The sequence below is a fragment of the Heterodontus francisci genome, chromosome 4, assembly GCF_036365525.1.
Source record: "Heterodontus francisci isolate sHetFra1 chromosome 4, sHetFra1.hap1, whole genome shotgun sequence".
NCBI lineage: Eukaryota > Metazoa > Chordata > Chondrichthyes > Heterodontiformes > Heterodontidae > Heterodontus > Heterodontus francisci.
The window spans coordinates 178,066,816-178,210,994 of NC_090374.1; the positions used below are offsets into that span (position 1 = coordinate 178,066,816).

The 144,179-nt window shown below is 43.5% G+C and overlaps 1 protein-coding gene across 1 annotated transcript; it reads left to right on the top strand.

Annotated features, from left to right (window-relative positions):
- The first annotated feature begins 28,489 nt into the window (after positions 1–28,489).
- ugcg (UDP-glucose ceramide glucosyltransferase) lies at positions 28,490–86,140 on the top strand. The gene is made up of 9 exons (XM_068030647.1): positions 28,490–28,743; positions 60,026–60,167; positions 63,103–63,205; positions 64,276–64,377; positions 64,788–64,900; positions 76,261–76,439; positions 77,589–77,675; positions 80,915–81,104; positions 83,134–86,140. The coding sequence occupies exons 1-9, from the start codon at positions 28,646–28,648 to the stop codon at positions 83,302–83,304; spliced, it is 1,185 nt and encodes a 394-aa protein (XP_067886748.1). The 5' UTR covers positions 28,490–28,645; the 3' UTR covers positions 83,305–86,140.
- The last annotated feature ends 58,039 nt before the right edge of the window (positions 86,141–144,179 follow it).

Below are 144,179 nucleotides of genomic sequence, written 5' to 3' on the forward strand. Positions count from 1 at the left end.
TCAGGTAGCAGGCCTTTGTCTGCATGACTATAGCCACTGGCCATATAATGAGAACCCCTGCCTTCTGGGAACACATGTCATGGCTCGCAATACAATATCAACTTTTCAGGTGAGGCTGACTGGATAGCCCAGTGTTTCCTGCCCATAACTCCTTCCTCATCACATATCACTTTCTTATTTACCATTTTTTTTGAGTTGGAGATTAGGAAACATCATCAAGGATAGCCATGAATCTGGAGGAAGAACCTTTTTCATTTCTATTAAATTGATAAAGCTACAGGGGATTTCTAAAATGGACAAGGTGCAATATTAGCAAACATGTATAAAGGGATTGGGCCGCTGTTACGACCAGGTGAGAAAGAGGTCTAGGGTTCCTTTTCAGCCTTCACCTGGTCTTACTGTAACAGGGTTTAATTTTAAACACACTGTGTTTGTTGCTCCCCCTTGCTGAGTCCTTGTTCACCGCTTTCCAATTATAAGGTAAAGAAACCAGCACAAACAGGCTTTCTTAGGTTTAAAGAAGAAAGGTGAAATTTTATTAAATTTAAACTCTAATTCGGTTGACGCTTGCGGATACATAACTGCACAACGCGCCCAGGCTAGCATGCATACATGATACACAGATGCAAGTAGAGATATAAAAGAGCAGAAGAAAAATTAAAGTGGAAAAGTTTGAGGAAATATCTGAAGAGTTATTGTTATGGTTCTTCGAGCTCACGGTAGAGTCCTTTTGTAGGTTGATCTTGCTTTTCGTTGGGGCCCAGTATTCTTCTTAAACCTTCTCTGTAGGAGACTTTTTTCTCTTGAGGTTCATGTATCTTCAGTCGTTTTTTGGAGTTCCGTGAGAAAGAGATGGGAGTAGATAGGAGAGGCTGTGGCGAGCCAGCCACAAGAGCTCTTTTCAATCCAGGAGCAAACAGCTTTCTGCCAGTTCAACACTGTCTCTACAATTTAAAATTCTCAGTTCCAACGCTGCAACAGCCAGTCAGTCATGTGACTAACTGATCTGACCACGTCTGTTTGTGGATTGAATTGAAGCAGGGAGTAGCTCCTTTGTCTACAAGCACTGTCTGTCAATATGCAAAAATGTCTTTCCAGCCAGGGGCCTGGCAACCCCTTTAAACAGGCCTTCTCCTCTTCCAAGCAATACTTTGAAATGTAATGTCCCTTTGGCGAAATTAATGTGCCTTATTCTAGGCAGGTGGGGGCCTGCATGACAGCCACCTTATGTGAAAGGCTGCATTTGCTGACAACACAACCACTAGGTGGTGCAGCATTTGCACATGCGCAAATGCAGGCTCTTCAACTTCAGCATCTGCGACGTTCAGGCAGCTGCCAGGATTAAAGATGGCGCTGCTCAATTTATCACAGGAAATTCTTATGGCTAGATCGTTCTAGCAAACTAACCTTACATTAAGTTGGATGGAAGCCCAGTAATATGCTACAATGTAGTTATAGGATACTAACTGTAATCCTCAGATCCATTTAGTATTCCAGTAATCCTATTAAATTCAAAAGGAATTTTATGATTGAATTTCCATTGGAAGATAGTGAATTGTCACTAGAAGTAGAGTATAAAATGTTCTGCCAATTCGTTGTTGTGATTGGTTTATATGACTGACCAGGACAGATTTCAGCCGAATGCAGCTGCTGGCTCCCACCCCACTAGCTGCTCTCCCCCCTCTAAAACACACTTTCTCCCCCTCCTCCCCACTGGCCGCTTCACCCCCCTCAGCCGCTCGCTTTGGACCTTGCTGTTCCTCCCCACTTCCCTGGCCGATTGTTCCCTGCTCGCGCTACCCTGTTCCCCATCCCCCCTCCCCTCCAGTCACTAGCTCCAGGCCGCACCGTTTCCCTCCTCCCGGCCACTCGCTCCCACGTTTCATTAGTCACCAGGTGCAGCCTAAAGAAGCAAGGCGGGCTGCAAGGGGTGACGGGGCGACGTAGGAGCGAGTGGCCAAGAGGAGGGAAGCGGTGCGGCCTGGAGCTGGCGACTGGGGGGGGGGGGGGGGCGCGCGTGGAAGCGGGGAGCGAGCGGCTGGAGAGCGTGGTGGCGCGAAGCAAGGAAAAATCGGCCAGGGGGGTGGCGGGGAGCGGGTGGCTGAGGGGAAGAAGCATCGAGGTCTGGAGTGAGTGATGGGGATCGAGCTCCAGCCTCAAAGTTTCCCATTCAGCTGCTTCCTCCAGCCGAGTGGGGGGCTGGATGACGCTTTATCACGCATGCGTGAAGATGGACCAGTCATCCCGCGCAAGCGCCACTTAGTCCTGACAAGATGTAAATGCACATGTGTGCAGATTGGCACACTCTGATGACGTCAGCAGGCAGCTGTATTGTCAGGAATCACTTTGTTTAGGAAACGGCAGCCATTTTGCACACAACAGGCTGGATTTTGCCTGCCCTCTAGGGACGAGCTGGGAGGTGGAGGGAGGTGGTGCCTGTAAAATGTTGATGGAAGGAGTGGGGTTGGTGTGTCAGTCACCTTCCTATCGCCATGCCATTTTACCAGTGGCGGGGAAGGAGGAGGATGGCCCCCCTGCCCAGAGGCCAATTGAGCCACTTAAGTAGCCAATTAAGGACCTCCTTTCGCTGCTGCTGGAATTTCACTAGTGGCGGGTGGGCCCTCTGTCACTTAGGGAGCCCACCTGGCAAACCCTTGCAGCCTCCCTGCAGGCTTGAGGGGGGGGGGTGGGGTGTGCCCTCCTAATCGGGCACTCTGTGGCTCACAGAAAGGCCCCCTGGTGACAATGGTCAGGTCCACGGCAACACATACCCCCCCCCCCACCCCACCCCACCAACCCTCAGGCAGGCCCAGCGACCCCAGACCCCACTCACCTCATTGCAAGGGCAGCGTTGATTGCTGTGTCCTCTCAGCTGGGTGCAGTCCCAGCAGTGGCCATTGATCCTGGTGACGCAGCTGAGACTGAAGACCTGCTTGCCTTCTGACTGGGTGCCAAATGGGCCCAAAATGCAGTCAGGTTCCCACAAACGGCCGAGATTGGGTAGTCCCTGGCTTTTAGGCCCATCGTCGAGGCCCCCGCTGCCGCCCTGACTAATCAGCCCAACAATCTCCCACAAACTGCAATGTGATAATAACCAGATAATATGTTTTTGTGACGTTGATTGAAGGAATACTAGTGGCCAGGACACTGGAGATAACTCCCTTGCTCTTCTTCAAAATTTTGCTGTGGGATCTTTTAAGTCCACCTGGGATGGCAAACAGGGCCTTGGTTTAATATCTCATCTGAAATATAGCACCTCCAACAATGTGTTACTTCACTGCAGTTTCAGCCTAATTTTTTATGCTCCAAAGTCCAAGAGAGGGACATGAACTCACAGCCTTGTACCTCAGAGATGAGAGCATTACACTTCAAGCCATAACTAATACCAAGAAATAAAGACCTGAATTAATATAGGGTCGTTCACAACTTCAGGCGTCCCAAAACACTTTACAGCCTATTAAGTACTGTTGTAATGTAGGAAACCTGGCAGCCATTTTGCACACAGCAAACTCCCACAAACAGAAATGGGATAATGACCAGATATTCTGTGTTGTTTGAGGGCAAAATATCGGCTAGGGCATCAGGGAGAATTCCTCTGCTCTTCGTGGCCACCTGATAGGGCAGACAGTGCCTCGGCATAGCATCTTGTTCAAAAACTCTGACAACTCCCTCAGTCCTGCACAGGAGTGAAAGTTTTAATTTTGTGCTCAAGCCTCTGGATTTGAACCCTCAGCCTCCCAGCTCTCTACAAACTGTGATATAGTTGTCATCATTGCTGTTTGACTTAATCTAGGCTCCACCCAGTCTCCACCTTGTCAATGAATTGTGTAAGAGGAAACCGTGCCTGAGTTCATTCAATAGTCGGATTCTATTGTGTTAAGTAGTGTTGTGTAAAGAGAAAGTGCATTTAGTTTCAGGGTGGTTTCAGTCAAGTTAATCAGACATAGTCATCATTCGAGGCCTCTGGAATTATTTTTGGGAGGGATTGTCTAACCAACACAGCAACATGACACCTCTCAACAATGATTAAAGATAAAAGGAATGAACATGTATATCACACCTTCATGCCCTCAGGATGTCCTACAGTACCAAATATATAAAATTAACCTGAAATTGGACTGGAGTCATAGAGAGATACAGCACCGAAACAGGCCCTTCGGCCCACCATGTCTGCGCCGACCATCAACCACCCATTTATACGAATCCTACATTAATCCCATTTTCCCTCTCACATCCCCACAAATCCAGTCTGGCCAATTACTGCCCCATCAGTCTACTCTTGATCTTCAGCATAGTGGTCGAAAGTGTCATCAACAGTGCTATCAAGCAGCACTTATTCAGCAATAACTTGAACAGTATGTAATGGAACCGACGAGGGAGCAAGCTATCTTAGATCTAGTCCTGTGTAATGAGACAGGAATAATTAATGACCTCATAGTTAGGGATCCTCTTGGAAGGAGTGATCACAGTATGGTTGAATTTAGAATACAGATGGAGAGTGTGAAGATAAAATCCAATACCAGGGTCCTGTGCTTGAACAAGGGGGACTACAATAGAATGAGGGAGGACTTGGCTAAAGTAGACTGGAAATAAATATTTTACGGTGGGACAGTTGACGAGCAGTGGAGGACTTTCAAAGCAATTTTTCAAAGTGCTCAGCAAAAGTATATTCCAGTGAAAAGGAAGGACTGGAGGAAAAGGGGTAATCTGCCATGGGTGTCTAAGGAAATAAGGGAGGCTATCAAATTGAAAGAGAAGGCATACAAAGTGGCCAAAAACAGCATGAAACTAGAAGATTGGGAAAACTTTAAAGGTCAACAGAAAGCTACAAAAAGAGCTATAAAGAAAAGTAAGATAGAACATGAGAAAAAACTAGCACAGAATATAAAGACAGATAGCAAAAGTTTCTATAAATATATAAAACAAAAAAGAGTGGCTAAAGTAAACATTGGTCCTTTAGAGGATGAGAAGGGGAATTTAGTTATGGGATATGATGAAATGGCCGAGGCATTGAACAGGTATTTTGTATCGGTCTTCACAGTGGAGGACATTAATAACATGCCAGTAATTGACAAAGAGACGAACGTAGGTGAGGACCTGGAAACAATCATTATTACGGAAGAGGTAGTGTTGGGCAAGCTAATGGAGCTAAGGATTGATAAGTCTCCTGGCCCTGATGGAATGCATCCCAGGGTACTAAAAGAGATGGCGGGAGAAATAGCAGGTGCACTGACGGTAATTTTCCAAATTTCGCTGGACTCTGGGGTAGTCCCAGCAGATTGGAAAACAGCAGATGTGACGCCACTGTTTAAAAAGGGAGGTAGACAAAAGATGGGGAATTATAGACCGGTTAGCTTAACCTCTGTAGTGGGGAAGATACTTGCATCTATTATCAAGGAAGAAATAGCAGGGCATCTCGATAGAAATTGTCCCGTTGGGCAGACGCAGCATGGGTTCATGAAGGGCAGGTCATGCTTGACAAATCTTTTGGAATTCTATGATGACATTACGAGCAAGGTGGACAATGGGGACCCAGTGGATGTGGTGTACCTAGATTTCCAAAAGGCCTTCGACAAGGTGCCGCACAAGAGGCTGCTGCATAAGATAAGGATGCATGGCGTTAGGGGTAAAGTATTAGCATGGATAGAGGATTGGTTGACTAACAGGAAGCAGAGAGTGGGGATAAATGAGTGCTATTCTGGTTGGCAATCAGTCACTAGTGGTGTGCCTCAGGGATCGGTGTTGGGACCGCAATTATTTACAATTTATATAGATGATTCGGAGTTGGGGACCACGTGTAGGGTGTCAAAGTTTGCAGATGACACTAAGATGAGTGGCAGAGCAAAGTGTGCAGATGACTGTGAAACTTTGCAGAGGAACATAGATACATTGAGTGAGTTGGCAAAGGTCTGGCAGATGGAATACAATGTTAATAAATGTGAAGTCATTCATTTCGGTAGGAGTAACAGTAAAAAAGATTATTACTTGAATGGTAAAAAGTTGCAGCATGCTGCTATGCAGAGGGACCTGGGTGTCCTTGTGCATGAATCGCAGAAGGTTGGTCTGCAGGTACAGCAAGTAACTAGGAAGGCAAATGGAATTTTGTCCTTCATTGCTAAAGGGATTGAGTTTAAAAGCAGAGAGGTTATGTTGCAGCTGTATAAGGTACTGGTGAGGCTGCACCTGGAGTACTGTGGGCAGTTTTGGTCTCCTTACTTGAGAAAGGATATACTGGCACTGGAGAGGGTGCAGAGGAGGTTCACTAGGTTGATTCCGGAGTTGAGGGGGTTGGCTTATGAGGAGAGACTGAGTAGATTGGGATTATATTCATTGGAGTTCAGAAGAATGAGGGGGAATCTTATAGAAACATATAAAATCATGAAGGGAATAGATAAGATACAAGTAGAGAGGATGTTTCCACTGGCAGGTGAAGCTAGGACAAGAGGGCATAGCCTCAAGATTAGAGAGAGCAGATTTAGGACTGCATTAAGAAGGAACTTCTTCACCCAGAGGGTTGTTAATCTATGGAATTCCTTGCCCAGTGAAGTAGTTGACGCTTCTTCAGTAAACGTCTTTAAAGCTAAGGTAGATATCTTTTTGAACAATAAAGGAATTAAGGGATACGGTGGGAGCGCGGGTAAGTGGATCTGAGTCCACGAAAAGATCAGCCATGATCTTATTGAATGGCGGAGCAGGCTCGAGGGGCTGGACGGCCTTCTCCTGCTCCTAGTTCTTATGATCTTATAATAATGTGCTCAGTTTGGGTTCTGCCCGGGCCACTTGGCTCTACACATTAAAGTCTTGGTCCTGTTACAACCAGGTGAGGAGCGGGGTCTCAGGCTCCCCTCTTGCCCTTCGCTCTTATTTGACCGCAACAGGGTTTATTCCTTTTAAACAGTGGTTCTGCTTATCACCTCCGTGAGGAGTGTTTTACCTTTTTCTTTTACTGAGATTGCAAAAGAACCAAGTAGCAATGAACAATATAGGAAATCAACAGTAAAAACTTGGACTTAAAAAGCACCCTTAACTTAGTAAAACATCCCAAGACACTTCACAGGAGCGTTACCACACAAAATATGACAACAAACTACATAAGGAGATATTAGGACAGGTGACCAAAAACATGGTCAAAGAGGTAGATTTAAGGAATATCTTGTGACATCCCAGTACAAGTTGCCTAGCGCCAGGCTATTAAATGGCACAACCATCAGACATCTCAAAGCGCTTTACAGTCAATGAGTACTTTTTGAAACGTAGTCACTGTTGTAATGCAGGAAATATGGCAGCCAATTTGTGCACAGCAAACTCCCACACACAGCAATATGATAATTACCAGATAATCTGTTTTTGTGATGTTGATTGAGGGATAAATATTGGCTAGAACACCTGGGAAAACTCCGCAGCTCTTCTTCGAAATAATGGCATGCGACCTTTTACAAACAAGCAGATGGGGCCTTAAAGACAGAACCTTCAACAGTGCAGCACTCCCTCAGTACTGCACTGGAGTGTCACCTTTGAATTTTGTATTCAAGTCCTGGAGTGGGACTTAAACCTTATGATTCAGAGGCAAGACTGTTACCAACTGAGCCATGGCTGACACTCCATCAGCTGTCTGGCACAGTTTCTTAGTCAAGAGTGTATGTAATGAGCCCACTTGACATCAATGTGAGGTCAAAGGTTGAATTCCACAAACTTCTTGTGCATCAATTGACCCTAATCCTGTTGTATATCAATACACATCTAACAGATACCAAGGGCTTGAAATTCCAGGATTCCTGCTCCACTGGCGGAGTGAAACTACTGTCCACCCATGACCAGCAACGCAGATGTCCTCTAAACCTCAGGGCTGGGGTTATTATCTGGACAGGTTGCCCACGCCTGTACAGGTGTACCTGAGTCACCAGTCCGACAGCAGTCTGGAAAATCAAAGTGGCGTTAAATTGATCTTTTCGCCCAAAGGTTTAAATGGCCATTTTTAGAAAAGGAATCCAATCCCTTTGAGATCAATTACCTTTCACTCATGTCAAGTCTTGGCTGACAAGAGTTCTAGTTCTGTTGGGCGTGAAGTAGGCAACATGGCTGGAATCCTCAGGCAAGTCAAAATGGAGCGGAAACACTTCAGATTCAGATTCCACCACTATTTCCTGGCTCACTGGTGGAAATTTCTTGTGTGTTCCTTCCCCCAACCCTGGAATTTTGTTTGCTAATTGTCTGTTTTGCTTTTCATCTTCATGGGATGTAATTATCCGCACATTGGCAAAATGTGAGCGTATCTAGCATTGTATTCAGAACAGATTTGAATAACCTAATAATTGCTAATTTGGCACATCCAATATGGCAGAATCCATGTAAGGTCATGTTCCCTCTCCCTAACTTTTCACCTGCAATCTGCTAGTGTTCAACAAACAGCTTTTTGACATGTTTAAGTAATTCTACCCATGGCCAGCAGGTGGCAATTTTTAAGCTTTAAGGACTTGTTTTAAAGCTAAAATAATTTGCACTTAAAAATATGTTTTATTGTTAACAAATCTTTATTGTTTGCAATGCTGATTGTACATTGTTAACTGTTTACACTGATAAAGTTCATGTTCTGAGATGCACTATTGTCCTTTTTTTTTTGGCCTCCTTGTCTCGAGAGACAATGAGTAAGCGCCTAGAGGTGGTCAGTGGTTTGTGGAGCAGCGCCTGGAGTGGCTATAAAGGCCAATAGAGTGACAGACTCTTCCACAGGTGCTGCAGGTAAAATTGGTTGTCGGGGCTATTACACAGTTGGCTCTCTCCTTACACTTCTGTCACCTTTCCTGCCAACTGCTGAGTCTCTTCGACTTGCCTCTCTTCAGCCCCGACTTTATAGCTTTCTGCCAGCTCTGGCGATCACTGGCAACTGGCTCCCATGACTTGTGGTCAATGTCGCAGGACTTCATGTCGTGTTTGTAAATATCTTTAAAGCAGAGACATGGACGGCCGGTGGGTCTGATACCAGTGATGAGCTCACTGTGCAATACGTTCTTGCAGATCCTGCCATCTTCCATGCAGCTCACATGGCCAAGCCATCTCAAGCACCGCTGGCCAAGAAGGGCATACATGCTGGGGATGTTGGCTGCCTTGAGGACCTCCGCGTTGGAGATACGGTCCTGCCATCTAATGCCAAGGATTCTCCGGAGACAACAAAGATGGAATGCGTTGAGATGTCGCTCTTGGCTGACATACGTTGTCCAGGCCTCGCTGCCGTAGAACCAGGTACTGAGGACACAGGCTTGATACACTCGGACTTTGTATTCCGAGTCAGTGTGCCATTTTCCCACACTCTGTTGGCCAGTCTGGACATAGCAGCAGACGCCTTTCCCATGCGCTTGTTGATTTCTGCATCGACAGACAGGTTACTGATGATGGTTGTGCCTAGGTAGGTGAACTCTTGAACCACTTCCAGAGCGTGGTCGTCAATATTGATGGATGGAGCATTTCTGACGTCCTGTCCCATGTTTGTTTTCTTGAGGCTGATGGTTAAACCAAATTCGTTGCAGGCAACCGCAAGCCTGTCGATGAGTCTCTGCAGACACTCTTCCGTGTGGAATGTTAATGCAGCATCGTTAGCAAAGAGGAGTTCCCTGATGAGGACTTTCTGTACTTTGTTCTTCGCTCTAAGATGGGCAAGGTTGAACAACCTGCCATCTGATCTTGTGTGGAGGAAAATTCCTTCTTCTAAATAGGTTGTAGGTGTTGTCTTTCAGATGAAATGTTAAACCGAGACAGCGTCAGCCCTCTCAGGTGGACTTAAAAGATCCAATGAAACTATTTTGAAGAACTGCGGGGGAGTTCTTCCCAGTGTCCTGGGGCAATATTTATCCCTCCATCACAAAATCAGATTATATGGTCATTATCACATTGATGCTTGTGGGAATTTGCTATGTGCAAATTGGTTGCCACATTTCCTACATTACATCAGTGACTACACTTCAAAAAGTACTTCATTAACTGGTAAAATGTTTTAGGACAACCTATGGTAGTGAAAAGCATTGTATAAACAGACTGATTTTTCCAAGCATTTATTTTTTATTTCTGTTGACTTCAATGGGGTGAGATATAAAATAAGCTGCTGATTCACCATTGCCTGAATTGCACAAACATGCAAAGTCAAAATTGACATCATTATGTGAGGATCAGCAGGTGTCTACTGTCAGTCTCTCAAAAGTATTATCAGTATATTTACTGTTTAAACAAGAAAAAACAAATCGAAACTGAAGCAAAATGATAAGTATTTTATTTTTAAATTCTGTGGTCATCCAGATGAGGGATGCCAGTGCTGGGGAATGGAGCACTTCTTGATTTTAATTACTCCTCTGATAGCATTTTCTAACATTTCAAGTGCCCAGTATCGGCGTCAAGCACTCCCAAGTCAGGTATAGCACTGCCAGATGCCGAAGTAAAGCTTCTTCTAATTTTCCCCAACAATATGAATCAGTCTCAATCTCAGCACCAGTGCTTCCATTCCCATGGCAGCACATTGCAGGCTCTGCAAGAATGATTGCCATCTAGTAGCTTTGTGCTCTAGGTCAATGTCCTTTGCTAGCTGGATGGCTGAAACCTGTTTCCCTTAGGATTCTTACAGCCAGCAGGCAGAGGAGCCTTTTACCCCATTATCCCTAGCTCGATTTGAACTCAAAACACAGAGATTACAGGTCACTGTCTAATTCACTGCATCATCCAGTTCCCAAAGAGGCTAAAAATCATAATGCTTTAGAACTGCTTCAACTTTTAAAAAAGCTGCACACAATTTAGAGAAGCAGTGATTGTTCTCCCATAAGCAAAGAAGGTTAAGAGTAGATTTAATAGAGGTTTTCAAAATTATGAAGGGTTTTGCTAAAGAATAAGGAGAAACTTTCCATTGGCAAAAAGGTTGGTAACCAGAGGACATAGATTTGAGGTACTTGGCAAAAGAACCAGAGAGAAGATGTGGAAAGAAAAATTAAGCAATGAGTTGTTATGATTTGGAATGCACTGCCTGAAAGAGTGGTAGAAGCAGATTTAATAGTAATTTTCAAAAGCAAATCGAATAAATACTTGAAAAGGAAAACTTTGCAGGGCTATGGGGAAAATGGACAAATTGGTTGGCTCTTTCAAAGAGGATGCACAGGCACGATGGGCTGATTGGCCTCCGTCTGCGCTGAATGATTCTATGAATGCGAAATTCATCATTTGAGGTAGTTGAGAGATTCATAAACAGATCTCAAGAAAGGATTACAGTACATAGCATTATACCTGAATTAAAAGTGAGAATGGTGGAGTTTCAGATCACAAAACATTGGAGTCCAGAGCATTTATTTTAATACATTATCACAACCATGTCCTTATTAAATAATCAGATCACAAAATCAGAAATACAAAATAGAGTTCAAAGCACAACATGATTCAGTCATCAATTGAATGAGCAATTGCATAAATAAATCATAAACTTTATAATGACTGGTGTAAGGTGGATACTGGTGTGTGCATTGTTTTCCTGAAGGCAGAAGTATATTAATAGCATACAAGCAATGATAAATTACAGTGGGGATACCAGTGTCCATGATGAATGAGGGAATAAATCAGGCAGACTTTCAGGGCTCTATTTTGCTCTTTATTGGACAAAAAGAGTTAATAACTTTTCTTGAATGCTATTTTCCAACTCACTAATAAAACATACTCAAAACATTTAATTGTGATTTTATGCATGATTCCTTCATTAGCATGAGTATTGAAAATTCACCGACCTAGCACTGGAATCCTGCTGGAAGGAGTGAGGGGAAGGAGGCAGGTAGAGAATGAGATTGTTGGCCACTTTTCCCAGAAGCCCCTGATAACGTTCACATGGGAATCAATTGCTAAAAGGGTCAGTGCTATGTCCAGAACCCATAGAACTTGGAGGGATATTAAGAAAAAGATTTCAGCCCTGAAGAAATCTGCCAATGTTACGAGCAATACCATTCTGCCACATGTATACATCCAAGAAAACTCTCTCTGCCCTAGTTTTAACTCTCATGCTGGAAAATGCGAAGTAGTAATATGAGGTTATCCAATCTAGTGTTGCCAAAATAGAAACTGGGCAAGAAATAGTTTGCATGAATGAGGAGACTTAGAGTATAGTGTCTAGCTATAATTAGAATCGCAAATGGCAATCAGTCTACAATTAGCAGTTTCAAATTAACAGAGCTTCACACAAAGAACATGTGGCTTTAAATTGTAGCAAGAAAAATGCCCATGAAACTGTGCAAATGTCTTTTAAGTATTTTAGTAACTCTGTACTACCCTTGTGCCTGCAGCACAAGATGGTTTCTGCACAGGTATTGGTTCAGAACAATTCAGGACCGTCACCCCTTTTGAGTCATCTATGGCATTATAGGCTGGTAGAAGTCAGGAGTCTGATGGAATACTCTCCACTTGCCTGATTGAGTGCTGCTCCAACAACAGTCAAGAAGCTCGACACCATCCAGGACAAAGCAGCGCGCTTGATTGGCGCCCCATCCACCACCTTAAACATTCACTCCCTCCACCACGGATGCACAGCAGCAGCAGTGTGTACCATCTACAAGATGCACTGCAGAAACTCACCAAGGCTCCTTCAACAGCACCTTCCAAACCTGTGACCGCTACCATCTAGAAGGACAAGGGCAGCAGGCATGTGGGAACACCACAACCTGCAAGTTACCCTCCAAGCCACACACCAACCTGACTTGGAATTATATTGCTGTTCCTTCACTGTCGCTGGATCAAAATCCTGGAACACCCTCCTTAACAGCACTGTGGGTGTACCTCAACCAGATGGATTGCAGCGGTTCAAGAAGGCAGCTCACCACCACCTTCTCAAGGGCAATTAGAGATGGGCAATAAATGCTGGCTTTGCCAGCAATGCCCACATCCCATGAACGAATAAAAAACAATTTCAGAGTGCAAAACTGAAGGTTCCCTCCAACCTCATGGCTATTACCGCACTGTCATGTAACATTGTGCTGCTGAGTGACTGTCACACAGGCACTTGCTCAACTTGAGTAACATCACAGGGAATATCATGTAGTCAGAGTAGTGATTAAAGCCGGTTACTGGAGATAGGATTTTAACAGGGAAGAACAGAGCCAAGCTGCATTTATGTCCCCAAGCAAACATGCATCTCAGATTACCCTGCATCACAATCACTATCTCTGTCAAACGGTAACAGAAATACAGACTGTCGGTAGCAAGATTGAGAAATAAGTCCAGGGTGAATCATAGGTGACGAGAAGTAAATGGCGATGGTTGTTCAAGGCCAAGCATCTTTTCAACAGAGGCCTAGCATGGTTCCTGCCTCTGCTGCAATATCTAATGATTCAGGCCAAACTGAACTTGAGACAGGTGATGGGGAGTTAGAGCTGGGTGACATTGACGCACACATGGAAACTAATCCAATTGCTTCTTGATGATGTCGGCAAGGAGCTTACAAATAAAGTTTGCTGTCTAACCAGCATCACCTACGTGTGATGCTTGAGTCTATGTGAAACACATTACAAGGACTGCGAAGGAGTAGCGAGGAATCCACTACCTGGACCTGCACAGTCGTTGACGAATAGTAGTCTGCACCATAGTCTGCCATGGAGCACAAGGCCAACTCCTGTGGCGTCTACAGTGGCAAAGACCATAGTTAGGGCCTTACCAAATGTATGGTCAAATTTTACAAATTTCATGATCATGGCATTTTAAGAATTGTGAATTTCACAATTTTACATATTTGAATGGTAAATTTCGTGGTGTTGCAACAAACCATGAAAATGATCTATTTAAAACAAAAAAAGGCAAAGTAGGTTTCTGGTTTCAAATAGAATTTATTATATACTCAAATCTATTGTTAAAAAGCTGACAATAAACAGGTCACATTCTTTACTCACTGAAGTCAGTGGTTGAATATGAGCATGGAGCAATCTGTAATAAAGCCTGGCTACCCAACCCAAACCTGAATACATGTATTGGGTTCGGGTCGGGTCGGGTCGGGTCGGGTCTGTATTCTGCGTCCAGTATTCGGGTTCAGGTCAGGTCGGGCTGGACTGTACTGCTTTGTTTCATATTGTTTTTGTTTTAATCTCCTTTTTTTTCTGTTTCATTACTATGTTTGATATTTACGGGTCAGGTCGGGCGTTCAAAAAAATTAAAGGACTCGGCCTGAGTCGGGTTCAGGTCGGCTGTTGTCGGGTCAGGTTTTAATGTTATACCCAGGCCAGGCTTTAACCTGCAAATGTCTCTTTCTTCATTTCCTGTCTCTATGCTGTGAACACTGTCTGTGTTTAGACACAGCTCTCTCCATATCCACAGAGTTTGTTGGAATTGTCAGACAGTGCTGTGCTAGCCTTGCAAGGTGGGGGATTCTGCATTCCACAGAGTTCCAAAACTGCAGAAGAGGCAAAGTACAATCTGCTTCTTTTGCAATGCTTTTATAAGCAGGAATCTCCAAACTACAGTTCTTGTCAAATCCAGGAATTGCATCAAAAGAGTTTAAATCCACCATCAACAGGTGGGTTTGTGCTGGGCCAAAGATACGCACAGCTTCCAGGAATACTACAGAAAGTCATTGAAACCTCTGAGCCGCTTTTTCTTCACCACTTGACTCTTCCCCATGGCAGTGATATTGCTCGAGCTTCTTTGCCATGCAAGAATGAACCTGTTGAGCACAGGCATCTAATTCAGCATCATCAGAGTGTTGTTCCTTTGACTGTGCTTCTGCCCAGAAAAGTATATTCATTGCTTTATTGAAAGCTTCATGGATTGTGACGTGTCGAGATTCAAACCAAGTGAATAAATCCATCAGTTATATAACATTCTTGGCAACAAACTGAACCTCCTCATTAAACTGAGCATTGTTTAGAAAAGTTACAATGTCTGTTCAAACCTATGTTTTCAGTGTCAGTATGAGCTCTTCTGAGACGAAGTCTGAGTTGTATTTCAGGTGAGCTGCATGATATTTTACTGCCTGAAACCAAGAATTCCAAAGTGTAATTACTGGCTCCGGAGGAAGGGCATTTTTTTCCCCCAATTTCAGTCATTTCAGCCACATTTGCAATATGTTGCCTACATTGAAGCTTGCACCTAGGGCAGTGTTTGAAGATCTTTTCAATGTAGCTGAACAGTTTGTCAACTTTACCAAACTTGCTTTTCCACAGAAAAGTGCATTACATGTAATATGGAGCACAGATTTGAAAGATTTTGTCATGTAAGTTGCATTATCAATAATAAAAGCAGACACTTTGTTGAAATCTGCACTGTTTTTGAAATGGTTTTGATTATCGCTTGGGAAACTGTGGTGTAATTAACAGCTTCTAAGTGTACGCCGTCTGCTGTTGTTAGCTTTCCTGACTGTACATCTTTGGCCTTACCATACATAAAATAAAACACAACATGCAGCACGTAGTTGTCTTCCACATCAATGAACTCACCTCAAATAATTGCAAAAGACTCACATGCATTAATCTGAGACTTCATCTCCTCACAATGTGTACCAAAAACCTTTGGTAGGTAGTCCTGTCATAGTTTATTTGCACTTGGCAAACAAATGTAATTTTTCACATTACACTGAATGAATATCCACAGCTTTGGGTAATCAAGTTTTTCAAATGGCGTGCTAGTACTTGCAAAAGTATCCACACATTCCATTGTAACCAAATGACGATTTTCTAAGCTCTGTCGACTTCTCAAAAAGAGATGAAATTGTTCTGATGAAGGGTCACTGACCTGAAGCATTGACTCTGCTTTTCTCTCCACTGATGCTGCCAGACCTGCTGAGTATTTCAAGCATTTCTTGTTTGTGTTTGAAATTGTTGCTTGTTTTTTTGCGTGTTCATTTTCCAGCAATGCAGTGTCAGATACTCGTTTCTGCTGTGATGGCTTTCGGACTCTAAGTGGTCTTGAACCGTTGCCTGCCATGTATGATCCAACGAAACATTGCAGCTTGTACAAAACAGTATACCACTATCAACATGCAGAATTTGGCTTACAATTTCTTTCACTCAATGTGCCGCTCATTCCAGCATTATCATCTGTCTGCTAACATTTGAGATTGCTACTCTCAAAGCTGCACAGGAAACCCTCCCTTAGCTACCAATCAGTGAGTTCACCCGAGTGTCAATCAGTAAAACACTCAAAGTTCGCAAAATGGCCGGTTTCACAGAGGACCCAAGATTTCACGGTCTATGACACATTTTTCACAGCTGTGAATTTGGGAGGGCCCTAGTCCTAGGAAATATCTTGTAAATGCTCACAATGTTTCTTTAGAAGCTCTGACTTCAAATCTTAAAGATACTTTTTTTTAGCCAGTGGAGATCTGATAGAGAAATCCTTGACTCGGGGAATCTGTGTAGCAAGTTGGTACCTAAGGTGACCTGGATACTATGGCTAACAATCATTACATCATTGACCCCATAAGGTTCTTTGTCCTGGTGCAAAGGAATGAAGAACAATACACAAGCTATCTAGAGATAGCTCTTAGTCTCATGGGGAGGTAGCCAGCCATTGTTTTTGGTGTTGCTATCCAATCAGAAATTATTCAGGTTACGTCGACATGTCCTTAAAATGCTAATGCACATGAATACACAGAATTTTGTCAGACATCTAAAATAAATTCCTGTTTTGGCCCAGTATTTTGAACTAGTGGCTCAGTAGACAACCCAAGAGATTACCGTTCATGCCTATTTACCCATTTCAGTAGTAGAAATATGAATTTTCTGATTTGAGAGCTTCTGACTTCATATCCTCTCAATCACAAAGACTGCTTACGTCCATCTCCATAACAGCGCTGCCCCTGTCCCTACTTCAGCCCACCTGCTGCTGGAACCCTCATCCATACCTTAATCACCTCCAAGCTCAGTCAGTCTCCCTTTGTTAGTGTCAGCCTTGGCTCAGTTGGTAGTACTCTTGCCTCTGAGTCAGAAGGTTGTAGGATTACGTTTCACTCCAGAGACTTGAGCACAAAAACCTAGGCTGACACTGCTGGAGGTGCAGTTTTTCAGGCTAAATGTTAAACTGAGGCCCTATTGGGTCTCTCAGGGGGATGTAAAATATCCCATGGCACCATTTCAAAGAACAAATGATAAAGGAGCAGGAATAGACCATACTTCCTTGAGCCTGCTCCTGCGTTCAATATGATTGTGGCTGATTTTCAGCCTCAACTTCACTTTCCTGCTGCTCCCCATATCCCTTGATTCCCTGAGGGTTCAAAAATCTGTCTATCTCAGCCTTAAATATACTCAATGATGGAACATCCACAACCCTCTGTGGTAGAGAATTCCAAAGATTCACAACCCTCTGAGTGAAGAAATTTCTCATCTCGGTCCGAAATGATCAACCCCTTCTCCTGAGGCTGTGCCCCTGTGTTCTAAATTCCCCAGCTCAGGGAAACAACCTCTCAGTCTATCCTGTCCAATGTTATAATTATTGTTAGCGGGTTAACGGGCATATAAACTACTCCCAACAGTGTTTTCTGACCTTGGTTATTCCTAATCTCCATCTATACTGATTCTACTTCCTGATCTTCTGAGGCTAGATCCTTTCTTAGTCCAGTCCTAATGTCATCCTTTACTAAAAGGGATTGTCATAAACATGTGCCATGATGAATGCTGATTTCTTTTTTAATCCATTGGTTGGAAACCTGAATTAAACTTTAAAGAGAAAGCAGGAGACAAAAAAACTGACACAAGAATCACTGCTTGCAGCTAAAATGGCCACCGCAATTTGCATCTAAATATTGTTACGACCCGGTGAGAAAGGTGTCTTAGAGTACCCTCTCAGCCTGCACCTGGTCTTACCATAACAGGGTTTAATTTTAAACACACCGTGTTTTTACCTCCCCCTTGGTGAATCCTTGTTCACCGCTTTGCAATTCTCAGGCAAAGAAACCAACATAAACAGGCTTTCTTAGGTTTAAAGAAGAAAAGTTGAAATTTATTAAACTTAAACTTAAATTCTAATTCAGCATGCATACATGATACACACATGCAAATAGAGACAGAAAAGAGCAGAAGAAAAATAAAGTGGAAAAGTTCGAGGCAATATCTGAAGAGTTTTTGTTACGGTTCTTCAAGCTCACTGCAGAGTCCTTGATTCTAGGTAGATCTTGCTTTTCATTGGGGCCCAGTATTCTTCTTAAATCTTGTTCACTGTAGGAGACTTTTTTCTCTTGGGGTTCATGTGTCTTCAGTGGATTCAGAGGCTTGTGAGAAAGAGATGGGAGCAGACAGGAGAGAGATCTTCTCAGTCCAGGAGCAAACAGACCTTCTGCCCAAACTGTTTGTACAAATTCAAAAAACTCAGGTCGCCCAGCAGGTTAGTCACATGACTAGCTGGTTTGGCCATGTCCGTTTGTGTATGTGGCCATTTTAGCAGTCAACCTGGAATGTGAGCTCCCCCATCTTCAGTGTTTAGTGATCTAGTACATTGTGGGTTGAATGTGTTAGGGAATGGTCCTTTGTCCTTTCTAAGCACTGTCTGTTAATATACAAATGTCTTTCCAGCCAAGGATCCATTGTAGGTTGAATGTGTCAGGGAATGGCTGCTTTGTCCTTCCAAACACTGTCTGTTAATATGCAAATTTCTTCCCAACCAAGATCTGGCAACTTTTTAAAACAAGTCCTTTCTTCACTTCCAACAACAGTTTGAAATTTAATGTCCATGTGGTGAAATTAATATGCCTCATGCTTGGCAGGTGGGGGCCTGCATGACACCTCCACATCCAGCGGAATGAAATGCGATTTGAGAAAAGTGCATTTCATTAAAAGGGTTGAGAGAAAATATAAGATACAGAAAAAACTATGCATTTCTCTCATTTATTCACAAATCCTAAAATCTATTAAAATTGCCCCTTTTTTGGCATCCCAATAAATATGTGGTTCTTTTTTGGGGAAGATTCTATTCCGTTTGCCCATTTCCATGGCTGCCTAGGGTCTTTGTTCCTGCAGAGGTCATTTTTTTTTCAGGAGAGTCAGTAGTGGGTGGGTCTATCCTGAACTCTCTTTCCGTGCTTTGCTGAGTCATGCAAAAGGCTTTTGACTTCAAGGGATGGGTGGTTCGCTTTTACCTGATTGTGGGGGAGGATTCTTTGCTAATCTCCCCTTTGTCCCAGAGGACACTCCTGCCTGCTAGTATATATGCAGACTCTACTGCAGTCCTTTTTGTCTGGAGAAGGGCCCCCTGTGTCTCCTGCTTTTCTTTCTCTCCTAGGACTGCTTGGACTCCTATCACCTTCCCACCTTTTGTCCCTTTCTGATTTATGGGGGTGATTAGGAAAGGTTCTCCCCTGGGAAACTGACTTATAAATTAAAGTAAACTCATCGACCAGAATGGCCGCTTGCCAGGCTCTCTGGACCCGCTGCTCCTCTACATGGGTCTTTATGGAGAATGGGAGAGAGTGTTTAAATTCCTCTAAAAGAATTACTTCTCTGAGAGTCTCATAGCTGAGCTGTACTTTAAGAGCCTCAGTCACAGTACTAAAAAAACAAATTATCTGTTAATTATCACAGTGCTGTTTGTGGAAGATTGCTGTGCGCAAATTGGCTGCCATGTTTCCTAGATTGTAACCATGACGACACTTTAAAAGTACTTCATTAGCTGTAAATCGCTTTGGGATGTCCTGAAGTTGTGAAAGGCACTCTATAAATACAAGCCTTTTTCTTTTGCCTTAACATTGGCAGACATGCTTTTAGCTGCCCATTCCCTAAGATTACCTAGCTAAACCCCTCCACCTCGTCATCTCCCTCTCCTCCTTCAAAGACTCTTCCAAATATTCCCTTTGATCCAGCTTTTGATCACCCCTTCTAATCTCTCCTTTGGCTTGGCGTCCATTCTTCTCATGCATCTACGGAGCACCATATGCTAAAGATGCTGCATAAATGCAAGTTGTTGTTGAAATGTAACATCCTGGATGGAAAGTTGGTTGATGGACTAGAAAAGAAATGATGACAGTTAGCAGATGTTGCTCAGATTGGAGAAGGGTTGAAAAAATCACGTCCCAGTGGGTCAGCGCTCGGTTCAGTGTTGTTCTTGATATGTGGACGATTTGGACTTGAGCAAATGGAGCACAATATTGCAATTTGCAAATTACACAAAAGTAGGAGGGGTTATCAAATCACGAGAAGGAGCCAAAAGACTTCAGTTGTGATTGACACAGACAAGCTATTGGGATGGGCAAATGGGTGGAAAATGCAATATAATTTGAAAAACATTTTTGGGTAGGAACAGAAGAAATAGCAGTTTTCATTCAATGGAACAATACTGAAGGGTGGGAATGAATTGAGAAAATCATGATTCAAACATATAGGCTTGGAAATAACTGCAATGACAATTTGTGACAAATGCCATAAGTTAGACTGCTGTGCTCCCCGATCTTCCATTGGCAAACTCATGTTAAAATGTTGCTGAAAAATTAATTAGAATAGGCTGCAGCTAAGATAGGGAGCATGGCCAATCTGATATGCATCAAGGTACTGGATGTGTGTCAGAGTGGAACGACAGGTTATTTAATATTTCCAAAAATGTAAATGAGTTAAAAAATTGGCACGGGTTTCTTACTTTTATATTTTTTTAAATTGCATTGCATAAATGGAGTTACCTTTTTCTTATTTTGTAATTGACTCTCGTTGCTTATAACTGAGGTGCAGCAAATGGTCACCAGTCTGCTAAATCAAGGCCCGCTCATTGGGAAGGTTTTGATAAATACATAGGGAAAGACTATTTCCTTTGGCTGGCGAGTCAGTGATAAGTGGCTATCAATTTAAAATTGCCAGTGAGGAGAGAGGTTATGGGAAATCTCTTTACACACCAAGTTGTTGAATCATGGATGCATTGAAACACAAATTAGATGAGCCACAGAATATTGCATCTCTTAAGGTGGAAAATTGGATAAATATTTGAAGCAGAGATAGACAGTGGGCTCTAAGGCGAGCACGGTGCAATGAGATCATAGAAACATAGAAAATAGGAGCAGATTTTGAATTGCTATAACAAAGAACCAGCGTGGCCAAGGGGTCAGATTCAGTCAATAAAGCATCCAGTGGCTAATTTGCCCTTTGTTACTATCTCAATAGGTCTTCCCACCACTTTCATGACATGGCAAACTCTATACATTGATGTGGGACAATGATTTCAGCCATACATGTCTCAAATGCAGAAGTGTCTTTATCTGAGCCACCATAAGGGTCATGGACATCGCAGCAGTCATGGTCTTGCAAAGTTTTCAAAGTGTCAAACTATATTCTCGCTTTCAAGGACTTCACAAAGGCAATGCTTTTCACCTTGATGTCCCCATGCTGCGCAGTAAACCTATCTGGTACTCAGATGCATTGGGAGGATATGAGTAAAAGAAGTTATTTTATTTGGTCATGCTACCTTTGAAAGGACATTGATGCATTGAATTTGTCTTTAGTGGCTGGAGTAGCATTGCACATTTAGGGGATTCAAACTGCCTTTGTAATTTAATCAATAAGGATGCATTGGGTTGCTCAGTGAAATCAACTAAAAACCAAACAATGCATTTTTAAAGGGACACAACGAATTACAAAATTTAAATAAAAAGATAACAGAAACTTATCTAACTAAATAATAATATTACACCTAGGGCTGGATTTTACAGGTCCCCCCCACCAACACCCCGAGGCGGGATTGGTAGTGGGGCAGCACGGAGAATGGCAACAGGTGGTGGCGGGGTGGAGGACCCCGCCTCCCCATCACCAAGCGATCTTTCTGGGGGCAGGATAGGCCAATGATAGCTTCCCCATCCAGAGGCCAATTGAAGCCCTTAACTGGTCTATTAACGACCAATTAGGGGCCTCTTCCCGCCGCCTGGGATCTTACCAGCGGCGGGTGTGTGGCCTCTGCCACGCGGGAAGGATGCCTTGTAAAATGAGGCACCTTCCCTGCAGACTTGGGGGGTGTCTTCTGTGGGCAATTTGTGGCCCATGGAAGATGTCCACCGGGAACTAATTCACCTCCTGTCCCCTCCTCCCCCTGAACCGCAAGACCAACCCCAGCCTCCCTTTGCTGGAGCCTTCTGGTCAACTGGCCCCGGCAATCCCGCCACACCTACCTCTTGTCCGGGGTTTTACCGCTGGGTCTGGGTCCAAGGCCTCTGCAGTACTGGCAGTGGCCACTGCTCTCAGTGGCGCTGCTGAAACTGCTGAGTTGCCGGCTCTCTGACAGACTGGCAGTTCAGAGGTGGGCTCCCTGTCTTTAAAGGGACGGGGTCACACCTCCTGAAACTTACATTTAAAAAGAACGGAGGATTGCTTCAGGGGCTACGAAAATGCAGAGGCGGAGCTCCTCCCCCTCGCCTTTTCAGCGTGGCATCAGGAGCCTTGCCTCCTACACAAATTCCAGTCCCTAGTGTCCGCTACACACTCTAATCCCTGCATTGGCTACCGGTCATAGAAGGAAGCCTATTGCACTTGTTATTCCCAGGCAGTCTCCTGTTGTAACGAAGACTGATTCTGCTTAGTTTCCAAGGCCAAACCAGATGGAGTGCTTTCAGACCACTGCAGAAGCCAGCCTCAAACCAATATGAGACATCTTCCTGGAGGGGTCTCATAGCTCAGAATTTACGTGCAGTCAGTGGTCATCCAATTTCTGCTGCCACTTCTCAGTTGATGTGCACCAGAAACCACTTCCCATTGCCCTGACAGTACAAGTGTGACTATCAAAGATTGGATAGATTGAGAGAATGGATAAAATGAATGTAAGCAGTTTAAAAAAAAACTTTAGGCTGCAGTTACAGAATTAAAACAGAGAAGTACAAAATTAACAAGTCTCTTGTGTGATTCGGGATTAGAGAGCTGATTTCCTGATTTGGGGTTGGTACTGAGGAGCAGCACTCATAGCATGTGTCAGGAATTCACAAGAAAATCTTTAAATTCTCAAAAGAAAGATTGAACAGGCTGGGGCTCTTTTTTTCTAGAAAAGTGAAGGCTGGGGAAGTGACCTGATAGAGGTCTTTAAAGGAGTTTGATGTTTGATAGGGTAGATGTAGTGAAGATGTTTCCATTTGTGGTACAGTCCAAAATTAGGGCCAGAAATGTAAGATAGCCGCTAGCAAATCCAATAAGAAATTTAGAAGAAACCTCTTCACCCAGAGTGTGGTTATAACGTAGAACTCACTACCACAGGAAATAGTTGAGGCGATTAGCACAGCTGCATTTAAGAGGAAGCCAGATAAGCACATGAGGGAGAAAGGAACAGAAGGTTATGCTGATAGGGTCTACAGTCAGACGATCAGCTCACTCAACATTTGTGAGCACCAGTGCCTCAGGAGGCTCAGGATCTTATGGCAGGTAACTGCTGAGATCTGTAGCCTCCTGGAACAAGATCTCCTTCCCAGTAGAGCAAGTGGGCACACAATGCTAATGGTTGACAAGGTGCATCCTCCCCCCACCTCCCCGCACTCTGGGTCTCTGCCTCTCACCAAGGCTGTGAGCTCTCTTCTCCTGCAAGGAGAGAAAGTAGAGACCTGTGAGTGTTCAGAATGGCTTGTGTGGAGATGGTGGAAGGACAACATTTATGGAGTGTGACAGTGAGGCATAGATTTCAGAGGTCAATTGGCTATGGGTGAGTGTGGATGTTGGCTGCTCAGTTGGTGATGTGTGGAGGTGCCTGCAGAGAGAGGAATGAGTGGAGCTGCAAAGTGTGTTGACTCGAGGAGTGCTGTGCTGTGCTGGCTAACTCAGAGTGTGGGCCTTGGCACCTGAAAGTGTTATGCTACTCACCTTTTCTGCCCTCATGAGGTCCTGGATCGGCTCCATGAACCGCCTCCAGGCTGGAGGGAGCACACTCCTGCTGCTGACTTCTTTGGCCACTTGCATCCACCCATGCTTGGTTGGAAAAGATGTCCTCTTCCTCCCATCCTTGGGAGAGTTCACCTCACTGCTGTCCCTCAGATCCCTCAGCAGGACCTCCAGGTAAGAGTGAGAGGCCCGGGGAGCAGCCTTCCCAGGTCTCCTCTCCATTCCTGTGGTTGTTACAGCCTCAAAAATCCAAGTGTTGGTGAGGTTTTCTGAAACATGTTATGGTCCCTTTAATTAGAAATCCTCCCTTTGACAGAATGAATACATTATTCCCGCTGCCCTACCTAATTTGTTGGGGATCACGAGGAGTGCTCTTAATTGGTTTATTCTGGTAAAGAACAATCACAAAGCCCGCACATTGAGCAGCCGGGTTCCAAACCCAAAATAGTTCCACTATTGCACCGGGGCAAAGGTGGAAAGATTCCACCCATGGAATCAGTTTGGGTGAAGCTGAGAAACAACAAGGGGCAGTAAACAATGGTGGAAGGAGTTTATAGACTCCTTAACAGTAGTTGTAGTATCAGGTAGTTGTAATATGCGGGGAGGTGGGGGTGGAGGGGGGATGCACCTTGTCAACCATTAGCATTGTGTGCCCACTTGCTCTACTGGGAAGGAGATCTTGTTCCAGGAGGCTGCAGATCTCAGCAGTTACCTGCCATAAGATCCTGAGCCTCCTGAGGCACTGGTGCTCACAAATGTTGAGAGAGCTGATTCTATTTTGCATTTGTGATTCAAGGTATATTTTCCTGTGCAGATTTATCTTTTCATCTCAGTTCTGCACTCATACTCCATCAAAGACATAGGATGCAATCAGCACAGAGACAATAATCAACACAGTAAGCAAATTCTCATTAAGTAAACGCTGCCATTAATTAAGGCATCATGCTCCCTATAGCTGTTCTTTAACCAACAACTTGTACTAACAGAGCAACTTGAACATAGAAAAGTGCCCCAAAGACCAGCAAACAAGTGTAAGGGAAAAGAGACACCGAGCCAAAGAAGGAAAGATCAGGAGGGGTTGAGCAAAAGTCACCAAGTGAATGGATGAGACAAATTTACTGTATTTTTGTATGTGATTGTGTTCTCATAGGCCGTAATTTTCCGAACACTTTGGAGTTGGGTTCAGAGGTGGGGTGGGGGGCTTGGGCTGCCAAGAAAGTGGTGGAAAAACATGTTAGGCCAGGACCCCAACATCTTCTTGCCTCCGCACACATTTACTGGGGGTGGCATCACAACATTGACGGCTACCCGCCCAGCACCGGTGAGAAGCCAATTAAGGGAGGTGATTAGATAATTAGGCTACATTTTTCCACACCATCTCAGAGGCGAATGGGACCCACGCAGATTGCATGTCTCGTTAGCTCACAGGAGTGCGCAGTGGGAGAACCCAGCAGCTCCGGCTTTACATGAGATTGGTAAATAATCAGAAGACAATGGGACAATGGGAAGCCTATGGTCAAGGGTAGGCAGAGGCCTGCCATTGCAGTAGTCTGTGTTGGAGCCTGCCAGCATTAAGAGCATTGGGGATTAAAGAAATCATTCCGGCTCCTTCCTCCTCACCTCCCTCTCTTTGCGGTTCTCCCTCTTGTATCCCACTCACTGGAGCTGCACTCCCACTGCAGCTACAGTGCAGGCAGCCAGAGTCTCCCTCACAGACCAGCTCCTGATTGGCCCTCCCGCCTCTGCTGCCCACCAGCTGTCCCTAATTTTGATGGCGAACACAAAGGCGGCCTACTAATTGGCTACCTCCCGTAAAATTAAGCTGGCAGGTGCGCTAGTGAAACGCGTAGGATTGGGACCTGGTAGTGGTCCCAATGTCAGGTTCCCAACCCTCGCGGCAAAATTCAACCCATAGTCTTTGTATTTTTTGTCAAACCTATGGAGTCTAATCTGCCTCCATGTGATACATGGGAGGGGGAGAGGGATGTACCATAAAATCATAGAAATTTACACCACAGAAAGAGGCCATTTGGCCCATCATGTCCGTACCAGCAGAAAAAGAGTTATACGACCTAATTCCCCTTTCCAACTCTTGGTCCATAGCTCTGTGGGTATGGCACTTCAAGTGAATATTCCCAAATAATTTTTAAATGAGATGAAGGTTTCTGGCTCTACCACCCTTTCAGGTAGTGAGTTCGACACCCCCACCATCCTCTGGGGGGTTTTCTCCTCAAGTCCCCCAATCCTTCTTTAAGTTTCTTGACTTATTTTTAGTTTAAAGTTTTTAGTTAAAGTTTTAGTATAAAGTTATTGACCTTTCTGCTAAGGGCAATAAGTCCTTCCAATCCACTCTATCTAGTCCCCTCATAATTTTATACACCTCAATTAAATCTCCCCTCAGCTTCCTCTGTTTCAAAAAAACACCTCCAGTCTATCCAATCTTTCCTCATTGCTAAAATTCTCCATTCCTGGCAACATCCTAGCAAATCTTGTCTGTACCCTTGCTAGTGCGATCACATCTTCCTGTAATGTGGTGACCAGACTGTACCTGGAACTCTAGCTACAGTCTGTCTAGTGTTTTATACAGTTCTAGCAGGGGTGCTGGCTGTGAAACACTTTTATCTACTGCTGTGCAAGCAGAAGGCACTCCTTCTGTCTTTTGTCGTGAGCAATCCTGATGCACCTGCATCAGTCCCAGGAATCTCCTGAGAGGATCTTGCCCTCCAGTCAAAACATCAGATGTACATTCTACTGACACTTGTATGCGGGATTTGGCATAGCCCAAGAAAAATCAGATGCAACTGCTGTCCATTAGATCATTTTGGTATTGTGGTGTTATCAGTTGCTACTGTCACAAAGTTACCAAGGGGCCAATGAGCATTAGTCATCACAGTCCAATGACAAGGCTGGAAATGGCTGCTTGTTCCTCCTGGGGTGTGGTGGGGTGGGGGTGATGGGGAGGCGCAGTGGGTAAGAGAATTAATTTGCTTTCCCAGCAGCTAGTTACTTCGATAAGAGTCATAGTTAGCTTGTAGATAAACTAAATTCCTTCCTGAAAAAGCAGCGGACTCCATTGCTCAGAGGCTGATTTCTCTACATGTTGAGGAAATGACACCTTTGCTGAGGAACAAATCCCTTAATCCAGAGAAGCTGATTCCGTAATGCTGAGCAACATAACCCTTCCACTGAATGATTTCCTAATCTTATTTGAGAGGCCGATTACCTTTTAAGCAGCTGAACATTTTTGCTGAGAGGATGATTCCTTTGATCAGCTAAATCTTTTTACTTTGCTGAGATAGGTCATTTTTGCTGGGAAGAAGTTCCTTTTTTAAAAACATGCTAATTGGATTTCTGATTGATGGCCAGCAAACTTGGTTTCTCCTTTCCTTGTGGAAATTATAATTCACAGGAGCACAAGTTTGTGTTAATTGATGAGGAGTAGGGATTAGGTTTTCTCTTTCCTTCCGCCACCCCCCCCCCCCCCCCCCCCCCACCCTGCCACCTACCACCTACTTCATAGATTGCAATAAAAGAAAAATACTGCTGGAAAAACTCAGCGGGTCTGGCAGCGTCTGTGGAGAGAGAAACAGAGTTAACGTTTCAGGTCTGTGACCTTTCATCGGAAATGGGCCAAGTTAGAAATGTAATAGATTTTAAGCAACTGAGAGTGTGAGGGTTGGATTAGGAACAAAAAGGGAAGGTCTGTGATAGGGCAGAAGACAGGGCCAAAGGACGTGGTAATGGGACATGTAAAGAAACAAAAGATGTCTATTGGGACATGTAAAGAAACAAAAGATGTCTAGAGGAGGTGTGAATGGCATAGTTATCCACAGCTGCTACCCAAAAGCAAAGAAAGAAAAACATGACAGTAAAACCAAAACCTGCAAAGAAAAAGGAAACAAAATGGGTATTTCCAACATTTTCTGTTTTTATTATCATACATTGGCACGTTGCATTTCTGCACTGGATGATTGGCAGCCAATCGGGGGTGGAGTCTGTGTGTGTCTCCCCTCAGGGCTGGAGTCTGTGTGTGTCTCCCTCAGGGGGTGGAGTCTGTGTGTGTCCCCTCAGGGGCAGTCTGTGAGATTTCCCCCCCACAAGGGCGGAGTCTGAGTGATCTGGGGGTGGGGAGAGAGGGTGGAGTCGAATGTGCTGGGGAGAGCAGTGTAAGGGGCAGAGTCTGGTGGATCTGGGGGAGGGGTGGGGAGAGGGGTGGAGTCGTGATCTGGAGAGGGGTGGGAGAGGGGTGGAGTCTGGTGGATCTGGGGGGTGGGGAGAGGGGGTGGAAGAGAGGCTGAGTCTGTGGATGGGGGTGGGGGGGTAGGGAGAGGGCTGAAGTCTGTGGATCTTGGGGAGGGTGGGGAGAGGGGGTGGAGTCTGGTGGATCTCGAGGAGGGGTGGGGAGAGGGGCGAGTCTGGTGGACCTGGGGGAGGGTTGGGGAGAGGGGCGGAGTCTGGTGGGCCTGGGGAGGGGTTGGGGAGAGGGGGTGGAGTCTGGTGGATCTCGAGGAGGGGTGGGGAGAGGGGGCGGAGTCTGGTGGACCTGGGGAGGGTTGGGGAGATGGGTGGAGTCTGGTGATCTCGAGGAGGGGTGGGGAGAGGGGCGGAGTCTGGTGGGCTCCTGGGGAGGGGTTGGGGAGAGGGGGCGGAGTCTGGTGGATCTGGGACAGGGTCAGTGAAAGGGGGCGGAGTCTGGAGGTAGATCCTGTCACCGCGCCCGAGCGAGCCGTGTAAACGAGTCAGTCAGAGCCGGTGTCGGCACTCGGACGGAAGGAGGAGGCAGGACAGGGGAGCGCGTACTCAGACCGGATCAGATCGGTTTGAGTCACCAACCAGAGGGAGAGGGAGTGAGAGAGCCGAACTGGGGCCGAAGCCAATACTGGTGCAGAATGGCGCTGCTGGAACTCGCTCTACAGGGTCTCTCCATCTTTGGCCTGGTCCTGTTTGTCATCCTGTGGCTGATGCACTTCATGTCCATCGTGTACGGGTAAGGCTGGGGGGTGGGGTGATGGCAGAGGGGGGATTTGGGGGGTGTTTTTATCCATGTTCTCACCGTTCGCCAGAGGGTAGGGGTTGATTTGACTGTTGGGGAGCGGCGCGAGTCCGCGGCGGCCTCTCTCTGCTTTTATATTAAAATATTTAACTTTTTATTTTCTGTGGCTCGGTGATTTGGGGCCTAGTGCACGTCTGGGTCACTTGGGCCCTGTATATTTTTCTCCCCCTTTCTCTGAACCCTTCCTGGGTGGCAAGAGATTGTTTGTTTATGTGTAAACTATTTTTTTTCCCGTAAAGTCGGCCTCTCGTTGGATTTGAAGTGAGGCCTTCAGCTGTAGGTTGTTGATTTTTTTAACGAAAACTCCATTCTGCCAGCCCTTTTCGAAAAATTATCTTTCGAATTTTTTTCGTTGAATTACTGATGCTTAAAAGAGATATTGCGACATTAAAAGAGGTGTTTGTGTGTTTGTGCCCTGTTCCACTCATTCTTCTTGTTTTACAAAATGTGACAGTCCAGGTTTAGCATTTAGATTTAAACATGTGCCGAGAGATCAAACAGAACATACCCACCTAAAACAAGTATCAGATATCTATAATGTAATTGTTGAGGAGGTTAAAGTGAACTTACTTAAAACCATTTTTAATAAAGCATTGTCGAAATGAAATTGTGGGAAAGCCTTTTATCCTCAGACACACACAGTCCGGTGTCATAAACTTAATTAAAATACGTCTTTACGTGTGTTAATATTATGATGGGAATGATGCAAACTCTTCCACCCTTCCCCCCCTCTACCCCGCCCTCATCACAAAGCAGTTTTAGTTTCATATTTCTTTTCATAATCATCAGTGTCTTTAAGAAAACAACATTTGGTCCTTTCCTGTTCTAATTGGTTGGCAAAGGATAAAAATTAAAATCGAGTTTGAGAATTATTGTTAAAGGGCGGCTTGTTCATGTGATCTAAAAAGATGCAATACAGGAAATCCTCTCCTGTTTGTGGAAATATCATGTCCAGCACCCTTTGCTTCCCAGTGTATACATTTGTATTTGTTTGAAAGGAAACTTTCCTATCGAGTGAGAAAAGGGAACCTTTAGCTGGGGTGAAACATTTAGCCTATAAATATGTCCTTGGAAAAATTGCCTTAAATTGCCCCTCAAATCATATTTCCACAGGAACGTGAGATGGAAAATAGTTTTGTTAGAAAGTAATTTGGTTGGTTAGCAATATAGCTGCTCAGGTTAGGCATGGTTCAATTCTCGATCTGTGCAGAGGGAGTTGATCTTAACCAGAATGGCAGTATGGAACTGAGAGTCTCTTCATTAACCCAAGGACGGTCACGTAGGTTTTCAATTCCTTTGCTGGAAGTGAATGTATAGTGCCACAGTTGTATAACTTGCTGACATTTGATGTGTAGGTGAGCTACCTGAGGGACAAACGATGCTCATGGGGACTGTACAATAGAAAGGAGTTGGTGCCCATCAGCAAGGAAGGGAAGGAATTTGGCTGGAGGTGGCATGTTTGGAAACTTAATTAAGGGGCTGTGTCCTGGCGACATAGTGCCACATTTGTGGCTACTTCAAGCTGTTCCACAATCTGTTCTGTGTCTTATTACTCTTGAATTTGCCTCATTTACATTGCAGGTGGTATTTCAGGCAACCAACTGTAACGCCAAAGCAGTACATGTGCAGTTGCTGAGATGTCACAGCAATTACTTTAATTTTCTGGCTCTCCAACTTCTCTAAAAATCCCCTCGACCAGAAAAAAACTGCAGCTACCATTTGTTCTTCACTGGCAGGGCCACCAAAAGCCACCTCTTGATCTGGTACCCTGCACTGGAAGCTCGAGCATGGCCTGGACTGTATTGCAGTGTTAGAGCTCCTCTAATGGCAGAAGTGCAGTGAGAGCACTTGTATGTCATAAGATGTATTTAATGTGTAATTACTGCTTAGGATTAATGTTATATTTTGTACATGGGGGCTTTTATTGAGGTGCTGCTGCTTGACATGTCACTTCATGGTGTAAATTTTGGATAAAATTTTGCTAACTGTTTTCAGGCAAATGTTTGGCTATTTAAGTTAGAAAATAGACTTTTCAGTATATCAGTTTCTTTTTATCTGTTTCTTGTGTAATCTTTGTTGATAGTTGTGGCTTTGTACTAGTCATGTGAGTTCAGCTGATCCCTATTCATTTGTTAGTTCACATAGCTGTGGCTCTAGTGTACTAAATACCTAATTTTAAGAAGGAAATTTGGCAGAAGTATTTAACCTTTCAAGTTGAATGAGGAGTTTTATGAAAACTGCATTGAGATCTAATATTTTGCAAGCATATGACGAAATGTAAATTTCCATGTCACATCAGGGCAGCAAATTGTAGCCAGCTTTATTTAGGGATTTCTAAGCAAGCTTTTTTATTTCCCTCTGTCAAATGTTGTTTGAAACTCAGCAGTACTTTTGGATCAAAAAATATTGGCATTGCATTTATAGAATGGTTCCTGTTTTAGCAACTCTTTGACCTGGCTTTCTTCATAGTAGAAAGTCTCAAAGTTTCTGCAGTCCAATAACCCTCCCGTCTTAAATTCTAAGCTTCATTTTCAATGAAATTATACTACCTAATGTAATGAGGGATTTTATTTCAGCCAAGTTTCTGCAGAACCATTCATACTTTTGGATCTTCTACATGGCTTATCATGTGATGTTGTAAAATAGTTAATATAGGAAATAGGTTTTGATTTTCCTTTCTTTGACTAACCCAAGGATTCATTTCATCTGTTTTGTGAGAACAACAACCATAATCTAATTTTTACTGGACTGCAAAAGATCTTCACTTAAAATCATTACTACTCCATATTGTATTCTAGAATTCTGCAATTAAATAGCCTTGTTGTGTGAATAATACCACTTCATTCTTCTGTTTGGCATCATCTGGGCGCAATCCATGTGGTTGCCATTGCTTTGCAGGATCTGTGTTTCCTCTCCCCTGAGATACAGTTGCTCCATTGCCCTCCTGAGAACAGACACAACTCTTAATGGAGAGCAGATGGCAGGTTTGAATCCCTTGAAAGCTGAATTTTATATTAAGTTCTTATTGTGAGCCTATATGTATTTCAGTTCTGTGCTTAATATTTTTGCTTGTAGATTAAAGCGCAAGATTTGCTTTTGTTTTAAATTCTACCAGTATCATACTTTCAAATATTTGCAAAAAGGTAACCAGGACTAGAATAATTTGAGATGTGCTTAAAAATGTAAGTTCCTAAATGCTAATGGTCAATGACTTAAACATGTACAAACGGCAAGGGACGTGCTTTTGCATGGTGGCCATCTGTCAGGCTGTGTTCCATGCTTTCAAGCTCATAATGCTGTTTGTATGATGCTTTTTAAAATGAAAGGCAAATATTTGTGTTGTTGGTTCTGAGTTGTCTGGCAATCCAACTAAATAGGACGGTGTGAAATGGTTCAGTCAGTGAGCTATCTCCGAGCTGTATTCTAATCTTCAGCCAATGATGTTTCTCTCTTCCACTAAGTTTTGCGCGTCTGTGGCTCATGACAATTTTATCCTATAGTAGTAACAACTCCCAATTTTCAATGTAGTTATAATACGTTCTTGTTAGCAGTTTTTCATTTTCACCATTTAATCTCTTGTGGTCTTCCTCTTGGATAAAACGTTTTTTTAAAAGTATATTTCCTGTGTTGTGTATTCTATTTTGAAATGTTGCATCAAATGCATGTCAGTCATACTGATATCGCATCTGAATACGGCTGCAAACCAATCATATATCTGTATCTGATCATTTACCCTAAAACTGAAAATACCAAGCAGTTAACAGGCATAGAATGATACAGCGCAGAAGGAGGTCACTCGGTCCATTATGCCTTTGCATCTACAATTATCTAGATTTCCACAGGGTATATTTTTTTACTTGAAGCACAGGTCGGGTTGACTCTTTTCCTCCCAATTTATATCTCTTCCATTGATGCTTTATTTGACTGCTCAAAAAGAAATCATAGAATCAGTTGAAACTGCTGTGTGACTTTACTTTGTCATTTGGATGGACTGGAAGGGACTAATGAGTACAGACCCAATTCTGCCTTGGGGCAATTCCTAGCCAAGTCCCTTGTGTGAGATTCTTAATCCACTTAATTAGGGAAGCGAATATGCTGTGGTTTCTTGTTTACATTCCTTCCAGTTTTTATTGTCAGAGTGCATTCTCCTATATGGGCTGCAACCAAGGCTGAAGAGCCCCACCTGCCCTTTACAATGGGATGGAAGACACTCGCAGTCATTGGATACTGGGCATCGGTCCCACATTCAGAGTCAGAGCTCCTACCTTTGCTCATCATACAACAATCTTGTCCTTATAAAATGGCAGATAACTTTACTTGCCATAAGCAACATCATGGGAGAGCCACTAATATGTATCTATTATCCTCAATTGTAATCACTCCATCATTGGTGGCTATCTGTTCAGCTGCCAAGGCCCTAAACTCTGGAATTCCCTCCTTAAACTTGTTTGCCTCTCTTTCATCCTTTTAAGATGCTTCTTAAAATCTACCTCTTTGGTAAAGCTTTTTGGTCATTCTGACCTCATATCTCCTTACATGGGCTGGAGCATTTGATAATGCTCCTGTAATGCACTGTGGGATGTTTTACTACAATAGATTTATGAAAGAGAAATAGGCGTTTTTGTGGAGCAGTGTAGTTAAGAGGGAAGGATATATCTGCCTTGGAGGGCGTGCAACAGAAGTTCGCTAGACTGATTCCTAGATGAGCAGCTTCTCATTTGAGGGGATATTAATAGTCTAGGCTATATTCCTAGAGTTAGAAGAATGAGCGGTGACCTCCTTGAAACATATTAAATTCTGCTTGACAAGGTAAAACACTGTCAGGCTGTTTCCTCTGGCTGGGAGTCTAGAGCTAGGTATCACAGTCTCCAAATAAGGAGTCAACCAGTTAGGACTGTGATGAGAAATTTCTTCACTCAAAGGGTTGTGAATTCTGGAATTCTCTACTCCAGAGAGATGTGGATGCTCAGTCGTTGAGTACATTCAAGGCTGAGATAAAATTTTGGATAGTAAGGGATTCCAGGGCTGATGTGGGAAGGTAGAGTTTAGGTAGAAGATCAGCCATTATCTTACTGAATGACAGAGTAGGCTTGAAGGGCAAATGGCATAATCTAGCATTTCTTTCTTATGATTGTATGTTCTTATGTTAAAGGCACTATAATTACATTTTATGTTTAAAAGGTTGTGCTTGTGTGCAGTTTCAATCTACAATACTGCAGATGCTGGAAATCTGAAATAAAATCAGAAAATGCTGGAAATACTTGGGTCAGGCTAAAGCCTGGCTCGGGTATAAAATTAAAACCCGACCTGACAACAGCCAACCTGGGCCCGAGTCCTTTAATTTTTTTTAAATGCCCGACACGTAGTCTGGTTTGGTCGGGTAGCCAGGCTTTACTGCAGAATGCAGAGTCTGGATGGCCTTGACGTCCTGAATGTTCATTTGAAGATTACTTTCTGGAGCATGGCAGCATTGACCCACATCCAGCCTGACCCAACCCGAGCCCGAATGCTGGACCCGGACGAGATACCCGACCCCGAACCCGGACTCATGTCACGGGTCGGTTCGTGTCGGGTAGCCACACTTTAGGTCGAGCAGCGTCTGTGGGGAGCTAAAAACAGAGTTAATGTTTCAGGGTCTGTGACTTTTGATCAGAACAATTTTGATGAAAGGTCACAGACCTGAAACGTTAATTCCGTTTTTCTCTCCTCACACATGCTACCTGACCTGCTGAGTATTATTCCAGCATTTTCTATTTCAATCTACAATATCTATCTTCCTGTTGTCTCATTAGGGGTCTCATTGAGTGAAGCTTTGGAAAGGATATGGAGGAGATGGAAGGAAAATAAAAGACATGGGTTCAGGGCTGGGGCAGTGGGATGGTTTGGCTTCATGGGAAAGTGCAAAGGGGGGGAAGCAGCAGAGGTATTTGGATAATCCCGACCTTGGTGACAAAGTCCATGAAGGTGGAGGGGCAGGGTCATTATGGTTATGGAGATGGTTGGTAGTGGAGAGAAGAAGCTAAGTTGTTTTCTTTGCCCTCCAGGATGACCCTTTAGTGGAGAAATTATTTTGTTAGCAGAATGTGAAGCTTACTGATGGATGGCTAAACCAGTTGTGGGCCATTTGTGCTCAAGTTGCAGTCTTGGGCTTGAAGTGTAGTTTGGGATATACCACGAAATAACCAGGATGGGACAGAGTAAAGATTTTGCTGGGGCGCAAGGGCAACAAAAGCTGAACTGAGGGAACGATTGAGCAATTCTGAAACTGGCATAATTCTGTGGCAAATAGAAGTCTAAAGACTAAGCAGTTGGGTGTTTTGAAAATGATTTGGGGAAGTTTTTTTCCAAGGACAGATGCAAAAGGGAAGGGGTTGGAAGCAGGTGGATGATGATGAGGGATACAAGATAGTGGTTGGAAATGGCCTCGTCCGTGATTGCTATTGTGGTTGAGGGGTGGCCATGAATGTGATAGAACTGTATAGACAGAAGGGTTTAGGGGAGTGAATTCAGATGAAAGGGAGCTAAGGTGGAGATTTGAAATGCCTGAGGGCAAGGGGTTGCCCAGTGTGATTGCCAAAGGAGGCAAGAGTATAGTGGGGAAATGTGGATAACGTGGTAACAGATTTTTTTCTTTTTTAAACCATGTGCCTTTCTTAAACTTGTTTTACATGTCTTTTCTTTCAGACAGAGCAATTCGTTATTCTGCCATTTAACACTGTCTCTCTGGACTAATGCTATGTCTTTTGCTACAATATGAGCACTCCCTTTGCCTTTTTGTTCCATGACAGCTCTGTCATTTAATCTCTCCTGCCCTCCGCACTATGACACACCTCTTTTGTTCGTCTTCGCTCCCTTCCCCCTTTCTCTTGCTCATAGCCTATTGCATTTCTAACTTTTTGCCAGTTCTGATGAAAGGTCACAGACCTGAAACGTTAACTCTGTTTCTCTGTCCACAAATGCTGCCAGACCGGCTGAGTATTTCCAGCACTTTGTTTTTATTTTGTAACAGATTTAGTCTTAAACAGCTGTAGAGGGCTGAATGGCTTTCAGTGGTATAAGCATCTGGAACTGTTTGAAATAAAAACAGTGTGCCATTGGACATTTTCAAAAATAATAATCTACAAATGATATTGATGCTTGGTCTGCCCATATTATATAGTATTGCTATGTAGACATTTAAGCATGTGATATAAGGATGTAACCTAATTGAGACGGTTCAGAAGTAATTTATCAACAGCAAAGCTCAATTGCTTTTTGAATGTTTGCCTAGCTTTGAGACATTAATTCCCAGCCTTTTGTGTCTATTTCATGCATGGAATTTACATCAGAGTTTTATTTTAAAAACTCTGGAACTATTCCAATGCATTGTTGAATGACCATACGCAGAAGGCTGTTTGCTTTTGTACTGATACCACTGCAGGTTTATGTGAAAATTGGTGATTAGACAGTACAATTGCACAAGTTACATATAAGTTTATACAACATTTGTAGAAACTCTTTCTGCATTTTGTATTCAGCTAAATAACAATTGGTGTGCTTGTGTTGTGCTGTTTTGGAATTTCATCTGCTGCACTTGAGCTTGGTAGAATGTTGCACAAAACCAAACGTTCAAATGCTCATGAAAACACAAAAGATAAAGTTTTTTTTTAAAACAAGGCATTTTGATAGACAAGCTGGAGATCTGCAGTTGCAGTATACAGTTGCAAAAAATCTGTCTACTGTAATCATAAACAGTGAACACGGAAGTAGTTTCTATAATTGAACATAGTCTCATTCTAAAGAATTGGAATTGGTGCATGTGGGAGCACTAGCAATTCAGATACTGGAATAGTACCATGAAAATAGAACGCAGTGGATCAAGTGACTTTTTGTTTTTACTGTCTAGATTCTGTTAATTCTGCTCTATATGAAATGTACAAAAATGTTTGTATGGAAATATATAAAAAACCTGTTTTGAAAGCCTTTTCAGTACTTAAGATGATGATATTCCCAGAGTGTATGACTGTGTATTTACTAAAAAGACATTGCCTAATGTAAAAATCCTATGCTCCAGCATTAGGATGAAATTGTACATGGATTTTTTTTTTTGTCCAGCCTTGCCATTTCCCCTTCCCTCTCCCTATCTAAAATCTGTTAACGCTGTACTGAGTTAATAGTATTCATGTTTACATTTATCCTTGTGACTTACCCCTGTTGTTCTGCACTTTCTCTGCATACTCATTGTTTTTAATAGGTGAGGCCAAGAAAATACTTTTAGCAGTGTTGTAATTTCTCAAAGTGGGGGGGGGGGCACCAGTTGGGGTGTGGGTGTGGAGAATTAAGATTAAATTAAAATTAAGGAGGAGAGAAGGTTGTAAGGAACAGAAGCAGTATGCCTTCATTGTGATAACTTTCTTCAAATAAAAGTAGGTTGTACTGTAAATGATCGTTATGACCTTTCTGGTGCTAGTACAGGTCTGAAGATAACTAATACTGACCTTTGTTCATTGAAAAGAACATCACATATAGCAAAAACCAACTTTTGTTTTATGAAGCACCATGAGGTTACATTATACATTTCTCATCAATGTTATGCATGTTAAAAAGCAAGAGTGGTGGTCTTCAGTTAGCATTTTCAATAAATTAAAGATGTCAAACAGGAAATTCATCTATCATTAAAAATTCATAAATATAATTATGAAAATTCTAAAGTACTTGTTTTGCCTTGAAAATGTTTTGATTTAAAGCTGAAAAACAGGTATAATCTGTACAGCTGGAATAGACTCCCTCATAGGGAATTGTTTTATGCAGATGTAAGGATGCTGACTTCAGCTTTTTGTGCTTTGCATGTTTGAACTGCAATGCATTATCACTGCAGTGAGCACAAGGTAATAGGTATTTTGGAGCCAGATTTTAAAGTGAGTAGTCCCTCCACCGTACCATTCTTGCTTTTTCTCTGTCTTAGTTTTACCTTTAGATGTGAGAAGTTGGTAGTACTTATTTTTAAATACAAAATTCAATATTCTGTGTCAACTGTTGATAATGCTGCTTTATAAACATTCAGCCATTGGAAAGGTTCTAGCCATTTGGCACAATATAAGTTATGAACCTATGGGTTGTGCAGGTTATAGAATATAAATACATCACAACTCCTTGCTATGGCAAGGCTGACCTTACTGATATGCTACAAATCTCTTGACATAACTTGCAACATCAAGAATACATATTTTGAGCAAGCTTATTTGCACATTTAATGAGATTTAAAATTTGTAAATTAGATCTTTGAAGGGAGAATATTCTGATACTGTACCTCACGGTTTGTAAAGTTTGATTGAAATGAGATTGTTTTTGATTCCCTCCTCTCTCACTTCGTACAGCAAAAGGATGAAAATTATTCACTACTTAAAATTAGTAAGATTGTACAATCTGCTTTTTTTTGAAAAAGTCATGCCATAGAACAGGGTTGTCCAACATATGCCCCACGAGCCAGAACCTGGCCCGCCGAAGGTTTTCTCATCCGGCCCACCGATCTCCCTGTGGCTCAGCTCTGATGCACGGCTCCCATGTACATCAGTTGGAGGGTGTAGGCGGGACCTGCGTCTGACTGACTGGCAGGGGGACCCCTGTCTGTGATTGGTCACTCCTTGTGACTGACGGGCCTTCCCACGCAGCGCTAGTGCCTTTTATTGGAATGCGGCGCAGGCGCCTTGGGATCGTCCACCCCTGCTGCTTTCACGTGATTCTGTAAACGTCCTGTATCCTGCACGCTTGGCAGGTTCCCGCCTCCAGTCTCCCCAGCTTAAATAATACAGGCATGGCAAATATCCGGTTGTGGGAATGGCTGCTGCAGGGAACACTGGAGACATGGGGGCGTGGAGAGAGAGGGGATAAGAGAGGGGCAGAGAGACAGAGAAGGAGGAGAGAGAGTCATAGTCATTTAATATGGCACAGAAGGAGGCCATTCAGCCCATCAAGTCCATGCCAGCTCTCCATGGATCTATGCAGTCAGTCCCAGTCCCTGGCTCGATACCTGTAGCCCTGCAAGTCATCCAGCTTCCTCTTGAAGTCTTCATCGTCTCCAATTCCACCACCCTTGTGGGCAGCGAGTTCCAGGTCATTACCACCCACAGCGTAAAAAAAGTGCTTCCTCATATTATCCCTGCATCTTTTGCACAAAACCTTCAAGCTGTGTCCCTTCATTCTGGGGTGGGGGGGTGGCAGGGGAAGGAGGGAGGGAGATGTGCGGCATGGAAGACAGAATGAGACGCGCATAGAGCGCAGGGAGAGGTGGGAGAGAGATCAAGGTCTCTCCTGACATATGGAAATCTATCCAGAATACTCTGCATCGCTACAACAAGTGTGCGGGCAGAGATTGACTCCTTTATGAAAGCAAAAACAATGACAGGTATGTCACCAAATCAGTTTTTAATATAGTGACGAGAAAGTAAGTCAATAAATTAGTCTGAAACAAAAACAAGAAATGCTGGAATCACTCAGCAGGTCTGGCAGCATCTGTGGAAAGAGAAGCAGAGTTAACGTTTCGGGTCAGTGACCCTTCTTCGGAACAATAAATTAGTCTTCTCATTTAAAACTTCTTCACGAAAAATGCACGTTTGTTGTTGATTTTATTAGTAAGATAAATTTTTATTGCCTTTATCTTTCGAAATTTTCTCACCGGACCCCGGCTGAGCAAAAATCGTAATTCAGCCCTCCACCCGAAAAGGTTAGATAACCCTGCTATAGAACATTCTTGTGCATGCAGTGTGTTCCTGGATTTCAACAGGTTCTTCTGGTGTGAATTCTGAAGGCAAATCAGTTGACCCCTCTTATAGTCTTCTACCAAGGTTGTTCTACAATTGGCCACAGAAGTCCTGGAAATAGGCTGTCTGACCAATTGGACAGAAGTAAAAATTGTGTGTCTTAAATATACTGCTATTACCTTTGTTACCTAATGCATTCCTGGCTGGCCTCCTATCTTCCACCCTCCATAAACTTGAGCTCGTCCAAAACTCTGCTGTCCATATTTTAATTTGCACCAAATCCTGTTCACCCATCACCTCTGTGTTCGCTGACCTACATTGGCTCCAATCTGGCAAAGCTTTGATCTTAAAATTCTCATCCTTGTTTCCCAGCCCTTCCTTGGTCTCGCGCCTCCCTATCACTCCACTGGCCCTGCAACCCTCCGTGATCTCTGTGATCCTCCAATTCTGGCGTCTTGCACATCCCCGATTTTGTTTTTTTTTTGTTCGTTCATGGGATGTGGGCGTCGCTGGCCAGACCAGCATTTATTGCCCATCCCTAATTGCCGTTGAGAAGGTGGTGGTGAGCCGCTGCCTTGAACCGCTGCAGTCCATGTGGGGTAGGTACACCCACAGTGCTGTTGGGAAGGGAGTTCCAGGATTTTGACCCAGCGACAGTGAAGGAACAGTGATATAGTTTCAAGTCAGGATGGTGTGTGACTTGGAGGGGAACTTGCAGGTGGTGTTCCCATGCATTTGCTGCCCTTGTCCTTCTAGTTGGTAGAGGTTGTGGGTTTGGAAGGTGCTATATGAGGAGCCTTGGTGCATTGCTGCAGTGCATCTTGTAGATGGTACACATTGCTGCCACTGTGCATCAGTGGTGGAAGGAGTGGATGTTTGTAGATGGGGCGCTAATCAAGCGGGCTGCTTTGTCCTGGATGGTGTCGAGCTTCTTGAGTGTTGTTGGAACTGCACCCATCCAGGCAAGTGGAGAGTATTCCATCACACTTCTGACTTGTGCCTTGTAGATGGTGGACAGGCTTTGGGGAGTCAGGAGGTGAGTTACTCGCCGCAGGGTTCCTAGCCTCTGACCTGCTCTTGTAGCCACGGTATTTATATGGCTACTCCGGTTCAGTTTCTGGTCAGTGGTAGCCCCTAGGATGTTGATAATGAGGGATTCAGTGATGGTAATGCCATTGAATGTCATGGGGACATGGTTAGAATCTGTCTTGTTGGAGTTGGTCATTGCCTGGCACTTGTGTAACGCAAACGTTACTTGCCACTTATCAGCCCAAGCCTGGATAATGTCCAGGTCTTGCTGCATTTCTACACGGACTGCTTCAGTACCTGAGGAGTCATGAATGGTGCTGAACATTGTGCAATCATCTGCGAACAACCCCACTTCTGACCTTATGATTGAAGGAAGGTCATTGATGAAACAGCTGAAGATGGTTGGGCCTAGGACACTACCCTGAAGAACTCCTGCAATGATGTCCTGGAGCGTAGATGATTGACCTCCAACAACTACAACCATCTTCCGTTGAGCGAGGTATGACTCCAGCCAGCGGAGGGTTTTCCCCCTGATTCCCATTGACCTCAGTTTTGCTCAGGCTCCTTGATGCCATACTCTGTCAAATGCTGCCTTGATGTCAAGGGCAGTCACTCTCACCTCGCCTCTGAGTTCAGCTCTTTTGTCCATGTTTGAACCAAGGCTGTAATAAGGTCAGGAGCTGAGTGGCCCTGGCGGAACCCAAACCGAGTGTCACTGAGCAGGTTATTGCTGAGCAGATGCCGCTTGATGGCACTGTTGATGATACCTTCCATCACTTTACTGATTGAAAGTAGGCCGATGGGGCGGTAATTGGCCGGGTTGGACTTGTTCTACTTTTTGTGTAAAGGACATACCTGAGCAATTTTCCACATTTCAGGGTAGATGCCAGTGTTGTAGCTGTACTGGAATAGCTTAGCTAGGGGCGCGGCAAGTTCTGGAGCACAGGTCTTCAGTACTGTTGCTGGAATATTGTCAGGGCCCATAGCCTTTGCAGCATCCTGTGCTTTCAGTCATTTCTTGATATCATGCGGAGTGAATCGAATTGGCTGAAGTCTGGCATTTGTGATGCTGGGGACTTTAGGAGGAGGCCGAAATGGTTCGTCAACTCGGCACTTCTGGCTGAAGATTGTTGCAAATACTTCAGCCTTATCTTTCGCACTGACGTGCTGGGCTCCCCCATCATTGAGGATGGGGATAACACTTCTGTGAAGCACCTTGAAACATTTTACTTTGTGAGAGCCACTATGAGTGCAAGTTGGTGTTGCTGCTAGTGAGAAAACCACAAACCCTTTTGCTTGTGTTTGTGTCACCATTGCTATTCTGTTTGCAGTACAAGTACAACAGATCTCTTAACTTTTATAAACATTGTTTAAGCATGAAAATAAATTAGCAGTTTTTGTAAATTGTAGGCTGTGTATATTCTAAATGCATCAGTTTTGTTAATTGCACCATTCTACCCAGTGGGAAAATATGAATCTATTTTATACAATACACTTGTATTGCATTTTTATTAAAGAGTCAGTTCTGCACCCATTGTTGTAGGAACAGTTGAGTTCATGTTGCAGAGTAATTTCTATAGTACCTGATTTCACAACTCTAATGTGCTTTTCCATCCCTCTTCAGCTGTAGTTACCCCAATAGCTAGTGAATATCTGTACAGGACTCCCATCACTAATCCACTTTGTTGGCCTGTTGGGGTGTGTGGGAGCACCTCGGCCACAGCTGGAACTATGTCATGGAAACCTGATGGGCTGCTTTCAGAGACAGATATGTTTTTTGCTCCCAGTGGATGGAGCATTGCTGCTAGAGGTGCTGGCCAAAGCAACTTTTTCATTGTTTAGATCATCTGTTTGCTTTGTTGATGGCAAGCTAGAAATATAATGGCAGCATTAGACCTGCCGATGTGAAACCATACTTTCAAGATGTTTGTGTTGTAGCAGAACTCTCAAATAGTCTGAAGAGCATCAGAAATAGGAGCAGGAGTAGGCCATACAGCCCCTCAAGCTGATTCTGCCATGCAGTATCATGGCTGATGTTCAACCTCAACTCCACTTTCCTGCTCTATCCCCCTATAACTTGATTCCCTTAGTGTCCAAAAATCTATCAATCTCAGCCTTGAATATACTGAACAACTAAGCATCCACAGCCCTCTGGGGTAGAGAATTCCCAAGATTCAGAACCCTGTCAATGAAGAAATTTCTCCTCATTTTAGTTCTAAATGGCTGACTCCTTATTTTGAGATGGTGACCCCTTCATTCTAGACTCCTCAGCCAGGGGAATCATTTTGTCAGCATCTACCTTGTCAAGCCACTTAAGAATTTTATGTTTTGATGAGATCACCTCTCATTCTTCTAAATTCTAGGGAACATAGGCCTACACTACTCAAACTGTCCTATTAGGACATCCCTCTCATCCCAGAAATCAGTTTAGTAAATCTCAGTTGCATTCCTTCTAAGGCATGTATATCCTTCCTTGGGTAGGGAGACCAAGACTGCACACAGTACGCCAGTTGTCTCACCAAGGCCCTATATAATTGTAGTAAAACTTCTTTACTCTTGTACTCCGATCTACTTATAATAAAGGCTGCAGGTTCAAGCATACATGGTTTGCCATTCATAGTTAGATCTGGCTTAATCATTTCCAGCAGTAATGCCTTTCCTTACGAGTTCAAATTGTCCGAATGCTCCGGGATCACCCTGAAGTGTAAGGATAACCCTAAACTACACTCTCAACCATAGAATGCCTACTTCAGTCTTCTTGCTCAGCTTCCTCTTTGCTCATTTTCTCCAAATATGAGGACAAAATGGATTCCTTTTGTCTTCAAAATAGAGGCTATCCTCTTGGCTGCCTCAAGCTTCCTGACTCCTCAATCCTCCCACCTTCCGTAACTTCACACTTTCTCCCCTCTTGCTCTTGCTTGTTCCCCTTTGAGACCCATGACTAATCAGTTGCTGCCTGCACTGTTAACCACTGAACCATCTATTCTTAGCCATTGCTTTATGATATTGTTGGGTATTGTTCCTCTGTCCCATTCAAAACTAATGTAATTCCCGCCCCCCCCCCCCCCCCCCCGCGAGTTTCTCGAGCGCATCATGCCACTGAGCTCTGCACCTATCTTTCCCAGCACGCCTTGGACAGTCCATTTTAAACATTCACCTTTTGCTATTAAAATTGTAATATCTGATATGTCCATTGATCTCCTCTCCTGTTCATATTTCATGCTCATTTATTATTCCTAGTGCCACAATAAACTGTTTTTCGGGATCCAACTTGTCAATATCCTTAAAGGATCTTTGAAAACTCCGAGATCCCTTTTCGGACTTAAGTGTATATAACCTTAGCTTCTGTAGTGCTTCTTGAGCTCGGGTATCTGATGTCAGGGGTCAGATGCACCATTTCTTGCATTTCTGGTAATATGGTGGCTACAACTGCATAAATGGAGATAAAACAATGCCCTGTATAATCTCGTTAACACAAAACTTGACTTTACTGCCATTGTGTAACATATGAACTAGAACCAGGAGTAGGCTGTTTGGCCCCTTGAGCCTGCTCTGACATTCTATAAGATCATAGCTGATCTATTTGTGATCTCAACTCCGCTTTCCTGCCTACCCTTGATACCCTTTGACTCTCTTGTTTGTCAAGAATCTGTTTACCTCTGCCTTAAAAACATACCCCTTCTCCACCACTCTCTGGGAAGAGAGTTCCACAGGCTCACGACCCTCAGAGGAAAATTTTTTTCTCATTTCTGTTTTATTTTTAAATTGTGCCCCCCTAGTTTTAGTCTCTCCCACAAGAGGAAACATCCTTTCAACATCCACCCTGTCAAGTCTGCTTAGGATCTTTTATGTTTCAATAAGATCATCTCTCGTCCTTCTAAACTCCAATGAATGCAGACCCAACCTGTCCAACCTTTCCTCAAAAGATAACCCCCTCATCCCAGGAATAAGTTCAGTGAACCTTCTCTGAACTGCTTCCAATGCAGTTATATCCTTTCTTAAGTAAGGTGACCAAGACTACACAATGCTCTAGATGTGGTCTCACCAATGCTTGTACAACTGTAGCAAAACATCTTAACGTTTATATTCCATTCTCCTTGCAATAAACGACAATATTGGATTTACCTCCTTAATCACTTGCTGCACCTACATACTACTTGTGTATTGTGTACCAAGACACCAATTCCTCTGCATCTCCGAGTTCTGCAGTCTCTCTCTATTTAAATAATATGTTGTTTTTCTATTTTTTCCCACCAAAGTGGACAAATTGACGCTTTCTCTCATTGTACTCCATCTGCGAAATCTCTACCCGCTCAATTAACCTAGTTATATTCCTTTGCAGACCCCTTATGACCTCTTCACAGCTTATTCTCCTACCTATAATGAAAGCAAAATACTGTAGATGCTGGAAATCTGAAATAATCTGTTTTCACTGAACATCAAGCTACTCTTCACAGGGCTATCACTGACCTCATCTCCTCTGGCGATCTTCCCTCTGTAGCTTCCAACCTCATAGTCCCGCAACCCCGGACAGCCCGCTTCTACCTCCTTCCCAAAATCCACAATCAGGACTGTTGCGGCAGACGCATTGTTTTAGCCTGTTCCTGCCCCACTGAACTTATTTCTTCCTATCGTGACTCTATCTTTTCTCCTCTGATCCAGTCTGTTCCCACCTACATTCATGACTCTTTTGACGCCCTACCTCATTTTGACAATTTCCAGTTTCCTGACTCTAACCGCCGCCTCTTCACTATGGACATCCAATCTCTCTACGCCTCCATCTCCCACCAGGACGGTTTGAGGGCTCTCCGCTTCTTCCTAGAAATGAGGCCCAACCAGTCCTCATCCGCCACCACCCTCCTTCGCCTGGCTGAACCTGTTCTCGCATTGAACAACTTCTCCATCAACTCCACTCACTTCCTTCAAGTAAAAGATGTTGCTATGGGTACCCGCATGGGTCCTAGTTATACCTGTCTTTTTGTGGGATATGTTGAACATTCCTTGTTCTAGTCCTACTCGGGCCCCCTCCCCCAGCTCTTTTTCCGGTACACCGATGACTGTATCGGTGCCGTTTCCTGCTCCCGCCCGGAACTAGAAAACGTCATCAACTTTGCTTCTAATTTCCACCCTTCTCTCCGACACTTCCCTTCCTTTCCTCGACTTCTCTGTCTCCATCTCTGGGGATAGGCTGTCTACTAATATTATAAGCCCACCGACTCCCATAGCTACTTCGACTACACTTCTCCGCACCCTGCCTCCTGCAAGGACTCCATTCCATTCTCCCAGTTTCTCCGTCTCTGATGATGCAACCATCCACGACAGCGCTTCTGATATGTCTTCCTTTTTCCTTAACCGAGGATCCTCCCCCCCCCCCCCCAAATTGTGGTTGATGGGGCGGGGCCCTCAACTGTGTCTGGCCCATTTCCCACACCTCTACCCTCACCCCTTCCCCTACCTCCCAGAACCGCAACAGGGTTCCCCTTGTCCTCACTTTCCACCCCAGCAGCCTCCAGATCCAAAGGATCAGCCTTTGCCATTTCCGCCACGACCAGCGTGATGCCACTACCAAACGCATCTTCCCCTCCACTCCCCTGTCAGCATTCCGAAGGGATCGTTCCCTCTATGACGCCCTGCTCCATTCCTCCATTACCCCCACCACCTTGTCCCCTTCCCATGCAATTGCAGGAGGTGCAATACCTGCCCATTTACTTCCTCTGTCCTCACTATCCAAGGCCCCAAATGCTCCTTTCAGATGAAGCATCAATTTACTTGTACTTCTTTCAATTTAGTATATTCGCTGCTCACAATGTGGTCTCTACATTGGGGAGACCAATCACAGATTGGGTGACCGCTTTGCGGAACAACTCCACTCAGTCCGAAAGCATGACCCCAAGCTTCCAGTTGCTTGCCATTTCAACACACCCCCCTGCTCTCATGCCCACATCTTTGTCCTGGGATTGCTGCAGTGTTCCACTGAACATCAACGCAAGCTCGAGGAACAGCTCCTTATTTACCGATTAGGCACACTACAGCCTGCCGGACTGAACATTGAGTTCAATAATTTCAGAGCATGATGGGCCCCACATTTTATTTTTAGTTATTTGTTTGCTTTTTTTCTATTGTGCCTACCCACTGTTCTTTTCATGTTTGTGCTTGGGGCCAGGGCTGTTCATTTTTCTGTCAGTTAACACCCTCTCTGTACTAATGCTTTGTCTTTAACCAAACCATTAACATACCGTTTGCCTTTGCTCAATGACCACCTTTCTGGTCAGTTATTCTCTGTGACCTTGTCCTATCAACACCACCTCCTTTTGTTATCTCTTGCGCCACCCCCCCCCCCCCCCCCCCCCCCCCCCCCGCCCGCCCGCCCGCCCTGCTTTACTTAAAACCTTTTACATTTCTAATATTTGCCAGTTCTGATGAAGGGTCACTGACCTGAAACATTAACTCTGCTTCTCTCTCCACAGATGCTGCCAGACCTGCTGAGTATTTCCAGCATTTCTTGTTTTTATTACTCTCCTACCTATCTTCGTGTCATCAGCAAATTTAGATTAGATTAGAGATACAGCACTGAAACAGGCCCTTTGGCCCAACGAGTCTGTGCCGACCATCAACCACCCATTTATACTAATCCCATATTCCTACCAAACATCCCCACCTGTCCCTATATTTCCCTACCACCTACCTATACTAGTGACAATTTATAATGGCCAATTTACCTACCAACCTGCAAGTCTTTTGGCTTGTGGGAGGAAACCAGAGCACCCGGAGAAAACCCACGCAGACACAGGGAGAACTTGCAAACTCCACACAGGCAGTACCCAGAATCGAACCCGGGTCCCTGGAGCTGTGAGGCTGTAGTGCTAACCACTGCGCCACTGTGCCGCCCCAGTAATCATACATTCTGTCCCTTCATCCATCATTGATATAGATTGTAAATAGTTGAGGCCTCAGCACTAATTCTTGTGGCACTCCACTAGTTACAACTTGCCAACCTGAAAATGACCCATTTATGACTACTCTCTGTTTCCTGCTAGCCAACCAATCCTCTATCCATGCTAATATGTTATCCCCTACACAATGGGCTGTTTCTTTGTTTAGTAACCTTTGATGTGGCACCTTGTCAAATGCCTTCTGCAAATCCAAGTACACCACATTCACAGATTCCCCTTTTTCCACTTTGCTTGATACTTCCTCAAGAACTCTATTAAATTAGTTAAACGCAATTTCCCTTTCATAAAACTATGTTGACTCTGCCTAATTGCATTTGAGATTTTCTAAATGACCTGTTATTAACTACCTTAATAATTGATTCCAGCATTTTCCCTATGATAAATGTTAAGCTAACTGGCCTGTAGTTTCCTACTTTCTGTCTTCCTCCTTTCTTGAATAGCAGAGTTACGTTCGCTATTTTCCAATCTGATGGGATCTTTCTGGAATCTAGGGAATTTTGGAAAATTAAAACCAATGCATCCACTATCTCAGCAGCCACTTCTTTTCAAACCTTAGGCTGAAGTCCATCAGGAGCTGAGGACTTGTCAGCTTTTAGTTCTAATAGTTTTCTCAGTACCCTTTCTTTGGTGATGGTAATTGTTTTAACTTCCTCCCTCCCTTTCAACTCAATTCACAATTATTTCTGGGATGTTATTTGTATCCTCTACAGTGAAGAGATACAAAGAATATGTTCAATTCTTATTTTCATTTATTAACTCCTAGACTCACTGAGAGGACCAGCGCTCGCTTTACTTACTCTTTTCCTTTTTAAATACCTTCGCATTCAATGACATTACCATTGCTGAATCTCCCACCATCAACATCCTGGGGGTCAATGGTGACCATTGACCAGAAACTGAACTGGACCAGCCAAATAAATGCTATGGCTACGAGAGCAGGTCAGAGGCTGGGAGTTCTGCAGCGAGTAACTCGCTTCCTGTCTCCCCAAAGCCTGTCCACCATCTACAAGGCAGAAGTCAGGAGTGTGATGGTATACTCTCCACTTGCCTTTATGGGTGCAGCTCCAACAACACTCAAGAAGCTCGACACTACCAGGACAAAGCAGCCTGCTTGATTGTCACCCCATCTACCACCTTCAGCATTCACTCCCTCCACCACTGATGCACAGTGGCAGCAGTGTGTACCATCTACAAGATGCACTGCAGCAACTCGCCAAGGCTCCTTTGACATTTCTTCCAAACCTGCGACCTCTACCACCTAAAGTGACAGGCAGCAGATGCATGGAAACATCACCACCTGCAAGTTCCCCTCCAAGCCACACACTATCCTGACGTGGAACTATATCGCCGTTCCTTCACAGTCGCTGGGTCAAAATCCTGGAACTCCCTTCTGAACAACACTGTGGGTGTACCTACATCCCAAGGACTGCAGTGGTGCAAGAAGGCAGCTCACCACCACCTTCTCAAGGGCAATTAGGGATGGGCAATAAATGTTGGCCTAGCCAGCGATGCACATATCCCTTGAAGGAATAAAAAAAAACCTGTAGAAACTCTTGCTATTGGTTTTTTATATTTCTGGATAGCTTCCTCTCATACTCTGATTTCTCTCTCATTCTTTCAGTCATGCTTGCTGTTTTTTACATTCTGTCCACTCTTCTGACCTGCCACTACTCTGTGCTGATTTGTATGCCTTTTCTTTCAATTTGATACTATCTTTAACTTTCTTAGTGAGCCACGGATGGTGTGGCCTTCCCTTAGAGTCTTTCTTTCTCACTGGAATGTATCTTTGCTGAGTGTTATGAAATATCTTCTTAAATGTCTGCCACTGCATCTCTACTGTCCTATCCCTTAACCTAGATTCCCAGTTTGCTTTTGCCAATTCTGTCTTGAAACCCTCATAATTACTCTTATTTAACTTTAAAACACTAGTCTTAAGTCCAGTCTTCTCTCCCTCAAACTGAATGCAAAATTCAATCATGTTGTGATCACTGCTACCTAGTAGCAAGGATAATCCAGGAAATTATAGGCTGGTGAGCCTTACATCAGTGGTAGGGAAATTATTAGAGAGGATTCTTCGGGACAGGATTTACTCCCATTTGGAAACAAACAAATTTATTAGCGAGAGGCAGCACGGTTTTATGAAGGGGAGGTCGTGTCTCACTAATTTGATTGAGTTTTTTGAGGAAGTGACAAAGATTATTGATGAAGGAAGGGCAGTGGATGTTATCTATATGGACTTCAGTAAAGCCTTTGACAAGGTGTCTCATGGCAGACTGGTACAAAAGGTGAAGTCACACGGGATCATAGGTGAGCTGGCAAGATGGATACAGAACTGGCTCTGTCATAGAAGACAGAGGGTAGCAGTGGAAGGGTGCTTTTCTGAATGGAGGGATATGACTAGTGGTGTTCTGCAGGGATCAGTGCTGGGACCTTTGCTCTTTGTAGTATATATAAATTATTTGGAGGAAAATGTAGTTGGTCTGATTAGTAAGTTTGTGGACAACACAAAGGTTGGTAGAGTTGCAGATAGTGATGAGGATTGTCAGAGGATACAGCAGGATATAGATTGGTTGGAGACTTGGGCGGAGAAATGGCAGATGGAGTTTAATCCGGACAAATGTGAGATAATGCATTTTGGAAGATCTAATGCAGGTGGGAAGTATACAGTAAATGGCAGAACTCTTGGGAGTATTGACCGGCAGAAAGATCTGGGCGTAGAGGTCCACAGGTTACTGAAAGTGGCAACGCAGGTGGATAAGGTAGTCAAGAAGGCATATGGCATGCTTGCCTTCATCGATCGGGGCATAGAGTATAAAAATAGGCAAGTCGTGCTGCAGCTGTACAGAACTGTAGTTAGGCCACACTTAGAATATTGCGTGCAATTCTGGTCGCCACACTACCAGAAGGACATGGAGGCTTTGGTGAGGGTACAGAAGAGGTTTACCAGGATGTTGCCTGGTCTGGAGGGCATTGGCTATGAGGAGAGGTTGGATAAACTCGGATTGTTTTCACTGGAACGACGGAGGTGGAGGGGTGACATGATAGAGGTTTACAAAGTTATGAGCGGCATGGACAGAGTGGATAGTCAGAAGCTTTTTCCCAGGGTGGAAGAGTCAGTTACAAGGGGACATAGGTTTAAGGTGAGAGGGGCAAAGTTTAGAGGGGATGTGCGAGGCAAGTTCTTTACACAGAGGGTGGTGAGTGCATGGAACTTGTTGCCGGGGGAGGTGGTGGAAGCAGGTTCGATAATGACATTTAAGAGGCATCTTGACAGACGTGAATAGGATGGGAATAGAGGGATACGGTCCCCGGAAGTGCAGAAGGTTTTAGTTTAGGCAGGCATCAAGATCGGTGCAGGCTTGGAGGGCCAAATGGCCTGTTCCTGTGCTGTACTGTTCTCTGTTCTTGAGTGCGTTTACTATGAGCTCATTAATAAATCCTATCTAGTTACACATTACCAGATGTGGAGTAGCCTGCTCTCTGGTTGGCTCTAGAATGTGCTGCTCTAAGAAACAGTCCTGAAAACACTCCATGAACTCATCGTCCAGGCTACCTTTGCCACTCTGATTTGTCCAATCAATTTGTAGATTAAAATCGCACATGATTATCGTCGTTACTTTCTCACAAGCCCCCATTATTTCTTCCTGTATACTCCGTCCTACACTGTGGTTATTATTGGGGAGTCTATAAGCTACTCCCACAAGTGACTTCCTACCGTTACTATTTCTTATCTCTACCCAAACTGATTTTACATCTTGATTTTTGGAACTAAGATCACCTCTCTGTTTTGCACTAATGTCATCCTTAATTAACAGAGCTACCCCTGTTGTCATTGACGAGTTTTGGGTGACAGTTATTTCCAGTTCAACATCAGAGAGTTGCAAGCCTTGCTTTGGCTTCTTCCATATATTTTGCACCTCAGGCACTGATTCCTCCTCCACGTCTGTTCATTCCTGCTGAACCCAGTGGTGTTTAACATTGGGTTCTGTGAAGCATGCAAGCAATTGTACTTGGACAGTCTGTGCTACGGACTGAGGTAGTCTATGAATGAACTGTATGGCTTTATTCTAAGCATCAGAATTACACTGGATCATTAGTGGTATAGTATCGCCAGGTTAACCAAGGACAACTCTGTGGCCACCCCCAAACTTGTCTGGACCCTGACTTTGGATTTCAGATTGCAGTTCATGGTATTTCTCCCCACCCCATTGTATATTGAACCTCTGCTGTTTCTAGCTCATTTATGTCATCTATGCACGTAGGATGCCATCACGCTTTCTGCTTAGCACCAAGCAAAATGTTGAATGTTGGAAGTGACTACTTTAAGTTGCATATTGCGTACCTGCACAAATTAGCCCCTTCCCTCAGACATAATTTTTGACTGGCATTACCCAAAGTGAACTTGTAGCAACTTTCCAGGCAGCAGGTTGCTGAGATTGTGCTGCAGTATACAGGATTGTTGAATGGTTTCTATCTGTGTGTCCTGGCAGGAAAAGTTCAGAAGTACATTTGCTTTTGTTACTTCCAGGATCATTCGTTAGATGAATTTAGGGAAGGCAGCCACTAAAGCTGATACTTCAGTAATGGCAAGACTTGCCATTGGTTACTGGAACTGAACTCCAGTTGACCTGTAACTGAAACTGTCCTCACAGTTAAAGGGCTAGATGTGAAATAAATCTTAATTTGACAATTTAACTCTGGACAGGACCACCTTAGTCGTTTAGTTGCTTTCCCCTTTGGGCTAATGGAGACTTGAGTAGGGTCTAGAAAAAGCAGTGTTAAATGCAAAACTTTGTACCAGGGCATCTTATTTGGGTTGTGGTGCATTAGGTATTTGTATTCTTCACTACCCCAATGCCTGCTGCTTAGGCTCCACCAGTTATCACGTGAATCTACAAATTGTCATCTGTTTGGATGGTTAACAGACTTTCCATCCAGTGGTACTTGGGTCCAGACCTCACCACTTATAGTGGGTGTGTTGATGTTAATGTGATTTTCCCACTATATGCAGGCCGGCAAAACCCAAAAGGTAGGCAACCAACATATTTTTTAAATGAACAGAAAATCTCATCTGGCAACTGCTTCGTCTAATTGCTAGCAGTTTTATCCAGAATCTGGTCACTGAGATAAAAAGAGCTGATTTGAAACTGCATGAAGACCTGACTTTACCTGAAAGGAGAACACCATCTTTTAAATGGTAAAGACAATACCACAGATTAGTGGGGTGCAGAACAACTGATTGAAACTGGTTGGGAACCCAATTTTGCCTGAAATCGGCAGAGCTTTTTCATTTGGCAAGTACAGGTTAAGCATTTATTGAACATCCCAAAATAGCTGCTGTACTTAATACGTTATAAATGGCACCTTTGTAATTGCCTCCTGTGGTAATGGCAAATGGTTAGTGCACATGATCAGGTTGGACAGTGTAAGCGGTAAACACTGTTCATGTGTCAAGAACACTGAACAATCAGTTCTATCTATAATACACAGTTTTGGTCTGTCCGCTCTTTTCTGATTCGTTCGTGGGTTGACTTGGTGGGTGGAGCCTGGCGCATGTGGAGGCACAAGCATCGTACACCTTACTCCAGGTGCCTTGCAACAGATGGATCAAAAAAATTGTTATACTCTGTGCACTCAGTATCCGAATGTTAAAACAAAATTTTAAAATATCTAATGTAACCAACTGTCATTCCACAGGTGCAGAACAACTATACCAACCATAAAGCTGTCCGCTAAGCAACTTGACAGTCGATTTTTGTTTTTAAGTGAATCTCCCTCTGTGGGTTCAGTGGGCAAATCCCTGTCAGTAATGATTCCCGAAGGTTTACTCTAAATCCGTTTCAGTGGTATGTAGGTTTCTGTCTCAGTGTGTAGCTCTCTTTATGGCATAAGAAGGGTGGTATAGGAAGAATGGAAAGACATGGGCTAGGGATGACGTGGGAGGGAATGTGGATGGAACGGATGAGAGGATGGTTTGGGAAGGATGGACAGTCAGGATTGCAGCAGGACTGACCTGAGAAGGTACCCTGCCACCCTACCCCACTCCATGCTTTAATGAGTGAAGCTGCGATCCTTTTCCACTTTGTGTGTTAGCACTACCTTGTGTTTAGTTTGGGCATAACCGATCATATTAAATTTTAATTAGGTGATTTTCAAGACATCAACTGAGGAACTGCTGCTCTCAGGATGGGGGGGTGGTTCAGGGTCAATATGGAAATGTGGGATGGGGATGGTGTAAGAAGGATAAAATGGATGAGTGGGATGGCATGGGAACAGTGGGAGGGAGGGGATCGCATTGGAGGGGTGGCATAGGGAGGAGGGGGATGGCATGAGAAGGATGGCGATGAGATAATGGATTTGGTTAAGTATGCTAATCTGACTGCAAATGTTTTGCAGATCTCTGCTATGAGTCTAATGCTCACTCAGAATTTCACATCTGTGCTTCACAAACTCCTGTTTGACCCATTTGGCACTCGGGTTTTTGCAAACTTCTTGTATTTACTTTTAAAATTACTCTTGTGCATGGTAAGTGGGTCTTGCTTTATGGCCATATTTTGCCATGGAGTCGTCGTCTTGTCAAGAAATGATGCTGAAATTAATTGTTCATCATTTTGCTTTTCTGGAGAGCAAGTATATTATTTTGTGTTGATCCAAACTTTCTTGGTTGGGAGCACTCTTGCCTCTGAGCAGGTGGTTATAGGTTCAAGCCAGGATCTCAGAGCAGAAGTACTGTGGAAATGGTGCATTGTTGGAGGTGCAGCCCTTCGGATGAGATGTTCAACTGAGGCCTTGTCTGCTTGTTGCAGTGGTTGAGGTGGATGTTAAAAATGCTTAGCACTATTCAAGGAGGGAAAGTAGATTCACCTGATATCCTGGTCAGCATTTTTCCCTTGACCAACACCAACCAAAAGAGATCAACTGGTCATTTGTTTCAGGGCAACTTGCTGCGTGCAAAATGGCTGCCGGGTTTGCCTATTAACTGTTATACTCTGGAAAGCCAGTTGGTGAAGGAGAGGACTGGAGCCAATCTTTACTCAGTTTAACACTTATTTACAGAGTGAAACATTACAAGCATATACCTCCTAACTCAACGACTCTGCAGACCATGACTAACCTTAAGAATGATCCACATTACTTGAATGAAACTCTTGGGAATGTTTGAAGGATGTGACAAGCTGTTATATAACCAACTTATTTCTCCTCACCCCTCCATGCCTTTTTTCGTCTACACTATGATTAATTCAGAGCTGTTTGTAGAATTTGTATTTTCCAGCACAGGAGGAGGACATTTGGTCCATTGTCCTGCTACAGCCCTCATCTCCACTGCCTAAGTCCAAGGGATGCAGATTTGAATGTATGTGGTGGAGAACTGGTTTAGCTGTTCATCACCAGGTCTGGCTGGGTCACGTAAAGCACTATTGGGTTCTGCTCTCTTTTGTCAAGAATGCAATGAATAACCTGGCTTCTTTTCTCTTTAAACCATCTTCTTAAATTCCTGTCCCCACCTTCCTCCACCCTCACCTCCAACAAGATGGGTATGGACTTCTTTGTCACTAAGATTGAGACTGTCCGTTCAGCTGAGTCTACTGCTTCCTTCTCTTTCCCTAGCCAAACAGGCCAAACTTCCTCTAAGGTTCCCCCCTGCCCTAGCCTTGAACTTCCATCTTCATTTTCCTTCTTATTTCCCCTCATGCCCTCTCCAAGCTCATCTTGTCCATGAAACTCACCACCTACTCTCTCGAAACTGCTCAACATCCAGTTTCCTTTCCTAGTCCCCATGTACTGTTAATGGTTTTCTTTCCATGGGTACGTCCTCCTCCTCTTCAGTTCTGCTGTCATCACCCCTCTTTTTAAAAAAAAAACCCTTGACCACTCCCATCCTTGCAAACTACCATCTCATGTCCAACTTCCTTTCCATGTCTGAAATCAGTGAAAATGCTGTTGCCTCCCAAATCCGTGCCCATTTTTCCCAGAATTCCATGTTTGAATCTTTCTAATCTAGTTTCTGCCCTGCCATAGTATCGAAACAGCTCTTAAAGTCACAAATGACATCCTGTGTGACTGTATCTATGGTAAATTGTCCATCCTCATCCTTCTTGACTGGTCTGAAGCTTTTGACACTGACTGCACTGTCCTCCTCCAATGCCCTTCCTCTGTTGTCCAGCTGTTTGCGACTGCACTCGCCTGGTTCCATTCTTGTTTATCCACGGTGCCCACATCCCACAAACGAAATGTTTTTAAAAATCCAATCGTACCCAGGGTATCACCTGTAGTGGGTTCTCTTGCCGCTCCCACACCGTTAGCTCTAGTGACCCCCCCTGCCCCCCAGGATCTATCTTTTTCTCCCTCTTATTTCTCATTTATGTGCAACCCTTGGTAACATCATCCAAAAATACATTGGTTCCACATGTACATTGACAACATTCAGCTCTACCTCACCACTGGCTCTCTCACCCTCTCTACTGTCTCTAAATTGTCACACTGCTTAAATTCAGTTTTGGATGAGCAGAAACTTGTTACAATTAAATATTAGGAAGACCAAAACTATGGTCTTCCATCCCTGCCACAAATTCCGTTCCCTATCTACCAACTTCAACCCACGTCCTGCCAACTGTCTGAGGCTGAACCAGACTGTTTGCACCTTTGATGTCATATTTGACCTCGGTGAGCTTCTGACCGCATATCTGCACCATCACTAAGTCCACCTATTTCCATTTCCATGAGATCGCCCAACTCTGTCCCTGCCCTGTTGAAACCCTCATCCATGCCTTTGTTCCCACTAGGCTTGGTTATTCCAAAGCACTCCAGGCTGACATTCCATCTTCCTCCCTCCGTAAACTTAGACTCATCAAACCACTGCTGTCCGTGTCCTGGCTCGCACCAAGTCCTGTTCACATATTGCCCCTGTGCTTGCTGATCAACATGGCCCCCTGTTGAGCAGTGCCTCGATTTTAAAATGCTTATTCCTGTTTTCAAACCACTCCATTGCCTCATTCCCTCCCTATCTCTGCAACCTCCTCCAGTCTTGCAGTCCTGTAAGATCTCTGCACTCCTGCAATTTGGGCCTTTAGTGTATTCCTGACTTTAAGTACACCATCATTTAAAGTCAATCCTTCAGCTGTCAAGACCCTAAGCTCTGGAATTCACTCTCTAAACTACTGTCTCTTTCTCCTTTTAAGATCTCCTTCAAACCTATATTTTTGACCAAGCTTTTAGTTGCCTGCCCAAATACTTCCTTATGTGGTTTGGTGTAAAATTTGACAGTGCTCCTATGAAATGCCTTGGGATGTTTTGCTATGTTAAAGAAGCTATATAAATGCAAGTTGGTATTGTTTCTGTGAAAGTGCTATTCATATAGCTGAATTCCATGCCCCTTCCTTTAACCTTAAATTATCTTTTAATGAGTGCTACTGAAGTGCAAGTTTCCTATTTTATAGGGTAGAATGAAGAATATCTATCAATATAGGCACTCACCCATTAGCCTTATCCAGAATGTTCCTGAACACACACACAGGGTGATTGAATGCTTGTTATAGTTGTGCAACCTTGGGAATGCAAAGGCTTATGCATCATTTGGGGGGGGGGAGGAAAACACTGTTCAAAAGAATGTTCTTTACTGTATTTAGCATCTGGATTGCTGGTTAATCTCCACTTCCCCCACGTCACTCAAAATAAATTCCTGCATTGCATTTCAGGTTTTTGGAGAATGGAAGATTTAAGTTAAAAAGGCCTATAAATGTTGCACCATTTTGTGATATATTAAATGCTTAATTGGTTTGGAGGGAACTTAGAAATGTAGTCTCTGCTCTAGGCTAAACTGTTGCAAACATCTTAATAGTGCCTTTCAGGTCTCCTTCCTGCTCAAATCCAAATTGTACCAAGCCAGTTCCATATGTTATTACTAAATATAAACCGTCCTCTGAATTTTGCAGGAGTGTTCTTAGATAATTACAATAGGGAAGTGCCGACCTTTTCTTCTGCCCTTAGTGAAAAAATAAAATTACACTTCTCTTTTGGCATTAGGATTCTTTTGAGCAACTAATATTTTTTGTCCATTTTAATAGTTAACTAATCTTCCCTGAATCTGACGTCTGTGTGCGTCATGATGCATTGATTCCCAGCTCCTCCTTGCCCACAGTCTCCACAGATGCCCACTATGGGAAGTGGCAACAGAAATATAAATGGATGAAAGCACTATATAGAGACTGTAGATCCAAAACTGCCTTAAAAAAAACCCTAATATAAAAGCAACTTCTATTTTACTGTACTAATGAAGCTCGTAAGTTCTATCCTGCTTTTATTTCAAGCTCACTTTTGTGGCCAGATCCTCTCAAAAGGAGAGACCACATGTAAAATGAATGCCACAAAATGTTGTTCAAAGTTTCTATTTTTACATGTTTAAGTAAAAACTCATCCCTTTAGGGCAGCATGCCAGTTATTGCTTAATTTGCCAAGTAATTGTTACTTAACTCTAGATGCCATAGAAGGTGGTTGAACTTGCAAACCAGAAATCTGTTCCTGCAACGTATGTCAAATTTGATACAAATCAACACATTCCTGCATACACAGTTGGTATAAAAAGCAAATGGGCCCATTTCTTTGGACTGATTTGAGTTTTGCAGAACTGTTTACAAATAATTTTTCCTCCTCGTTTTATAAAAAAAAAATCCCTCAATAGACTTCCAATAAAGTTTTTTTTAATCATATCTGACACAGGTTACATTTTTACATAATACTTGGCAGTAAGGCCCACATTTCTGGGAGAACAGACTTGGAAAGTTGGCAAACCAGTTTGTTGTGGGTTTTCCACTAGCCTAGTGCAGGTAGTTCAGGTTGTGCTGCTGTTTTATGGCAATTCCTACCATGTTCTACCAGCTACTGAGTGAGAAGGACACTTGTTTAACAGAGTTAGAAAACACTTGACAGCAGCTGCACTATACGCGGTGGTGGCTTAGATTTTGCAGAAATATTCTGGTCTGTGTACCGTGTCTCTTATTCTCATCTTTATTCATGTATTGCACAGCACTTAAGCAGCTTATATCCAAAGTACAAACATGCATTCATTTATAATGTGCTGCTTAACAACCAAAAAGACTAATTGCAACAATAGAGAGTGAATTTCTTCAGTTTTTTGGCAGAATTGTGACAACTGGTATGACTTTTATTTTTAGCCTTTTGCTTATGTAAGTGTTATATAAATGTGTGAGTATACCAGACAGGCCAAGAGAGTGTGGGAAAATGGCGCACTGACACGGAACACAAAAGTCCGAGTGTATCAGGCCTGTGTCCTCAGTACCTTGCTCTACGGCAGCGAGGCCTGGACAACGTATGCCAGCCAAGAGTGACATCTCAATTCATTCCATCTTAGCTGCCTTCGGAGAATACTTGGCATCAGGTGGCAGGACTATATCTCCAACACAGAAGTCCTTGAAGCGGCCAACACCCCCAGCTTATACACACTACTGAGTCAGCGGCGCTTGAGATGGCTTGGCCATGTGAGCCGCATGGAAGATGGCAGGATCCCCAAAGACACATTGTACAGCGAGCTCGCCACTGGTATCAGACCCACCGGTCGTCCATGTCTCCGCTATAAAGACGTCTGCAAACGCGACATGAAATCGTGTGACATTGATCACAAGTCGTGGGAGTCAGTTGCCAGCATTCGCCAGAGCTGGCGGGCAGCCATAAAGACAGGGCTAAATTGTGGCGAGTCGAAGAGACTTAGTAGTTGGCAGGAAAAAAGACAGAGGCGCAAGGGGAGAGCCAACTGTGCAACAGCCCCGACAAACAAATTTCTCTGCAGCACCTGTGGAAGAGCCTGTCACTCCAGAATTGGCCTTTATAGCCACTCCAGGCGCTGCTTCACAAACCACTGACCACCTCCAGGCGCGTATCCATTGTCTCTCGAGATAAGGACGCCCAAAAAAGAAGAATGTTTTATATGTTGTCATTCCCCCAATTTTAATGTTGCACATTGTTCCATGTTTCTAAAGGACCTTTATTCCGTGTTCGTGAAGGATACCCTTCCATTGTTTGTTAACTCGGGTTCAAACTGGTATTTATTTCCTCCTCTTGTACGCTATATTGGAAATGGGTCAAGTGTTCCTTAAAAAAAAATAGATTCCTTCAGAATAAATATTAAGGCTTTTGATGTTGATCAATGTTGAAAACTTCTGTTTTAAAGTGCAAATGGATTGAAATCCACCCAATTGGACGTCTGGCATTCCTCAATGTCTATGGGGATGTTAATACCTGAAAGTGGTTGTTTTAGTTGATATTCTAACACTGCAGCATAGAATTGTACTATCTTACTTTGCAATGCAAAGCTCACCTGTTGAGGACCAACACTGTCCACTGAGCTGTTTATCCTGTCACCAGAATTGAACTCTGCATTCCACAATCGTGATGAGTTCCTATTCCGTTCTCTGCCTGGTTTAATTGTGTTAACGACATAAAACAATTTGTAACTGTGATGATTTTACATCTTCCTCTCAGACGCCTTCGTCTAAACAAGAAGACAACAGACAAACAACCTTACAGCAAGCTTCCTGGTGTGTCTCTGCTTAAACCCCTGAAAGGAGTGGATCCAAATCTCATAAACAACCTGGAAACCTTCTTTGAACTTGATTATCCTAAAGTATGTATAAACATTTCATGGAGCTCTGTGTTGTTAGCTGGTAAATGTCATAGAGGAAAAAGTATAGATCACAGAAACCTAATTGTTTGAGGTGGTGATGGTAGTAATCGCGCTAGTGGAAGATTCTTGTATTCAACCTATTGCATTGTTTCTGTCTACTATACAATTAACAAGATAATTATAGACAAGGAAGGTCATTAAAGCCCATCATAGTTTATATGTCCAAGATGACACTGACTACCAAGGTTTTTGCCTTTATTACTCTATCCATGAGTCCATCCATGTGTTGATCATTCTACATGTGAAGAAAGCTTTCGGATATAAGTCTTGAATCTGCCTTTTACTAGGTTAAACCCGTGACCTCTTGTCTAACCCTCATAATTTAAAGTAATTTTCTGGATTTACCTTTTGGATATTACTTACCATCTTGTGTGTATCTATAAGATCACCTCTCTGATGCCTCCTTTGAAAGTCCCAAGTTTCTCCAGTGTCTCCATACATCTACAAGATCCTCCTAACTCATATTTTACACTAGGGATAGCCTTGTGGCTCTTAATTTGCACTGTCTTAAATTTTTCCCTTGTTTCTCATTAATAGAACTGGGCACACTACTCAAGGTATAGTCTCACATACTATTAGAAAGTCTTATCATAACTTCCACTGACTTGAATGCTTCTATGTTAACTCTGTAATTCAACATTGTTTGGACATTTTTTTTTTTGCTACTCTGCAAAGATTGAGCATTGAACCTCTTTAAAATTAAGGTTTCAGTAAGCAGTGCTCTGCATTGGCCAGCACTGAATTTCATTCGTAATTGTACAGCCCGCAAACATGTTTTATTCCAACGCATTCTGTAATTTCTGAGCTGCCTCCTCTGATTCCACTACCCCTTCTAGTTTTGGTAATGTGTGCAACTTTGACCAATCAGTATTGAGTTTCTGAGTTTGTCATTGAATTAAATTATAAACAGCAGTGGATGCCTCAGTCAATAATTGCAAATTTTCCCTCACCCGCTCCTCTAATTAGTACCCGTTGCTTTCTACTCTTCTGCCAATTTCTTAGCTGTACCCAGGCTTTATCCTGTATCCTCATAACTTTCGACTGCAATTTGCCTGATCCACTGTTGATTGAGTAACAAGTCACTAATTTGAAGGAATGTTTTCTTGAATTTTTGGTACGCTTGCATAGATTTGGTTTAATTCTGAGCATGAGAATTGCTTTTAAAAATAGGTTTAATTAAAAGGAATGAAATTGTATAAATTTTGGAGAGGGGTCGGTCTGAGTTTCATTGTATTTTTATCTGATTTTGTGTTAATGTTGCTGAATACCCCAGATGGCTGAATTGATAAAATAGCATTTGATTGAGCATTTGAACCGAAGATCCTGGGTTCGGTTCCTAAACTAGATCATCTCAGTTGAAGTAGTTCAAGGGGTGCCAAGTTGGCTGGCATCATCCCTGAGCTAGGTAGGGGAGAATTCAGCCAGAGTTCCTTTTATTAAAAAAAAAAATCTGCATATGGATGTTGGATGAGCGCAAAATCATGCTTTACGATGGCGTCAAAGGCTGGCAACACTCACTTGCATATGAAAAATGACCACTTGGGTGAGGTAACTGATGGCACTGGTTCATTTCTCTGCTTTTAAATTTACTCTGAACCTTTATAAAGTTACTAATCAGCTCATGTTCTCTTTAATTGGCTGTGCTTTCAGCCACCTAGGGCCTAAACTCTGGATATTACCTCCCTAAGCCCCTCTATCTCTCCTTTGTGTCTCCTTTAAGAACGATCTCTTTGGAAAAGCTTTTTGGTCACCTGTCCTAATGTGTCTCTATGTGGCTTGATGTCCTTGGTCTATCTCTAGTAGGGTGTTGATGCTGGATTCTTTTTTCTGTTTTTAAAGTTATTGATGCTGGCTCACTCTACTTATTTACCACTACTTGGTCTTAAGTTCCAAAACCTAGACAGCTCTGGAAGAGTAGACGCTACTAGCAACTATTTTTATACCCAAGAGTGTCAAGAATAGTGGATGAAGGGACCCTGGATAAGATTTGAATGCAAAGATGGCTATTGAGACTCCAATTATAACATGCTCCCATTTATTTATACATAAAAATATATCAGGGATTTCCAGGCTGTAAACAGATCAAAGTTTAAGAGATTTGCTTAACAGTGGAAATGAAACTTGAGCAGTTTTTTCACTGTCATCTGAATCTAAAGTTTAGCCATTAAATGACTCCATGGTTTGTAAATCTTGATACTGTATCTGGTTCATTTTTGTACCAACTGTGGGTGTTACAGACACTTTAAAGACAACTTTAATGCAGGACAATCAAGCTTATACGAAGGAATCAAATGTTTGCGGTGCAGTTCTAATTGATCGAAATGATCTAATTGATCAGTAGGATATTCTGGGACCATCTGGCACTGTGGGCTAATTAGCTCTTTGTGCATTGCAATAAACCTCTATGTGAGAGATTACATGTAAGCTTTCAAGACTGAATGCTAAAGGACTGAAGAAATCTGAGAGACTATGAAAGTAATTAATTTTGTTGAATGAACTATTTTAAGTTATTTTCTCCCTGTTCTCTTGGATCATCAAGTGCCTATTCAGGGTCTGCCAATGTTAAGCTAGCTTCTAGAAGTTCACAAGAGTGGTGTCTCCAGATTTCCTCTTTATCCCCCTGACCTATGAGGAAATGCCTTTCCTTTGCTTGACTTGAGATCAGAAGTTTGCTGTGTGAGGAATGTGGGAATGGTGAAAAAAGAGATGAGAACCCATGTCCAGCACTTGAATTAACACAATTAACTAACTTTATAGGGTGAGAAGTTTATCTGTGAATCTGTATTGAGGCTGCTTTTGAGAACTACATCATACTTTTCCTGTATCCCACTGCATGTTTGTGATCTCTTTCCTTCCCTTCCCCACCTTTTACCAGTTTGAAATTCTCCTTTGCGTACAAGACCATGATGATCCTGCCATCGATGTCTGTAAAAAGCTGCTGGGCAAATACCCAAATGTGGATGCCAACTTGTTTATTGGTAAGCAGATTTAACGTATGCATGTATGGACAGAAATTGGTGTTTGGCATCATTCCTCAAACCTCATTGAGCTAAAGCTTTTCAAAATTATAGTTTGATAGTTATCTTTTTGTGGATTTGTATTTGTTTTTCAAAACTATCATGGTTAATATGACAGGTTTAATAATTCAGCGCTGATGTTCACCAACGTAAAGGTTGTTGATAACACATTATTAATTCTGTTTTGTTGATGCTGCTTTAAACTTTGAAATCGATGTATGATTGAATTAACCTGGTTATAATCCTTTCTCTGTTGATTTCTTTTAAGTAAAACTATTCCCCAAAAATTGATGATTATCATTATTGCCCTCTGACCTGACTCAGAGCAGTGAGAGACAGAATTAATAGACACAGTCAAATTGACGCTGTCAGTCCTTATTCAGAGTGGTGAAAATGTGAAATTCGCTACCACGTAGCATAATTGAGACAAATAGCATAGATGCATTTAAGGGGAAGCTAGATTTAAAAAAATGAGAGAAAGGAATAGAAGAATATGTTGACAGGGTGACATGAAGTAAATAGTGGGAGGGGGCTCGTGTGGAGCATAAACACCAGCATTGGGCTGAATGGCCTGTTTCTGTGCTGTAAGTTCAATGTCGTTCTTCTACATACTTAACCAGTTTAACTATAAAATTATGCACTTCTTTCTGAAAGTAAAAAGAGTAAGGTGGTGTGGGAGAGGATATGCTTGTATTTATTCTTGACTCTGCAGCTGTGGATGCATTCACAGGGCCTGGGCTTAATCCAGACCCTCTGGATTTCTTCATTTTCCAAAGTAACCTTCAGATAATTTGTAGTATAATTAAAATGAAATATGCAGCCACACCCCACTTTGAAATGTTTTCAGATAGATAAACAGTCTTCCTTTCAGCTATTTTTTTCCTGGATTTATTGGCTAACCTGTGTAGAGAAGGCCAGTAGAAGATGTATTGTCAAGTCAAATTGTCAAAAATGTTGTTAATGGTAAAATGTGTGTCCATTGATAAATTATGTGTAAAATAATACCAATGGGAAATTCATGTAACCTCCAGGTGGAAAAAAGGTTGGCATTAATCCCAAGATAAACAATTTGATGCCAGGTTATGAGGTAGCCAAATATGAACTTGTATGGATCTGTGACAGTGGAATTCGAGGTAAGCAGCATATTGTGTTGGTTGTAAGATTTTCCTGGTTTATTGCTATTTAAAACTAGGAATACATATTTAAGTTCCAATGTCTAATGTTTCAAGTCACAAAATGGTGTTGTTTGAATTTTTGTCCTCTTCAAGCTGAGAGCAAACAAGACTGAACAATTTCTTGTCAGACTTTCTGCATTTACCAGTCTGATTTGTTGCCAAACTATTGTCGAGAGAGGCCTATCCTTGTTATATTGAATATTTGGGCATTTTGGTATATCAACCCTAATTTCTTAAAGTAATTAATAATGTTCTTAAAAAATCTGGTGTTGAAAAACTTGAAATAGCACTATGGATATCGGATGATCAATACATACCGAGTGTGAATCAGCTGTTAAACTTATTCCACATTACTTCCTAATGTTTAGTGAAGCCAGACACGCTGACTGATATGGCCAACATGATGACTGAGAAAGTGGGCCTGGTACATGGATTACCATATGTTGCTGACAGACAGGGATTTGCTGCTACTTTAGAACAGGTAAGAATGGAAATAATTACGTACTACAATGCACTGTTTTTATTTTTTTTTAAATTGTAAAGAGATTGATCATTGAAGATCCAGTGCCCTGATGGCTGTTTAACATGGTAGGCTTTTAAGTCATCCAGCTGCACAAATCCAAAGTATTATGTGGTATAAGATAAATTGTACATTTGTAACGGTGATATTGAAAAGTAACCATTTGAAATCATTTTCTTGGTATTAAAACTCCATCTCCAACCACTTCCTTGTTCCCTTGCACCCTGCAAGTCCTTTTCCTTCTGTATCTGTCCTGGTGGGGAGGGGGGCAGTGGAGATTATTTATTTATTTAGAGATACAGCACTGAAACAGGCCCTTTGGCCCACCGAGTCTGTGCCTACCAACAACCACCCATTTATACTCTTCTTTCTTTGGCCTCCTTATCTCGAGAGACAATGGGTAAGCGCCTGGAAGTGGTCAGTGGTGTGTGGAGCAGTGCCTGGAGTGGCTAAAAAGGCCAATTCTAGAGTGACAGGCTATTCCACAGGTGCTGCAGAAAAATTTGTTTGTTGGGGCTGTTACACAGTTGGCTCTCCCCCTGCGCTTTTGTCTTTTTTCTTGCCAACTGCTAAGTCTCTTCGACTCGCCACACTTTAGCCCCGCCTTTATGGCTGCCCGCCAGCTCTGGCGAACGCTGGCAACTGACTCCCACGACTTGTGATCAATGTCGCAGGATTTCATGTCGCGTTTGCAGACGTCTTTAAAGCGGAGACATGGACGGCCAGTGGGTCTGATACCAGTGACGAGCTCGCTGTACAGTGTATCTTTGGGGATCCTGCCATCTTCCATGTGGCTCACGTGGCCAAGCCATCTCGAGCGCTGCTGACTCAGTTGTGTGTATAAGCTGGGGATGTTGGCCGCCTCGAGGACTTCTGTGTTGGAGTTACGGTCTTGCCACCTGATGCCAAGTATTCTCTGGAGGCAGCGAAGATGGAATGAATTGAGACGTCGCTCTTGGCTGACATACGTTGTCCAGGCCTCGCTGCCATAGAGCAAGGTACTGAGGAGACAGGCTTGATACACTCGGACTTTTGTGTTCTGTGTCAGTGCGCCATTTTCCCACACTCTCTTGGCCAGTCTGGACATAGCAGTGGAAGCCTTTCCCATGTGCTTGTTGATTTCTGCATCTAGAGACAGGTTACTGGTGATAGTTGAGCCTAGGTAGGTGAACTCTTGAACCACTTCCAGAGCGTGGTCGCCAATATTGATGGATGGAGCATTTCTGACGTCCTGCCCCATGATGTTCGTTTTCTTGAGGCTGATGGTTAGTCAACCAACAACCACCCATTTATACTAACCCTGCAGTAATCCCATATTCCCTACCACCTACCTATACGAGGGCCAATTTACCTATCAACCTGCAAGTCTTGGCTGTAGGAGGAAATTGGAGCACCCGGCGAAAACCCACGCGGTCACAGGGAGAACTTGCAAACTCCGCACAGGCAGTACCCAGAATTGAACCCGGGTCCCTGGAACTGTGAGACTGCAGTGCTAATCACTGCGCCACTGAACAACCCATTTTGCCAAATCATTTGCAACTGCGCTTTCAAACTCCAAGCTCCCTAGTGTTTTGTGGCCTTTCATTTGCCATGTTACTTCTGCAGTATCAATTTGCTGAACAACTCTCTCTCGCTGCCACCTTTGATGCCCATGTTCTAAGCAAAACCTTTACCCTCTCAAATTCCAGTTGATCCCCCTGGTATGGGACCCCCCCCCCCCCCCACCCCCCCTTGCCTCAAGTTCAAGGTTGCAGACTTGAGCACATATGGTGTGTGATTGCTTTAGCCGTCTTTCTCCAGACCTAGCTGGATCATGTTGACTACTATTCAGTCTCACTCTCCTGTCAAATGCAACACTCTACTTTCAGAGTCATAAAAAGTAGGAGTAGACCACTCGGCCCTTCGAGCCTGCTTTGCCATTCAATAAGTTCATGGCTGAACTGATTACTCCACATTTCCACCTACCTCCAATAACATTTCACCCCTTGCTTATCAAGAATCTATCTACCTCTGCCTTAAAAATATTCAAAGACTCTGCTTCCACAGCCTTTTGAGGAAGAGAATTCCAAAGACTCATGACCCTCAGAGAAAAAATTCTCCTCATCTCTCTCTCTCTCTCTCAAATGGGTAACCCCTTATTTTTAATCAGTGACCCTGGGTTCTAGATTCTCCCACAAGGGGAAACATCCTTTCCACATCCACCCTGTCAAGACCCCTCAGGATCTATGTTTTAATCAATTCGCCTCCTTACTCTTCTAAATTCCGGCCGATACAAGCCTAGCCTGTCCAAACTTTCCTCAATAGACAGCCTGCCCATTCCAGGTATTAGTCTAGTAAACCTTCTCTACACTGCCTCCAGCATATTTACATCCTTCCTTAAATAAGGAGACCACTACTGTACACAGTACTCCAGATGTGGTCTCACCAATGTCCTGTATAGCTGAAGCATAACCTCCCTACTTTTGTATTCAATTCCCCTCGTGATAAGCATTCTATTAGTTTTCCTAATTACATGCTGTACCTGCATACTAACCTTTTGCAATTCATGCACTAGGACACCCAGTTCTCTGTGCAATCTCTCACCATTTAGAGCTTTTTTATTCTTCCTGCCAAAGTGGACAATTTCACACTTTTGCCACATTATACTCCATCTGCCAGGTCTTTGCCCACTCACTTAACTTATCGATATCCCTTTGTAGCCTCCTTATGTTCTCTTCACAAGTTACTTTCCTACCTATCTTTGTGTCATCAGTAAATTTAGCAACCATACCTTTGGTCCCTTCATCTAAGTCATTTATATAAATTGTAAGAAGTTGAGGCCCCAGCACAGATCCCTTTGGCACACCACTCGTTATATCTTGCCAACCAGAAAATGACCCATTTATGCCTACTCTCTGTTTCCTGTTAGCTAGCCAATCTTCTGTCCATGCCAAAACGTTACCCCCGACACCATGAGCTTTTATTTTCTGCAATAACCTTTGATGTGACACCTTATCAAATACTTTCTGGATATCTAAGTACAATACATCCACCGGTTCCCCTTTATCCACAGCACATGTAACTCCGTCAAAGAACTCCAATAAATTGGTTAAACATGATTCCCTTTCACAAAACCATGTTGCCTCTGCCTGATTGCCTTGAATTTTTCTAAATGCTGTGTATAATGTCTTTAATAATAGCTTCTAACATTTTCCCTAAGACAGATGTTAAGCTAGCTGGCCTGTAGTTTCCTGCTTTCTGTCTCCCTCCCTTTTTGAATAAAGGAGTTACATTCACTATTTTCCAATCTAATGTAACCTTCCCCGAATCTAGGGAATTTTGGAAAATTAAAACTAACACATCAACTATCTCACTAGCCACTTCTTTTAAGACCCTAGGATGAAGTCCATCAGGACCTGGGAACTTGTCAGCCCACAGCTCCAACAATTTGTTCAGTACCACTTCCCTGGGGATTGTAATTTTCTTGAGTTCCTCCCTTCCATTTCCTGACTTGCTGCTAATACTGAGATGTTACTTGTATCCTCTATAGTGAAGACCGATGCAAAGTATCTGTTCAAAATTCATTTGCCATTTCCTTATTATCCACTATTAATTGCCCTGACTCACTTTTTATAGGACCAACGCTCACTTTGTTAACTCTTAAAATATCTATAGAAACTCTTACTATCTGTCTTTATGTTTCTAGCTCGCTTTCTCTTGTACTCCAATTTTACCTTCCTTATCAATCTTTGTCATTCTTTGCTTTTTTTTATATTCTGTCCAATCTTCTGATCTGCCTGCCATCTTTGCGCAATTATAGGTTTTTTCTTTAAGTTTGATACTATCTTTAACTGTTTTAGTTAACCATGGATGGCTGGTCCCACCTTTTGGAATTTTTCTTTCTCGTTGAAATGTATCTATTCTATGTATTCTGAAATATCCCCTTAAATGTTTGCCACTGCATCTCTATTGACCTAAACCTTAACCTAATTTGCCAGTTCACTTTAGCTAGCTCTGCTTTCATGCCCTCGTAATTGCCCTAATTTAAGTTTAAAATGCTAGTCTTGGACCCACTCTTCTCTCCCTCAAACTGAATATAAAATTCAAGCATATTATGATCGCTACTACCTTGGGGGCGCCTTGATTTTGCGGCCATTAATTAATTCTATCTTGTTGCACGATACCAGGTCTGGTATAGCCTGCCTTCTGGCTCCAGAACGTATTGTTACAAGAAATTATCCCAAAAACATTCTATGTACTCATCTAGGCTACCTCTGCCCATCTGATTTTTCCAGTCTGTATGCAGATTAACATGCCCCGTAATTATCGCTGTACCTTTCTGACACCTGCCATTATTTCTTCCTTTGTACCCCATCCTACAGTGTGGTTAATGTTAGGTGGCCTGTACACCACTCCCACTCCTAAAAGGCAGAAGCAACTGTGCTTCCTCACTACTAGTTTTCTCTTCAAATACCTCTCTCCAGCCCTCGCCTCCAATAAGAGCGAGGAGCTCGTGGAGGTCTTTGTCACCGAGATTGATGTATCCATTCAGCTGCCTCTGCTGCTCGCTTCTCTCTCCATCACCCACCCACCCCCCTCCCCCAAACTGCTCCAACCACCAAAGAAGACCTTTCTCTGGTTTCTTTCCCATCTTCCCTAATACTCTCTCCAAATTCATGAGAGTCCCACTTCCTGCTCCATTGATCTCATTCCCACTAAATGACTGACCACCCAACTTCCCTTTCTAGCCACTATGCTAACTAACATTCCCTCCCCTCGGATGCAGACCCGAACCTCTTGCAAACCATTATCCCATATCCAACCTCCCTCTCCTCTCCAAAGCTCTTAAACACATCGTCAGCTTTCAAATCTGTGCCCAACTTCCCTGAAAATCAATCCTATGGAAACTTGGGGGAAAAAAATCAAGTGCGAAAATGTCAGGCCACCATGTCTTAGCTATCATTGTCTTCCTGATGGTTGAAATAGTGTATAATAACCAAAAAGGATATGTTTTTATTGCACATGATCACAGGGTTTCAGCATAAGTGGAGTACTGAGGAAGAACAATATATGTGAATAAATTTATGATCCTTGGGAAAAATAAAGAATCTGCAGTTTCTTCACAAATCTGAGTTGTGATTTGAGCTATTCTGCATTGCCTAATGTGGAATATTTAAATAGACTCTAGTAAAACATAGTTGACTCTTAAAAGGAAGTCTTTTAGTACATTATGATGTACTAAAGAATGGCAACACACCATCCTGGAGTCAGAGTTATACAGCACAGCAACAGGCCCTTCGGCCCATCGTGTCTGTGCTGGCCATCAAGCACCTATCTATCCTAATGCCGTTTTCCAGCACATGGCCTGTAGCCTTTTATGCTTTGGTGTTTCAGGTGCTTATCTAAATACTACTAAAATGTTGAAGGTTCCTGTCTCTACCATCCTGTCAGGCAGTATGTTCCACATTGCAACCACCTTCTGGCTGAAAAATTGTTTCCTCAAATCCTCTCTAAACCTCCTGACCCTTACCTTAAATCTATGCCCCCTGGTTATTGAAACCGCCACTAAAGGAAAAGGTTTCTTCCTATCTATGCCCTTCATAATTTTGTATACCTCAATCAGGTCCCCCCTAAGCCTTCTCTGCTTTAAGGAAAACAGCCCTAGCCTATCCAATCTCTCTTCATAATTGAAATGCTCTAGCCCAGGCAACATCCTGGTGAATCTCCTCTGCACCCTCTCCAGTGCAATCACATCCTTCCTATAGTGTGGTGACCAGACTGTACACAATACTCCAGCTGTGGCCTAACTCGCGTTTTATACAGCTCCATCATAACCTCCCTGCTCTTCTATTCTGTGCTTCGGCTAATAAAGGCAAGTGTCCCATATGCCTTCCTAACCACCTTATCTACCTGTGCTGCTGCCTTCAGTGATCTATGGACAAGTACACCAAGGTCCCTCTGACCCTCTCTACTTCCTAGGGTCCTACCATCCATTGTATATTCCTTTGCTTTGTTAGTCCTCCCAAAATGCATCACCTCACACTTCTCAGGATTAAATTCCATTTGCCACTGCTCTGCCCATCTTAACAGCCCATCTATATCATCCTGCAATCTAAGGCTTTCCTCCTCACTATTTACGGCACCACTAATTTTCATGTCATCTGCGAACTTACTGATCATCCCTCCGATATTCACGTCTAAATCATTTTTGTACACTACAAACAGCAAGGGTTCCAGCACCAATCCCTGCGGTACACCACTGGTCACAGGCTTCCAATCGCAAAAGCAACTCCCGACCATCACCCTCTGCCTCCTGCCACTAAGCCAATTTTGGATCCAATTTTCCAAATTGCCCTGGATCCCACGGGCTCTTACCTTCTTAACCAATCTCTCATATGGGACCTTATCAAAAGCCTTACTGAAGTCCATGTAGACTACATCAACTGCTTTCCCCTCATCTACACATCTAGTCACCTCGAAAAATTCAATCAAGCTTGTTAGACATGTTCTCCCCTGACAAAGCCATGCTGACTATTCTTGATTAATCACTGCCTCTCCAAATGGAGATTAATCCTGTCCCTCAGAATTTTTTTCCAATAGTTTCCCTACCACTCATGTTAGACTCACCGGCCTGCTATTACCTGGTTTATCCCTGCTGCCCTTCTTGAATAACGGTACCAAATTTGAGGTCCTCCAGTCCTCTGGCACCTCTCCTGTGGCCAGAGAGGATTTGAAAATTTGTGTCAGAGCCCCTGCTATCTCCTCCCTTGCCTCACATAACAGCCTGGGATAAATCGCATCTGGGCCTGGGGATTTATCCACTTTTAAGCCTGCTAATACCTCCTCCCTTTCAATGCTAATTTGTTCGAGTATATCAAAATCCCCCTCCCTGATCTCTACACCTACATCGCCCTTCTCCATAGTGAACACAGATGAAAAGTAATCATTTAAAACCTCATCTACGTCCTCCGGCTCCACACACACATTGCCATTTTGGTCCCTAATGGGCCCTACTCTTTCCCTGGTTATACTCTTGCTCTAAATATACTTATAAAACGCCTTGGGATTTTCCTTTATCTTGCCTGCCAGTGTTTTTTCATGCCCCCTCTTCGCTGTCCTAATTACTTTTTTAAGTACCCCCCTACACTTGCTATACTCTAGGGCCTCTGCTGTTTTCAGCCCTTTGAATCTGCCATAAGACTCCTTTTTTTTTTTCCTTATCTATATCCCTTGACATCCAGGGTTCCCTGGAATTGTTGGTCCTACCCTTCACCTTTATGGGAACATGTTGGCCCTGAACAGTCTGTTTCCTTTTTGAATGACTCCCACTGGTCTGATGTAGACTTTCCTGCAAGTAGCTGCTCCCAGTCCAGTTTGGCCAGATCCTATTGAAATCGGCCTTCCCCCAATTCAGTACCTTTATTTCTGGTCCATCTTTGTCCTTTTCCATAACTACCTTAAATCTTAGAGTTATGGTCACTGTCCCCAAAATGCTCCCCCACTGACAATTCTACCACTTGTCCAGCTTCATTCCCTAGGATTAGGTCCAATACCGCCCCTTCTCTTTTAGGACTTTCTACGTGCTGGCTCAAAAAGCTCTCCTGTATGCATTTTAAGAATTCCGCCCCCTTTAAGCCTTTTGCACATATATTATCCCCTCTAATATTGGGGAAGTTGGAATCCCTAACTATCATTACCCTATTATTTTTACACCTGTCTGAGATTTGCCTACATATCTGCTTCTCTCTCTCTCCCTAACTATTTGGAGGCCTGTAGTACACTCCCAGCCAAATGATTGCCCCCTTTTTGTTTTTAAGTTCTACCCATATGGCCTCATTTGAGGAACCTTCTAAGATATCATCCCTCCTTACTGCAGTAATTGACTCCTTGATCAATAGTGTAATGCCACCACCTCTTACGACACCCCCCCCCCCCCCCCCAACCCCCTGTCACGCCTGAAGATTCTATACCCTGAAATATTGAGCTGCCAGTCCTGCTCTTCCCTCAACCATGTCTCTGTGATAGCAATAATATCATATTCCCATGTGTTAATCAACACCCTCAGTTCATCTGCCTTATTTGTAAGACTCATTGCATTAAAATAGATGCAATCCCGCCTTGCATTATTTGCTTGTTCCTTAACAGCTCAATATTTACTCTGCCTTCCAGACTGACTTAATTTCTCTTCTGTATTTGACTGTGCATCACCTCCTACTGTACCTCCACTCTGTATCCCATCCCCCTGCCAAAGTAGTTTAACCTCCTCCCTAACAGCACTAGCAAACCTCCCCGCAAGGATGTTGGTCTCGTTCCGGTTCACGTACAACCCGTCCAACTTGTACAGGTCCCATCTTGGCCAGAAACCGACCCAGTGATCCAGGAAGCTAAAGCCCTCCCTCCTGCACCATCTCTTCAGCCACGCATTCATCTGCTGTATCCTCCTATTCCTGTACCCACTAGCACGTGGCACTGGAAGTAATCCAGAGATTACAACCTTTTGAGGTCCTGCTTTTTAATCTGCTACCTAGCTCCATAAATTCTTGTTGCAGGACCTCATCCCTCTTTCTACCTAAGTCACGTTTACTGCCACAGAAATGCCTGTCAGATCCCCTGACTATCGAATCTCCTATCACTATTGCTCTTCCACTCTTCCTCCCCTCCTGTGCATCTGAGCCACCCGTGATGCCACGGACTTTTCTCTGGCTGCACTTCACTGAGGAACCATCGCTCTCCAGTTGGAAATTAGCAAGCAAAATAGATTCAGGGGACACCTGCACTGCCTGCCTGCCTTCTCTTATACTGCCTGGCGTTCACCCATTCCCTCTCTGCCTGCATGCTCCTAACCTATGGTGTGACCACCTCCCTAAATGTGCTATCCACATAGTCCTCTGCCTCGCGGATGCACAACGGTGACTCCGGCTGCTGCTTGAGTTCCGGGAGCTCAAGATTCTGTGGCCGTGACACTTCCCACAGATGTGTTCGTCTAGGACAAGTGGTGTGTCCATGACTTCCCACATACCGTAGCACATACATTCCACTTGGTCGAGCTGACCTGCCATACCATAACTTTAAAAACTATTTTTTTTACAATTAGAAGTAGAATAGTTTACCAGTTACTCACCAATCAACGTCTTCCCTTACACCGCTGAAAGAAGCAGCTACTGGAGGCTGAAAAAGAGGTAGAAAGAAAGGGGCCCCTCCCTCATGCACCAACCTCCCACTTTACACTCTGCACTCAAATTTATTTTCTTTATTTATTTAGAGATACAGCACTGAAACAGGCCCTTCGGCCCACCGAGTCTGTGCCGACCAACAACCACCCATTTATACAAATCCTACATTAATCCCATATTCCCTACCACATCCCCACCATTCTCCTACCACCTACCGACACTAGGGGCAATTTACAATGGCCAATTTACCTATCGACCTGCAAGTCTTTGGATGTGGGAGGAAACCGGAGCACCCGGCGGAAATCCACGCGGTCACAGGGAGAACTTGCAAACTCCGCATAGGCAGTACCCAGAATTGAACCCGGGTTGCTGGAGCTGTGAGGCTGCAGTGTTAACCACTGTGCCGCCCCTATATTTATAGTTTCCCCCTCCTTACCAAACTCCCTTAACGCTCAGTGCCCTCCAGCAGCACTCAATGCAGACAAGCAGCACTGGGAGTCCCTGAATTTATACTCTGAAAACAATGCTGTGACAGCACTGCTACAGCTCAGAAACCAGTTTAAGCTAGCTACCTAATTAACTAGCTACAGTTCTTAGAGTGTTCATATACCTGTTTAAAACTGCAAGAAATCTAACTTGCCTCTTAAACAGGGATTTCAATTAATTGCTAGAGTCTTTCAAAGTGTCAGTTATCTCCTTTATAAACATGAAGTTATTAAATGACCATAGGTGCAAAATTTGGCAGAACAGTCCTAATAAACTAGAAGCAGCAACTTTTCAAACTACTTTGATTTAACCCAATATTTAAAAATATTTTGTGCAAATAATTGTTTGAAGCAAAGGGAAATGGTTTTGTTAAAATAATGCATTTTCCCTTGTATATCTATCTGAAACAAAAGAAAAATTGAGATTTTTAGTTATTACATGGAACTGATGAGAGGCCTGGGGCTGAATTTTATGAGGCCTCTGGTGTTGGGGGTCGTAGCAGGGGGAACCCAGAAAATTCTTCTCTGAGGGTCGTGAGTCTTTGAAATTCTCTTCCTCAAAAGGCGGTGAAAGCAGAGTCCTTGAATATTTTTAAGGCAGAGGTAGATAGATTCTTGATGAGCAAAGGGGTGGAAGGTTATTGGGGATAGGTGGAAATGTGGAGTAATCAGTTCAGCCATGAACTTATTGAATGGCGGAGCAGGCTTGAAGGGCTGAGTGGCCTACTCCTGCTCCTAATTCGTATGTTCACTGGTATGTTCATATGATCCCCGACGCCGAGAAGGCCCTGCCGCATTTTACCGGCAGCAGCGAGGCCTCGGTGCGGCCCGCTGCCACTCGGTGGAGGGGCCTTCATTTCAATATGGTAATGAAAGTTAATGCATGCAAATTAACTTACCTTGTCCCGGCAGCTGTCCCACCCCATATTCCGACCGCCGGCCGCAAATTCTGCACCTTCGGAACTCCTTTTGGAGTTCCAAGGCGTGACACTGGTGGGGAGGGGGAAGGAATGAAATTATCAAGGTGGGGTGGGGGGGGGGAGTGGGCAAAACACTTTTTTTATTGGCTGTGGGGGTGGTGGGAAGGGGTTGAAGGAAAAATGCAGCTAGGTTGGGGGGAAAAGTTTGGGTTGGGAATATATTTAATTTTTGTGATTATAGGCCCATGACCAAACATTGTGGCGCGCTTATACATTTCAGCCCCTGATGTGCATCAGGATAATATTCGATTTTGGTTTGTTGGCAGTAATGTGGCCTTAGCATTGACACTGTGGGGAACAACATACTGTTCATCCTGAGCTGCTACCCAAAGGCTGATATTGATGCCCTAAACTGATACTGGCAAGTTCTTGTTATGTACTTTGCTGTAAGTTAGTTTAAGGAATCTGTATCAGTTCCTGATTGGTATAATTTACATCATTGAATGCTGATAGCATTGTGTTAATGCAGATATTCTCTTGAGTTGGGCTGCTATTGACTGGATGCAATTTGTGGTGTTTATTTGAAATGATGAGTCTGTTTTTTGCAGTTTAGTACTACATGTATCTATACTTTTCAGTTGTATAGAAGACATTTGTACTGTCTTTTAACATTATATAAAATGTAACCCAGTTTTGGAAACTTGACTGTGAATTTGTAATCAAACAGTATATTTCTAAACTTATGCCACTTCATTACTTTGTAGGTGTACTTTGGCACATCACATCCAAGAACATATATATCGGCCAATGTAACTGGCTTCAAATGTGTAACGGGAATGTCTTGTCTGATGAGAAAAGATGTATTAGATCAAGCTGGAGGGCTTATTGCTTTCGCTCAGTATATTGCTGAAGATTATTTTATGTCCAAGGCGATAGCAGACAGGTTAGTATTTGGTAATTCATAAATACACCACTTTTAAGTGCCAAAAATTAAATAACTGAACATTTAGTTGATCAGCTATTTCTGGTGTTTAACTATTCTGTTCCTGACTACTTTCTGTACTGAATTTGTTTTTGAAAGAGCGTTTTTTTGGTAGCACTATTGGCATTGAGGAATCAAGCCTCGGAGTGATAGGGCGCAAGAGCTCCTTTCCATTTCTCCACCTGGTGCATCCAAGTTTCAACCAGGATTGTTTACCAAGCAAACACAAGGTTCTTGTCCAGAGGGAAGGAATATTATCTCGTCCTATTGGAGCACTTCTAGTAGTTGTTTGCTTTTGCAGTACCTGAATGTGACTTTATTGGACTTGTTGAGGCAATGCGTGGCCTTCACTCTGGAAAGAAAACAGAAGTATGGCAAATCAAACCTCTGTTTCTAGACTAGGAGTATGGCCTGTTCTGTCAGTCAGTGGCTGATCTGTATCCTAAATCCATCTACCCACCTGGGCTAACAAAATTCTCTCAATCTCTAATTTAAAATTTTTAATTGAGCTAGCATCGACTGCTTTTTGTGGGAAACGGTGCCACATTTCTATCACCCAGACTTCTCTGCTGTGAATGACTTGGCTCTGAATTTAAGGTTATGTCTCCTTGTCCTAGACTGCTCCTTCAGAGGAAAATGTTTCTGTCTAGCTATACCCTATCAATTCCTTCCAAAATCCTAACCATCCTGGTTGAAACTGGGATGCACCAGGTGGAGAAATGGATAGGAGCACCTGTGCTCTATCACACTCCAAAATTTGTGTGGCACTCCTTCCAAGGTCAATATATCCTTTCTGAGAAGTACCTTATAAAACAGTACCCAATTTACAGGTTCAAGTTATTTAGAATGAGAAATTCGTAACTCATCTGAAATCCCAAAAGGCATTTGCACTTTTCTTTTTTTTTAAACCTTCTTAACAGTGGAATTCTTTGCAGGTGGCAGTGGGTTGATATCTTTGGCACGTGATGCATTGTAATTGCTTCAAGTTTGCATGTAATAATCAGCTGAGCAGGATATAATGTAGCCAGTATTTGTTCAAAAATAAAAACTCTTAAATGTTTTTGAAGGTGTGATCTGAATTTTGTTAATTATGCTGATTTCATTTTTTAGGGGATGGAAATTTGCTATGGCAAGTCAAGTAGCAATGCAGAATTCTGGCAGCTATTCCATTTCTCTGTTCCAGTCACGAATGATCAGGTGAGGCATTTACAGCTGGTTTGTGTGATATTCTAGGCTGTCTGTATCTTAATTGCTGTCAAAGAATTTATGCCTGTTTCTTCCCCTGCACCGCTCTTCAATCCTAATGCAGTTACTACAGCAGCAGCTTGCATGTATATAGTACCTTTATCAGAGAAAAAGATTGCAAGCCACTTCACAGAAGTAAAAGGCAGAAATTAACAAAGCTGAAGGAGATATTGGAAGGGGTGACTAAAAGCTTGCTTAAAAGAGAGATGGAGAAAGTGGAGTGGTTTAGGAGGGGAATTCCAGAGTTAGAGGCCTCAAAGACTAAAGGCGCATCAACCAACAGTGTGTAAAGGGAGTGGGGAATGCACACGAGGTCAGAGTTGGAGGGAAGACATAGAACTCTTGGAGAGTTGCAGGGCTGACTGTGGTTTCCCTGATATGGAGGCTTTGAAAGCATTTGAACTGGAGAATGAGGATTTTAAATTAGAGGTTGTGAGGTACTGGGAACCAATGTAGGTCCACAGGAACAGACAGCTGAGTTTTGGGTAAACTGGATTATGGAGGGTGGAGAATGCGAGCTGGCCAGGAGAGTATTGGAATAGTCAAGTCTTGGTGGTAAAGGAGCAGTTGGGTGTTTCAGCAGCAAATAGTCTGAGATGGAATGCAAACAAAGATGATTGCTTCAGTCTTCCCAATAGTTATCTGGAGGCAATTGCAACTCATCCACAATCTGGTATTAAAAAAGCAGTCTGGCAACCCAATTGTGATGGAGGGGTAGCTGGGTATCATCAGCATGTGTAGATCTCATGTCTCTGGATGATTTCACCAAAGAGGCCACATGTAGATGTTGAAGAGGAGCGGGTTAAAGATGGATCCTTGGTGGACACTGAAAATAATGGTAGTGGGGGTGGGAAGAGTAGCCATTGCTAGTGATGATGTGACCTTGATTGGATAGATAAAAGTGGAAGCAAACTAGAGCAATCCCACTGAGCTTTGGGGGTGGATGGTGTGGTCAACCGTATCCAAGGCAGAGAGATTCTCGATATTCAGGAGAGATCATGCACCACGGAGGATATCACTTTTGGCTTTGGTTAGGACCATTTTGATGCCGTCACAGGAATGGAAACCCGATTGAAGAAATTCAAAAGGAATTGGAGATCGATTTGAGAGTCAACATGGTCCAAGAACTTGGGAGAGGAAAAGGAGATTGGAGAAGAGAAGAGGGTCAAAAGTGGGTTTTCGGATAAAGGGAGGGGGATAACATCAGGGAATGAACCATTTACTATGTTGGTCAGCATGGGCCCAGAAAGGAAAGTTGAGTGATCAGTTGTTTAGTGGGAATGGGATCAATGCAGCAGCAGTAAGGCCATATTTACCAGATGAACTTGGAGAGACGATTAGGTGAGCAAGGGGAAGGGAGGAGCAGTGGAAAAGCTGAAAGAGTCTCAAGGTAGCAAAGGAATGGGTTTCGGTAGTAGATCGGTGTGGAGAGAGAAATGTTGAGGTGAAAGTAGGCAGTATTTCTGATGGTGAAAATAGGGTTGATGCCAGTTGTCTTTGAGCAGACCTATTTTCAGAGATTTATCCAGAAACTAGTCATTCTGTCCCTTGACAGTTGGATTAAAATCTTAATTGCCAAAATAACCTTGCAGTATTGCAATAATCCCACAACTCCACCTCTTTTCAAGGCTCCTACAATACATCAAAACTGCTTTGCTATTTTCTGTGATTTGATGAATTGGACCCCATCGTTTTTCTGTTATTATAGAGTCAGAGTTATACAGCACAGAAACAGGCCCTTCGGCCCATCATGTCTGTGCCGGCCATCAACCACCTAACTATTCTAGTCCCACTTTCCAGCACTTGGCCCGTAGCCTTGTATGCTATGGCGTTTCAAGTGCTCATCTAAATACTACTTAAATGTTGTGAGGGTTCCTGCCTCTACCACCCCTTCAGGCAGTGTATTCCAGATTCTAACCACCCTCTGGGTGAAAAAATGTTTTCCTCAAATCCCCTCTAAACCTCCTGCCCCTTACCTTAAATCTATGCCCCCTGGTTATTGACCTCTCTGCTAAGGAAAATCTCTTCCTATCTAACCTATCAATGCCCCTCATAATTTTGTATATCTCAATCATGTCCCCCCTCATCCTTCACTGTTCTAAGGAAAGCAACCCTAGCCTTTTCAGTCTCTCTTCATAGCTGAAATGCTCCAGCCCAGGCAACATTCTGGTGAATCTCCTCTGCACCCTCTCCAGTGCAATCACATCCTTGCTATAGTGTGGTGCCCAGAACTGTGCACAGTACTCCAGCTGTGGCCTAACTATCGTTTTATACAGCTCCATCATAACCTCCCTACTCTTATATTCTATGCCTCTGCTAATAAAGGCAAGTATCTCATATGCTTTCCTAACCGCCTTATCTACCTGTGCTGCTACCTTTAGTGATCTATGGACAAGTATGTATTGGAAAAGTAGTCATGGAATTTGTAGGCCAAATTATTTTAGGACAGGTAGAAGTAGCAGTAGATTAATGGGCATGGGTTCAAATTGTAATCTTAAATGTCATTAGAATTCTATTCGTCAGTGCATGCATCTGACTACTCTTGGCTGGGCTCCTAGAGTATATGAAAGGTTTCACTCTGGTATTTCATAGGTCTGAATGCTTCATCTTTTTTGAGTGGGGAAAGATCGGGAAGAGTTATTTAATGCCACGAAAGCTTTCAGTTATGCAGAACAACATCAGTTAAAGTTTGTAGATCTGAAAAGAAAGACTTGCATTTATATAGCATCCTTCACAACCTCAGTACGTCCCAATGTGCTTTACAGCCAGTGAAGTACTTTTGAAGTATAGTCGTCACTATTGTAACAGGAAACACGGCAGCCAATTTGCATACAGCAAGGTCCCATGAACAGCAATGTGATAATGACCATAATCATCATTTTAGAGATGTTGGTTGAGGGATAAATATTAGGGGCACTAGGGGCAGCTTCCCTGTTGTTCTTTGAAATAATGCCATGGGATTTTTTACATCCACCTGAGGGGGCAGATACGACCTTGGTTTAATATCTCATCCAAAAGACCTCAGACAGTGCAGCAATCTCTCGGTATTGCAATGGAGTGCCAACAACCCACAAATTTCTGATTCAGATTAGAATGCCATCCAGTGAGTACCACTTAAGGTAGAATAACACACAGATGATGCAACAAATTGTTTTGAAAGTTATTAATTTCTTTTTCATTTTCTCAATAAGGTGGTCAAAATTGCGTATCAACATGCTACCTGCTACAATTATATGTGAACCGATCTCGGAGTGCTTTGTTGCTAGTTTGATAATTGGATGGGCTGCTCACCATGTCTTCAAATGGGACATTATGGTATTTTTTATGTGTCATTGCTTGGCATGGTTTATATCTGATTACATCCAGCTCAGAGGAGTTCAGGTATGTGTTATTGGCTGTCTCACAATGATAAATCAGTCATGGAAAGTTTTTCAGGCATGATTTAGTACAATAGTTTCAAGCTGTTTGCTTTTGTTGAATCAGATTGTTTAACTATGTATTTGCTTTCTTTATAATGGGAACCCTGTCACCAGGAACCTGTTCTCATGCCGCTACCAATGTCTCTTTTGAAGCTGGTTGTTACGAAACCGAAAACCAGTCCCCAGGGTAAACTGATGTGATCTTAAAATACATATTTCCAATGGTGCTTCCCATCACTGACGTAATCTTCCTTGTGGAGAATCATGGGCACAAACCTGGAACATACTACGCCTTGGCTGGCATAAAATCACTTTCATGAATCACGCACCATTTCTGTATTTAACACAACAAAATCTTCAGAAAACTGATCAAAAAAAGCCAAATGCTTTGTGTCACCTGTCAGCAATTACATTTGTTTCATTCTAAGGTATTATTATGCTACAGGTTTTCGCAGTCTTGGATTGGGGAGGAGAAACTATCCAGGATTAGTGCTCCTGATTAGACTTCAGTAACTGCTTGGGTCAGACTTGTCTGTGATGGCCTCCACATTCAAATAGCCAGTTATTCACTGTTCTGGCGCATGTATCCAGGACTGCCTGTTGATTTAGCTATCAATGGAGCTAGTGCATCTGGGGAAGGTAGGAGAAGACAAGAAAATCAGAGGAAAAGAAGCAAAACATTCTCGTACAGTTTCCATAGACATTTAAAATGGACCAAAGCATGATTAGGATAAATAATACAAAGCATCTAATCATAGTGCACCTGTAAATACCGAGATCTCTTGAGAGTGTGGATGCAAATTTATATTTGAATACTGTTTAATTTCTGAATTTCCTTTGCATTGTGCAGGCTTTGTCCCATCAAGCAGTGAGTTCCCGTTGCTAGGGTGATTTGAGGAAAATGCAACTTGTGTTTGCAGCTCGCTTCAGATAGCTTTTCCTCATGCCCAATGTGAAAAGCTTGAGCTCCTGCTTCCTTACAAACCTAAATGTGATAATCATGTGCAAAGTCATCCAGGATAACGAACCCTAAACAAGCAGTAAAGCCTTTGCTACCAGATAGTGTGTAGAAATTCCACTATTTCTAGTTGAAAGGTGGATGACATGAGCCAGGCTGTACATTTTTTTCTGTAATAGTCTATCAAATGATTTTACTGATGTAATTTACACAGAAGCAGTATAATTATGTTTTGAATCCATTCAGACATCTTAGACTGGAGGATGTTCAGATATAAGACATATAAACTGGTCAAATTAGCACACACACACACACACACACACACACCATTTGTTAATGTGTTCACTAGTCATGTCTTGGAGTTGATCGCCAGCTTATCCAAGTAGCCTGGAGTGATTGTATAGCCCAGGGAAACTTTACAAAAGTCCAGTAACAAAATTCTTAACCTGCTCCTTGCTGGGTGTGTGCATGTAGTCACCAGGCACTTAATGACTGCAACTAAAACTGATTGAAGAAATGAAAGCTCTTGGATTTACCTAGTACCTTTAAAATTTCGGGATGTATCAAAGCCAATGAAGTACTTTTTGAAATGTAGTCACTGTTGTAATGTAGGGAAATGTGCCAGCCAATTTGTGCATGGCAGGGTCCCACAGACAGCAATGAGATAAATAGCCAGATAATCTGTTTCTGATGTTGGCTGAGGGATATGTGTTGTCAAGCACACTGGTATTTTTATCTTAGAAAAGCAGTCTCTTGACATTTCGGTTAATGAGATCGGGGCAGTCCTAATGTCCCTTAGAAATAGAAATATAGAAGCTGAGACCTCTTAGATGGTTTTAGTTTTTCAATTTAAGCAGAAATAAACCTTTTTAACTTTGTTGCTTGCCTCTAGTTATATTTGAAATATAAGTCTGTTACTATAATTAATTAACAATATTGCTGCAGTAGCCTATGGCACATGAATTCAACATTCATAATTTTTTTTCCTTCCTTCCCCCTGCCCCCCCACCCCCAAACAACACTTCCAATCCAGGGTGGACCTCTGTGTTTCTCAAAACTTGATTATGCAGTAGCTTGGTTTATCAGAGAATCCATGACGATATACATATTCTTGTCTGCCCTCTGGGATCCCACTATAAGGTGGCGGACAGGTCGCTACAGACTGCGTTGTGGTGGCACAGCTGAAGAAATCATTGATGTATGAGCACCAAGTCCTGACTGTATGAATGAAGAAAAATATTATGTATGATGTTTGTACAAAGACTTTTAAATAGTTCTACCTTCAGTAGTTTTTACTTGTGTGTCCTCGTATTGAGTTAATTTATTTGCATGGCACTTGCAGCTGAAATTTAAAAAAAACTTGCAGAAAATGAATGAGGCCAAAAAAGCATGTTTTTCGATCCCTCTGCAAAGGGGTGGGTTAGAAACTTTTTTTAAAAAATATATTTTAACCTTGCTACTCATTTTTGAAACCAAATGCAAGAAATACCATTTAACCATTGGGTTTGGGTATTGTTTGGTAATCGAACAGTGCAGTGCTACTTACAAAAGAAATAAAAACATCTGATGGATAATTGTTACTACTCCAATGCAAACAATTAAAAAAAAACTTCAATAGGGAGCGTGACAAACAGGCAATTTTTTTGGCCTCATAGCAATGACCAAAAGTAGGCTTAAGTTTGATAGTTTTATCATCTGGCATCTTCTGGAACAACTTTAGTATTAATCACTGCATGTGTATTAGCTTTTAGTTCTGCTTTTTTGGTTGCCTTTTGAACAGCTAAGTGGCCTTTTTAAAAAAAAAAAAAGAATCAAAGCTACTCTTGGCTGTGTAATATTTCTCTGCTAAGTGGATGATGATTCATACATTTCAAGACAAAATGAAATTGGACATCCTCATACAAAAGCAAAATACTGCGGATGCTGGAAACCTAAAACCTGAAAACCGAACATTCTGGAAATACTCAGTGGGTCAGGCAGCATCTGTGAAGAAAGAAGCAGATTTAATGCTTCAGGTCGATGCCCTTTTATCAGATCGCTGATCAGTTCTGATGAAAAGGTCATTGACCTGAAACATTAACTCTGTTTTCTGTCTCCACAAATGCTGCCAGACCTGCTTAGTATTTCCAGAATTTTCTGTTAGTCAAGTTATAACCTTGAGTGTTTGAAATAAGGATGCGAAGTTCAACAGCTTGTAAATATTAAAATGTCCTTCAGCGTTACTGAATAATGTTTAATAGGTGGGAGGGCATGTATGGGGTTATAATTACGACTGCAGCAACTAATTCAGAAACTGTCAAACTGGGTCTGCTGACAGTTTTTTTTTGGTATTACTATCTTGATCCAGTCTATAGTTAGTATTCATGTGGAAATTCAATAATTTTGCAAAAAGGTTGTTGATGCATGCAGTTGAGTTTCTATTTTCCCTTGGCTAAGTATTGATGTTTGTATTCAAAAGTGCTGGATTTAGTGAGCTCATTGTCACAGCTTATAACCAATTGCAGTGGTGAACTGGATCAGTTAAAAGGGGGTTGAAAATGCTATTTGTATGCTTGGGTGAATAGAGATGGGACCGAAATAGATTTTTGTGCCCTGAACTTTGTGCAGTATTGGTAATTTTTTTTTTTGTGGCCATTTAGAAATGGCATAATATGTATTTCATGAACTGTGATTTATTGTTTGCATTCTGAACAACATCTAGCACCTAGACTTAAAAAGTTTTTTTAAAAAATGGTTGGTTTACTCATCACTGCTGGACAGTCAAATCAATAGTGTAAGCAATAATGAATTGTTTTGAAACTGAATTGCGGTGAATGATGCACTTTAAGCTCAGACAATCTGGTTCACCTTGTGACCAGACAAATCTTAGCTTATAATATTGCTGTTGGTGTGTCTTTTGTAAATTGTTTTAAGTTCATTGATTCTTTCACAAGTATTTTTTTACTGTCAGTCATTCATAGAATGCTTGGATTGAAATTGGAACTTTGCCGTTCATTACACTACTGGTGTGAGCCACTTCCCTCCCTTCATTTTATTCTAACATTTTACCCTTATGACATCATTTAATTGGTTTGAAGGGTCACTCAGTATAACGATTGCTCCGCTCAAGCATAACATTTTGTACGTATGATCCCACCTCACCCATCCATTGGCATGAATCAGGTGAATCCTGAGGAAGTCCTATGTTATCAACTGTCTAGTTGTGATCCACCAATTTTAAGGTTTTGTCATTTGAGCTTTTGCTGTTTACCATGGTCTGTTATTTGTATGGAATTTTTTTATAACTCATTTTTGTTTTGAGTTTTTGTTAGCCTGGCCAGTGCTGAAATGAGAATTCTACTTGCAACCTAATGTAATGCTGGTTTTTTTTTCCATGACATTTCAGCAGTGAATTTGAACAAGAAAGTAAGGAAGTGGTTGTGTAATTGAATCATTTCTGCATAGTTACAAAACAGTGTGTGGCACAGCTGAAATTGGCTTAACTGAAAATGAAGTGGCACTAAGGCATGATCTCATGATTTTCATATTTTCCCTTTGAGCCATTTGTGTACTTTTATCAATTGCAAACACAAAGCACACAGATATGTCAACACTAATTGCAGTTGGGTGTACAGGATTTATTCAGGGACTCTCCTACCTGTTGCAAAAATCCACTGATGTATCTTTAGTTGTCAAAACAATCCTGTGCTAAACAGGTCCCAATGATTGTGCGCCTCTGTGGGCTTTGTTGGTGTTAAGAATGAGCCTTAATGTTGATTGTATGTTCTAGGGGCATATATGTGATGACTACGGTCACGTAGTATGTATCAGCTTTGTCCTTGTTGGTTTAAATCTGAGACTGCTAAGTGACACTGACCTTGCCATGTACATAAGCAGGCACTGAAATGCAAACGTGCTTTATTTAATTGTCAACTTTGTATTGTGTTCCAGACTCTGCCACTAAGCGCTTAAACAGTGAAACTTTTGCTTCAGAAGACTATATATTCAGAGATGTCAATTGTACATTCAACTTTTTACTGAATAAAACAGATTTGAATGTAGTTGTAATGTGAATAGTTTTTGTATGAATTATTTGTCACTGCTTTATGAAGTGGTACAAGACTATAACGTATGGCGTTCATGTTTTAATTGTTATTAAAAAATCAAGTGGTGACGAATTGTTTTGTGCCTTTCTGTTAGGATGAGATCATTAAAATTTTAATGAACATCTAATATCTCCAGAAGCTTATTAATAAATATTTGTGGAATGGGAGCATGGTGGTTATGGTACTGGACTGGTAATCCAGAGGCCTGGACTAATGCTCTGGAGCCATGAGTACAAATCCCACCATGGCAGCTGAGGAATTTAAATCAGTTAATTAAGTAAATCAGGTTTTAAAAAAATGCTAGTATCAGTAATAAAACTACTGGATTGTCGTAAAAAACCCATCTGGTTCACTAATGCCCTTTAGAGAAAAAAATCTGCTGTCCTTGCCTAATCTGGCCTATATATGACTCTAGACCTCGACCTACAGGAATGTGGTTGATGCTTAACTACCCTCTGAAATAGTCTAGCAAGCCACTCAGTTATTAAGAAGAAAGCTCACCACCACCTTCTCAAGGGAAATTGGGAATGGGAAATAAATGTTGGCATTGCCAGTGAGACCTACGTCCCACGAATGCATAAAAAACTTGTTAAATAATTTCTGTAGTGTTCAAGAGCGTAAACAGTATTATGAATTCTACCCAATTCAATCTAAGGGAAGGAGACAACCAGGTAATATTTCGAAGAATGTTTAAAGCTATGTGCAACTTCTCCCTGACCTCTGGAGGTAATCATGAAATTCCACAGTATTAATTGGCCCTCATAACTAACCTAACTCAAATCAGCCAGTTGCATTCTGGATTTTTTTTTTACTGTGATCCTACTATTGTGTCCTACAGATGATTTCCATCTATGTCTACCTTCATCCCTAGGACGAGGCTGCAGAATTAATGGGGAAAGTCAGCACAGGAGTTGTGAACAAGATGGCAGCTTTCAACCATGCCAGTTTCAAATCTGTTATGTCAGTTTGATATTTTGCATTAACCAATTTCTTTTTTACATTACTAGTCACAGCACACTGGTGATTCTGGTCAACCAGTAGCAGAATAAAGGAGGGAGCCATTCTGTATTTGACGCTAACCTTTTAACAAGGTTAGTAGCACTGTTTCTAGGAGAGCTTCACGCTCTAAAATCCTTGCACAACAGCTTGGGGAAGCAGAAATGGGGAAAGTTGAAGAATTAAATGATGGGGGCTTAAAAAAAAAAAAAAATCATTTCAATGCCTTTCACTACTTCGGGATGTCCCAAAACGCCTTCCAGCCAATTAAGTAATTTTTGAAGTGCAGTCACTGTTGTAGGAAATGCAGCAGCCAATTTTATGCTCAGCAAGGTCCCACAAACAGAAATGTGATGGTGACCAGATAATGTGTTTTTTGTGATGTTGATTAAGGGCCAAGTATAGGCCAGGACACTGGGGAGAACCTTTCTGCTCTTGGAAAAAGTGCTGTCGGATCTTTTCCATCCACCTGAGGGGACAGAAAGGGGGTTGGGTCCAACATCTCATTGAAAAGACGAGGCAGAACAAAATCCAAGTTGGAATCAAGATGTAATTAAAAGGGAAGTGCCATCATTAAATTAGAGAACAGAAGTTATTTTTGTAGATGAAGGCACAATTTAAAACTGCATACAAGCTATAAGTTACTACAGCTGAAGGGCGAAGTGTACTTTTTTGGTTAGACACATCCTAAACTTTTTATCTGTATGTTGTGGGTAGGGCATGAAATATAATTTGCTGTAAGATTTTTGCATGTGTGAATGCCAGGTACGACAGATGGCATATTATGTGCTCAAATCTTTGGAATAGGGATTTGAACCCACAACCGGGCGGCGCAGTGGTTAGCACTACAGCCTCACAGCTCCAGGAACCCGGGTTCGATTCTGGGTACTGCCTGTGTGGAGTTTGCAAGTTCTCCCTGTGTCTGCGTGGGTTTTCTCCGGGTGCTCCGGTTTCCTCCCACAAGCCAAAAGACTTGCAGGTTGGTAGGTAAATTGGCCATTATAAATTGTCACTAGTATAGGTAGGTGATAGGGAAATATAGGGACAGGTGGGGATGTTTGGTAGGAATATGGGATTAGTGTAGGATTAGTATAAATGGGTGGTTGATGGTCGGCACAGACTCGGTGGGCCGAAGGGCCTGTTTCAGTGCTGTATCTCTAATCTAAAAAACCTTATGACTCAGGTAAGAGTGCCACAGCTGACATTATAAGGGAGCTGAGCTCCAGCTAAACAAAGCAGGAATGAATAAGACTTGCAAGGAACGTTCAAGTAGCTTTTCAGAATCACAAACTAGGCAGGCAGGTGAAGTCTAGTTGAGGAAATTGGATTTCTGCCAAGAATGAAAAGTGAAAAGTAAGAAAGGGTTGCAAGAAAGTAATGCAAGAGCGATCTAAACCAACAGAAGTGGGAATTGGGACTCGGTCAGCAGCGACATCAGTTACCAGGTGGGATGGAGGTTTTTTGCGCATATATTGGATAAACTAAAAGGCTCGAGCATGGTCACACCACATACAACAGCAACGTTTATTTATATAACACCTTTTTTGCAGTAAAGCATCCCAAGGCTTTGAGTCTGCTCCACCATTCAGTAACATAATGGTTAATCTTCTAACTCAACTCCACTTTCCCACCTGCACCCCATATCCCTTGATTCACTTAGTTCTCTCTTTGGCCTCCTTGTCTCGAGAGACAATGGGTAAGCGCCTGGAGGTGGTCAGTGGTTTGTGGAGCAGCGCCTGGAGTGGCTATAAAGGCCAATTCTAGAGTGACAGACTCTTCCACAGGTGCTGCAGAAAAAATTGTTTGTCGGGGCTGTTACACAGTTGGCTCTCCCCTTGCGCTTCTCTCTTTTTTCCTGCCAATTGCTAAGTCTCTTCGACTCGCCACACTTTAGCCCCGCCTTTATGGCTGCCCGCCAGCTCTGGCGATCGCTGGCAACTGATTCCCACGACTTGTGATCAATGTCACAGAACTTCATGTCGTGTTTGCAGACATCTTTAAAGTGGAGACATGGACGGCCGGTGGGTCTGATACCAGTGGCAAGCTCGCTGTACAATGTGTCTTTGGGGATCCTGCCATCTTCCATGTGGCTCACATGGCCAAGCCATCTCAAGCGCCGCTGACTCAGTAGTGTGCATAAGCTGGGGATGTTGGCCGCCTCGAGGACTTCTGCGTTGGAGATACGGTCCTGCCACCTGATGCCAAGGATTCTCCGGAGGCAGAGAAGATGGAATGAATTGAGACGTCGCTCTTGGCTGACGTACGTTGTCCAGGCCTCGCTGCCATAGAGCAAGGTACTGAGGACACAGGCTTGATACACTCGGACTTTTGTGTTCTGTGTCAGTGCGCCATTTTCCCACACTCTCTTGGCCAGTCTGGACATAGCAGTGGAAGCCTTTCCCATGCGCTTGTTGATTTCTGCATCGAGAGACAGGTTACTGGTGATAGTTGAGCCTAGGTAGGTGAACTCTTGAACCACTTCCAGAGCGTGGTCGCCGATATTGATGGATGGAGCATTTCTGACGTCCTGTCCCATGATCGTTTTCTTGAGGCTGATGGTTAGGCCAAATTCGTTGCAGGCAGCCACAAACCTGTCGATGAGACTCTGCAGGCACTCTTCAGTGTGAGATGTTAAAGCAGCATCGTCAGCAAAGCGGAGTTCCCTGATGAGGACTTTCCGTACTTTGGTCTTCGCTCGTAGACGGGCAAGGTTGAACAACCTTCCCCCTGATCTTGTGTGGAGGAAAATTTCTTCTGAAGACTTGAACACATGTGAGAGCAGCAGGGAGAAGAAAATCCCAAACAGTGTGGGTGCGAGAACACAGCCCTGTTTCACGCCACTCAGGATAGGAAAGGGGTCTGATGAGGTGCTGCTATGCTGAATTGTGCCTTTCATATTGTCATGGAATGAGGTGATGATACTTAATAGCTTTGGTGGACATCCGATCTTTTCTAGTAGTCTGAAGAGGCCATGTCTGCTGACGAGGTCAAAGTCTTTGGTGAGATCAATGAAAGCAACGTAGAAGGGCATCTGTTCGCGGCATTTCTCCTGTATCTGACGAAGGGAGAACAGCATGTCAATGGTCGCTCTCTCTGCACGAAAGCCACACTGTGCCTCAGGGTAAACGCGCTCGGCCAGCTTCTGGAGCCTGTTTAAAGCGACTTGAACAAAGACATTCCCCACTATGCTGAGCAGGGAGATTCCACGGTAGTTGTTGCAGTCACCGCGGTCACCTTTGTTTTTATAGAGGGTGATGATATTGGCATCGCGCATGTCCTGAGGTACTGCTCCCTTGTCCCAGCACAGGCAAAGCAGTTCATGGAGTGCTGAGAGTATAGCAAGCTTGGCACTCTTGATTATTTCAGGGGTAATGCCATCCTTCCCAGGGGCTTTTCTGCTGGCTAGAGAATCAATGGCATCACTGAGTTCCGATTTTGTTGGCTGTACGTCCAGCTCATCCATGACTGGCAGAGACTGGGTTGCATTGAGGGTGGTCTCTGACAACATTTTCCCTGGAGTACAGTTCTAGGTAGTGCTCCACCCAGCGGTCCATTTGCTTGCATTGGTCAGTGATTGTGTCCCCTGATTTAGATTTGAGGGGGGCAGTCTTCTTGATGGTTGGCCCAAAAGCTCTCTTAATGCCATCATACATTCCTCTGATGTTTCCGGTGTCTGAGGCCAGCTGAGTATGACTGCATAGGTGTTGCCAGTAGTCATTTGCGCAGCGCCTGGCTGTTCGTTGTGCAGTGCTTCTGGCTGCTTTAAGTGCTACGGATTTTAACTCGCTGTGGGCTTTCTTGTAGTTCAACAGTGCAATGCGCTTAGCAGCGATGACAGGTTCCAGCTCTTCAAAATGAGATTGAAACCAGTCTGCATTCCTCTTCGCGCATTTGCCATAGGTGGTCAAAGCTGACTCATAGATGGTGTCTCTGATGTGGGCCCACTTAGTCTCAGCATCCCCTGTGGGAGTGTTTTGAAGGGCTTTTACAAGTGACTTTAGAAATTTTTGTAACAGCTGTGGATGAGAAATTCTGCTCGTGTTGATGCGCGGATGGCCCTTCTGCTTGGAGTGATGCAGCTTCTTTGGTTTGAGTTTAACCTTGCTGCACATTAGGGAGTGGTCGGTGTCGCAGTCCGCACTGTGGAAGCTGCGTGTGATTTGAACACTGTTTAAGGAGGCTCACCTTGTGACGATGAGGTCCAGCTGGTGCCAACGACACGGTCTTGGGTGCCTCCAAGAAACCTGGTGACATGGTTTAGTGTGAAAGAACGAGTTGGTGATGCAGAGGTTATAATAGGTACACAACTCAAGCAGTCTCTGTCCATTGTCATTCATCCTTCTAACGCCATAGCGCCCAAGGCAGGAGGGCCATGAGTCATGGTCAGCCCCAACCCTGACAAAGTCCCCCAGCAGGAACAGGTGTTCGGTGTTGGGGATGCTACTAATGATATTATGGAGTTCCTCGTAGAACTGGTCTTTAGCTTCAGGTGGGGAGCAGAGTGTTGGAGCATAGATGCTGAGTAGGTGCACTGGACCAGAGGCGGTGAGCAGTCGGATGGACAGTATGCGTTCCGAGCCATTTGCGGGAGGCTCTATCATACTGAGCAAGGAGTTTCTGATGGCGAAGCCCATTCCATGCTGTCTTTGTTCTTCGGGATCCCTACCCTGCCAGGTGTAGTCTTGCTCTGTTAGAGATCCACTTGCAGGGAGGCGTGTCTCCTGAAGTGCTGCAATGTCTACATTGAGTCTTCTGAGCTCGTTGTTAATGATGGCGGTCTTCCGAGAATCGTTGATTTGTGTAAGGTCTTCCGACAGGCCAGAACACATAGTTCTGACGTTCCAGCTTGAAAAACGAAGGGCTGGTACCTTCTTTCCTTTTTTCATGCCTTTTGGTGCGGTGTTACAGTCCACTTTTCGGGCAATGACCCTGAGCTCCAAGCACCTATTGAAGCAGGTGGACTGTGGCGGGACAGAACCTTATTGACGGGGGCTGCCCGGTTTGAGGCGGGCGGCAGCTGTCCGGTGAGGTGCGATGACCTCTCCCACCGACAAAGGCAACCCGCGGCCCCCAATATCTACGCCAATTGAGCTGGACTTATAACCCGTAACTGCTGCCTTCCATGTTGTTTCAGTCGCTGTGAGGCGACTATGGAGTGACCTCTCCATGGCGAATGTATGGAGGTTGAGAGTTGCCCAAGTGTCAAAACCCCCTTCTCGGCCTTTCTGGTGGGGTCCAAAGGAGTGCAGAGCACGACGTATGGCTGCCCGAACTGCCGGAAACATGCCAAAGGTGACACATGACTGCCTTCGGGGTTCCGCTCCGGATTTTCTGTTAGGGTTTACTCCCTTAGCCCTGGTCTCTCCCGAGACGCCCACAAGGCAGTGGGGTTGTTCGGGTCCCTACACGGGTAGGAGGATGCTGGTGTGAGGGGAAGGGGGTGCGAGGGGGAGCTGGGAAGGGGGCTGTAAGGGGGTAGGGGTGGGGTGGTGCAGGGGGAGGATGGTGCAAGGGGGAGCTGGGAAGGAGTTGTGGGGGGGTTGAGCGGGGAAGTGGGGGGGTTGGAAGGGGGTGCAGGTAATAAACCATTTTATCAGTTCCCACCATCGACGCTGGGAAAGCTCATCCGCGTCCTCCGGGAGGTGAGTGACAGCCTCGGGCGCCGGTACCAGCAGGAATTTGCCGACATTGCGCTGCAGATGCGCTACGAGCCTCTCAATTCCCGCAGGCGCTTTGAAGTTGTGGCCGAGGAGCCGTTTGTGGCTTTTTACATGTTCGGGGCACCTTTTTCTCAAGGCTTCCCCTCTGTAATAGTCTTATTACCCTAGGGTTCCGCTGCTCCTTCCTCTCTACAATGGACTTGCCGCACGCCGTGGCTGCGGACACTTGACCTTTGCCTTGAATATACTCAAAATTGAATATCCACAGCTCTCTGGGCTTGAGAATTCCAAACACTCACAACCCTTTGAGTCAAGGAAAATCTCCTCATTTGGTAATATCATTAGACTAGTAATTCAGAGCCCAGGTTAATGCTCTGGGGACATCTCGCCCTGGCAGATGGTGTAATTTGAATTTAATTAATAAATCTAAATTTAAAAAATATATTCTAATGGTGACCATGAAACCATTGTCAATTGTTGTAAAAACCCATCTGGTTCACTAATGTCCTTTAGGGAAGGAAATCTGCTGTCCTTACCTGGTCTGGCCTACATGTGACTCCAGACCCACAGCAATGTGATTGACTCTTAAAATGCCCTCTGAAATGGCCTAGCAAGCCACTCCATTCAAGGGCAATTAGGAATTGGCAATAAATGCTGGCCTAGCCAGTGATGCCCACATCCCACAAACGAATACAAAAAAATAAATGGCCAGCCCCTTATTTTGAGAATGTGACCTGTGATATCCACCCCTGCCCACCCCCCCCAATTCCAGAATCCCCCACCTGGGGAAACATCCTCAATACATCTACCCTGTCAAGCCCTTTAAGAATGTTATATGTTCCAATGAGATTACCTCTCATTCTTCTAAATCGTGGATAATATACCCTTAGTCTACTCAATCATAAAAGGTTATTGCACAAAATAGGAGCTCATGGTGTAGGGGGTAACATATTAGCATAGATAGAAGATTGGCTGGCTGGTAGAAAACAGAGAGTATGAATAAATGGGTCCTTTTCTGATTGGTAGGATGTGGAGAGTCCTAAAGTGTCTGTTCCGAAGAAGGGTCACTGACCCGAAACGTTAACTCTGCTTCTCTTTCCACAGATGCTGCTAGACCTGCTGAGTGGTTCCAGCATTTCTTGTTTTTATCCCAAAGGGTCTGTGCTGGGGCCTCAACGTTTTGCAATTTATATCAATTACTTAGATGAGGAGGTGTAATACCTGCCCATTTATCTCCTCTCTCCTCACTATCCCAGGCCCCAAACACTCCTTTCTGGTGAAGCAGCGATTTACTTGTACTTCTTTCAATGTAGTATACTGTATTCGCTGCTCACGATGTGGTCTCCTCTACATTGGGGAGACCAAACGCAGACTGGGTGACCGCTTTGCAGAACACCTCCACTCAGTCCGCAAGTAGGACCCTGAGCTTCCGGTTGCTTGCCATTTCAACACTCCCCCCTGCTCTCATGCTCACATCTCTATCCTGGGCTTGCTGCAGTGTTCCACTGAACATCAACGCAAGCTCGAGGAACAGCATCTCATTTTCTGATTAGGCACACTACAGCCTGCCGGACTGAATATTGAATTCAATAATTTCAGAGCATGACGGGCCCCCCATTATACTTTTATTTTTAGTTATTCTTTTTCCTTTTTACATTTTTTACAATTTTTTTTCTTTTTTCTTTTGTTTATTTCATTTCATTGTAGTTTGTTCAGTTTGCTTACCCACTGTTTTTTTTCATGTTTGTACTTGCTGCTGCTTAATCTTCAGTTCGTTAACACCTTATCTGTATTAATGCTTTGTCTTTCAACACACCATTAACATATTGTTTGCCTTTGCTCCATGACCTCTTGGTCAGCTATGTGGCCTTGTCCAATCTACACCTTCTCCTTTGTTATCTCTTGCCCCACCCCCCGGCTCAGTTGCTTATAACCTTTGACATTTCTAATATTTGTTAGTTCCGAAGAAGGGTCGCTGACCCGAAATGTTAACTCTGCTTCTCTTTCCACAGATGCTGCCAGACCTGCTGAGTGGTTCCAGCATTTCTTGTTTTTATTTCAGATTTCCAGCATCCGCAGTATTTTGCTTTTAATTTATTATATAGATGAGGGGATATAGATGACACAAAGATATGTAGGAAAGTATGTTGTGAAGAGGACATGAGGTTGCAGACGGATATAGATAGGTTGAGTGAGTGGGCAAAGATCTGGCAGTTGGAGTATAATGTGGGAAAATGTGAAGTTTTTCACATTGGCAGGAAGAATTTTAAAAAGAGTATTACGTAAACGGAGAAAGACTGCAGAATGTCGAGGTGCAGAGGGATCTTGGTGTTCTCGTGCATGAGTCACAAAAAGTATGCAGATACAGCAAGTCATAAAGAATGCTTATGGAATGCTATCCTTTATTGTGAGAGGAATTGAAAATAAAAGTAAGGATGCGGTGCTTCAGTTACACGGCATTGGTGAGACCACATCTCGAATACTGTGTGCAGTTTTGGTTTCTTTATTTAAGGAAGTATGAAAATGAATTGGAGGCGGTTCAGAGGATGTTTACTAGATACCTGGAATGAGTGGGTTGTCTTATGAGGAAAGGTCGGACAGACTGGGCTTGTTTTCACTGGAGTTTAGAAGAGTGAGGGGAGACTTGATTGAAGTTTATAAGATCCTGAACGGTCTTGACAAGGTGGATGTGGAAAGGATGTTTCCTCTTGTGGGTGAGTCCAGAACTAGGGGGCACTGTTATAAAATTAGGGTCGCCCTTTTAGGACAGAGATGAGAAGAAATTTTTTCTCTGAGGGTTGTGCAACTTTGAAACTCGCTGCCTCACGCGGTGGTGGAGGTGGGGTCGTTGAATATTTTTAAGGCAGAGGTAGATAGATTCTTGTTAGGCAAGGGAATCAAAGGTTATCGGGGGTAGATGGGAATGTGGAATTTGAGACACAAACAGATCAGCCATGTTCTTATTGAATGGCGGAGCAGGCATGAGGGGCCGAATGGCCTACTTCTGCTCCTAATTCGTTTGTACATAATCTCTCCATAAAGGACAATCCCCTCATTCTAGCCTCATGAAACTTTGTTGCATTCTGTCTAAGGCAAGTATATCCTTCCACATCTGACAATCTTTGGACATATCATGAGAAGAGAACTGCCAGTAAAATAAATGCTGAGTTCACAAGGCTGCCAGTGACGAGAGGAACTCAATTGCCATCTTACCCGTCCCATCCTATTTTCACAAGTGCCGGGTGAGATCCTGGATGGTAGCAGCTGCCCCTAGAACTGCAAACTGACCCCTCTCCCCCCCCCCCCCCCCCCCCCCACCCCCTCAATGCCTTCACTGCCCCAGCAAAAGTTAGTGACAGCAGGAGAGGAGGGGAGGACATTGGAATGGATGTTTAAAAAAGCTCCAAGGACTGTTCCTCTTTTATCAACATGCCTGAAAACAGTGCTAGAATTTATACCTCTCGTTGCCAGGGATGTTTCCATATGCTTGACATTTAGTTTACATTTGTCATTTGAAAATGTGCAGAGGAAATGAAGAACCTTTTTGTTCCATAGGAAGATAGGCAAAGGATTAAATGCTACTGGTGGTATACTGATGAACATTTTTTTGCTGTCAGAACAAAGGAAAATACAAAGGAGGAGTTGTACCTTGGTAGGATTCACCCGAACCTGCAGAGGCTAAAAATCCACGGCCCTTCCAATGCACTCCTGCTATAACTCTGGTGGTTAGAGTGCTACAAATTAGGCCTGGATACAGCCTTCTGTTAGACTTCCTACAGGGCCTCCACCAGGAACAGATTGGCCATATGGAAAATCTCCTGATTGGCTGTGTGCTCATAGTCAATGGCTCTATAGTGCTGTATTATTAATGCTCCCCTCCTCCCACCAACTTTTTACATGAGAATCTCACCGATCCTGTGGTGTTTCGGGGAGCCAGCTCCCAATCCTTGGGCTCTGCCCATCCCATACAAGGTCAGTAGTGTAGGATTGGGCAGAGAGAGGGATTCTCAGACTGGTAGCCTCTGCGTCCCTGGCCTATGACATGCCTAGTGGAACCACTGGCAGCCGAGTGAGAATAGGCATTTTGGCCCCTCACATAGGCCCTATCCTGAGGTCTAAGCTTAGGCTGCAGCCTGGATTCCTGAAGACAGCAGTACACTGGTGGCTGCCATCCAGGGCAGACTTCCACCGCAGTTGCATAGTCTTTTGCGGCAGCCGGGCACCTGAGATTTGCTCCACTAGGATGTGGTGCGGGTACCTACAACAGAATTAACGTTAAACATCAGCTTCCCAGTTGGTGGGTTTGGTTAAAGTCGCCCCTGAAATGTTTCAGTTCGATGATCTTCCATCAGAAACAACAGATGGGTCCAGAGGAGGTGTAAAATAGTTATAGCAGAATATCAGAGTGGGAGGGGAGAATGGAAACCATGACATGGCCTGGGAATGTGTCAGAAGAAAGGCAGGTAGATGCTAGGGATGCAGACCAATATGTGCAATGTTATTATGGGAGTCCTACAGCGTGGTAACTTACAAAGGGCAAGGAATCATTTTAAAGCTGTTTCAGACAGTTTTTCTTTGCACAAAAAGTGTAACTTGCTTTTGGATCCAAATTACCATGCATAAAATAGCATCCTAATGGCTGACCTATAACTACACATTACTTCGCCTACAGTTACCATTGAAATAGACCCAACAGCCACAGACAGGATGATTCCACCCACCATTTTCTTTTTATCCTCAGAAAATGCTCATGTCATAATCAGACCTTTCCCCCCACAACATACATTTGATTTCCTGCCTGTTTTCTCTGTAATTAAGAAAATCTATGGGCATAAATTGTCTCCATACTTTCTTTTGAACTGAATATAACATCCCTTTTAATTTCTTTTCCCTTGTCTAGGTACCACATGTATCTGGAAGGTCAGATAAAGGGCCAACACACTCCTAGGTTCTTGGTCAATGACACTAGGGTTGAGCTTTGGTTGAGTTGCTCTGTTTTTTTTCATGACTGACAAATTTCAAGCACAATTTACCAGCTGCACAAATTCTGCAATGCTTGAAGCTGGGAACATTGAGCTGGATGCCACCCCTGCCCGCAAAACTAACCACACCTCAAGATCAAATTAATCAGCATAGCGACTTTCCACTTACTGCACCCGTTTGCAGCCCTTTGAGGAGGCTCTTCAAATTAAGCCTCTTTTTTATGTGCAAGAACACAGTTAAAAGCTTCTATAAGTAAAGAAATATTTAATAACAAACTGACTAATGAAACTAATAGATGTTCTATATAGAATTTTTAAGTCATATTCAGTTATTTAAAATCAGGTTACTCATTGGTGGTGGACAAGACATTCTGATTAAAACTATAGCAGGTTACCACACTTCAATATATCAAGGAATATTTTTAAATGCAAAGGGAAACAAAGTGAACAATTTCATTTTAAAATACTGCCTGATTGTACTGGTTAATGGAAGATTTAAGTTTGTGATTATGCAAATTACTTTGAAAGGAAATTTGAATCATAACTTCAGTTTGGAAAACTAGCACAATTTCGAGCACAATTTGTGTCACGATTATGAATTGCACCCAAAGCAGAAACTCTGCTCCATTATTAACCAATACAGAAACTGTTGAATTACCCAGCATCTGTGTGGAGAGAGAAACAGAGTTAATGTTTCAGGTCAATGACCTTCTGTCAGAACTGGAAGAAGTTAGAGATCTAACAGTTTTTAAGTATGTTTTAAATGTAAACTTGCCTGGCAGGGGAGAAACCATGATGAGTGGCCTTTGATCCTGTTCCAGGTTAGTTTTTAAGTAAATGGCTCTAACCAATTCTAGAGCTTCAGGCCAGGGAGTGTGTAACACCGTTCAGGTGATGGTGAAGGATAAGGAAGGAGCTGCACCTGTTGACCATACCTGTTTCATTAAGAAAAGCCTTGTTGATTGCTGTGGATTCCAAGCTGCGGACATCTTCTGCCTGCAGGACTTCCCCAGCATTGGATATTTTGACGTGATGTTCAAGAATACGGCAAGATGCATCAAGTTCCTGAAGGTGTTCAAGGAGAAGGGAAACCAGACGTTGCTGTCAATCCTCACAGTGGAGCTGCTCTTCACGCTACCGTCGCAAGGTGACCAAGTGGTGACAATTCACCTCTACAACACCCATGTTCCTATCATGGATGTACTCACCTTCCTCACCAGGTATATCGAGGGAGCTGGCAGCAGTACTGATGTCAAGGACCCTTTTGGGATTTGGACCAGCAAGTGGCAGGTCAAGGTGAGCTTGAAGGTCGATGCCAATGGGGCCATCATCCATTTCCCCCCTCCAGCTTCGCTATCAGGGGAAGTCGAGACTTCTTGGTCTATATGGGGCAGCCCAGAGTTTGTTGTACCTGTGGCAAATCTGGTCATATGGCGGCCAACCGCAGCACAGTTGGCTGCAAGAAGGAAGGCCATCAGGACTGTAAACAGAGTAAGTGCTGCAACATGTGTGATGGGGCAGGCCACCTCGACAAAACCTGCCCAAACGCTGCCTCAGTTATGCACAGGCGGCAAGGTCCAAGGAAAGGCCGGGGGAAGGAACGGCTGGGAGGGAGACAAACAATCCTCCCCGCAGTGAGTAAAGTCTATCTGAGAAGGAGAAGAAAGGGGAGGCAGCTGCAACCAGCGACCCAACACCAACTCCGAACTCGCAAACCCCTCCTCTACTTACAGAATCAATGGAGGAGGAGGCAGCAGATGGACAAACTGGTCAGTGGCAAGTGGTAAAAACGAAAAGCACGAAGAAGAAGCCTCCAAAAAAGGAACAGGTCACCACCCAAACCAAACGTCTGAGACAGACTACAGCAGCTCCTCCTCATTGGATGAGGAAGGGACGGAAAGACGACAAAAGCAGCAGAACTCAAAGGAGCTGGAAGAGCAAGGCCCCCTAGCTGCACAGCACTGGAAGCTGTGATGGGCTCAGCGTGCCCCAACCCCAAAGCGCCGAACCCAGCGAGATGCCCAGTGCACCCCAGCTCCAGGAAACCAAGAGCAGCGAAGCATCTGGCGCACTCCAGCACCGGGAAGCAGGGAGCAGTGATGACTTTGAGGAGGGACAGAGGTGAAAGGCACCACTAGCCTAGGACAGCCCAAGCCTTGCTGCCTACAAGACCCCACCAATGTCACCCCAGTGGAACAAAACCTCCATGAGCAAACAGGAGGGGTTTCTGAGCCCAACGAATGTGAAACAGCTTGTGTACCCTATGGGTATGCAGGAACACACCCAAGGACTGGGACTAGCAAGGACAACTGGTGTGGTAAGCAACACCCAACTTTAAAATGGGTATAAAGATTGCTTTGATTAATGTGCGTAGCATTAAATCCACTACGCGATGGGTTTCGACCTTGGACTACCTCACCAAAGTCAAAGCCGACCTGTTGTTTCTGCAAGGGTGTGGAATCCCACACCTCAGCAATTACAGGCAATGGTCGCGATGGTGGTCCCACGGGCCATCGATCTGGTCAGGGAGTAATGATTCCCGTTCCTCCGGCCTGGGTATTCTGCTGTGGGGAGGCAACTTCACCATATCCGAAGTTAAGGAGGTGGTGGGCAGTTGCCTCCTCGTAGCAGACGGAATGTACAACAATGCTCCGCTCCGGTTAATCAACGTGTACGCCCCGGTACAACGCAGCGAGCGGCTGACCGTCCTCCAGCAGCTCCCATTGCTGCGGGCAACATCCAGACCGGTCATTCTCGGGGGTGACTTCAACTGCATCATTGATGCGGCTGAATGATCCGGCAGTGACGATAGCAAACTAGACGCTACGTCCAGATTCCTAATGGAAATGGTAAAAGATGCCAAGCTACACGACGTCTTCAGCAAACCTGCAGACGGAGCACAGCGCAGATACACATGGTCAAGATCGGACTGGTCTGCCCGTTCTAGGATTGACTTCCTGTTCGTGTCCCATGCTGTCCTGATCAGATCCACCGACGTCAAGCCGGTTCTTCTCCAACCACTGCCTCTTACTGGCCAACTGTCACTCACAGGACAACCAGCGGGTTAGCAGGGGGATATGGAAGCTCAATGCTACACTGCTAACCCCAGAGAACGTTGAGGACTCAAAAGGGATGACAAAGGTTGGAGAACCGTGACACCCCTCCTTAAGTCTCCGGTGCACTGGTGGGAAACGATCAAGGTGAACTTCAAGAGGTTCTTTATTCTCAAAGGTGTTCAGAGGGAAATGACACGACTCCAGAAAAGGATACAAAATCTTCTCCGGCTGCAGTCGATGGGTGTCGAGGTCATGGAAGACCTCCGTGAGTTGAAGAGCCAGCAGGCCTCGCTGTTTGCCACGGAGGCCTCCAAGATCATCTTCCGGTCCAGAGTCCGCTCCGTTGAGCAGGATGAGACGTGCTCGCGTTTCTTCTTCCAAAAGGTACACGGAGAGAGCCCTGTGATCAGCAGCCTGAAGGAAGAGGATGGCTCAGTACCGTCTTCGCAGTCTGACATACTAAGGATTAGCAAATCCTTTTATGCTGGGCTGTACGACGTGAAGTCCACAGACAGCACGGCCTCCCAGTCCTTCCTGTCATCTATCACAGAGGTCTTAGATGACAGCACGAGGGAGAGACTGGACAAGCCGCTAACACTGGATGAGCTGACAAAGGCCGTCAGGTCCTTCGAAACGAGTAAAACTCCCGGAAGTGACGTCTTACCGGTTGAGTTGTATTCGGCTCTGTGGGACTGGATCGGCCCAGACCTGCTGGAAGTATATGAGAGTATGCTCCTGGCCGGCAGCATGTCAGAATCCACGAGGAAAGGCATCATCACCCTCATCTACAAGCGGAAGGGGGAGAGGGCGGAAATCAGAAATTGGCGGCCCATCTCACTGCTTAATGTTGACTACAAGATTCTGTCCAAAGCCATCACCAGTCGGGTCAAGTCTGCTCTGGAGTTGGTGATTCACCCTGACCAGACCTGTACTGTACCCATCAGGAAGATGTCAGGAATACGATTGCCGATGTACAGGACAGGAGGGTGGACACCTGCCTCATCAGCCTGGACCAGGAGAAGGCTTTTGACAAGATATTGCACACATACATGATCAATGTGCTCTCCAAAATGGGGTTTGGGGAGGGAATCCGCAATTTGATCCAACTGCGCTACACAAACATCAGTAGCGCAGTCTCAATCAATGGGTGGGAATCAGAAAGTTTCCCGATCCAATCTGGAGTCAGACAGGGCTGTCCTCTCTCTCTCCTGCCTTGTTTGTTTGCTGTATCGAACCATTTGCTGAGTCCATTAGGAAGGATGTGGGAATAAGAGGAGTGACAATCCCAGGCAACGGAGGCACTCAGGTCAAAGTCTCCCTGTACATGGACGACGTCACTGTCTTCTGCTTGGATCTGCTGTCCGTTCGCAGACTGATGAGCATCTGCGACCAGTTCCAACTGGCCTCAGGAGCGAAAGTAAATCGCGGCAAGAGCGAGGCCGTGTTCTTTGGGAACTGGGCTGACCGATCCTTTGTCCCCTTCACTGTCAGGTCAGACTACCTGAAGGTGCTGGGGATATGGTCCAGAGGGACCGGGGCGTGCACCGAAACCTGGAAGGAGTGAGTAGCCATGGTAAACCATAAACTGAGCTTGAGGGAGCAGCGTTCTCTCTCCATTGTGGGTAGGAACCTGGTCATCAGGTGCGAGGCGATCACGTTGTTGCTGTGTGTGGCGCAGGTCTGGCCCATACCCCACTCCTGTGCCGTGGCAGTCACCCGAGCCATTTTTCGCTTTATCTGGAGATGCAAAATGGACCGGGTCAGGAGGGACACGATATTCAAACCTCCGGATAAAGTCAGAAAAAATGTACCCAATGTTGCCCTCATCCTGATGACCACCTTCATGAGCGGCTGCATCAAGCTGTGCGCAGAGCCCCAGTACGCAAACACCAAGTGTCATTACGGGCTGAGGTTCTATCTGTCCCTGCTGTTGTGAAGGATGGACCTGGTCACATTGCTGTGGAACGCTCCATCCAGTTGGACCGTGCCGTACCACCTATCCCTCGTGGAAAATTTGTTCGGAAAAGCAGCTTTAACCACCAATCCACCAGGCAGTGGTCTGCATGGAATGTCCTCCAAGGCCCTACGGGAAAAGGAGATGGTGGATCCTGTCGGATGGTTCCCCGAGCAGAACTTTCAAATAAGCACCAAGATGTAGCTTGGCTGGTGGTGAGAAAGGCCCTCCCCATCAGATCCTTCCTGCACGCCCAGAGTCTCACTGCCTCTGCACACTGCCCTCGAGATGGCTGTGGTGGGGAAGAGATTGTTGCCCACCTCCTTCTGGAATGTGTCTTTACAAAGCAGGTGTGGAAAGAGATGGGGTGGATTTTGTTGAGATTCATCCCAAGCAGCTCTGTAACACAGGAGTCTGTGCTCTACGGGCTGTTCCCAGGGACACACACCGAGATAAACATCAACTGCTGCTGGAGGACCATCAATTCTGTGAAAGACGCTCTTTGGTCTGCCCGAAACTTGCTGGTCTTCCCACGCAAAGAGTTGTCCACGTCCGAATGTTGCAGACTGGCACATTCCAAGGTCCAGGACTATGTGCTGAGGGACGCACTAAAGCTTGGGGCAGCCGCAGCAAAGGCTCAATGGGGAAAGACCACAGTGTAAGGTCCTCCCACCAAAGTGAACTGAGGGGCTGTATACACCAAATATGGGTTTGTTGTAAAGTGTACATTGAATGTAAAATGGAATGGAAGGGCTGTGAGGCAACTCACTCCTGTATTGAAGAAAACTGATTTCCTTTGCACTTTCTGGAATGTCAACTTGGTGCTGTTTTGAACTGTTTTGTAATGATTTTTTTTTTTTTACAGATTTTTATGAATAAAGTATATTTTTGAGGAAAAAAAACATTTTGAATGGAGACAAGGAAAAAGGAGGAGAGGGGGAGGGGAGGAAAGAACAAAATGAAATGTCTATGATAGGGTGGAAGGCAGGAGAGATTAAATGACAAAAGGGATGATGGTGCAAGGCGATGGGTGGTAATTGGCCAAGCGATGAAACAAAAGATGGGTTTAGAGGAGCTTCAGATGGAAACAGCAGCACCATTACCAACATCAGTCTGTATTGACCAACTGTCGGGAGACACATGGCACGGCCAGGAGCCGTTCTAATTCAATTTTCCCTGATGACCTGATTGCTATGTTGTGTTGATATCTCCGGTCAAGCATTGCAACTGACCTCACCGCTCACAAGCTGGAAAGGGAGCAGGGGAAATATAAAATAAGCCCGTGTCCTGTTGCTGATTGCTATGTAATGATTCATGCTGCAAAGTCTAGATGTGGATATCATATGAGAACAGGATTAGGTTCAGCTTTCTCCCACATCCCTGTTTGAACATCAGTCACTGTTCTGATCTGAATGACCAGTTTTGGATGTTTGGCAGCCATAAATGAAAGATAAAAACCTGAGAGTTCTGCGTAGACTGACAACATATCTATCACGCAGTGGTAAGGTTGCCAACTCTGGTTGGATGTAATGGTTTAAGCACATGACTTCCCAACTCTAACATCTTTTACAACTTGCAAATGAAAGCGTTCAAAGAAATGCACCAATGATTTTTCATCTGGATTGATCGTAGCAGTGTCCGGGAAATTAATCGTTAATTCTTGGAGGCTCCAAGACAATCCTGGAAGGGTTGGCAACCACACACGCAATGGATAAAAGTCAACAAAGTAAAATTACATTGAATGTAACCCAATTAGTATTTCCTTCTGTTTTTAACTGAGATAAAACTTCATACAGGCTGCATAGTTAGGATGGGTTTTCCTTGAGAGCGCTTACAACATTAGCAGTGGGTCAGGGTGGGACCTCTGACTGCCTGTATGACCGTGCTGTGACCCCAACCTATTTCCTTGTGTCGATGTCAATTATATCGGTTGGGCAAGCTCATAGAGATCCTTCCACTCTGCGGTGGGACCCCACCATTGCTGGGGACGTGTAAAGGGAAGCACCTCAAGTGAGTGGGGTTAGTTTAAAGCAGACGGAACAGCAGCAATAACAGTATGCATTTCTATAGTGCCTTTAACATGGCAAAATGTGCCAAGTAGCTTAACACTGAGCCACAGAAGGAGGTATCAGGGAAGATGACCAAAAGCTTCGTCCAAGAGGTGGGTTTTAAAGTGTTTTAAGGAGGAGAAAGAGGTAGAGAGGCAGAAAGGGAGGGGATTCCAGAGCTTAAGGCCGAGCCAGCTGAGGGCACAGCCGCCAATGGTGGAGCGATATAAATTGGGGATGCACAAAAGGTCAGAATTGGAGGAGCACAGGGATCTTGGAGTGTTGTAAGGCTGGAGATTACAGAGATAGGGAGGCTTGAGGCCGCGGAGGAATTTGAAAGCCAGAGGTTCTTCAAAGATTGCAGGTTAATATTTCAAATTGGCTCGGAATAAATCCTGTGGGGAAAATAAGCCAATAGCTGGAGAGGTTAGGAGTTAGACAGATCCAGTTCCTTATATCCATTAAAATGATTCCTCCCTTCTCCTGCCATTGGAGCTCCCCGATCACTCCCTTCATCCTTGTCTTCTCCTCCCTTGGCAGGGAGACACAGATGTTGTCAGCAGTATCAAGCTGCCCCATGCTGTCATTTACATGCAGGATAGGCAATGGGCTGGCTGGATGATATCAGTTGGCGTGTAATGGAGAAAGGAAAGATTGACAACTCGTTTCAAGCATAGGGATGTGACAGTAAGTCTCCCCTATTACCCTCTAATTAATGCTCTGGGAGCCCCCCCACCCCCAAAGAGGCAGCCATCTCCAGTAAAATCCAACTCCTTGCTCACGAGCCAGAACCTTGCTGCAAAAGTGGATAAGCATTTGCTCATTGGCCTAAACTGACCTGTTTAATAATGAAGTTGTCACGTTATGGCCTTTGAAAGTCTTGATTAGTGAGCACAGACATATCTCAAAGAATGTAGAAAGTAATTTGCTTTGCCCGTTCAAACTCTACACCTCCCATTTTAGTTAGTAAAATGTCGAGAAGTTAAAGTTATTAGTTATCAATTTTCACTTCTATTTGTACAATGTTTCTTTATCTATTGAAGAGTGTAATGTCATATTTACTTACAGTTTATCCTCGCTGTTTGTATCTGCAGGGTTCAGTGGTAACTTACCAGAGTCAAAAGGTCGAGGGTTTGAGCTTCATCACAGAGACCTGAGCACATAATCCAGTTCAATGCAGTACTGAGGGAGTGCCACCTTGTTAGAGGTGTCATCTTTAAGATGAGATGTTAAAACAAGGCCCCAGGATCTAAAACATCCCATTATGATTTTACAATGTTCTCCTGGTGTCCCGGCTAACATTCATCCCTCAATACTGGAAAAATTGATGAACTGGTAATTCAATTTTAAAAACATATGGTAATTGGCTGCAGTAATAACCCCCACTCTCCCATCCCCTGACCCTGTCCCAGTCTCAGGAGGGCGAGCAGTTGACTGGTAATGGGGGAAGGAAGAAGTCAGCAACATATTTTAGGATGGGGATGTCTCCCGATCCTGCTTCCCTCTAATCAATCCCCTGGCACTACCCTCTGTGACTTTCGGGATCATTTTAACTTAGCAGGAAATTGACACAATCAGTTTAGTCGTTCTTTAACACACCGCCTGAATTCACTTTCCATTGACTTCAATGGGTGACCAATCGAATTTTGTCAGCTTCCAAACAGGCAGGTGGAGTTAAAAATAACCCACTATCATGCAGGCCCCCACCCCCAAGAATGAGGCACATTAATTTCACTACATGAACATTGATTTTTAAACTGTTACTGGAGTAAAGAAAGAACTTGCTTTTTAAAAGAAAGCAACACCAGACCCTTAACTGGAAAGACACTTGCATATTTACAGACAGTGCTCAAACGGGACAAAAGACCATTCCCTGACACATATCAATCCAGATGTTGAGGGTGGAGGAGCTCGCATTCCAGGTTGACTGCTAAGATGGCCGAATACACAAACGGACATGGTTACCACCCACCCACCCCCCCCCCCCCCCCCCACTCCCCCCCATAATCACTTGACTAACTGGCTGGGCAACCTGAGTTTTTTGAATTTGAACTGGCCACAGGATTTTTGAACTCAGTGTCTGTTTGCTCCTGGTCTGAAAAGGCCTCCCGTGACTGGCTCGCAGCAGCCTCTCCTGTCTGCTCTCATCTTTTCTTCACGGAACTGAAGACCCATTGAAGACACATGAACCCCAAGAGAGAAAAGTCTCCTACAGTGAACAAGGTTTGAGAAGAATATTAGGCCCCAACGAAAAGCAAGACTACCTACATTCAAGGACTCTACAGCGAGCTCGAAGCACAGTAACAAACCCCCTTCAGAGATTGCCCCAACCTTTTGCACTTTATTTTTCTTCTGCTCTTTTCTGTCCCTATTTGCATTTGTGTATTGTGTGTGCATGCTAGCGTAGGTGTTAACCGAAATAAGTTTAAATTTTAATACGTTTCACTTTTCTTTAAACCTAAGAAAGTCTGTTTGTGCTCATTTCTTTGCCTTATAATTGGAAAGTGGTGAACAAGGATTCACCAAGGGGGAGATCAAAACACAGTGTGTTTAAAAACAAAACCCTGTTACAGTAAGACCAGGTCAAGGCTGAGAAAGACCCCTAGAGACCCTCCTCACCTTGCCGTAACACCACTAACAACCCGTGTTTCAAAAAGAATTATTTGACTGTGAGGTCATGAAAGTGCTATTTCTCTCAGTTTGATGATTTCTTGAAAATCTCTCCTTGCCTGTCTTTTTCTTTTGTGGCTCTACTTTCCTTCCAACAATAACAATAACTCATTTTGTTATTAATTCATGGGTTGACAAGGACAGCATTTATTGCCAATATATTGCCTTTAACATAATAATACATCCAAAGGCACTTCACAGAATCATTCATATAACAAAATATGACACTGAGCCACATAAGGAGATGATAAGACATGTGACCAAAAGCTTGGTCAAAGAGGTAAGTTTTAAGAGCAACCTAAAGGAGGAGAGAGAGGTGGAGAGGTTTAGGGAGGGAATTCCAGAACCTGGGGCCCAGGGAGCTGAAGGCATGGCCGCCAATGGTGGAACGATTAAAATCAGGATTCCCTGGGCTTGCCCAGTTTGGGGCTCGCCCTGTTCTGTATCCTTGCCCCGCCCACCCGCATTAAAATCGGCTCCTTAGAGTTTAAATGTCCAAGGACTACAGCTTGCTTTGTGGCAGCTGGTGTTGGGGCCAGATGATGATCGCAGGCCTAGTGTTCATTCACAGTTTTATGATGGTGTCCTAAGCTACATATCGGCTGTTCAATTAAAGAAACTTTGATGAATTTTTAACTAACACAGGGTTGACAGTGCACTTTAAGGTAGTTATCTAGTAATTACATTGGCTACTAATATTAACTTTGTCTTGTGGGATGTGTAGGTAGTTAATGTTCCCACTTAAATTAACAAAGTCCTTCAATGATGTCACTGCCTGCCTTGCCTCAGGGGTAATGAAACTCCATGGGTTTTGGTTAAGGAATTAGACCTGGGGCTACATAGCCTGAAAGCACATTTAAACTATCTCAAAAAATAATTCCAGAGCAAAGAGAGCAAACTATGTGCGTAATTCTACACTCTAACAGGTCTAGTCAGGCGCTGGATTTACTTAAATCCGACAGGAAGGAAAGATTAGGTAGCAGTTCAACTCATTAATTGGAAGAATGCAGCAGAAAGGGAGGGAACCAATGCTGGACCCATCAACATCTGGAACTGCCTGGGAAGGTTAGCCCACTCCGTCATGAACCCAATCACTTACACACACTCACCAGGCCAGATAGATTAACTTAGGGTAATACAGATAGTTTGGTTGATGGACAAAAAAACAGAGAATTAGGAATTGGAGGTGGCACGTTATGCACAACAACTTAGACTTATCCAGTGCCTTTAACATAGTGAAGTGTTCCAAGGCACTTCACAAGAGTGTCATTGGCCAAGATTTGACACCAACCCACATGCGAATGACCGAATTAGGAGCAGGAGTAGGCCATTCGGCCCCTCGTGCCTGCTCCGCCATTCAATAAGTTCATGGCTGAACTGATTACTCCACATTCCCACCTACCCCCGATAACCTTTCACCCCCTTGCTTATCAAGAATCTACCTACCTCTGCCTTAAAAATATTCAAAGACTCTGCTTCCACCGCCTTTCGAGGAAGAGAATTCCAAACACTCACGATCCTCTGAGGGAAAAAATTTCTCCTCATCTCTGTCTTAAATGGGTGACCCCTAATTTTTAAACAGTGACCCCTAGTTCTAGATTCTCCCACATGAGGAAACATTTTTTCCACATCCACCCTATCAAGACCCCTCAGGATCTTATATGTTTCAATCAAGTTGCCTCTTCTCTTCTAAATTCCAGTGGATACAAGCCTAGCATGTCCAATCTTTCCTCAAAAGACAGCGCGCCCATTCCAGGTATTAGTCTAGTAAATTTTCTTTGTACTGCCTCCAACGCATTTACATCCTTCCTTAAATAAGGAGACCACTACTGTACACAGTACTCCAGATGTGGTCTCACCAATGCCCTGTATAGCTGAAGCATAATTTCCCTATTTTTGTATTCAATTCCCCTCTTGCTAAACGATAACATTCTATTAGCTTTCTTAATTACTAACCTTTTGTGATTCATGCACGAGGACACCCAGATCTCTGTGCAATCTCTCACCATTTAGAGCTTTTTTATTCTTCCTGCCAAAGTGGACAATTTCACACATTCCCACATTATACTGCATTTGTCAGGTCTTCTCCCACTCACTTACCCTTTCTATATCCCTTTGTACCCCCCTTATGTCCTCTTCACAAGTTACTTTCCTACCTATCTTTGTGTCATCAGCAAATTTAGCAACCATACCTTCGGTCCCTTCATTTAAGTCATTTATATAAATTGTAAAAAGTTGAGGCCCCAGCACAGATCCCTTTGGCACACCACTCGTTACATTTTGCCAACCAGAAAATGACCCATTTATGCCTACTGTCTGTTTCCTGTTAGCTAGCCAATCTTCTATCCAGGCCAATATGTTACCCCCTACACCATGAGTTTTATTTGTTACAAAAATCTTTGATGTGGCAACTTATCAAATGCCTTCTGGAAATCTAAGTACAATATATCCACCGGTTCCCCTTTATCCACAACACGTGTAACTCCGTCAAAGAACTCCAATAAATTGGTTAAACATGATTTCCCTTTACATAACCATGTGGACTCTGCCTGATTGCCTTGATTTTTTCTAAGTGCCCTGCTATAACGTCTTTAATAATAGTTTCTAACATTTTCCCTAAGACAGATGTTAAGCTAACTGGCCTGTAGTTTCCTGCTTTCTGTTTCCCCTTTTTGAATAAAGGAGTTACATTCACTATTTTCCAATCTAATGTAACCTTCCCCGAACCTAAGGAATTTTGGAAAATTAAAACTAGCGCAACTATCTCACCAGCCACTTCATTTAAGACTCTAGGTTGAAGTCTATCAAGACCCGGGACTTGTCAGCCCGCAGTTCCAACAATTTGTTCAGTACCACTTCCCTGGTGATTGTAATTTTCTTGAGTTCCTCCCTCCCTTTCATTTCCTGACTTATAGCTAATTGTGGAATGATACTTGTATCCTCTATAGTGAAGACTGATGCAAAATACCTGTTCAATTCATCTGCCATTTCCTTATTCTTCTTCTTCTTTGGCCTCCTTGTCCGGGAGACAATGGGTAAGCGCCTGGAGGTGGTCAGTGGTTTGTGGAGCAGCGCCTGGAGTGGCTATAAAGGCTAATACTAGAGTGACAGACTCTTCCACAGGCGCTGCAGAAAAAATTGGTTGTCGGGGCTGTTACACAGTTGGCTCTCCCCTTGCGCTTCTGTCTTTTTTCCTGCCAACTGCTAAGTCTCTTCGACTCACCACACTTTAGCCCTGCCTTTATGGCTGCCCACCAGGTCTGGCGATCGCTGGCAACTGACTCCCACGACTTGTGATCAACGTTACAGGACTTCATGTCGCGTTTGCAGATGTCTTTAAAGCGGAGACATGGACGGCCGGCGGGTCTGATACCAGTGGTGAGCTCGCTGTACAATGTGTCCTTGGGGATCCTGCCATCTTCCATGCGGCTCACATAGCCAAGCCATCTCAAGCGCCGCTGACTCAGTAGTGTGTATAAGCTGGGGATGTTGGCCGCCTCGAGGACTTCTGTGTTGGAGATACGGTCCTGCCACCTGATGCCAAGGATTCTCCAGAGGCAGCGAAGATGGAATGAATTGAGACGTCGCTCTTGGCTTACATACGTTGTCCAGGCCTCACTGCCGTAGAGCAGGGTACTGAGGAGACAGGCTTGATACACTCGGACTTTTGTGTTCTGTGTCAGTGCGCCATTTTCCCACACTCTCTTGGCCAGTCTGGACATAGCAGTGGATGCCTTTCCCCTGCGCTTGTTGATTTCTGCATCGAGAGACAGGTTACTGGTGATAGTTGAGCCTAGGTAGGTGAACTCTTGAACCACTTCCAGAGCGTGGTCGCCGATATTGATGGATGGAGCATTTCTCACGTCCTGTCCCATGATGTTCGTTTTCTTGAGGCTGATGGTTAGGCCAAATTCGTTGCAGGCAGCCGCAAACCTGTCGATGAGTCTCTGCAGACACTCTTCAGTGTGAGATGTTAATGCAGCATCGTCAGCAAAGAGGAGTTCCCTGATGAGGACTTTCCGTACTTTGTATCCTCTATAGTGAAGACTGATGCAAAATACCTGTTCAATTCATCTGTCATTTCCTTATTATCCATTATTAATCGCCCAGACTCATTTTCTATAGGACCAACACTCACATTGTTAACTTTTTAAAATATCTACAGAAACTCTTACTATCTGTCTTTATATTTCTAGCTAGCTTTCTCTCATACTCTAATTTTACCTTCCTTATCAATCTTTTAGTCATTCTTTGCTGTTTTTTATATTCTGTCCTATCTTCATACCTGTCACCCATCTTTGCGCACTTGTATGTTTTTTCTTTAAGTTTGATACTATATTTAACTGATTTAATTAACCACGGATGGTGGGATCCCTCCCCCCACCTTGGAATTTTTCTTTCTCGTTGAAATGTATCTATTCTGTGTATTCTGAAATATCACCTTAAATGTCTGCCACTGCATCTCTATTGACCGATCCCTTAACCTAATTTGCCAGTTCACTCTTCTTTCATGTCCTCATAAGTGCCCTAATTTAAGTTTAAAATATTGGTCTTGGACCCGTTCTCCCTCAAACTGAATGTAAAATTCAATCATATTATGATCACTGCTTGCTAGGGGCGCCTTAACTATGAGGTCATTAATTAATAAGGCGGTATTGAGGACAGGCGACCAAAAGCTTGGTGAAAGAGGTAGGTTTTAAGGAGCATCTTAAAAGAGGGGACAAATTTAGCGACGTGGAGAGGTTTAGAGAAGGAATTCCAGAGCTTGAGGCCTCAGCAGCTGAAGACAGCTGCCAGTGGTAGAACGATTAAAATCCGGGATCTGCAAGAGGCCAGAGTTAGAGGAGCGCAGAGATCTTGGAGCGTTGTACATCTGGAAGAGGTTAATGAAATAGAGAGAGACGAGGCCGTGAAAGCTTGGAACACCGGGATGAGAATTTTAAATATGAGTTGTTGCTGGAATGGTACCCAATGTAAATCAGTGAGCACAGGGATGAAGGGTGGACCAGAGTAGAGTTTAGTAGATCTGGCTAGAATGGGATGTGAAGGACTTCAGTTTATTGTTTTTATTTAGAGATACAGCACTGAAACAGGCCCTTCAGCCCACTGAGTCTGTGCTGACCAACAACCACCCATTTTATACCAATCCTACATTAACCCCATATTCCCTACCACCTATTGGCACTAGGGGCAATTTACAATGGCCAACTTACCAATCAACCTGCAAGTCTTTGGCTGTGGGAGGAAACCAGAGCACCCGGCAGAAACCCACGCAGTCACAGGGAGAACTTGCAAACTCTGCATGGGCAGTACCCAGAACTGAACCTGGGTCACTGGAGCTGTGAGGCTGCGGAGCTAACCACTGCGCCACTCATGTGAGGAAGCTGGGATTGTTCTTCTTAGAGCAAAGGAGGCTAAGGGAAGATTTAATAGAGGTGTTCAGTATTAGGAAAGGCTTTGATCGTGTAAACAAGGACAAATTGTTTCCAATGACAGATGGGTCAGTAACCAGAAAACACAGATTTATTTATTTATTGCTATTGATTAGTGTATCAAGTTCAAGTTTGTCTAACATGGCCAACACTATCACCAGACATTGTTATGTGACATTTTTCATGATATAGAAAGAAAAAGGACTTGCATTTAAATTATTTAGATTGAATAATTATTTAGAATTATTTACCAGCTGAGGCATAGAATATAGGAGCAGGGAGGTTATGCTAGAACTGTATGAAACACTAGTTAGGCCATTACTAGAGTACTCTGTACATTTCTGTTTTATGCATTATAGGAAGGATGTGATCACACTAGAGAGGGTGCAGAGGAAATTTATGAGGATGTTGCCGGTAATGGAGAATTTTAGCTATGAGGAAAGTTTGGATAAACTGGGGTTGTTCTCTTTGTAACAGAGCAGATTCAATTGAGGTTTATAAAATTGAGGGGCCTAGAGGCAGTCAATACGAAGGACCTATTTCCATGAGCAGAGATTACAATTTCATTACAGTTAGCTATAACCGGGGGCATAGATTTAAAATAATTGGTGGAAGGATTAGAAGGGAGTTGAGGGGAATCTTTTTCAGGGGATCTGGAACTCACTGCCTGGAAGGGTGGTTGAGGCAGAAACCCTCATCACGTTAAAAAAACATTTGGATATGCATTTGAGGTGCCGTAACCTTCAGGGCTATGGATATAACATTCATAACAAAATGGATGAACAAATAGCACACATTGAAGTAAATAAATATGATCTGATAGCCATTATAGAGATGTGGCTGCAGAATGACAGGTCCTGAATATTGAGGGGTATATGACGTTCAAGAAGAATAGGAAGCGAGGTAAAAGTGGAGGGGTAGCACTGTTAATCAAGGATGGCATTGGTGCAATAGTTAGAGATGACTTTGGTTCAGGAGATCAGGATGTAGAATCTGTTTGGGTGGAGATGAGGAATAGTAGGGGAAAGAACTCATTAGTGGGAGTGGTCTACAAGCCCCCTAACAGTAACCATAATGTAGGATGAAGTATACAAGAAGAAATATTGGGTGCTTGTGATAAAGGGACAGCAATAATCATGGGTGATTTTAATCTATGTATAAACTGGAAAAATCAGATTGGCAATAGTAGCCTGGACGAGGAGTTCATAGAATGCTTTCAAGATAGTTTTTTACAGCAGCACATTCTGGAACCAACTAGAGAGCAGGTTATATTAGACTTGGTATTGTGTAATATGACAGGATTAATTAATGACTTCAGAGTAAAGGCACCTCTAGGTAGCATCGACCACAATGTTTAAATTTTCCATCCAGTTTGAAAGAGAGAAGAGTGAGTCTAAGACTAGTATTTTAAACTTAAATAAGGGCAACTACGTGGGCATGAAAGCTGAGCTAGCTGAAGTGAACTGGGCTACTAGGCTAGAAGATAGACTAATAGAGAAGCAGTGGCAGACATTCAAGGGGATATTTCAGAATACTCAGGATACGTATATTCTTACTGTGAAGAAAAATTCTAAGGGGAGGGCCCACCATCCGTGGTTAACTAAAGAAGTTAAAGAAAGCATCAAACTTAAGGAAAAGGCATATAATTGCGCAAAGATGAGTGTCAGGTCAGATGATTGGTCGGAATATAAAGAACGGCAGAGAATGACTAAAAAGGTTAATCCAGAGAAAGAAGTTAGAGTATGAGAGGAAGCTAGCTAGAAATTTTAAAAATGAGAGCAAGAGTTTCTACAGGAATTTAAAAAGGAAAAGAGTCAGTAAAGTGAACGTTGGTCCTCTACAGAGTGAAAATGGGGAGTTAATAGTAGATAATAAGGAAATGGCAGATGAAATGAACAAATATTTTGCTTCTGTCTTCACTATAGAGGATACAAAAAACATTCCAGTAATAGCTATAAATCAGGAGGTGGAAGGAAGAGAGAAACTTGGTGAAATTACAATCACCAGGGAAGTGGTACTGACTAAACTTATGGAGCTGCGAGCTGACAAGTCCCAGGGTCCTGATGGGCTTTATCCTAGGTTCTTAAAAGAGGTGGCTAATGAGGTGGTGGATGCATTGGTGTTAATTTTTCAAAATTCGTTAGATTCTGGAAAGGTTCCATGAGACTGGAAAATAGCAAATATAACCCCTCTATTCAAGAAGTGGGGGAGGCAGAAAACAGGTAACTAAGGCCAGTTAACTTGACGTCTGTCGTGGGGAAGGTGTTAGAATCAATCATTAAGGAGGCTACAGCTGGGCACTTAGAAAATCTCAAGGTAATCGGGAATAGTCAGCATGGCTTTGTGAAAGGGAGATCATGTTTAACCAATTTATTGGAGTTCTTTGAAGGAATAACATGCCATAGATACCCATTGATGTACTGTACTTGGATTTCCAGAAGGTATTTGACAAGGTGCCACATAAAAGGTTATTGCACAAAGTAGGAGCTCATGGTGTCGGGGGTAACATATTAACATGGATGGAAGATTGGCTGACTGGCAGAAAATAGATAAATGCTTAAATGGGTCCTTTTCTGATTGGCAGGATGTGACGAGTGGAGTCTCGCAGGGGTCTGTGCTGGGGTCTCAACTTTTTACAATTTATATCAATGACTTAGATGAGGGGAGCAATGGCATAGTAGCTAACTTTGCAAAGATACAAAGAAAGGTAGGACAGTTTATTGTGAAGAGGACATAAGGAGCTTGCAGACAAATATAGATAGGTTGAGTGAGTGGGCAAAAATCTGGCAGATGAAGTATAATGTAGGAAAATGTGAAGTTGTTCACTTTGGCAGGAAGAATAAAAAAGCAGAATATTACTTAAACGGAGAAAGACTGCAGAATTCCGAGGTGCAAAGGTGTTCTAGTGCATGAGTCACAAAAGGTTAGTATACAAGTACAGCAAGTAATAAAGAAGGCTAATGGAATGCTATCCTTTATTACGAGAGGAATTGAAAATAAAAGTAAGGATGTTATGCTTCCGTTATATAGGGCATTGGTGAGACTACATCTTGAATACTGTTTGCAGTTTTGGTCTCCTTATTTAAGGAAGGATGTGAATGTGATGGAAGCGTTTCAGAGGCGGTTTACTGGATTGATACCTGGAATGAGCAGGTTGTCTTATGAGGAAAGGTTGGACAGACTGGGCTTGTTTTCACTGGAGTTTAGAAGAGTGAGGGGAGACTTGATTGAAGTTTATAAGATCCTGAACGGTCTTGACAAGGTGGATGTTGAAAAGATGTTTCTTCTTGTGGGTGAGTCCAGAACTAAAGTTAGGGGTCACCCTTTTAGCACAGAGATGAGAAATTTTTTTCTCAGATGGTTGTGCGACTTTGGAACTCTCTGCCTCAGAAGGTGGTGGAGGTGGGGTCATTGAATAATTTTAAGCCGGGGTAGATAGACTCTTATTAGGTAAGGGAATCAAAGGTTGTTGGGGGTAGATGGGAGTGTGGAATTCGGGGCACAGGCAGATCAGCCATGATCTTATTGAATGGCGGAGCAGGCTAGAGGGGCCGAATGGCCTACTTCTGCTACTAATTCGTATGTTCACAGCAACGTGACAATGACCAGACCCAGAGCTGGAAAGTGGGATTAGGCTGGATAGCTTTTCTGTGGCCGGCACAGACGTGATGGGCCAAATGGCTGCCCTCTATATTGTAAATTTCTATCAGTCTACATAGCGCCTTTCTCAAAGCTAACAGAGTATTTTTGAAGTATGGTCACTGTTGTAGCAAAAACAGCAGCCAATTTACACACAGCCAGGTCCAACTACAACTGCAATGAGCAAATAATTTTTTTAGCAATGCTCGTTGAGGGACAACAATTGGCCAGAACACATGGGAAGAACTCCCTTGCTTTATTTTGAAATAGTGCTTCAGGATCTTTTACATCTACATGAGAGAGCAGACAGGACCTTGGTTTATAATCTCATCCAAAAGACGGTATCTCCAACAGTGCAGCACTTCCTCAGTACTGCACTGGAATGTCAGCCTAGATATTCCTTTCATCCACAAAAAGCAGGACAAATCCAACCTTGCCAATTACTGCCCATCTCCAATAAGAGAGAATCTAACCATCTCCCCTTGATGTTCGGTGGCATTACCATCACTGAATCACCCACTATCAACGTCCTGGGGGTTAGCATTGACCAGAAAATGAACTGGATCACCCACATAAATGCTGTGGCAACAAGAGCAGGCCAGAGTCTGGGAATTCTGCGCAAGGAACTCACCTACTCCTGATCATCAGCAAAGTGATGGAAGGGTCGTCGACAGTGCTATCAAGCGGCACTTGCTCAGCAATAACCTGCTTACTAAAGCTCAGTTTGGGTTCCGCCAGGGCCACTCAGCTCCTGACCTCATTACAGCCTTGGTCCAAACATGGACAAAACAGTTGAACTCCAGAGGTGAGGTGAGAGTGACTGCCCTTGACATCAAGGCAGCATTTGACCGAGTATGGCATCAAGGAACCCTAGCAAAACATAAGTCATTGGGAATCAGGGGGTAAACTCCGCTGGTTGGAGTCATACCTAGCGCAAAGGAAGATGGTTGTGGTTTTTGCAGATCAATCATCTCAGCTCCAGGACATCACTGCAGGAGTTCCTCAGGGTAGTGTCCTAGGCCCAACCATCTTCAGATGCTTCATCAATGACCTTCCCTCCATCATAAGGTCAGAAGTGGGGGTGTTCGCTGACGAATGGACAATATTCAGCACCATCAGAAAAATGGACAGAATATACAAAACAGCAAAGAATGACTAAAAGATTGATAAGGAAGGTAAAATTAGACTATGAGAGAAAGCTAGCTAGAAATATAAAGACAGATAGTAAGAGTTTCTATAGATATTTTAAAAAGAAAAGTTAACGAAGTGAGCGTCGGTCCTAAAGAAAGTGAGTCTGGGGAATTAATAATGGATAATAAGGAGATGGCAGATGAATTGAACAGGTATTTTGCATCGGTATTTTGCATTGAGGATACAAGTAACATCCCACAATTAGCTGTAAGTCAGGAAATGGAAGGGAGGGAGGAACTCAAGAAAATTACAATCACCGGGGAAGTGGTACTGAACAAATGATTGGAGCTGCGGGCTGACAAGTCCCCAGGTCCTGATTGACTTCATCCTAGAGTCTTAAAAGAAGTGGCCAGTGAGATAGTTGATGCGTTAGCTTTAATTTTCCAAAATTCCCTAGATTCCGGGAAGGTTGCACTAGATTGGAAAATAGCGAATGTAACTCCTTTATTCAAAAAGGGAGGGAGACAGAAAGCGGGAAACCTCAGGCCAGTTAGCTTAACATCTGTCTTAGGGAAAATGTTAGAAGCTATTATTAAAAACGTTATAGCAGGGTACTTTAAAAAATTCAAAGTAATCACGCAGAGACAACATGTTTTTGTGAAAGGGAACTCATGTTTAACCAATTTATTGGAGTTCTTTGACGGAGTTGCATGTGCTGTGGATGAAGAGGAACTGGTGGATGTATTGTACTTAGATTTCCAGAAGGCATTTGATAAGGTGCCACATCAAAGGTTATTGCAGAAAATAAAAGCTCATGGTGTAGTGGGTAACATATTGGCCTAGATAGAAGATTAGCTAGCTAACAGGAAACAGAGAGTGGGCTTAAATGGGTCATTTTCTGGTTGGCAAAATGTAACGAGTGGTGTGCCGCAGATCTCTGTGCTGGGGCCTCAACTTTTTACAATTTATTTTAATGACTAGATGAAGGGACCGAAGGTATGGTTGCTAAATTTGCTGATGACACAAAGATAGGTAGGAAAGTAACTTGTGAAGAGGACATAAGGGGGCTACAAAGGGATATAGATAGGGTAAGTGAGTGGGAAAAGACCTGGCAAATGCAGTATAATGTGGGAAAGTAGGAAATTGTCCATTTTGGCAGGAACAATAAAAAAACAGCATATTATCTAAATGGTCAGAGATTGCAGAGCTCTGAGATGCAGAAGGATCTGGGTGTCCTCATGCATGAATCGCAAAAGGTTAGTATACAGGTATAGCACGTAATTAGGAAAGCTAATAGAATGTTATCGTTTATCGCGAGGGCAAGTGAATACAAAAGCAGGGAGGTTATACTTCAGCCGTACAGGGCATTGGTGAGACCACATCTGGAGTATTGTGTACAGTAGTGTTCTCCTTATTTAAGGAAAGATGTAAATGCGTTGGAGGCAGTACAGAGAAGGTTTACTGGACTAATACCTGGAATGGGCGCACTGTCTTAAGAGGAAAGATTGGACATGCTAGGCTTGTATTCACTGGAATTTAGAAGAGTAAGAGGCGGCTTGATTGAAACATATAAGATCCTGAGGGGTCTTGACAAGGTGGATGTGGAAAGAATGTTTTCTCTTGTGGGAGAATCTAGAACTAGGGGTCACTGTTTAAAAATAAGTGGTCACCCATTTAAGACAGAGTTGAGGGGAAATTTTTTCTCTCAGAGGGTCGTGAGTCTTTGGAATTCTCTCCCTCAAAAGGCAATGGAAGCAGAGTCTTTGAATATTTTTAAGGCAGAGGTCGATAGATTCTTGATAAGCAAGGGGGTGGAAGGTTATCGGGGGTAGGTGGAAATGTAGAGTCATCAGTTCAGTCATGAGCTTATTGAATGGCGGAGTAGGCTCGAAGGGCCAAGTAACCTACTCCTGCTCCTAATTAGTATGTTCGTATGCACCATTTGCGACTCCTCAGATACTGTAGCAGCCCGTGTCCAGATGCAGCAAGACCTGGACAACATCCAGGTTTGGGCTGATAAGTGGAAAGTAACAATCAAGTCACACAAGTGCCAGGCAATGACCTTCTCGAACAAGAGAGAAACTAACCATCTCCACTTGATGTTCAAAGGCATTAACATCGCTGAATCCCCCACTATCAACATCCTGAGGACTACCATTGACCAGAAAGTGAACTGGAGTAGCCACATAAATACTGTGGCTACCAAAGCAGGTCAGAGGCTGGGAATTCTGTAGCGAGTAACTCACATCCTGAATCCCCAAAGCCTGTCCACCATCTACAAGTCTCAAGTCAGGAGTGTGATGGAATACTCTCCACTTGCCTGGATGGGTGCAGCTCCAACAACACTCAAGAAGCTCGACCTCATCCAGGACAAAGCAGCCCGCTTGATTGTCACCCCATCCATAAACGTTCACTCCCTCCACCACCGACGCACCATGGCAGCAGTGTGTATCATCTACAAGATGCACTGCAGCAGCTCACCAAAGCTCCTTCAACAGTACCTTCCAAACCTGTGACCTCTACCACCTAGGAGGACAAGGGTAGTAAACGCATGGAAACACCACCACCTGCAAGTTCTCCTCCAAGCCACACACCATCCTGACTTGGAACTATATCGCCATTCCTTCGCTGTCGCTGGGTCAAAATCCTGGAATTCCCTCCCTAATAGCACTGTGGGTGTACCTACACCCCAAGGACAGCAGTGGTTCAAGAAGGCAGCTTATCACCACCTTCTCACGAGCAATTATGGGTGGGCAATAAATGCTGGCCTAGCCAGCGGCGCCCACATTCCACCTGCTCACTAAGACAGGCAACATATTTAAATTTTAAATTTAGAGCACAGGAACAAGAGTAAGTCATGCAGCCCCTCGAGCCTGTTCTGCTATTCAATTAGATCATGAGTGATCTGTACCTTAATTCCATTTACCCTGTTTCCGTAACACTGAATACCCTGCCTAACAAAAATCTATCAATCTCAGTTTTGAAAATTTCAATTGACACCCCCCAGCCACAACAGCTTTTTAGGCGAGGGAGTTCCAGATTTCCACTATATTTTGCGTGAAGATGCGGTTCCTGACATTACCCCTGAACGGCCTAGCTCTCATTTTAAGGTTATGGTTCCTTGTTCTGGATTTCCCCCATGAGAGGAAATGGTTTATTCTCCACCTACCCTAGCCTTTAATCATCTTCAACACCTCAATTAGATCACCCCTTAATCTTTGATAGTCACGGGAATGCAAGTCTAGTCTATGCAATCTGTCCTCATAACTTAACCCTTTTACCCATGGTATAATTCTGGTGAATCTGTGCTGCACCTACTCCAAGGCCAATATAGCCTTCTTGAGGTGCAGTATCTTGAACAGAATACAGTACTTCAGATGGGCTCTAAGCGGAACTGCGTACAGCTGTAACATAATTTCCACCTCATTGATTTCCAGGTCTCTTGAGATAGACCTCAATTTACTTGTGAAGTTCTGAGGGTTTTTTTTTAAATCACTAGTAGCTGAAAGATAATGTGACTGGTCCATCCGTCTGAGAGTGGTTAGGGAGTTACAGAACAGAACTGGATGCCAATAAGGTTTGCACTGTGCAGCAAAGTACTTGCAGCTCAGGCATGCAATAGAAGGTGCAGTAAGTGAAAGCAATGGTCGGTACTGAGCTGCTATGAAAGAAAGACTTGCATTTCTATAGCGCCTTTTGCAACTATGGGACATCCCAAAGCACTTTTCAGCCAATTAAGTATTGTTGAAGTGCAATCACTTATTGAAAACCAATTTACACGCAGCAAGGTCCCTCAAACAACAATGTGATAATGACCAGTTAATCTGTTTCTAGTGGTGTTGGTTAGGTATAAATGTTGACCAGGACACTGGGAAAGATTCCCCTCCTCTTCTTTGAAATAGTGCTGTGGGATCTTTTATGTCACCTAAAAGGGCAGACAATTCCTCAGCTTAAAGTCTCATTCAGCACCTCTGATAGGAAAGTACTTCCTGAGAGTGTTAACCTAGATTATGTGCTCAAGCCTCTGTCATGAGTTTTGAACTCACAACCCACCTAACTCAGAGTCAAGAGTGCTACCCACTGAGCAGCTGACATAACAGCACGAGTTTGTTTCATTCTGATATCAGTTATAATTTGGCAGCTTCTATTTTACAATTACTAGACATTGCCTGACCTGTTTCTTATAACACATTCCAATTTATGCTGTATCAAGTTGCCTAAGTGTGCTCTCACTTTACTTAGTTCTTTCTGGGGGACAAAAGGCCACATTCTCAGCGAATATATGATGCATTCAATTCTTAAGTGTTGAACAAGAAAAAAGATGCTCTGCGGTACAAAAGGTTTCACATCTTGGTTTGATATTTCAATTTGCTTGAGTCTCCATTACGTTGTAAATGTACCTACTGTCTATACTAAAACCATATTTCCCATATATAGAATATGGCTTTGTTAAGCCACTACTGTACGAGCAGCACATGTAAAACCAGATGGAGCTCTCTTGGGTTCAATTGCTAACCCAGTGAGCACTGATCCCCTTATCATCTTGATCTGTGGTCTGAAAAAGTTGTTATGCTCACTTATTCACTGTGAAAACCATCTAAAATAAAAAAAAATCCCATTGGTGCTTAACTACCAAACTTTGAAATTTTCCCAGAGATCAGATAAATCTAATAAAAATATCTTAATACAAATGACCACACTACAAAGGCTAGTGAACATTAACTTTTGGCAGGCCTTGAAGGAAAAAAAAGCTAAAGATCAAAACTGGTTAGCAAAAATAGTTGGAAATCCTACTCTCGGTGAGTGAACTTATATTCACATACTTCCCCAAAGCAATGAACAGTAACTGGATTAATATAATTCACATGTGACAGGGAGAGATTCTAATTGCCATTCAAAATCTATTTTATTTTGTCCATACCATTTCATAGAACCATAGAATCTTACAGCATAGAAACAGGCCATTCATCCCATTGTGTCTGTGCTGGCGCTTTGAAAGAGCGATCCAATTAGTCCCACTCTCGTGGTCTTTCCCTGTAGCCCTGCATATCTTTTCTTTTCAAGCATTTATTTAATTCCCCTTTTGAAACTTACTATTGAATCTGCTTCCACCACCCTTGAATTTCAGATCCTAACAGCTCGCTGCATAAAATCATTTTTTTTCATCTTGCCTCTGGTTCTTTATTTTTCAGTTATTTTAAATCTGTGTCCTCTGGTTATCAACCCCCCTATCACTGGAAACAATTGTTCCTCATTTACTCTATCAACACCCAACCTATTTGAACTGTTTCAAAATTTAAAAAATAAAATAAATTTAGAAGTATTTGTAATATGCAAAACTCAAGGTTTGAGTAGTTTTTCTGGGCTAAAGATGATGCATGAGGGAACTCATGGTGTACATTAGTGGTTATGTTACTGGAACTAAAGGCCTGGAGCTTGTGAGTTGAAGGGCAATTGGGGAAGTGAAACTTAATTAAATAAATCTGTAATAAAAAGCTTGTATGAGTAATTGGGGCAATGAAACTACCAGATTATCGTAAAAACCCATTTGGTTTACTAATGTCCCATGTAATACCCAGGACTGACACAACTTTATTCTACCCCTCTTGCCTTTGCCAATTTCTTACTGCATAGCACTTCTGAGATGGATCTTTACCCAGCTGAGAAAAAGTAGTCTGGTTTAATTACTGTCACTTTTACTGGTACTCTACAATCTTCTCACATCAGGTATAATTGAATTGGGGTAAGAGAAAGCAGGCCAGAACAATTACAATTCCTAAAAGAAAGGACTTGCATTTAGAGAGCACCTTTCATGGACTCAGGAGGTCCCATAAAGCTTTACAGCCAATGAACTACTCACTTCAAAGAAATGTATTGTAGGAAACCTGGCAGCCAATTTGCACAAAGCAAGCTCCCCTAAACAGAAATGTGATAATGACCACATAATCTGTTTTAGTGAAGTTGGTTGAGGGATACGTATTGGTCAGAACATCAGGGAGAAGTCTAAAATAAAAGCAAAATACTGCAGATGCTAGAAATCTAAAATAAAAACAGACAATGTTGGAAATACTTAACAGATCAGGCAGCATCTGTGGTGAGAGAAGCAGAGTTAACATTTCAGGTCTGTGGCCTTACAACAGAACTGTTACGTTAACTGAAACGTTAACTCTGCTTCTCTCTCCACAGATGCTGCCTGACCTGCTGAATATTTCCAGCACTGCCTGTTTTTATATCAGGGAGAACTCACCTGCTCTTCTTTGGAATAGGGATGTGGGATCTTTTATATCCATCTGAGAGGGCAGGCGGCGGCTCAGTTTAACATCCCATCTGAAAGACGGCACCTCTGACAGTGTAGCACTCCGTCTTGATGGGTCCCAGGGTAAGTGGGGATCTGTGACCTCACTCACAGCATTCATTCAGTTTTCATTCCAAAGAGCAGGAGCTAATGTTTGTGCTATAATGACCAGTTTAATAGCAGCTGGACTTGGACAGGAGTAGGGACTCAGGTAAGAGCAGGAAAGAGAGGAGGGGGAGCCAATTTTGTGCTGAATTTTTGCTAGCAAACATTGAATGAACCTTCAGAGTGAGGGTCATTGTAAAGAGTTGATGATTGGAAGAGGCGAGTGAGAAATATTCAGGCTTTCCATAGTGGTCTGGTTGTTTGCCAGTCATTGTCGGTCTTGGCCTGTTCTTCAATTTCTTTTTTTAAATTTGTTTCATGACATGGGAGCGTCACTGGCAAGGCCAACAGTTGTTGCCCATCCCTAATTGCCCTTGAGAAGGAAATACTCTGAGTAAACTTTACTTGGAAGTTGATATGATTTTTATAGGACTGTTTATCTCCTAACCATTTTATAGATGTTTCCGTAAGCAAATTTTGATCCCTATAATTCAGAAGCTGTATCTTTGTTCAACAAGCTGCCCTTGCAGTTTTATGGCCTAAGTTTAATAATTGCCATATTCAACGAATGCTGGATTAAACATAAAATTGCGTGGAATGCACAGCGCAGAAACAGGCCATTCAGCCCAATTGGTCTATGCTGGTGATTATACTCCACATGAAACTCCTCCCAAACCTCTTCGTCTAACTCTGTCAAGATATTTTTCTACTCCTTTCTCCATCATGTGTTTATCTAGCTTCCCTTAAATGCATCTATGCTATCCACTCCAACTCCTTCATTAAGTAGCGAGTTCCACATTCTCACCACTCTCTGATTAAAGACATTCCTCCTGAATTCCCCATTGTATTTAATAGTGACTATCTTATATCTACATCCTTTAGTTTTATAGTCGCCCCACAAATGGAAACATCTTCGCTACGCCTACTCAATCAAACCCTTTCATAAAATTAAAGATCTCTATCAGGTCACCTCTCAGCCTTCCCTTTTCCAGAGAAAAAGAGTCCCAGGCTGTTGAATCTTTCTTGACAGTTATAACCTCTGAGATCTGATATCATACTCATAAATTTTGGAATAGTGGCTGTCAGGCACAGACCAGGTGTTTTGGCTAAAGCATAATAATATAGAAATTTAAAGGCTAGTTTTCTGCCTCCATTCCTGGCAGAAAGATAATATCCGTAGGGGGAAAATGGTGTGATCTGAATGATAAAATTGGCTTGTTTTTCTCCTCTTGTCACCTCTTATCAAAGTCACAAATTACATCCTATGTGACTGTGACAAAGGTAAACTTTCTCTCATTGTCCTTCTTGGCCTATCTGCAGCCTTTGACACAGCTGACCATACCATCCCCCTCCAACACTTCTCCGCTGTCACCCAGCTGGGTGGGACTGCTCGCACCTGGTTCTGTTCTTATCTATCTAATGGTAACCAGAGAATTACTTGCAATGGCTGTCTGCTCCCGCACCATTACCTCTGGTATCCTTCAAGGATCAACCCTTGGCCTGCTCCCATTTCTCATCTTCATGCTGCCCCTTGGTGACATCATCTGAAAGCACAGCATCAGTTTTCACATGTATGCTGACGACACTCAGCTCAACCTCACCACCACTTCTATCAACTCTTCTACTGTTGCTAAATTATCAGATTGTTTATCCAGTACTGGATGAATGGAAATTTCCTCCAATTAACTATTGAGAAGACTGAAGCCATTGTTTTCGGTCCCTGTTCCAAACCCTGTTCCCGAGCTACCGACTCCATCCCTCTCCCTGACAACAGTCTGAAATTAAGTCAGTCTGTTTGCAACTTTGGTGTCACATTTGACCCTGAGATGAGCTTCCGACCTCATATTCGCGCCCTCACTAAGACCGCATATTTCCACCTCCGTAACATTGCCTGACTTTGCCTCTGTCTCAGCTCATCTGCTGCTGAAACCTCATTCACATCTTCGTTACCTGTATACTTGACTATTCCAACACATTTCTGGCTGGTCTCCCACGTTCTACTCTCCGTAAACTTGAGGTCATCCAAAACTCTGCTGCCTGTGTCTTAACTCGCACCAAGTCACATTCCCCTATCACCCCTGTGCTCGCTGGCCTACATTGGTTTCCAGTCAAGCAACATCTTGATTGTGAAATTCTCATCCTTGTCTTCAAATCCCTCCATGTCCTCACTCCTCCCTATCTCTGTAATCTCCTCCAGCCCTACAACCCTCCAACACTCCTCTATTTCTGGCCTTTGTGCATCCCTGATTTTAATCGCTCCACTATTGGTAGCCACGCTTTAAGTTGCGTAGGCCCTAAGCTCTGAAAGTCCCTCCCTAAATCCTTCCACCTCACTTTCCTCCTTGAAGACGCTCCTTAAAACCTACCTCTTTGGCCAAACTTTTGGTCATCTGACCTAATATCTCCTTTTGTGGCTCAGTGTCAAACTTTGTTTTATAATGTTCCAGTGAAACACCTTGGGGCGTTTTATCACATTAAAGGCATTATATAAATATCTGTTGTTGTTGTTTGTACCCGCTTCATTGTTGATGTGATGTTTTGAATTGTTATGTTATGCGCATAACCCAAAAGGGGAAAAAGAGAAAAGTACTTATCTGCCCACCTTGGAATCAACTGTAGTTACTGTTTTGGAGGCTGGTATTTTAATGCTTTAATCTTTACAGAGAAACTTCATGATATTACTTTTATATTTAAATAGAGTGTGTTACAATGGTTTTATTTTTGTACTAAAATCTTGGAATTCTATGTGTTTTAAAAAACTGGAAAAAGGCTTTTCAGTGGACATGGACACCTGCAAATAGCAGAAATTTTTGGATGTTGACTTTGTTACAAGAATAGGAAAGCAAGCAGTTTCAAAGAAGCCAGCCAGGGGTTTTTGACCGCCTCAGAGCAACACTTTGAATGACAGGGGAGACATTGTGTCTGGTCATGTGATCGGCTCAGGAAGGTTCGCTTTGGACCCTTTTAAAAACCAGTGAGTTGGACAAAGAGCAGGCATTTTGAAACTTAGACCATGGCCTGCCTGGAGACGAGTGAAAAAGACCTTTCTCTGTAAAGGAAACCTGCACCTCTTGAAAAGAAATCCTGTATTTGAAAGGTGGCAGATTCCTATTGCCTCCTGTCTCTGAAGAATTCCTACATCCAGTGTTGTTTCTGTTTCCTCCTGTGTTTTGGGAAATCTTGGACCTGAAGAAAGCTTCTACTGCTATACTGCTGCTGTGAGTCCTGAGCAGACCTGTTGCTGCACCCCTGCTGAAAGACCTATGTGTTGCTGCTGTAGTCGAATTGCCTTGAACACTTGCTCATCACAGATTGTTCATCAACCTCGCCTGGAGAGACTTCAAGTGGCATCCGACTCTTTGACTCTGGGACACCTCACCCAACTGAAGATTTTTCTACCAGAATGTGAAAAACTCAATTATTTTATTATTTCTTTTATTCATATGAAACAGCTGAAAACCAGAATACTTTTTTGCCTGGTTAACCGTTTTTTGTGTTTTATTTATCTCTCCTGAATTAAGACACAAAGGCCGGCAATCTAGTCTCGGGCCTCTGCTTGTGCTGATGATTCAATAGCCGACAGGAAGAGAGTGAGAGCTGGCTGGGGCAGTTTGTCCTTTGATTGTCTTTTTCCTGTCATTACTGACTGTCATAAACCCCATTTCATTGTAAGAGCTGTGTCATAATATTGAACAGCTTGAATGAACAATTGGCATTTGCAAGGGTTGCGTTTGCTACTTGTTCCAACATTTCCTTCCATGTGTCTCCCATCCTCCTTCCATTCCATTTCCTTTCCAATTTGGAGCTGTTCACTCCATTTTGTCTGTCTTCTGCATTTTCACTGCTTGGTTGAGATAACCTTCCATTCCGCTCTTTCCAGCTTTTTGAAAACCTACAAACATACAAAAATACGAACATACGAATTAAGAGCAGAAGTAGGCCATTCAGCCCCTCTAGCCTGCTCCACCATTCAATAAGATCATGGCTGATCTGTTTGTGTTTTGAATTCCACAATCCCATCTACCCCCGATAACCTTTGATTCCCTTGCCTAACAAGAATTTCTCCTCATCTCTGTCCTAAAAGGGCAACCCCTAATTTTAAAACAGTGCCCCCTAGTTCTGTACTCACCCACAAGAGGAAACATCCTTTCCACATCCACCTTGTCAAGACTGTTCAGGATCTTATAAACTTCAATCAAGTCTCCCCTCACTCTTCTAAACTCCAGTGAAAACAAGCCCAATCTGTCCAACCTTTCCTCATAAGACAACCCGCTCATTCCAGGTATCAATCTAGTAAACCTCCTCTGAACCACCTTCAACGCATTTACATTCTTCCTTAAATAAGGAGACCAAAACTACACACAGTATTCGAGATGTGGTCTCACCAATGCCCTGTAAAACTGAAGCATCACATCCTTACTTTTATTTTCAATTCCTCTCGTAATAAAGGATAGCATTCCATTTGCCTTCTTTATTACTTGCTGTACCTGCATACTAACCTTTTGTGACTCATGCACTAGAACACCTAGATCCCTCTGCACCTTGGAATTCTGCAGTCGTTCTCCGTTTAAGTAATACTCTGCTTTTTTTATTCTTCCTGCCAAAGTGAACAACTTCACAGTTTCCCACATTATACTCCATCTGCCAGATTTTTTCCCACTCACTCAACCTATCTATCTCCCTTTGTAGCCTACTTATGTCCTCTGCACAACATACTTTCCTACCTGTCTTTGTGTCGTCTGTAAATTTAGATACAAAGCCATCGCTCCCCACATCTAAGTCATTGATATAAATTCTAAAAAGTTGAGACCCAACACAGATCCCTGCAGGACTCCACTCATCACATACTGCCAATCAGAAAAAGATCCATTTATGCATGCTTTATGTTTACTGCCAGTCAATCTTCTATCCATGCTAATATGTTACCCCCTACACCATGAGCTCCTACTTTGCGCAATATCCTTTTATGTGGCACCTTGTCAAATGCCTTCTTAAGAATTTTAAAATGCCTTTTTAAAAATGATTGGCAGGAAAATGCCATCTAACCTATCAAGCCTGCCCAGCATGGTCATGATCCCGATCGCTGTAACTTTCTCCAGGGTTACACCTCTCTGAGATCCCTGGGCTCTTCCAATCCCCAATTTCATCAACCTCAAAGGTTAACTTTGTTTCTGTCACTGCAGTTTCTGCCAGACCAGCTGAGTGTTTTCCAACATTTTCTGTTTCAGATTTCCAGCATCTGCAGTATTTGGCTTTTGTTTACCTCAACAGCACCTCCCAGGCATGTGACCTCTAACACCAGGAAAGATTAAGAGCAGCAGTGTCATTGGGAATGCTATCACCTCTGATTTCCTTTCCAAGTAAATTAATAGTAGTAAGAAGGTTGTATTGGAGAAATTAATGGGTTGAATGTTGATCAGTCCCAGGACCTGATATTCTACATCCCAGAGTGTTGAAAGAGGTAGCTGGAGCTAATGGATGCATTGGTGATCATCTTCCAAAATTCTATAGATTCTGGAGTGGTTCCTGCAGATTGGAAGGTGGCAATCACCCCACTATTTAAGAAGGGAAGGAGAGAGAAAACAGGCAACTACAGACCTGTTAGCCTTACGTCAGTAGTAGGGAAAATGGTAGAATCCATTCTAAAAGATGTGATAAATGGACACTTGGATAATAATGATCTGATTGGGCATAGTCAACATGGATTTATGAATGGGAAATCATGTTTGACAAACCTGTTGGAGTTTTTTGAGGATGTTACTAACAGAACTGATAAAGGGGAGTTGGTGGACATAGTATACTTGGATTTTCAGAAGGCTTTTGATAAAGTCCCCTACAGGAGGTTAGCAAAATTAAAGAACATGGGATAGGAGGTAATATATTGGCATGGATTAAGGATTGGTTAAGAGGCAGAAAACAGAGAGTAGGAATAAATGGGTCATTGTCACATTGGCAGGCTGTGACTAGTGGGGTACTGCAACTGGGCCCCAGTTGTTCACAATATATATCAGTGATTTGGATGTAGGGACCAAATGTAATATTTCCAAGTTTGCGGATGACACAGAACTAGGTGGGAATGTGTGTTGTGAGGAAGATGCAAAGTGGCTTCAAGGGGATTTGGACAGACTTAGTGAGTGGACAAGAACGTGGCAGATGGAATATAATGTGGAAAAATGTGAGGTTATCCATTTTGGTATGAGGAATAGATGTGCAGAGTATTTCTTAAATGGTAAGAGATTAGAAAGTGTAGATATACAAAGGGACCTGGGTGACCTCGTCAATAAGTCATCGAAAGCTAACATGCAGATGCAGCAAGCAATTAGGAAAGCTACTGGTATGTTAGCCTTTATTGCAAGAGGATTTGAGTACAGGAATAGTGAAGTCTTGCTTCAATTGTATAGAACCTTGGTTAGACCGCACCTGGAGTACTGTGTGCAGTTTTGGTCCCCTTACCTTAGGAATTATACTATTGCCATGGAGGGAGTGCAACAAAGGTTCACCAGACTTGTTCCCAGGATGGCGGGACTGTCCTATGAAGAGAGATTGGGGAAACTGGGCCTGTATTCTCCAGAGTTTAATTAGAGGTGATCTCATTGAAACCTACAAAGTACAGGATAGATGCAGGTAAGATGTTTCCCCTGGTTGGGGAGGCTAGAACCAGGGCACACCATTTCAAAATAAGGGGGAAGCCACTTAGGACCGAGATGAGGAGAAATTTCTTTACTCAGAGGGTTATGAATCTTTGGAATTCTCTACCCCAGAGGGCTGTGGAAGCTCAGTCATTGAGTATGTTTAAAGTAGAGATTGACAGATTTCTAAATATCAATGACATAAAGGGATATGGGAATAGTGTGGGAAAAAGGCGTTGAAGTGGATGATCAGCCATGATTGTATTGAATGGCAGAGCAGGCTCGATGGGCTGAATGGCCTACTCCTGTTCCTATGTTCCTAAGTCATGCATCATCTTCTTTTAGACATATGTCACTATTCATTCAGCTCACTGGTCAAAGTCCTGGAATTCCCTAAATAACTCCATCGTATGAGCACCATCACCACAAGGACTACAGTAGTTTAAGAAGAAGGACAATCACCACCTCCGGGTAACTAGGGATGTGCCTTGCCAGGCTCAATCACATCCCAAGAACACAGTTTTTAAAAATAGCCTTTTCATTCTAAAGAGTTTTGAACTACACATGTGAATAGCAATAAGAAGAAAAATTATTGTGGCTTTATTCAAATTAAGATCAAAGGGAGAGGAATCAAGTTTGGTGGACGATACAAGCTAGATGCCAAGTTGACATTAATTTAGTCTGGCTCCGGTTTAGTCCTATGACTGGTGCATCCATAGAAAGAATGTGAAGCATTTACGTACACGATAGTTGCTCATCCACCTGAACTATGCATGGCAACACATTAATAGGTGTATTACTCCTGGACAAACAGGTCCTCAACTAAATGCTTTTACAGGCAGCTAAGTTTTCTGGGAGGAACACCAGGCAAAATTTGTAACTTTTACAATAAGAAGAAATCACTTTGTAAAATTGGTATAAAGATTTCAATTTTTTTAAATTGGAGTACAGTTATGAATGTTTCAGAACTTTCATTGTTTTCTTTTTGCTGCTGCTCCAGCCCTACAACCCTCCAAGATCCCTGTATTCCTCTGATTCTGGCCTCTTGTGCAGCCCTGATTCTTATCGCTCCACCATTGGTGGCTATGCCCTCAACTGCCAAGGCCTGAGCTCTGGAATTCCCTCCCTAAATTTCTCCGCCTCTCTATATCAGCCATGACTCAGTTGGTAGCACTGCCCAGGTAATCTGTTTTAATTATGTTGATTGGGAGATAAATATTGATCAGGAAGAATACCCCTGCTTTTCTTCCGAACAGTGACAGTCGATCTTTTATGCTAACCTGAGAAGGGAGACAGGGCCTCAGTTTAACATCTTATCCAAACAAAACTACCTCTAATAGTGCAACATCCCCTCAGAACTGCACTAGAGTGCCAGCCTAGATTATGCGCTCAAGTCTCTGGAATGGGACTTGAACACCAACCTTCATGACTCATAGACCAGGGACCAACCACTCACAACACCATATAGAGGACTTGAGTCACCTGTTAACAATTCAAATAGCACACAATTGGTTTAAATAACACACAGTGCGTCAATTGGGCTGAGTTGTGTTGATATTTGAACAATTTATTGGCTGTAAAATCCCAATAAATTACTGCAGATGATGTGAGAGGACTGCACATGCCCCCTTTGGTATAAGACCAGCAGTCTCTACTTGCACCTTAATTTTTTTTGGCTACCTCCTGTGGTTCTAACATATCTAACTGGAGGAAACTAATGAGCTGTGTGAATGAAATAAATCCAGAGCAGATTAGCATACTTCCCACTAATTGCTCATTAGCAAGGATTTCAACAAGTAAAACCCCCATAAGCTTTGGATCTGCACACTAAAATGGGAGCTAAGACAATGAGTGACTAAAAGACAGAAACAATGAACAATTCAGATGGTAACATTAACCCATAAAATCAGAACTAAGTATCTCTAACATATGGAGAAAACTTCTGCCTAGCAAGGTAATATTTCAATAGTATGAGAAGGGGTACTCGCTGGGTCATAGGATTGATGGCACAAACCATATAGCTCACAACTAGAATCCTGTTATTGTCTGTGTTGTTCAATAGACCAGAACAGATAAGCAAGAACATTGCCCTGTAATCAGAAATATTGGGTTATGGATTTCTGTGAGTGTTCTCCCGCTTGTCCAGCATAACTTTGGCATGTGACACCCTGGAAATAACATGTCAAAGTTAGAATTAAATTAATCTTTGATGTGTTATTCTGTGTGAAAAAAGAAAAACTTGAAACACTTGCATTTATATAGCGCCTTTCAAGACCACCGGCCATGTCAAAGTGCTTTACAGCCAATTAAGTACTTTTTGAAATGTTGTCACTGTTGTAATGCAGGAAATGATGGCAGCCAATTTGCACACAGCAAACCCCGACAAACAGCAATGTAATAATAAAAGCAAAATACTGCAGATGCTGGAAATCTGAAATAAAAACAATAAATGCTGGAAATACTCAGCAGGTCAGGCAGCATCTGCGGGGAGAGAAGCAGAGTTAACGTTTCAGGTCCGTGACCCTTCTTCAGCAATGTAATAATGACCAGATTATCTGTTTTTGTGATGTCAATTGAGGGATAAATATTGGCCAGGACACCGGGAAACAATCCCCTGCTCTTCTTCGAAATAGTGCCATGGGATCTGTTACATCCACCCGAGCAAGCAGACAGACCTCGGTTTAACATCTCATCCGAAAAATGGCACCTCTGACAGTGCAGCGCTTCCTCTTGATTTCCCTCCCTCAGCCTTGATTTTGTGCTCAAGCTCTGGAGTAAACAGAATGTGGCTTCTGATGAACAAGGTCCTTGTTGGTAGTCCCATGCAAGTAATCTGTGATGTGTCAAAGATTAAAAAAGGGATGGATAGATATCTGGGTCAGGAATAGAACTGGAGAATGTAGAGATTACTGTAGCGACTTGCCAAGGCTTCTTTGACGGCACCTTCCAAACCCAAGACCTCTACTGTCTAGAAGAATAAGGTCAATAGTCCCATAAGAACACCACCACTTCCAAGTTCCACTCCAAGTCACATGCCATCCTGACTTGGAAATATTTTGCCGTTCCTTCATCGTCACTGGGTCAAAATCCTGGAGCTCACACCCGAATAGCACTCTGGGTGGACTGTAGTGGTTCAAGAAGGTAGCTCACCACCACCTTCTGAAGGGCAATTAGGGATGGGCAATAAATGCTGGCTGTGCCAGCGCTGCTTATGTCCCATGAATAAATAAAAATAAAGTATGGACACATGTAATCTATGCAATATGATGGCTCCTGTCCCACTGGGACCAGGGAAATATTAACTGTGGAAAGCAACCAGCCTGCATTAGATAGTGAAGATGTGAGGGGGAGGATAAATATTCTGGAGTTTCATTTGGCTACTGTAATATTACTTCTCCCTTTGGTGTGTGATATATTGTAAGACATACAGGACTCCAAATAATATCCAAAGAAATGTAGGTTTTATTATAAATTGGAACATATATATACAAACTTACTGCAATGAGCTACATCTGAACATGTCGTGCTCTGTTGGGCTCCACCCACATCTGACTGGTCATGTGTGACACATCACTTCCTCCGGTGATCTTCACTTACAGTTCCTTAAGGTGGTCTGCTCTTAAGGTCGTCCCACAACATCCCCCTTTTTCCAAAGATAAAAACAGGTACAATAAATGATGATGTTGTGGATTGGACTGACTATACATGATTAGACAAAATGTTATTTACAGGTAACCAAATTTACCACTCTCTAAAACGTGGAGGAGGTTTGCTTATTCATCCTCACCTGGTTATCATGAACCTCTTTCCAGCGCTGAGCTCATCTTGATCACTCCTCTGAGACTCAGATTTCTTGTTAGCATGTTCTTCTTCTGTGCTCATAGCCTCTGTACATCCATCTTCAGACTTTGTCTTTGAATGTGTCCGTGATGCCATCGGGTTGTCACATGTGGTGTTGTCGTAGCGTTCAGCTCTCTGAGCTGAATTCGGTTCCATCTGAGAAGTGCACCATTGGGTGTCTGGACCTCTTACGAACTGGGCTGGTCACATATCCTCGCAACCTCTACAGAACACCTAGTTCCCAATGCAAGACTGAGGACTCTGACTTTCTGTCCTACTTACAATCGAGCTAATTCTAGTCCTGCGTGCCTGTTGTGCGATGCATTCATTTTCCCTTGTTCAGGCAGAAGTGTATCTTTTACTGTGGAAAACTTAGAGAGATGATGACTGGCCAGGGTAATTCTTACCTGCCTTCTAAACATCAACTCTGCAGGCATCGGTAAACCCATATCCAATGGAGTAGCTCCGAGGTGCAGCATTGTGACCTTGAGATCTTGCCCCATCTTGATTTGATGGTGCCACCATGCATTCAGCCATGTCATATTGCAGGAAACCAGAGATTCCTAGACGGAGACCTTCATAAGAAACTCTTCATACATCTTTCTCTTTCTCCGTGTACTTCCCATTAAGATTCTCCTATAGCTGTCTCGGTCAATACCCATTATCGGAGATGATTTCTCCCGGCACACCAAGTAGTCTGAACAGAGCACTGACCATATCAGTAACCACTGCACTTGATGTATCTCATAGCTGCCTGATGATTGGAAACTTGGTGATGTAATCCTTGACAAGGAGGAAATCATCACCTGAACATGAAATAAATCTGTGCTGATCTTTACCCATGGGTGTGAAGGTGTTTCATGTGGGATCAAGGGTTCCTTTTGTTGATTTGGTTGATAACTTTAACATGCCTCACAGGATTTCACCACCGTCTCGACATCACTGTTGATTCCTGACCAGTAGACCGTCTCTCTGGCAAGGCGTCTGGTACGTTCGATTCCTAAATTCCCTTGATGCAGTTGGGTTAGAATATCAGAACGCAGAGCTTCGGGCATCAGAACTTGATTCCTTTTGAAAATTGCTACTTGTGATATACTGAACTCATCTCGATACAGCCAGAAACAGCATAGACATTCGGTTATTTCCTGTATGGTGTCAGGCCAGCCTTCCACAACAATGATAGGGTAGGGTCATGTGCCATCTTATCTCTCAGTTGGTTGCAATTGTGGGGTACAAAATTCATGAGGTTGATCTTGAGGACATCCTCAATCTCAGTATCCACACCTGTGGACATGCAAATCTAATGCGACATCTGCATCTTTATTCAGGTAAGACAACCTGTTGAGGGTGTCCAATGTGAACATTTTGCTGCCCGGTTTGTATTGGATGTCATAATCGTAGCCCAGGACCTTCACCAAAATCTCTGCAGCCACAGAGGAACACTATGAGCATTTTGCACCATAGGGTCTCAAGTGGCTTGTGGTCAGGTCTCCACGATAAAATGTTTTCCGAACAAGTAGATGTGAAACCCAGTGAAACCAAAAACCAGAGCTAATGTTTCAGGTTTGATGTTAGAATAATTGGATTGGGTTTGTGACAAACTCTTCAATGCAAAGGTAATTGGCGCCCTTCCTGCATGATGCAGGCGCCTAATTCCTTCCGGGACATGTCGACCTCAAGCGTGGTCTCTTTGTTCAGGTCGTAATACTGTAGCACCCTGTCTTGACTTGACAGAGTTAACTTTAAGGACTCAAACACTTGCTGGCGGTCTTCCTGCCACAAGTAAGGGGTATATTAACACAGCAGTTCCCTAAGCAGTGCTGCTCGCTCAGCGAAATTGGGGATGTGCCGGGCCAAAAAGTTACGAACATACATAGGAACATGCGAATTAGGAGCAGGAGTAGGCCACTCGGCCCCTCGAGCCTGCTCTGCCATTCAATAAGATCATGGCTGATCTAATTGTAACCTCAGCTCCACATCCCCACCTACTCCTGATAACCTTTCACCCGCTTGCTTATCAAGAATCTATCTACCTCTGCCTTAAAAATATTCAAAGACTCTGCTTCCACCACCTTTTGAGGAAGAGAATTCCAAAGACAGACGGCCCTCTGAGAGAAAAAATTTCTCCTCATCTCTGTCTTAAATGGGCGACCCCTTATTTTTAAACAGTGACCCCCTAGTTCTAGATTCTCCCACAAGAGGAAACATCATTTCCACATCCACCTTGTCAAGACCCCTCAGGATCTTACATGTTTCAATCAAGTCGCCTCTTACTCTTCTGAACTCCAGCGGATACAAACCTAGCCTGTCCAACCTTTTCTCATAAGACAACCTGCCCATTCCAGGTATTAGTCCAGTAAACCTTCTCTGAACTGTTTCCAATGCATTTACATCCTTCCTTAAATAAGGAGACCAATACTGTACACAGTACTTCAGATGTGGTCTCACCAATGCCCTGAATAACTGAAGCATAACGTCCCTACTTTTGTATTCAATTCCCCTCGCAATAAATGATAACATTCTGTTAGCTTTCCTAAATACTTGCTATACCTGCATACCAACCTTTTGTGATTAATGCACTAGGACACCCAGATCCCTTTGCATCTCAGAGCTCTGCTGTCTCTCACCATTTGGATAATATGCTGCTTTTTTATTCTTCCTGTCAAAATGGACAATTTCACATTTTCCCACATTATACGCCATTTGCCAGATCTTTTCCCACTCACTTAACCTAACTATATCCCTTTGTAGCCTCCTTATGTCCTCTTCACAACTTACTTTCCCACCTATCTTTGTGTCATCAGCAAATTTAGCAACCCATACCTTCAGTCCCTTCATCCAAGTCATTAAAATAAATTGTAAAAAGTTGAGGCCCCAGCACTGATCCCTGTGGCACACCACTCGTTGCATCTTGCCAACCAGAAAATGACCCATTTACACCTACTCTCTGTTTCCTGTTAGCTAGCCAATCTTCCTCTGGGCATCTAGCTCATTTGAATTTCTTTTTACAGTCCTCCTGTGTGGTTTTGGTCTTGTGCGGGAAGTAAGCCTAATGAGAGATGCAGAAAATCTGATATGGAAACAAGTATTTCTTCAACCTGGATAAAGTTTCAAAATGTATATTTATTATTTGTCAACCTTTCCCAACTATTTTAAGGTAAGGGAGTTGAAGTGAGTCAGAACCTGAAGTGGAAATGAATGAAAAAGAAAAAAAAAAACAAGTGAATGAGAGAGGCATTTGTTTGCAGATGTCAGCTGTGTCTCAGTGGGCAGCACAATTACTTCTGTGTCAGAAGGTTGTGGATTCAAGTCCCACTCCAGAGACTTGAGCACAAAATCCAGACCGACATTCCCAGTGCAGTACTGAGTGAGTGCTGTCGGAGGTGTGGTCTTTTGGATGAGAGGTTAAATCAAGGCCCTGTCTGCCCTCTCAGGTGGATGTAACAGATCAGAGAGCACCATTTCGAAGAAGAGCAGGGGAGTTCTCCCCAGGCATCCTGGCCAATATTCATCCCTCACCCAACATCATTGAAACAGATTTGCTGTTCGTGGGAGCTTCCTGTGGGTGAATCTGCTGTCATGTTTCCTGCAATGGAATGCTTCAAAATTGTAGTCTTTTGCCTGGGAAGCTTTTTGGGACGTCCTGAAATCATGAAAGACGCTATATAAATGCAAGCCTTTCTTTTTTATTGATATTCTCAGCCTGAGGAATGACAGAGACTGAGAGTTTTCTAGAGGGGACCAGTCCTGTATCAGATAGTTTTATTTAAATTTGTCAAAAATGCCAAATAGCTTAAATGAGCTTTAAGTGGAGGTACATGAGTGAATGTTGCATGTGACTGGGCCTTTGGTGTCTCAATCATATGTTGATGGTACCTTTCCCCCATGCTGGAAAGTGTCCATGCAGGAACCCAAGATAAGAACTGGATTTCATTGAAATGAGATGCTTCTCAGGATCAAATAGTCACACATGAAGGAATGGCCACTTGGCCAGAGTATCTGGGGGCAAAATACATATAGAAGCATGACTTAGGAGGAGAGTAAAGGCAAAAAAATTAATTGCATTATGGTCCATGATAGGTAACTTGTACACCATCAGTGAAAGATGTGGGCTTGATGTGCTGACTGCCTCTTTTTGTCTCTCATGTTCTCAATTGTATTCTCAAGCCTGCTCAATCGTAGGGCGGCACAGTGGCGCAGTGGTTAGCACCGCAGCCTCACAGCTCCAGCAACCCGGGTTCGATTCCGGGCACTGCCTGTGTGGAGTTTGCAAGTTCTCCTTGTGTCTGCGTGGGTTTTCTCCGGGTGCTCCGGTTTCCTCCCACAAGCCAAAAGACTTGCAGGTTGATAGGTAAATTGGCCATTATAAATTGTCACTAGTATAGGTAGGTGGTAGGGAAATATAGGGACAGGTGGGGATGTGGTAGAAATATGGGATTAGTGTAGGATTAGTATAAATGGGTGGTTGATGTTCGGCACAGACTCGGTGGGCCGAAGGGCCTGTTTCAGTGCTGTATCTCTAATCTAATCTAATCTAATCTTAAAACTGGAGGCACATGACTGAGAATGACATGCTTCATTAAACACTTCTTGTTCTGTTTTCAGCCTTCACTTGAGAAGTTTAGTCTTGAGGTTCTTTTTTGCTTTCCTGGTGTTAATTAGATATTAATTGGATGTTTAATTATATTCAGGTGGTGGACATTAACTGGGGATTCACTTGTGCTCCTGTATATAGGAGCAGACTGAAACTGTGTTGGTTGGGTTTGGAGGTCCATGTTTGTAATGTGTGTCTCTGTATATAAAAGCTTATAAATGTGTAAAGATTAGGATCCAGTTCTATCCTTTACCTCCTGGCTATCTGGAACGTAGCACCTAGGAAGAGAACTGTGAATTTCAAAAATACTTTTACAATTGTACTCATTTGCCCTGATTGTGTATCTTTGGCATGGGGGTCAAGTGGGAAAGATTGATCTAGTTTCCCCCTCAAACCCCACCCCTCCCACCACCCCCATCTTCTTTCCTGGTCTCTCGGGCCTATTGGCAGTGCTCCCACATCATGCTCTACTTCGGCTGTTGATAGGGTGAGATGATGAGGGGTGGGAAGAGGCTTGTGTGGAGCACAAACACCGGCATAGCCCAGTTGGGCCAAATGGCCTGCTTCTGTGCTGTAAATATTTTGTAATATGATCTTGGTGGCTCTCTCACGGCTATCACTCCTGAGTTATAATTTGTAACCATCACCGTCATCGTCCCAGTGAAGACAATAACCTCAATACATTCTTAGCTGTTTCCTTCTGTCCTGCTCGCTTCTGGTTGTGGCTTCAAGTGTAAATGTGGACTGAAATAACAATGTTACTAATCAGTTATGCCTGCTATGCTGTGAGAATGTACATAAGACACAAAGGGATTGGCCACTGTTGAATTTGCTGTGACGGCCACACTCGGCTCCTACTCACGCTTTCATATTATTTGGCAAATCCTCTAGAAAGTCTATAAAGACCCTTAGGACTGCACGGACCCCCATTTAAGAATGACTGATCTGGGTCATAACCACCACTCTGATTTTTCTGGATAGCACCTGCTGCGAATGATTCTGCTGTAACCATTTAGAGCTTCTCTAGACACAACTTTTGTTTCTCATCTCCTTTTGCCTTGCATCGTCATCCCTTTCGTCATTTAATCACTCCTGCCTGTCACCCTATCACAGACCTTCCCTTTTGTTCTTTCCTCCCTTTCCACATCCACCACCCGCCTACCCTTTGCGCTTTCACTGGCTCTATACTTGCTGATAAACTGTTGATTCTCTCTAACATCTGGCAGGGTCATCAATCTGAAACTTTTACACTCTTTTCCTCTTCACTGCTGCTGCCTGGCCTGCTGAATGTTTCAAGCATTCACGGAATCACAAAACGTTGCAGTACAGAAGGCACAGTGGCGCAGTGGTTAGCACCGCAGCCTCACAGCTCCAGCGACCCGGGTTCATTTCTGTGTACTGCCTGTTTGGAGTTTGCAAGTTCTCCCTGTGTCTGCGTGGGTTTCCTCCGGGTGCTCCAGTTTCCTCCCACATGCCAAAAGACTTGCAGGTTGATAGGTTAATTGGCCATTATAAATTGCCCCTAGTATAGGTAGGTGGTAGGGGAAATATAGGGACAGGTGGGGATGTGTTAGGAATATGGAATTAGTGTAGGATTAGTATAAATGGGTATAAAAGACAGGGCTAAATTGTGGCGAGTCGAAGAGACTTAGTAGTTGGCAGGAAAAAAGACAGAGGCGCAAGGGGAGAGCCAACTGTGCAACAGCCCCGACAAACAAATTTCTCTGCAGCACCTGTGGAAGAGCCTGTCACTCCAGAATTGGCCTTTATAGCCACTCCAGGCGCTGCTTCACAAACCACTGACCACCTCCAGGCGCGTATCCATTGTCTCTCGAGATAAGGAGGCCCAAAAGAAAAAAAAGAAAAAAAGAAGTATAACTGGGTGGTTGATGGTCAGCACAGACTCGGTGGGCTGAAAGGCCTGTTTCAGTGCTGTATCTCTAAACTAAACTAAACTAAACTAAAGAAGGAGACCATTTGGCCCATCTATTCAATTACTTCCACAAACCTGCTCTTTCCAAATTTTGCAACTTTGCAAATTTTTCCTTTTTCAAGTATATATCCAAATCCCTTCTGAAAGTTACTACTTATTCTGCTTCCACCGTCCTTTCAGGCAGTGCATTCCAGATCCTATGGGGTCAGATTTTCAAACCCTGCTGAGTGTGATTTGAATATTGCATTCCCGGAGGTTGGCACTGGGTCCCACCCAGAATAGGGTCCAGGATGTGATGCTATTTTCAAAGTGCTGCCAGTAGTGAGGGAACAGGTTTGGGCGCTCGCCTCCAATTAAATGTCTGTTGAGCTCATTGAAGAGCTCATTAACAGGCTTGTCAGTATCAGTGAGCAATTTTTAAAAGATGGGACTGGGGAAGATGCCATGGGGGGAATACGACAGGGTTCTGAAGACATGAACAGTGTGGGGGGCCATGAGGGCTATGGAAAGGGCTGATTAAATTAATTCATAGCCAGCAAATAAAACTTAGCTGCTTCAGAAGACTTTCAGTGTTTAACGTCACAGTGGAGGGTGGCAGGAAAGTGAAGAGGAAAGTGAGCTCACTGGCATCACTGTGGCAGCTGGGGTTGGCACAGGAAGGCCTGGTGAGCGCACAAAGCCCAGCTAGTGGGAACAGCCGTCTCTGATATTGAATAGAGCAGCTAGGCTGAGCTGCGGCAATGCATCCTCCTGGACAGCAGAAGGCCAGAGGAGCACAGCAGGGGCTACAAGGGGACATGTTTTCATGACCACACAGGCCCTCCGAGATCCCTGGTGCCTCATTGTATAGGCAATGGCAAACCCAGCGATGCCTGCTGCTTGCCTTTGAAAATTGTATTCCATTCCCTGTTTCTGCCTCCATAACGCTTCCACCAATTGGGCGCTAGGCTCACTCCCAGGCCAATTACTTATTTATCATTGATAAATAACGCCGTGCCAGCAATGGATTTTTGGGTCGTGGCCCGGAAATACTCCGGTCATTGGGGTCTCGACCCGAAAATGAAAATCTGGCCCCATAAGAACATACGAAATAGAAGCTAGAGTGGGCCATTCAGCCCTTCAAGCCTGTTCCGCCATTCAATAAGATCATGGCTAATCTTCTACCTCAACTCCACCATCCCGCACTATCCCTTAATTCTATTAGTATCAAAAAATGTATTGATCTCTGTTGTGAATAGGGTCAGTGACTCAGCATCCACAGCTCTCTGCGGCAGAAAATTCGAAAGATTCACAACCCTTTGAGTGAAGAAATTTCTCCTCATTTCAGTCCTAAAAGGCCGACCCCCTTATTCTGAGATTATGACCCTGAGTTCTCGACTCCACATCCAGGGAAACAGCCTCTCACCATCTATCCTGTCAGCCTCACATTTTATATGTTTCAATGAAATCATCTCTCAGTCTTCTAAACTCCATGGAATATAGCCCTAGTCTACTCAATCTCTCCTCATAGGACAATCCTCTCATTCCAGGAACCAGTCTAGTGAATATTTGTTGCAACCCCTCTAAAGCAAGTATATCCTCTCTCAGGGAAGGAGACCAAAACTTTACACAGTACTCCAGGTATGATCTCACCAAGGCCCTAGATAATTGTAGTAAGATTTCTTTACTCTTATACTCCGATCCCTTTGTAATAAAGGCTAACACAACATTTGTCTGCCTAATTGCTTCCTATATCTGCTTGTTAACTCTCTTGTGAAATCGCTGCGTAAATCTTTTTTTCCCTCAAGCCGCCTCTGGTTGTTTTGCTAATTACCTTAAATTTGTGAACTCTGGTTACTGTTCCATCTGCCACTGGAAACAGTTTCTCCCTATTTACTCTATCAGAACTGTTTGTGTTTCTGCTTTTATTTTTCTGGTGATATTGTTTGTGTACTGACTCTTGTACACTTGACAATCTATTCCTTTTTCTGCTCTTACACTCATGAAAGAAGTCCCACCATTAACAGCAATCTCATGCTGACTCCAAGGAGTCTGGGGGCAATGCACAAGAGTGCTGTCTAGTGGGACCCACTTAATACACCTGTGGGCTCTCCCTCAGCGACTGTACTGAGCTTGTTGTGATTTACATATGTCTGAGATTCCACCTGTGACCTTGTTGTCTTTACCGGTTTATAAAGACTGTCTGTTTTGTAAGGCTCCTTTCTAGTTTATGATTCTTACTGGTATTGTTTACAGAGTTTAATGTAGTTTAGGGTGTTAATTGCCTCACGTTCATCCATTTGTGATTGGAAAGTGTGATCCGTTTATCTTGATTTTCGTGTTGCCAACCCTTCAGGGTTGCCTTGGAGTCTCCAGGCATTGGAGATTAATCTTCAGGACATTTCTGTTCATTAGTTATAAAAAATATTGGCGACAGGGAACATTGACTGCTCGACTAGCAGCCAAGCATGATCCAATCGGCTGTGGGAAAGTGGGGCACCATGAGGATGTTCATGTTGGGTAGCAATAACCTGCTCAGTGACGCTCAGTGTGGGTTCTGCCAGGGCCACTCTGCTCGTGACATCATTACAGCCTTGGTTCAAACATGGGCAAAAGAGCTGAACTCAAGAGATGAGGTGAGAGTGACTGCCCTTGACAACCAGGCATCATTTGACCGAGTATGACATCAAGGAGCCGGAGCAAAACTGGAGTCAATAGGAATCAGGGGGAAAACACTCCACTGGTTGGAGTCATACCTAGCGCAAAGGAAGATGGTTGTGGTTGTTGGAGGTCAATCATCTCAGCTCCAGTGCATCACTGCAGGAGTTCCTCAGGGCAGTGTCTTATGCCCAACCACCTGCAGCTGCTTCATCAATGACCTTCCTTCCATCATAAGGTCAGAAGTGGGGATGTTCGCTGATGATTGCACAATGTTCAGCACTTTTGTGACTCCTCAGATACTGAAGCAGTCCGTGTAGAAATGCAGCAAGACCTAGACAATATCCAGGCTTGGGCTGATAAGTGGTAAGTAACATTTGCGCCACACAAGTG

What these genes read in the sequence shown, in the direction of transcription:
- ugcg (XM_068030647.1), top strand. Translation starts at nt 28,646, where the DNA reads ATGGCGCTGCTGGAACTCGCTCTACAGGGTCTCTCCATCTTTGGCCTG. An exon ending in TTGAACTTGATTATCCTAAA is followed by an intron (nt 60,168 to 63,102) that starts GTATGTATAAAC and finishes ACCTTTTACCAG; the next exon opens with TTTGAAATTCTCCTTTGCGT. An exon ending in CTGTGACAGTGGAATTCGAG is followed by an intron (nt 64,378 to 64,787) that starts GTAAGCAGCATA and finishes CCTAATGTTTAG; the next exon opens with TGAAGCCAGACACGCTGACT.